This window comes from Artibeus jamaicensis, unplaced genomic scaffold, assembly GCF_021234435.1.
Source record: "Artibeus jamaicensis isolate MK-2021 breed Jamaican fruit bat unplaced genomic scaffold, CSHL_Jam_final contig_867, whole genome shotgun sequence".
In the NCBI taxonomy this organism is placed as follows: Eukaryota; Metazoa; Chordata; class Mammalia; order Chiroptera; family Phyllostomidae; genus Artibeus; species Artibeus jamaicensis.
The window spans coordinates 10,233,378-10,377,556 of NW_026521995.1; the positions used below are offsets into that span (position 1 = coordinate 10,233,378).

At 40.9% G+C, this 144,179-nt stretch overlaps 2 protein-coding genes across 5 annotated transcripts; both read left to right on the forward strand.

The window, feature by feature from the left end:
• The first annotated feature begins 10,108 nt into the window (after positions 1–10,108).
• Positions 10,109–32,539, forward strand: MAP3K8 (mitogen-activated protein kinase kinase kinase 8). 4 transcript variants are annotated; one of them, XM_037165486.2, is made up of 8 exons: positions 10,109–10,191; positions 14,263–14,621; positions 21,275–21,442; positions 23,712–23,973; positions 25,362–25,468; positions 29,429–29,581; positions 30,275–30,521; positions 31,441–32,539. In XM_037165486.2, exons 2-8 carry the CDS (start codon positions 14,286–14,288, stop codon positions 31,569–31,571), a joined length of 1,404 nt encoding a protein of 467 aa, XP_037021381.2. In that variant the 5' UTR covers positions 10,109–10,191; positions 14,263–14,285; the 3' UTR covers positions 31,572–32,539. The 4 variants fall into 4 exon arrangements, with proteins under 4 accessions (XP_037021381.2, XP_037021382.2, XP_037021383.2 ...); XM_037165487.2 differs by lacking the exon at positions 10,109–10,191 and adding an exon at positions 10,493–10,574; XM_037165488.2 differs by lacking the exon at positions 10,109–10,191 and adding an exon at positions 10,681–10,775.
• Positions 32,540–32,652: 113 nt separating this feature from the next.
• On the forward strand, positions 32,653–110,286 carry LOC119063924 (armadillo repeat-containing protein 3-like). Its single transcript, XM_053654719.1, has 20 exons — positions 32,653–32,774; positions 37,231–37,425; positions 40,468–40,516; positions 54,054–54,171; positions 59,451–59,576; positions 66,362–66,430; positions 66,672–66,847; positions 69,539–69,733; positions 72,598–72,778; positions 78,399–78,551; positions 78,652–78,757; positions 88,177–88,426; positions 91,852–91,988; positions 92,833–93,001; positions 95,140–95,237; positions 95,923–96,024; positions 96,412–96,516; positions 102,672–102,872; positions 104,718–104,880; positions 110,080–110,286. The coding sequence occupies exons 1-20, from the start codon at positions 32,653–32,655 to the stop codon at positions 110,284–110,286; spliced, it is 2,922 nt and encodes a 973-aa protein (XP_053510694.1).
• Positions 110,287–144,179: the final 33,893 nt, after the last annotated feature.

Genomic DNA, 144,179 nt, shown 5'->3' on the forward strand with positions numbered 1-144,179 from the left:
TTAAGGAGAAAAACCACAGTGATACAGCTTCGACCTGCTGAACTGGTTACCCAAGTTTCTGGATGCACAGACTAAGGGTTTCTGTAACTAACTAGAGCCCTAGTCAGTTGAAAGAAAAACCCAGCCTCCACCAAGACCTGTTCCAGTTCCCATGCACTGAAAGACATTGCACTTTATCACTCTTTATATGCTATTTGTTTCTACAAAGTTTCACTTAATATTTTCTTCATTTAAACATTGGAATAAAAACCATCTTTACAAAGCAATCTGGTTTTATAAACACACTAATGTCCAGAGAGATCGAGTGGGTTTTCCAAAGCACACAGCTAGTAAAAGGTGAAAAACTAAAAAAGAAAGAAAGATACGAAGAACGAAAAGAAAAATGCATGTGGATGTTATGTAACACCAAATGCCATGTTCTTTTTCATTCCAGACTTTGCATCAGGAAAAAAGTTACAGTGTAGTTGTATCTAGGTAACTGATTACCATATTTTGCCTTGTATAATGCGCACTTTTTTGCCCAAATTTTTGAGGGAGAGATAAGAATGCACATTACACATGGATAGTGCTAATTCCATATCTATATAAATGTTTTTAATTATTTTATTTATGCTTGTTCATTAAAAAGTGTAACTCTAGAAAGCAATAATGATATCTGTATGTTCAAAAATAAATGCTAAAAACCCTTTATAATTCCAAAACCAAATATCTACATATAAACAATTAATTAATTAATTAAATTAAAAAATTAAGAGTTTTTTTTCCTGAAAGTTTTGGCCAAAAACATGGGTGCACATAATACATGGTCAAATGCGGTATATTTGCTTACAGTGGGCACTACACAGAGCAACATTTCTTTATTCTACTTTTCTCTAAAAGGAGCTGCATGTTACAGGAATGATAGGTTAGATTTGTGGGTCAAAAAGCTAGCCCCTGGACATGGGTGTGTTATTTGCTAGTGACTCTGGCTAAGTCACCCCTTGACCATTTTCATCACTTACAAAGTGAAGGCGTTGGATTAAATCACTTCTAAGATCTTTGCTTACTTTGAGAATCTACCCACATCAACTAATAACAAAACTGCAGCCTGGAGTCCAATGACAGCTACTCCTACACAGCGACCTTTGACCTACACCAGGTTGCTACAATCCACAGCATTGTCTTTCTGTGAGAGGCACATTCACAGGAAGACCCTCTCTCACATAAGGAAGGTCCACTCCACAGCTTCTCTCGCACCTCTTTGCTTTCTCCACCTTGTGCATTTACTTCAGGGGAGGAAGTTGTCACAAGTGTAGTCTCACCTGTGTTTAGTTGTCCAGTATCTCTCTCTGTCCCCAAGTTATAAGTCCCCTGAAGGTCATGACCTTGTCCCCTGCTGTTTCCCAGCATCTGAAATTATGACTGGCACATAATAAAACACTCAAATATGTATTGAACGGATGAGTGAGCAAAATGCCTTTAAAATGATGTGGTGGTTATTCTTTGCCTTTCACTTGTAAAGCTGACTTTAGAAGCAGTCACCAGAGGTAAAGATCACAAAATCTGAATTTCCGTGCATTACAGAGAAAATCAAAATGCTGTCCACTAAAAGGTAAACAGTATGTTATCTCTGATCTGAGTGGGGATACATGTTATTGTCTTTATTTTCCAGAATGTTTTTATTGGACATGAATTGTTTTGCAATCAGATTTAAGTTTTTTAAAAGTCGGAACTCTTGGTGTGTTTTTCTGGGGGCAGTTAAAGCTCTAACCTGTGCACTCAAGATGGGGCTTCTGGGACCCTCGAGATGCATCAGGAGCTTGTCCATCTTTGATTAACTAGAGCTAAGAGGATGTGTCTCTTTATGCCCCCTTTGGAGGCCTGTGCCCCAGGCTGCCCTCACGAATCTTGGTTGTCATGAGTGCACTGGGAGAGCTGGGGCCAAATTTTCACTCTGTATTATCTTAGTGTCTAGCACAAGTCACTGATCTCTAAATTTCAGATTCCTCGGTTGTAAAACAAGGTGAATTTCAGGGAATTTCAGCAATTTTCAGGGTCATTGTGTTAGTGATAACACCTAACAAGTAAATGGAAGTATATATATTTTTTAAAGTATTTTAGTACAGTATAAACACGTGTAATAATTGATTTACCTTTTCTCCTAATGTCAAAGCTTATAACAACTTTTGATAGTACAATATAAAAAACCAAAATGAAAATAAAGTAGCTTTAATTTTTTTCCCCTTCTATAAATAAAAAACCCCAAGGCTCTCTGAATTTAAGTGATTGGCCCAAGGTCACATGGACAGAAACTGCCAGAGCAGATGTTTGAATCCAGAAAGTACTCTTAACTGGTCCTGTATTTCCCAGGAACATTCCCCTCGAGCTTTCTGAACTTCAGACCTCAGGGTCCCAAGCCTCCATCTACAGAATGTGACTTCCCCAGGTGATTCCTACGAGGCCAGTGGGAGACCTCGATCCTAAACGCAGCCAGCATCAGCATGGCAGTTTAGATTCTGAGGGACAGTGGTCCATCCCACTGCCTAGCAGCCAGCTCACAGTGCTGCAGCTTGGCTCTGGGGAGGGGGTGGGGGTGCCGAGGAGCTCCTCCCCTTCCCCTGGCTTTGCCCTTCGATTAGAGCTGAAGCTGGAGGGAGGCCTTGACTAACAGAAAGATGGAGGCCCACCATTGCCCTTCCTTGCTGGAGATTCTCCTACCTGGGTAGATATAAGAGAAATATAGATGTATTATTGAATGTTAGAAAAAGTCAAGTGGAGTACAAACACAAAATTGATAACTTAAAATGTATCAAAAGTATCTGAAAATGTAAAATGTACCGCTAGGTCGTGGTGGGCTGATGCACATTTAACAATAGCTGTCTGAAAACTCTGCCCTGGCCTGCAGTTTTCTCAGTGCAGCATTTGCTGACTTGTGTGGCGTAAATACTCCCATGGCCAATGTGAAGTTCAGCGTGAGGCCCCCAGATGCAGAGTTGGAAAGCGATGCTCAGATGCACGTCATGTTACACTATTTCCACCACGCGGCTATACGAGACATGAGTAACCTCAGGAGCCTAGAAAATTATAAGATGTATTATGTAATCAGAAAGTGGGAAGTAATATTTATTGCCTTTATTTTTAATGTATATTTTATTCACCTATAATTTTATATCATTTCACTTTTAATAATGACTGCATTTAAAACCAGCTCTCACAGATCCTGAGAGTTGAACATGGCTCTGTGAGCAGGTAGACATGGGCTACATCCAGCACAGCCTTCTGTCACTTGGTCAGAGGACTCCCAGTGTGGGGAGGGCATTGGCCCATTGGCCTGGATGGAGAGTCTGTGAGGGGTCTGGGTGGGCCAGGGGGTTAGGGGTGGAAGGTGGGAAGCTAACCTGGCACCATTAGCATTCTTAAGAAACTTAGGACCAGGCCTTAAGCCCCAGCAGTGCCCCTACACACCCATCACCCTACCTAGAACCAGGGCGTGAGGAGGCAGGAGATCTCTCCGGGTGTCTGCAGACCCCAAGAGGATTAAAGCTGGTTTACCTAAAGGATAAGTGAAACGAGTGTTCCATTTCTGAGGCTCTCTGGGCCCAGCCCTCCCCAAGGTCTCTATCTCTGGCAGATAGCTGAAATTTCTGCCTCTCCTCTCCCAGTTAGAGATGAAAGTTTAAAAATACAAAGACCAGGTCAAGGTATGTTTGCAATCCACTCACATCTTGAGAAAGGGTGCCAGAGGTTAGAGCCTGAAAAGGAAAAGTCAGTCTCCTCCAAAAGAGAGGCCAGGATGGGAAAATGACCCGAGACATTTCACGAGTGGCCTGTGGTTAGTCCAGCTGTACACGGAGGTGCCTTCTCAGTGGGAGGCGGATACAGGAAGTGGTTAATTCGGGTTTAGGGTCACACGGACGGGAATTAGCATCCAGTTTCTTGGAGCGTCACGGTAGTCCCCTCATCTAAACACTATGTATACTATGGTTTTTTTCCTGTGTATAACATGCCTATGATAAAGTTTAATTTAGAAATTATTCACAGTAAGTGATTAACAATAACATAATAAAACAGAGCACCTATAACAATATTCTATAATAAAAAGTATGTGAATGTGCTCTCTCAAAATATCGCATTGTCCTGTACTCACCCTTCTGTGATGGTGTGAGACGATGCAATGCCTAGTGATGAGATGAGGTGAGTTACAGAGGCGCCGTGAGTTCAGGATGATTTAAACACTGCAATACAGATGCTGAGACAGACCCGATAACAAAGAGGCTACCGAGTGACTATAGGCTAGACGCGCATGCAGCATGGAGATGCTGAACAGAGATGATTCCTGTCCCAGATGGGACAGCGAAGGACAGAAAAAGATTTCTCTTTGTTACTCAGAACTGTGCACAATTTAAGACTTACAAATATTTATTTCTGGAATTTTCCATTTAATATTTTTGGACCACGATTCAGTATAGGTCACAGAAACCTCAGAGAGCAAAACTGTGGATAAGGGGAACTACAGTACTTACCATCTTTGAACTCAGCAAATCCCACATGCAAATGGACAGACTAGAGCTCCCCTCAGGGGTGTTGCTAGATGATCCAATGAAAGGGTTTAGGGATGCAGTCAGTGCTCAAAGTGCAATAGCTATTATTGCTATTTTTAATATGAATGGAGTATATAATGATGCTTCATGATTATGAGATCCATCAAGCAAAGCATCTTCATACTAAGAAAAAAGTTCTGATGAACATGAATCCAGGGCTTTAATAAAGAAAGACATCTCCACATCCACACAAAGAAAGTGAGTCTGCTGTCCGTTGTTTTTAGTTCTGTAACATAACTGCAAGAGCAAAAACAAAATGTGTTCAACCAGCTTGGCTTAAAACAAGTCAAATGCAGATAAGCACACCACACCTTTTTTTTTAGGCTATTGAAAAACATCTGACCAGCTCCCTCACATTTACAAGTGAAGAATACCATTTCAAAGGAGGTTAGGAAATTATTGCTGTTGGAGAGTAGACTATCCTAGTGTTTTCCTCCACCTTTGCATTTACATTTGCAGGTATAGAGTAGGGATCAGACTGAGGTACTTTTTTAAATCGAATCTTCTCCTCACTCAAACAGTATTTTGGTGACAGTTCCCCGTCATCGAGGTAGGGTGCTTTCTGTGCAGCACGTGCAGGCGTTGGGAGGGTGGGACCTGAGGGCCACGGGGAATAGCAGGAGGTGCTCCAGGTTGTACGCAGGCCCCTGGTCCATGCAGGACTGCTTTAAGGACATGCGGCTCCCGGCAGGCGGGGGAGTGTCACTGCTAAACCTTTCTTGCCCTCACACTTTCAAGTGTGAAAAGTGAAAGCTCTTGCACAGGCCTGAGAGCAGAGCCTGTACTGCTTCCGAGCCACGTGGTCACTCTGGAAGCCCAAGGTTAAGAAATGCTGTAGCAGGACTTTCCATTCGGGAGGTGGAAGAGAGAAGCACAGAGCAGTGGTTTCTGTTTCCTAAATGTGGTTCAAGGACCTCAGATTGGAGGAAGCCACAGCACAAAGCAATTAGTAAAAACACATAGCATATAAAATAATGAAACTGAGGCACTTTGAGAGACCTAATTTGTAGCTTTCTGCACAGGAGAACAGAAGGCCTCTGATTGATAGACCGGCCCATTTACAGGCAGAAACAGCCACAACTGAGAATATTTGGGAACTTCCCTTCCCCTCCCTCAGCAACTGGGGTTTTCTCTCCCCTCCCCCACACGAGGACTCCATCTCCTCCGCCCCAGCCCATGTCTCTCCTGCAGTTGTTGTTCTCACTTTGCACGGTGATGGCAAAAGTTGGGGAGTACAGTGCTGTCCTAAAAAGTGAGGAGAAGGCAAAAGGAAGAGGCCAGAGGAAATCGTCCCTTTCATTTCATCTGCACTCCACCCCCGAAGTCCCACGGAGGATGTGGAGGGGAGAGGCCTGCAGCAGCAGAGGGCACGCTGACTGTCACGAATGCGTTATAGATCCTCTTTTACTCCTTAAGTCGGCCAGACGGGGCCAGGCGCTCCAAGGCCTGCTGCCTCTGCAGTCTTATCTGAGACTGCCATAGGGTGCTGCTGGGGGATAGCAGAATCTAAGGATGCACCGTGTGGTCTCCACAGGTCCGAGGAACATCAGCACAGAGATGCTGAATGTGGGAAGCAGGGTCAGCAGCTGCAGGGGGTCTAGGCCCTTCTGGAGGAAGGGCTTTGTGTCTCAGGTACCAGGGGAGCCTGGGCGAAGCCCACTGAACAGCCAGCAGTGGAGGCGGGGCTTGAGATGGGGCTGTTGGTTCTCCAGCTGGGGAAGGCAGCCCTAAATCCCCTCCTCCACTGGGTATTTCACCTTTGGGCTGACTTGCTGTCTTTTTGGTAGTGTGCAAGCTAACCGATGAAAGCAAGTTAAAACTTCGTCATTGTGAAAGATTTAATATGAAAAAGTTCAACTGTAATCAAAATCCACTCACACAAGAAAATTAACATATGTCAGTGAAAGAAAAAGAAGAGCTGCTGGGTTCTTAAAATACACTTCAACAGTTCAAAATTTTAAAAGGTACAATAATAGTTGTCAATGTATTATCTTCTGTCTATACAGTGTCTCACCTGAAGGTTATTATCAGAAGCTGGAAGAGGTCACTATTCAAACATCTTAATTAGTAAATGTGTATAGTTGTTACAAGAAAACCATATATTGGGTTGGCCAAAAAGTTCATTTTGTTTTTTTCCGTAAAATAGAAGACACATTTTTCATTTTCACCAATAACTTTATTGATTTGGATATTGTGAGTATGTCAGCTATCGCCTGTGTGGTATAACATTAATCTCAGTTAATGCCTGGATTGGATGGCTATCAACTTCAACTCATCCACCTAACTGCGGAGCATTGTCCAGAGAGAAATCTCCAGCATGAAACTTCACACACCACTTCTGACACCTTCTGTCAGTCATAGCACCTTCTCCATATACTGTAGAAATCTTTTGTGTGTGTTTCAGTTGTGCCTTTTATTTCTTGAAATAATAAAGCATAATATGCTGAAAAGTTGTGCATTTTCTTCCATCTTCAATATTAAAATGGCTACAAAAGTTCGCCAATTTGCTAAGTTGTTTTTTTTTAATGCACACTGATATGACAGCTGTCGCAATACAATCCAACAAAGTTGTTTCAAATGAAGTTAAAGACAACTAAGTGCTACTAGAGCTGCTGTGCAGAAAAAAAGTGAAACAAACTTTTTTGGCCCTCCCAATAGAAAACAGTTATGCTCATGAAGCCAGGCTCAAGTTCCTCTTTAAAAATATCTTATTTAAAGCTTTATTCAAAATCAGTATTTAATTATCTTCCTTGAAATCTTTGTATTTTATTGTTACAATTTAAGAAAACCAAACACATTTCCCACCAACCCACATGTAGGCATCCCCTAATTTATTCCAATTTGTCCCAGTATTCTCTAAAATATTGTATTTTATAAGTATGCAAAATACTGGCAAGCAATGTCCTGTTATATTTACTAGCATAGAGCCCCACGTGGGGTTCCATAGGCCAATGCAGTGTCGAGTGACCTACCCAGTGTCAATGATTTTGATTCCATGAGTAAGTTCTGATTTCCAAACTACAGATTACAGACCCACTGCTGCCCCCACCTGCAACTGGAGAGAAAGACTCTTCAAGCTACAAGTTATTTTTAAAGTGCATTTTGTTTCCTGCCAACGGCTTCAAGAGGTCTGGTCGGTAATGTACTGGATAATGGCTTCTTGAGTAACTCCACCACCTGTGTGCACTGGCTCAGGCAGCTTCTCTCTGGCCAGGTTAAACCTCACTTTCCTAGCACTCCTAAAAGCATGGGATCACTTTTGTAAGCCCAGGTTAATGGTCCTGATCAAAGAAGCCCTGGCCATGTAGCTCAGTTGGTTAGAATGTTGTCCAGATACACCAAGGTTGGGGGTTCCACCTCTGGTCAGGGCACACACAAGAAGCAACAAATGAATGCATAAATAACTGGAACAACAAACTGATGTTTCTCTCCCTCCTTTCTTTCTCTAAAGTCAATAGTTAAAAAAGAATAAGAAAGTCTCATCAAGAAAAACACAAGGAGTTTTGCAAACTTTTTCTTTCTTTTTAGTTCTCCTTCAGTCTCTTCTGACTCACCAGATACAATCTCTGACAGAGTTTTAAAACGGTTTTGGGTAACACCTCTTAATTCACTGTTAAGTGAGATCTTCTCTGGGGTAAGCCAGAGAGAACCCTGCAGCACCAACTATTTCTTCAGTCCCTAAAATGCAGCTGTGTTTGGAAGTTAGGCTAATACTTAGTTCCCAGAAGATTAGGTGTGGTTTTAATGATCTCACTCAAGTGGGTGGGGGCAGAATGGTTCCATGTTTCTATTTTTAAAATGCTTATAAAGATCACTCCTTCTCGGTCAAAGACAGCAGATGATGGACAGACTGGCCTCAGGCTACCACTGGAAGTAACAACCTGGCCAACCTGGTTTACAGAAAAAAAAAAAAAAAAAGCATTCGAACTTCATTTTCAGCCAAGACTGGGATAATCTGCTCTTGAGACTTGGCCGTAGTCCACAGAGTTCCAGTCCAGACCAGGGGGGTTCTCCCCAGCTTCCTGGGCATGCAATCCCTGCCCAGTTAGAGCCCCAGGGTTGGTGCAAGTCTCGCATCGCCCCCCCCCCCCCGCTCCAGAATCTGAAAGGCAAGTCCCCAAGAAGGGCTTTTCCACCAGGCGCCTGGGACTCCTCCACTTCCTGAGTTCACGTGGAGATTTTGATGCAGTTTTGAACGAGCTTGGGTTCTCGAAAGGGCGGGGCGTGGCCTCAGAGTGGTGAGGCCTTTGAATCCGAGTGCTGCCAGGTGGATAAGACACAGGGGATGTCTGCCTAGTATCTCTCCTCAGGGCTGTCTTGCCAAATGTCTGGCTCATAGTAAGTGCTTGACATTAAGGCACTGTTGGGGGCTGGGGTGGGGCGTGGGGGAAGCGAAGGGCGGGCTGCAACTCAGTAAGTACTGGGAATGTCCTGCCAAGTGTTTCACGAAAAGAGGAGCTATTTTCCTAGAACTATTGTATTTCGGCTTTATCTGGAGTAAACACTTTCCACTCAATAAGGAAGAACACTATAAACGATCTTTGATCTTCTTTCCAATCAGGATAGAGAATCCCGGACTCACAGCTGGAGTTAGGAGGAAGAGATCAGTTGACACAATTCGTACCGGGGCGGTGACATAAAATAACCAGGTCCAATAAAAAATAAAACCAGGTTTTTCCGGCGGAGTACACCAGCGCCGCTCCAGTTGCTCGTCTTCCAGGTTCTGGCCCAGCCTGCTACAGCCTTAACCAAACCTTTAAGCCCAAGTACGTGGGTCCGGAGCCACCGGCAGTATCCCTGCGCGTTTGATGTTGAACCGGAACCTGGACGAGGCTAAAGGAGGCCAGACGCTACTGAGCCTCCTGCAGCGCAGAGGGGACAACACAGGCACCGTAGTCGCCAAGGGCATGGTGGCCCTGGAAAGGGCCCGGGCGGCTCGCCGCCTGGGGCTGGAACACCAGAATAACACCGAGGGCGCAGGCTCATTAGGGGATACGATCTTCTTCCTGGGATCCGGAACAGGCGTGGAGGCATGCTTTGTAACTCCACCAGGTTTCCCAGCCACCAGGTCCAAGGGAAAACTCAAGGGTGTCCCAGGCGCTCGACTACTGTTCCCGGCCCCTAGATGGCGTGGCGATCCCCGACTCCGGTGTTCAGAGCCAGCTCCTCCCGAAAAGACGCTCGCTCCTCCCTCAGCTCGCCTGCAACTCCGCCCGGGAGCCCCGAGGGCAAACGGGGCGGGGGGGGGCGGGGAGGACGGAATTTCCCTGCGCTGGGGCTTCGGCTTCCCCGCAATTCTTTCTGTTTACGGAGAGAAAGGGGAAATGGAAAAGGCGGGGAGGCGGTGGCTAGCCTGCGCTGCGCCGCCCCTCTGCCGGCTCAGACGCTGTGAGTCAGGGGCAGACGTGGACGCCCGGGGCTCGTTAGTCCGCACCGGTCTGGACCAGGCACCACGCTCTGGGGCCGGTCGCCCTGGCTCCAGCCTCTTCCACCACCGGACCTCGGTGTCCCGGCGCGCCCGGCTCTGGAGGGCCGGCCACCCGCTGCGCGCCAAGCCGTCGGGGGGTGGTCGCTGGAGCGCCCAGGCTGCGGGGGCAAGCGGAGGCAGCAGGTAAGCTAGAATTCGGGGGCGTAGGGGGTTATCTTCTGGTCTCAGCTCTCCCTGATACCCCACCTCTCTTGCTGAGAGGGAGTGTGTTCCCCGTAGGGGGTAGATACCGGGGCTCCTGACGGTGGGGGCGTGCCGGCCTCTCGCTCGGCTGCGCTTCCGTCCTCCCGGCCGGTCGCGGCTGCGGCCACCGCTGCTGGAAAGCACCTTGCGCAAGGGTCTCACGCGCCGCGGACTCGCGACTCCGCCCCCTTCCTCCTCCTTCCCGGATCCCGAGCTTACCGGCAGTGCTCGCCGGACAGTGCGCGGGGAAGCAGGGACCCTGTCCGCCTCGCTTTCCACCGCGAATGCCTCCCGGACGGCTGCATTTTCCGTGCCGATTCCCAGTGAGTGCACCTCAGAGGCTGGGGGCCCTGCTGCCCTCGGCCACAGGACGGGCGCTTTCAAATTGACAAACTCTTAAAAGCTCCCTTAACTTTGAGGAACGGGAGGAGGGGATTGCGCCGGCGGGGCGGGGGGAGTTGGCGGAGCAAAGAGGAGTTTGAAGAGCCGAAACTTAATTTCATGCTTATATCCTCCAGTAAAGGGTGAGTATAGCAGAACACGAATGCTTGGGCTTTGGTCTAAGAATATTACGGGGCGAAAAGTAATTTCGCAGATATTTCCCAGTGGTAATGCGATAGCAGGACTCCGAAATTCTTCTAGTTCTGGGCGCAGAACAGTGCTTAGAAGGCAGCACGAGCTTATCCCAAAAGTAGACAGATAAGGCCACGAGCTGTCTTCAAGTGAAGACATTACAGTGTCTACCTGTTTCACTCTTGGAGAGAGATATTTTGATCCATAATAAAGGTCGTCCTGATAAGAACAGGGAACGAAAGAGTAGTACAGCTGCCTTACGGATCTGCGGCCTAAGTCTCAGGTATTTGCCAAGTAGAATATAATCTGCTTCCAGCAGACGCCCCCAACTGTGACGGATTGGATTTGTGTAAACTCTATACGGAAAATTAGGTGGTTGAGGCATCTAGAGGTTCTGAAGCAGGGTGGCTGTGCTTCTGCGCAGCTAACTGCATCATTCGGGGGCTTTTTGTTAGCAAAAAGATTACTAAGAGATGTGCCCTGAGGGTCAGTGTGCTATTTTGGCTGAAAAATTGCTTAAATGGGAAGTAATTCGGGTATGATCACCCTTTGTTAGGCAGAAGCTGATGCCTGTAACCTTAGCCACTTTTATTCCTATTTGCCAGGAACCCACACTTTTGTTTTCATAGATGCATGGGGCCAAGAGTTTAACCTTAATGTTTAGCAATAGGATTTCCTCTTGGTTTAATGGATGATTTCTGAAGTAATTTGAAGCAAATCATTTTTACTGTATTTACCCATCTCTCCATTTCTAAAAGTGGCACAGTCACCTACTTTATTAAGAAGTAGGCATTTTATGAAGATTTTAAACCATGTGGGGAAGGGTCTTTATCGTTAAAGTCCAATACCTTCACAATCCACACTTTCTACCTGGGTACTGGTCATGCATAACTTGGAAATCTGCAAAATGTCTGCTAAATTTAGGCTTGAAAGTGCTGAAGCTCCTTGCAGGGGTACTTAGTGGGCGGACTGGTCATCAGGGCTGCTCCGGGAGCGCTGGTTTGCGTGAGAGGAGCTTCGTGTTGCTAAGGAATTATGCCTGGCTCTGATGATACACTCAGTCATACACTCCTCCACCTCTCCTGCCCTCCTTCATGGCCTCCCTCCCGCTCCCTTCCCCCTCCTGCCCTGCCCTGCCCCACTGTGAAGTTTAGGGTTGTGTGTATTGAAGCTCTTACTTAGGTTTTACATATAAATACTTGAGCATTTCTGCAGGATTTAAAAATGGTAACCTGCCTTTCCTCTCTGGATCAGCTGACTGACTTGTAAACTGTACGGACTTTTCCTCTTCTTTCTTGAGTCACATTAGTATCAGGAACTTTATTTTCTCTCAAGTCAGCCATTTGATAAGTCAGTCCAGCAACCTTGGAACTTTCCAGTCAGTGGGGTCCTAGATCAGGCTATTTTTGTTTTAACTTCTGTTTTTCAGTAAATTCTACAAGTAGAAACTGCAACTAAATGGCTCAATGAAACCCAAGTCAGTGTTCCTCCCTTAACTGGAGAAATTCTTTTCATAACTCAACAGACTCCAAGAATGTATACGATTTTGAGAGGGAGCTTTCTTTTCTCCCTCGGTGCAACTGTGGTGATGACAGCCATCAAAACATTTTGTAGGGTTTTGCCTTTTTTTTCTTTGTCTTTTGTTTTAGATACAATCTTTAAAACCTTACTGTGAAGAAGCTGGGGACTAGGTAGCCACATCCCATTTGCAGATAAGAAAGGAGGCCTAATGCAATATCTGCAAAGCCAGGTGGCTGACTCAGTCCTTGTGTCTTTTATGCACAGAATAGCACTTACAAATGACACCGCTTCTTTACCAGACACTGCTCCAAGCACATGAGCTCCTTTAACCCTCACAGCCGTCCTGTGAGGTAGGTGTGGTTGTGATTCCATTCAACGAATGGGGGAGTTGAGGTGCACAGCTAAGGTGCTATAGCCCAAGTCATGCAGACATTAAAAGAGGGGCCAAGATTTGATCCCAGGCAGTGTGAGTCTAGATGGAACTTCAGACTGCGGGATGCTACATGGCTTTTCTGAAGCTCAATACATCACATCAGAAAATGAATGTCAAGTAAGTTAATGATGACACAACATTGTATGGTTCTTTTGTTAGTTTTTAAAGTATTTAACTTAAAAAATTGTATTAAGTTTATTGGGGTGGCATTTGTTAAAAAAATTATATAGGTTTCAAGTGCACAATTCTGTAATATATCATCTGTATATTGCGTGGTTATTGTCTGAAAGGAGGTGCACTCAGAGGCCGGTGGCTAGTGGTGCGTTGCCCGTGGGACATTTCCTGGAGCCTCGCACTGCAGCTCCAGGCAGTCCTTTCGGCTCTGAGTATGGGATGTGTTAGGCTTGTGCTCCTGTGCATCTCTGACACCTTCAGAGCGGGGGCTGTGCTTTGGGGGGTACGATGGTTTAAGAAGATATACAGACCTCCAGATTCTTTTAGGTCGCTTACATTTTTTTATCTTTAATTCTTTGGAGTAGAGTTGTTCTAAAATTCTGAGCATCATTTTACCCTTGGCTTACCTTCTTTTTCTCATTTACAAGTCCCCAGATGTAGCACCTGATGGGTCTGTAAGAACAGAAGTACAGTAGTGGCTAATATAGTTGATTGGTCTTAATTTGAGTGTGGCCTATGATAAATTTGGCTTTCTTGGCCTGTTTGTAAGTCCACGACTTCTACAGGGTCATTGATCTATGTGTTAACTTTCTTGGCACCTTGAGGTGTATGCCTTGTAGTAAAAAATTCTGGTCTCAAGGGAGGCCAGCTGACTCACAGGTTAAATGAATCTTCCTTTTTTCATACCCTTCCCCGGCAGAGGTGGATTTGAGGCTTTTCCCATGTCTAACTGAGCTGTTTAAGTCATTTGCATCAGAATTATTCCTGAACGTTGACCTATTATCATCAATTTGCTTAAATTAAAGTCCATTTAACATGCTTCTAGCTCTGGGGCCTGAATTTTATTTGTGAGGTTAGCTCCTGAATGTGGTAAAGTAGTTCTTTTTCCTTTAACACCCAAGGCATAAAAGGCATGAGACCCACCCAGGCAGGGAGGGTTGCCACCTTGGGGGAGCTGCGGGGTTGGAAGCTGTAAAGGACCTGGAGCCTCAGCTCCTGGGATTCCTGAGCTGTTTGTGTTTAGGGAAAGTTTGTTTTCAATGGCTATGGCTGATGCCACCTACTTAGTCAGTAAGGAGTAAGCTGTCTGGATCTCAGGTTTCCCCTCTGCAAAGTGAGTGAGCTGGGCTAAAGGTTATCTAAGGTCCCTTGCTTCCCTGTCAACTTGAACTCACACATCTATAGACACAGAGCCCTCATGTTTTAAATAAAGACATGTAGAAGCCCTATCATTTTATGTCACCTTCCCACAGATTTCAAATGCCGAAACACAAATATAGTGAACATAGTATTTATGTTTTCTTTTGCAGGCTCTCTGGAAAGCACAACAGTGATGGAGTACATGAGCACTGGAAGTGATAATAAAGAAGAGATTGATTTATTAATTAAACACTTGAATGTGTCTGATGTAATAGACATCATGGAAAATCTTTACACAAGTGAAGAGCCAGCGGGTTACGAACCCAGCCTAATGACCGTGTGTCAAGACAGCAATCAGAACGAGGAGCGTTCGGAGTCCCTGCTGCTCAGTGGCCAGGAGGGGCCGTGGCTGTCCTCAGTCAGATACGGAACCGTGGAGGACCTTCTGGCTTTTGCAAACCACATATCCAATACTGCAAAGCGTCTTTATGGACACAGACGACAGGAGTCTGGAATTTTGTTAAATATGGTATGTCTTTTCCCGGTCAGTTGAGTGCTCTGTGTATAGCATAGCTCCTGCAGCTTCATTTAATGCACAGTGGCACTTGAACTTGCTTTACATTGGCTGCCAGGTAGGATTTTTTTTAATGTTATATTTGTAAGAATCATCTTCATGTTAAAGATACAAAAAGAGTCTTCATTAAAAGTTCCATTAAACATTTTTGGTAGTAGTTCTACAAATAGGAGATGAAGTGTATTTTAATTTAACAATTAATTAAAAAGCTGACTCATTAGGAAGAAGAGAAAGACTTAATGAGACTCCTTCATTGGAGGGGGGAATAATGAATATTTCGGAAGGTGGGTTATTTGTTCTTTTTTCCTGGTCACATCTGGAAAAGTCACAGCATCAATACTGACTAAATTCAGTTGTAGAGACGTAGTGGGCAGGCAGTAAATAGCTATCTATAGATTCACTCTCTTTAATTGACACGGTATGGATGACGCATGACATATTTGCTTAGACCCAAGTATGCAAATAATCCAAAATATTATGACAACACTTTGTTGCCACACGGGCAGATCAGGTGATGTGTTTAGGTGTGCCTGGCCTTCTCTCAGCCTCTTAGTGTGTCAGAGGTGATTGTAGGTGTTGGCTAAAGGTGATCTGATTTTTGAAAAAGAACAATTAACAAAGTAGTAGGTGGTAACTTGCAGAGCATGCTTATTGATGAAAGTGACTCCTTTGACTTTGATGCATGTAAACATCAGAGTGGCCAATGTGTGGGGAAGGTCAGTGCTGAGCAGTAAAGAGTCTGGACAAAGAATTTAATTCCTTTGGGTTTTCTGCATACTACATTCATTCAGTTTGTTTAAAAACAACGCAGTAATTTAGGATAGCTGTGTAGTGAATTATTTTATTAGAAGTCAGTAATGTTCATCTGTAGTTCAAGTTGGAGGAAGATTACATTTTACATAGTTGTATGATTTATTTTGGTCTGGTGTACCAAATTGTATTTAATAGTTGACTAAGTACTTTACATTGAGAATATTACTTCAGCTAATCATTAAACTAGAAGCAACACCTGATTTTTGTAGTTAAAATACAGCTGAAGAACTTCAGCTCAATATATATATATATATATATATATATATATATATATGCCTATAGTGACAAACATAATTGGTTATGTATTTATTTTTTTAACATTTACTTGTCAAAATGGACATTTTAAGGGAGAACATGCAGAATAAACAAATTATTCTAGCTTGTAAATCTGTAGAGACTCAGGTGTGTTTCCCCTGGCCCCTCAGACTGGTGAGAGTCGGGACACAGACCTTCACTGGGAATACACAGAAGCAATTCAGGAAACTTATAACCTGAAGGTTTTGGAGCTTAAAGAAAAAAAGCCAATTCAGAAAAGGAGAGAAATGAAGACATTTAAAGAAAGTGGAAATTCTAGATGTGACGGTCAGAGTAGAGTGTCAGTTTCTGTCATCAGGTCTATGCCCTGTCAATGAAGAAATCCGTATTTTGGAGGAAATTTAAGAATAGGACATATATTGGGTTGCCAAAATGTTCATTTAGTTCTTTTCCTCAAACTGAACTTTCATTTTCATCAATAACTCTATTAATTGGATATTTTGAGTGTGTTGCTATCTCCCACTATTGGCTTCTAGTGGGTAGAGGCTGGGGTGCTGCTAAACATCTTCCCACGCATAGGGCAGCCCCACAGCAAAGAGTTTTATGGCCAAATGGCCGCAGAACCAAGAAACTTCGCAAGGCACCATCAGTGTTAAAGTGGATACACAAAAATGCATCAATTTTGCTAAGTTTTTTGGAAATGCATGCTGATATGACAGCTGTCACAATACAATGTAACAAAATTATTCTGAATGAAGTTAAAGACAGCTAAGCACTACTAGATCCATCATACGAAAAAAACTAAACGAACTTTTTGGCAAGCTCAATTATAAGGCAGGGATCTCAAAAACTTAAAAAAGATGTTTTACTTTAAAAATGATCAGGAATGTAAAATATAAAGCAAGCAGACCTAAAAACAAAACAGAATAGCAAGAAAGCCTTAAAATCCACGGGGACGTAGACCGCACCTCACCGGGGAAACCAGCCCAGTGTCCGATGCCTCTGGGACCATGGTTGGCTTTCCTGTCGTTGCCCTTAAGAATCAGATCAGTCCCTGTGGCTGCTGCAGCCTATCACAGCTCTGCGTTTCATGAGTAATGACGTAGGAAACATGCTTTCTATCCCTGATCGTAGCCAGAGACAAGATGGTACAGGACACAGGTTTACTTTAGCTCCTTTTCATCCTCACATCGGGGTTTCCTTGGAACCATCCTGTGGTCAAAAGTTTTCTCTTCCCATGGTCTTCCCCCTACTACCCTCTCAAAATTTTTCTCTCTGGGGCTTCATTTGCTGCTCTGTCTCTCTGCTTTATAAAATGTCATCTAATTATCTACCAAATAGCTTGGTTCCATGACAAAATCTACTGTTAATGTATCTACGCATGGGCCAAATGCTTTCATTCAAGTGTTCACCATTCATTTGGTAGACATAGCTGGAGCAGCCCCAGTGTGTTAGTGCTTTTCCAGATGCTGGAGATACGGTGCTGAACGGTTTGTGCCTTCTGGTAGCTTACTGCAAGGCGATTGCAAGAGGCAAGTAAACAGGCGATTATAATGCAATGTGGTACTTCCCAGAACAACTACGCTATGACTGCTGTGGGGATGGTCAGACAGTACCTCACACAGCCATGGGGTGGGGGGTGGGGCGGCCAGGAGATTGTCGGAGAGGCTTCCAAGGGGAATTGATGCCTAAGTTATTGAGTTAGAGTCAGCCAGATGAAGGGGTGGGGAGCAGAGTATTCCAGCTGAAGAGAAGAGCATGTGCAAAGGCTTGGAGGCGTGGAGACAAGGACTGTTCCAGGCAACCAAGCACCACAGCGCCTGTGGAGGCAATTGGTTAACTAGGGTGGAGGTACCACACCCTAGGAATTACAAAAATATCCTGAAGCACAGCCATGTTAAATGATGGTCCACGTGTGTATGCAGATAGATGTTCTTTTCCTAAAAATTCTTCATAAAGATTCCACCAACTCCCAGCAGAACCAGGGAAGAAACTTTAGGAGATTAACACTGGGGTTGCTCTGTGTAAGAGTGCTTTTCAGGTTAGTGATAGTCTAGACAATTCATAACCTGATCTGGGGTGAATGACCTAAAGTGGGTTCCACATACTTGACTCTGTGATGATATGAGGAGCCCGCAAGGCTCCCTCCCAGACATGGGTGTGAGATGCTGCATGCTGTTCTTCAGAGGCTGGTTTCAGCTTCTTGGGGCTAGAAAAACCTTAAAGATACTGATCAAACCATCTCCTGTCTGATGCTGAAATCACCCCACTTATCATCTCCAATAACTGCTAGAGCTATGTTGAAGAGTTAATCATGTCGTGGGACATTTAATTTCATATTTGGCCAATTCTGATTATAAGACAGTGCTTCCTTCAATAAAACTAAAATCCATCTCTGATTCCTCTTAGTCCTCTTTCTACTCTTTGGCCATCAAATGGTATATGGAATAAGTAGTGGGGAAGACTGTGAATGTGAGTCCATAGATTTAACTGTTTGTGTATGTATCTTAGCTCTGAAATGGATTAGCTGTGTGACTTTGAACTACTTAGCACACCCCTCTGTGCCTCAGTTTACTCATCTAGAAAATGGGTAACATGACAGCACTTACCCCATAGTTGTTGTTAGAAAGAATGATGAAGGCACCTGACCTGTTTACACATAGTGAGTGTTGAAAGAACACGAACCATTGCGGTATTTGTTGTATATAATTGTTGCTCTCCTTCCTCGTGACAGTCCTGGTAATACTTTGAAAATCGCCTGTTCCCCACATTTCCTCTCCTCTTTCACAAGCCCATCTCATTGTGTCTGCTACCCCTCGGGGATTGTAGTGTCAGCTCTCCCCATCATCTGGGCTCCCTCTTAATGCAGGCCTGTGCAGTGCCTGTCCCGAAGCCCAGAACGTGAGTGTGGCAGGCCATTTGTGGTGGGACCAGCAGAGTGAGACAGGGCCGGCTGTGCCTCTGTTCTAGGTCATTGGCTCTTTTCGTGGAGCCTGAGGACTCATTCATTTCATAGCAGCTGCATCACATGGGTCTCTTATGAAGTTTATTTTTACTGAAATACCTAAGGATTTTTCTGGGTATGTCAGTGCCACTCCTGGCCCAGTATTGTTCAGTACCTGTGACAGTGACCTGAATGAAGAAGTCAAAGGTTTATCATATCTGCACTTGCAGTTGAAGAATTGGCAGAAACAAGCAACACAAAGATCCACAAGATTCTTTGGTAGGGCCCCTAGAAAGAAGAAGAAGGGGAAAACAAAAACATCTCAAACCCAAATAGGGGAGGTCCAGGGCAAGGGGACACCCAGGGGCTGTGCAGAGCTGCAAAGCAGCCTGCCACCCTGTACACCAGGGCCTGTCCTCAAAGGTGGCCATGGAGACCTTGTGGGGCATTCGGAGGGGACGCGTGGACTGCGGCAGACTGTGAAATAGGGGTGAAGGCCCTTGTAGGACTTGATCCAAAGAAGAGAAGGCTAAGGTGTGTTCAGTGACATGTAAACATAGGCTTTTAATAACTGGTTTGGGTCGTGGCTTAGCTTTAATTATAGCTTCCTGGGAGATAAAAGGCTCTTATCCAAAGGATAGGAGTGGTGGCATTGGGGTCAGACAGCTCTGAGTTTGAATCCTGACTCTGTCACTGACTCGAGTTACTTAACCTTTGAAGCCAGTTTTCTCATCTTTAGAAAGGAGATAAAAATAGCGCTGTGTAGGACTGTTGTGAGATTTCAATGAGATAATGTGCAAAGTACTGAGTATAGTGCCTGTTCGATAACTGGCACTGGGTATGTGGCTGCTATTATATGCTTCATCCTCTGAGACAGAGTAAGAGGTCACAGGTCAAATTGGATTATAACACAATTTGGTTAAACAAAAGTAAAGCTTTCATGGCAGTGAGTTAAAAACTGAAGTGGACAACCAAGAGTCTCTGGTGAAATTGGATCTGTAAATATGTAATCACAAGAAAGGCAAGTAAGAAACTATTTTATATGTAAATTATGTGTCTCTATCTTTTTTTTAAAAAAGAAAGGTAGTATTCAAGTGCAGTCAAATGTGGTGTGAGCATGGTTCTGCCTGAATGTGGGAGGGGACTAGATTCATCACATTCTTATCTGGAAAAAGAGGCCTCCTGTAACTCGTAACTCGAGGTGACACACTTCTTGAAAGGAGGTCATATTTCAGACGAGTTAAGTCTGTGGTCTGCCCTCAGTCATTTTCCCTCCAAGGCTCTGCGCGGGGTCCCACGGAGGCACTGCTCAGTAAATATTTCATTCTTCACTGAAGCGACTTCACATTTCTGAGTATTCAGGTTACTCTGTTTCATGCCCTAATAGTGAGCATATCTCTTTGCGGAGTGCGCCGCTAAGATTAGGCATTGTGCAGACCGAGCGAATAGCCCTTCCGCCGGCTACTGGAACCGTTTCAGGGGCAGCCGCGCCCCCCGCCCCGCCCCCCCCAGTGTCTGTGGGTGAACCAGGTATCCGTTCCCTCCCATTGTGCCCCGCGGCCGCCTTTCGCTTTATCTGTACTCGTAACGTGATGCTGCTTGGCAGTTCCATGATTCCTGAATTCATCATCTGGTCACACTGAGGAAACACTTGTATTTTTGAGATACTTTATCCCTTGGAAAAACACTTGAAACATTTTTCAGGCCTGTATCCATGTCATATCTCTTACGGACTACCTTAATGATTTGTTTTGATTTTAGTTATTTCTCTGTTTAATATTTCACTCTTTAAAAATTGAGATAGACCTTATATGCAGTAACATACACAGATCTTAAATGTGCAGTTTGACGAGTTTTTACAAATGCAGCTGCTCGTAATCCACACTGCTGTCAGAATACATCCCTTGGTTTTGGAGTGGACTGGTTTTGAAATCTCTTGTTCTGAGTGCTTGCTCATGAACTCTTGGAGGTCAGGGGTCATCTGTCTCTTAGGCCTAGCTGCCTCCCCAGCACCAAACACAGTGCCTGGCACATATTTTGCACTCGATAAATGTTAAGTGAGTAAGTAGATGAGAAATAATTCTGCCCTTACTTTATTCAGGTAGCACTGTCAACTCATAGCTCTGGCATAACACCTTGTTTTTCAGAGTCCTCCGTGATCCTCAGTCTATTTCCACACTCTCTCTGGGTGCATCATGTGTGAGTAATAGCTATGTGGACTAACAGGCTTGCACAGTCTAATTGGAAGCAAGTCACCTTGCAGGCACAGTGTATGTTTATGCAATCTTTATTTTCGGCCTCGTAGTCACGCTCCCTTAGGTAAATAATTTTTACGTTCTACTTGGCAATTAATGGCTCCTGAGTAGGTGGAAATCTGATCAGGTCCGACCAGGGATGGACATGTCTCTGTTACATGCTTTCTCTGCCTTGCCAAAACTAAATATAGTCCCTGCACACTGTTATGATTACACACAGTGACACGAATGTCAGACACTGCACGGAGGAGTGCCATCTAAAGTAACCAGTTTTTAGAGGGCGTGTCTTAGAAAAGGACTTTGCTGGGATTCTCACTCTCCTGCATTTTTATTTGTTGTAGGTAATCACCCCCCAAAATGGACGCTATCAGATAGACTCTGATGTTCTCCTCGTCCCCTGGAAGCTGACTTACAGGAATATTGGCTCCGATTTCATTCCTCGGGGGGCCTTTGGGAAAGTGTACTTAGCACAAGATATAAAGACTAAGAAAAGAATGGCATGTAAACTGGTATGTACTCTGCAACCAGACCACGCACACTGCGTGTTTGGGATTGTGGCATTGCTTTGTTTATTTGCATTACTCAAAACTTGTTAGCTTTCCACTGGATATGGTCCAAGGCTGCCCCATCCAACAGCATCTGTGTTTGATGGGTTTGGTTGCTACCTGGGGCCATTCAGCCCCGAAATCTGCCACAGTGCACGGTTGATTTTAATCTAGTTTGCCACGACGAAAAAAAGAAAGTGTTGGCTAATTTAGCACCAGTTTGGATAACGTCATCTCATGTCACCCCTCTTGGGGGGGGGGTGGAAGAGCAGGTCCGCTTAGGAGCAAAGCCTTGTACTGCTCCTTTAGTCCTACCCCCTGGGGGTGGGGGACTGTCAGGGAAGCAGAAACTAGAAAGGGGTTGAATTTAAAGAGACCAATTATTGAAAAGATACCATCTCTGCTTATTAGTCTGTCATTGTGCACGTGGCCATCAAAAGCTACATACTAGAGTGTCCATGACAGCACTATTTGTAATAGTCCCAAGAAAATAAATGATTTACAATAACAGTAATGTAGATGAATCTCCTATTCATTATATTGAACTAAAACAGCCAGACACAGAATAAAATCTGCAGTACGAGATTCTACTTATAGAAAGGCCAAAAACAGGCTAACGAAATCCGTGCTGTTAGAAGTCAGGTTAGCGGGCTCCCGGGGGGCCCAGAGGGGGGCCCACAGGGGTCTCTGGGTGCGGGTAGAGTTCTGCTTCTTCATCTCGATGATGGTTACATGGGTGTGTTTGGCTGATAATTCATTGAGTTTGATACTTAACCAGTGTTACACTTTTATGTGTGTCTGTTTTTTAAAACATTTTAAGTACAATAAACTCACTTGATTTAACTGAAATAAAATAAAAAATAATTGTTGAATATCATCTCACTCCCTGTTGTTAATTTAAAAGATTGACTATATGTTGGCCTCATTTGTTCCTTCATACAAATTTGGTGGACTCTCTGGAGTTAGAAGAAAAAGAGCAGGCGTCATAATAAGCCACATGAAGCTTGCACTCGGAAGGGACATGTTCAAGTTCTTTTTAAAAAACCTGGTGATGTTTTACAAAGCTCTTAGAACCAAAGCGTCCCATGTTTCACTTTCCTCATAAAAGGCATGGGAAAGTAGCTTGTTTGTTTTCCTTGTCATTCTTATATTTACTTTTTAAGCTACATTTTTTTCTTAAAAAAGAAAAACATGTGATTCCCAACCCCAGACAGATCAAAAGAAAAAAGGCTGAAGAATGAGTTCCCTTTCCTTAAGGGAACTACTGTTAATAGTTTCTTATGTATCCTTCCAAAGTCGCTATGGACATACAGTTTAATTTTTCTTTTCTTTTTTTTTCAAGTGGGAAAATAATATATGTACTTCTTCATCATCTTGCTTTTTTCATCTAGCTCGATATTTTGGAGACATGTCATATCTATTTACACTGAAAAATGTACTTCTTTCTTTATGAATGACTTTTTTTAAATCCTCACCTGAGGACATGCTTATTGATTATAGAGAAAGGAGAAGAGAAGGAGAAAAAGAGAAACATTGATATGAGAGGGGGAAACATCAGTTGGTTACCTCTCATACACCCCCTAACTGGGGACCGAACCTGCAACCTAGATATGTGTCCTGACCGGGAATCAAACTCATGACCCTTCCGTTTATAGGACAATGCTTCAGCCAGCTGAGCCACACCAGTCTGGGCCAAGTGCTTATTTTAAATACATTGTTAGAGCATGAGCTATGGGACCAAAGACATTATTTCATGACAAGAAATACTGAAAAATTGACCTAAAATCTAAAGATTTTAGAAATTACATCTATAATAGATTAAAAAACTACCTCTTTTGATTCAGTCATAAATGATTCTCTGGTTGGATTTCTATACTCTAAATGAAAATAATAATTTATACTCCTTTTGTTTTTTAATCTTCTTATTTTGAATTGTTTATGTAAAGCCAACATAATGTAAAGGCTCATCTCAAGTCAACATTATTTCAGTAAGGCTGTATAATCTTATACAGATCAGGGCACCTGGAGGGCATTTATTTGTCTCCTACTTTGTGGGTTGACCTATATTACAGTCACCTCCTGGTCTCTAAGCCGTAGTGGTTCTAGGAAACCCCAAAGATACAAAAATCTTCAGATGCTTACGTCCCTTTTAGTTGGCCCTCCATGTCTGTGGGTGTGGAACCTGTATTGACCTGGGGTTGCATAGAATCTTACTGGTATTTTTGTATTTTAGATTCCAGTAGATCAATTTAAGCCATCTGATGTGGAAATCCAAGCTTGTTTTCGGCACGAGAACATCGCTGAGTTATATGGTGCCGTCCTGTGGGGTGAAACTGTCCATCTCTTTATGGAAGCAGGCGAGGGCGGATCTGTTCTGGAGAAACTGGAGAGCTGTGGACCAATGAGAGAATTTGAAATTATTTGGGTGACAAAGCATGTTCTCAAGGGACTTGATTTTCTACACTCAAAGAAAGTGATTCACCATGATATTAAACGTGAGTTATCTTTGGATATGTACCTTTCTGACTTAAAGAGACTCATTAGACAGGAGGCAAATGGGTGCTTTCCTTCTTCAATCTAAAGATCCTCAGTGGCAGGGAGCACAGCTTTCTGGGAGCACTTGGTACTTTCCTCCTCTGTGCTTCCAAAACACCTTTTAGAATCAGGAGGAGTCACTGGACTTTCAGCATCATGAGGAACGGTCCCTATCCAGTCGTGGGAAAGATGAGAGCCGCACATCTATTAAGTGCTGCCTCTGCCTTTATGGCTTTTAAAATACAAATTTACTTAAACACACACACACATCTACATCTTTCTGAGAAACAAATAGATTTTAAATTTTGAACATCAATTTGGCAATCATTTATTCAACAAGCCTTCAATGACCGCTTTCTAGGAGTAAGTGATGATGGGGAAATGTGCGAGAGAAACCCACTGTGGACCCTTAAAGATCAATGGGACTAGCAAAACTTTCACTGAGAAAAATGGGTATTTTACTTTTTTTGTTTTAGAAAGTGGCTTGATAATATGCTTATGTCATAGAATTTGAAACTCAAGCTCTTGGTCATTATTGTGTTTTTTTCTAGCTTGAGATGTAATTGACATATTACACTGTATATGTTTAAAGTGTACAGTGTAATGAATTGATATATATATATATATAATAGCAAAACGATTACCACAATTAGGTTAATTAACTAATGATCATCACCTTATGTAGTTACAATTTGTTTTAGGTGGTGAGAACTTTTAAAATCCACTCTTTTAGCAACCTTCTGATGTACCATGTGGCCTTGCTAACTAGTGACAGTGCTGCGTGTGACTCTCCCAGAACTTACTCATGTGTAACTGCAACTTTTCCCCTTTGACCACACTCACCTGTTTTCCCCACCCACTGGCTCTGGCAACCACCGGTCTGTTCTGTTTTTATGAGGCGGGATTTTCTAGATTCCACATAGAAGTGAGATCACACCGTGTTTGCCTTTCTCTGTCTTAGTACAATGCCCTCAGGTTCCATCTAGCTTGTCACAAATGGCAAGATTTCCTCCTTTTTTGTGGCTGGATAGCATTCCGTTACACACACACACAGATCACACCCGTTTTTCCGTCAGTGAACACTCAGGTAGTTTCCATGTCTTAGCTGTTGGATCTAGAATGTCGTTAGGGACTGCAGTCATTTATGTCCACCTCGGCTGAATTCCCGACAGATCTGAAGTGATTCCGCCTACGCTCTTAGCCTCCTTTTTTGACTATCTTACACCCATTTCAGTAGAGAAAGCTTCTCAATCTATTCTGATTTGGGACTTGCTGTTTTAGATAGTGTTTTCATTTTATTTATGTCTATGTAGACAATTTTATACTAAAAATGTTCTTCTCTTTATAGCTAGCAACATTGTTTTCATGTCCACAAAAGCCGTCTTGGTGGATTTTGGCCTCAGTGTTCAGATGACTGAAGATATCTATTTCCCTAAGGACCTCCGCGGAACAGAGGTATAATTATATTCCCACGAGAATGGTCAATATTTTATATAGTAAAAATAAAAAATGTTCTAGCATTACTGCAGAAAGGACAAAGAGGGGGAGAAAAGTCATTGCATTAAATGTTTATTACCGTTGGAACATACCTAATGAGGACTTGCTCTGGGCCATGTGCTCGCTCTGGTGCTGTAAGTGAATGGTTTTTGATCCTCAGCACAACCCTCTCGTTGGTAAATACTGTTATCGTAGGCAAGTACTGTTATGATTCCCGTTTTACAATAAGCAAATGAGATTGAAGAGTTTAAAATAAAGTGCCCATAGCTTCTCAGCTAGTTACAGATCTGGAACCTGAACCCAGTTTTCTTCTGAGTCTAAAGTCTAAGATCTAACCACTGTATACATTTATAATATAGCTAATGTGTGTTTTTACACATTACTGTTTTGGTTCATTTACAGCCACAATTCTCATAGTTGTTAATTGATGACTGACAACATTTTAGGTCTATCTTTAATCCTAGGGATCTTATAATAAACCTCAAGTTTATTATAGCATAAATAAATTCTATGGATGATGTGAACTAGTTATAATACTTCTATTTGGGAAGCAAAATAAAGCAAAACCAAAACAAAACTTTCCTGAATCTAAATGAGGCTCATGGAAATATGTTCCTGGGTTTTCAGAAAAAATTAATTTAACATCCACATTATTAAGCTGATAGTTGATTCACATGTCAAGTGCCTGGTTGAGCCTCTGCTAGCTGGTAGGCTACTGTAGAGGGAACTGTGTTAAATTTACCTGGATCATTAACGGAGCAACAGTTTAGTTCACAGTTGGTTATAACGGCCAATGGGAGATACAATTGGGAAGATACATAGGTGTAGTCGCTGCCTCCCTCGCCCATTCCACTGTAGTGGGTGCTTAACCAGCAGCCTCCCAACCCCATGCCTTTCTCTCTACTGGAAGTGCCCCAGATCATGGAGGGAGGGGACTTTGCCTCAAGATGACCAGGTCAGTCTTAGTGTTCAACCTAGTATCAACCTTTAGTCTAGCTGGTAGATGTGCACTGAATTCAATGGCAATGCAAAAAAAAAAAAAAAAAAACCAAACTTCATTTCAAAACAAGGTTCTGCAAGCCTTTTATTTTTTCTTTTTAAGACTTTGTTTATTTTTAGAGAGAGGGGAAGGGAGGGAGAAAGAGAGGGAGAGATGTGTTGATTGGTTGCATCTCTCATGTTCCCCAACTAGTGACCAGGCACACAACCCAGGCATGCGCCCCAACCAGGAATCAAACCAGCAACGTTTCACTTTGCATGATGATGCCCAACCAACTAAGCCACACCGGTCAGGGCTGTAAGCCTTTTCTTAACTCTTGGAAAGCAAAGACTATCCCGAGCAGCAGAAGAAATCCTTGTTTTTGCTGATATTACTGAAGTTATTCTGGGAAATACTTGAGAGAGGATTCTTGATAGTCATCTTGGAGCAGAATAATATTCACAAGAGAAAACTGTAGACTTTTTTTTTAATGCTTTAGCCCAGGATCTTAAGAATACTTCACCAAAGCACAAAATCTAATAATACTCAATGCCGATGACTTTTTGTGTGGAAAATGTTCAGCATATTTTGGCATTAGTCAGAAGTTCAGATACGTGACACTATCATTTTTTCCTGGAGCCAGCATGAGAAACAAACTACTTATGGTATTAAAAATGGAAAATACCTTTTTCTTCCTGGCATAATGATCAAACTGAACATTTTGCAATGTCTGGAGGAAGACGTGTCCTTTCTGGGATTCTCTGGCACAAAAGGAATGTGTGCTCGAATATGAGTTCATCTTACCACCCTCGCATAATGAATGAATTTGCTCATTTTAACCAAATGTAAATTGCTTCAATTAGCTTTGGTGTTTAGAGTTGATAGTTATAAACTTTCTTCTAAATTAGCCTACGTCTACTATCTGTGTGGTATTTAGGAGCTGATATTTGATCATGAGCAAGGTTGTGAAGTCACCAGTGGACATTTATCAGCGAGTTTGTTTTTCTCAAACTTAAAGACTCATTAAGATATAGTGAGTCAAGGTCAACTGTATGGATTTGCTTTCCATTGGAACTTATTCACTTGATTACTTCATAGCAGTAGATGATTTTTGGTCCCTGCAATATAGCTCATCAGTGCAGACACTAGTCTTCTCTGTGGGCCCTCTGCCTCTCTCTCTCAGCATTTACATTCAGAACATTATACTGTAACCACATAATACGTGGGAGTGGGCAAAGTAGGTTTATAGTTTAGAGCACTTGAAACACAGAGTTTATTCTTGTACTATTTATTATTATATTATTTATTAGTATTACAGCTGTAAACTTACTTTTGTCCACCCCTGTATACAGGGTTAATCTGGTATATATTTAATCTATTGTTTTTAATTATATGGTGCAGAGAAGGAATACATAAGAAATGTAGGTAGCTAATTAGAATCACTGTTATAGTATGGTCCTTTTTAGAAAGTTTGTATATTCTTTTGATTTCAATCCTTGGTCTTTATGTAAGTTCACATGTAATCATCATATGTATGGACACACATACACACACAGTCTCTTTCCCTTTCTGATAAATGTGCTGAGAAGTGAGGGCCTTGACCCCCGACGTGACACCCAGTTCCCCGTGCCAGTGCCCATGCCCAAGGGTGTCTCACTCAGAGCCTCGCGCTGATCCCCGTGTCATGTCAGCCAGCCTGCGGAGTCCACGGGCTCCGTGCCCTGCCACCCTGGCTCTTGCAGAACTTGAGGAAGCGGGGCCTCTGAGCTGCTGGGCCCTGCAGCTCTGGGCAAGCTGCCTGAGGGGCAGCAGCCAGATCACCAGGTGGACAGGGCACCGCTGTCCCCAGATGTTAGTCCCATAGAGCCTGCGGAGGCCCGCTGCACCACTGCTGTGGGTTCCACCAACAGTAAACACTTCGCCTGATCCTTCTGTTGCGGGGTGGGGCATCCCCTAACTGACAGTGAATCCCACTACTGCATTACTCTGTGATGGTGTTGAGTAAGAAGGTCCTTCAGGACCTGTTCCTGCTTCAGGGGAAGTTTGAGAACAAGAAGATTGGTTTGGCCCGTTTGCTAAGAGAGAGTGAGCACCAGAGCCAGCCGAGAAGTGTGTTGTAGGAAGTAGTTGGGCGGGGTTTAGATGGGGAAACCAGGCAATTTCCCCAGTTTCTGTAAGCCGGTTCTTTACTTATTTACTCCGATATGTATTCTGGGAACACTTACTCTTTTTCATTAGTCCCCTAACAGACAATATAGAATTTCTTAAAGTGAAATATTATTCATTAAGATATGTCTGGACCAGCCATAAATACAGGTCATTGGGCACCAGGGTCTGTTCTCCTTTTCTCTTTCTTTTTTAAGTGTAGAAACAAACACTTCGAGAAACTACTTCTAAATCTAGCCCTACTTTCCAAGCAGAGACTCCTGAAACCAAATTGAACTGACACAGTATTAACATGGCCTTGAATGTTTAGTGACTGGGCTGCATGGGAGGTAGAAATAACTAGTTCATAGAAATGACTAATTAGGATCACTTTTACATTTCACTTTTTAAAGTTTTTCTCTTTCAAGTGATCAGTGTTAATACCATGTGGGCTTCTACCACTTTTTATTACTGCAGGTAATTAGAGGTTTGGCCATTTAGTAACAAACAGGAAGTGAAGAATATTTGTGGTGTCCACTTAAACGTGGAAGGAAGTGGTGTTTTAGCAGAAACATTAGACATGCATCAGTGCTTTGCAGAACTCTGATGAGCGGGGATCCCAGGTGGCTGGCTGTTAACCCTGCTCAGCTTACAGGAGCGCAGCAATGGCGCTTCCCTGAAGGGATGAAGGTGCAATAGATATGGTACCAGTGAATGAGCCACCTTCCAGAACTGGACTGAGGAGACCCAGACAATGAGGGCAGTCAAACCGATGTTTCCTGCTGCTTTTTCAGATTTACATGAGCCCCGAAGTGATCCTGTGCAGGGGCCATTCCACCAAGGCAGACATCTACAGCCTGGGGGCCACGCTCATCCACATGCAGACCGGCACCCCACCCTGGGTGAAGCGCTACCCTCGCTCAGCCTACCCTTCCTACCTGTACATTGTAAGTGGGGGTCCCTGGGACTCAAGGGGGTGGGATTCCACCTGCTCAGGAAAGCTGCTCTCCTTCCTGAGTGCGATGGTGGTGAGCTAGTGGCCCACGAGAGGCAGCCGAAAGTTCTTCCCACATGGAGGAAGCCTCATTCTTGCAAAGAAGGCATTGCTAGTTTAGTGGGAACTCACTAAAATGTATGTTGGGCATTAATGATATGCTATTCTGTTAAACATGTAATAATAAAATGCTATTTAGTAGCCTCAGAGTTGCATAAATCTTTGAGCCAAAGCAGTTGTATATGTTCTTTGAACACTTAAAAAAAAGTATTAGGTTATAGATACCCACACCAGGTTGGCCTGTAGTGAAACATGCAACTCCCATTTTATTGTTGGGAGACTTAGGAACAGATACTTCCTCAGGACGGCATGGTGACCCTGGGGCCACTGTTGAGATATAAAGCTGTTGGTGTTTATTCAAACCTAGTATATACCTCTTCACTGCACCAAAAGATGGGTTTAACCTGGTGTTTTAGGAAATTAAAGGGTAGCTTGTGTCAGAGTATGAACTGTATTTGCTGCAGGGCATTAGGTGGGAGATGGCTGAGTTTCCAGTCCCTGTGAATAGAATACTTTTCCTCTGGAGCGGGTGGTTTCAGGTACCGATGCTTATTTACATGTACTGAGAGGGCTGGTTTGTTGATAGATCCACAAACAGGCCCCTCCATTAGAGGATATTGCGGACGACTGCAGCCCCGGCATGAGAGAGCTGATAGAGGCTGCCCTGGAGAGGAACCCCAATCACCGCCCCAGGGCAGCAGACCTACTGAAACATGTGGCCCTGAACCCCCCGAGAGAGGACCAGCCACGCTGTCAGAGTCTGGACTCTGCCCTCTTTGAGCGGAAGAGGCTGCTGAGTAGGAAGGAGTTGGAACTTCCGGAGAACATTGCAGGTATGGACACCCCGCTGTGCGTGCTGCCTGGCGTCCCTTCTCTCTCTGTCACCATCACTCCGCTGATGGAGTGTGAACACACTTGGAAAAAAGAATAAAGCGACTTCTTCACTGCCGTGAGTTCTTTGAGAGATTTCAGCAAGAATGTTAGCGAAAGCGTTTTTAATAAATGATTAATTTACCAGCCAGTTGTAATAGGTTTTAAGTGCAAGTGTAGGCAACAGAGTCATTGAGAATTGCGTCTGACTTGCCTTTATGCAACACAGAGTAGCGTTTGCCTTCAAAAGCCGATCGAGCAGGACAGTTTTGCTGTTGGTAGAGAGTGGGGTTCTGTGAAGTGCAGTTGTGGTAAAAGCCACACCAGTCCTTGCTCGGAAACGTCAAGGCACTGCGCTGCCCAGATGAAGTATTGTTTGAAGTCAAGCTGTGTTTCTGTCTTCCTCTGCTTAAACCGCTATAAGTCTCTCCCATTTAGAGAATTGGCACATATTCCCAGAGCTTTGAGTATGTGTGGGAGGGAGTTCTATTTTTGTTATTAAATCTGTGGCATTCTTAATCCATTTAGGTCCAAACCCAGATGTCAAGCCTGGAATGCTTGTTTGCATTTCTGTGCTTCTTGTCTGACTTCTCCATATTTAAAGAGAACCATCTGGAGCATTGGGAAATATACAAGGATTTCTAACTAATTTCTGGCTGTCATTGACTCTTTTTTGAAGTCTCTTGTGTATGACATGTTACGTGAATTAGTACATGGTGTTCAGTTCTGTAGCTCTTTAGTAAAACCAGGGCTTGAATGCTGTTTCATTAGGCCCAACCTATTATTTTATTGTATTTTATTTTTTTGCAGAAGAAACATGTATTTAGTGTTGAACATGTTTCCTGGTCATTTATCTTATGTTTTCAATGTTTCCCTTTTCAGATTCTTCATGTACAGGAAGCACGGAGGAATCTGAGATGCTAAAGAGACAGCGTTCTCTCTACATTGACCTTGGAGCCCTGGCTGGCTATTTCAACCTTGTCCGGGGTCCACCAACATTAGAATATGGCTGACTGATGACATCGTTTGCTCTAAATTAAGGCTCAGCTTTTATCTCCTGGAAGCTTGTTCTGCTGACTCTACACAGGGGCTCTGTCTAGTGCATTGGAGCATTTACTAGCTGGCACTGCGGGCTCCCGTGACTCATGAATGTGACTCCATGTGGCTCCTGTGTGTTTGATTTGTGGAGCGGCCCAGGTACCCGCCAGGGCGGAAGGTTCTCATTTCTCAGGTGGTGTGAGTGAAGGGGAGGAAGTTAAGCATGCATAGAAGGATCATTTCTGGTGACTGATGTCATTCACTGTGCACTTTGTTCAAATTTTTAAAAATACCAATTATAAGAGTAATATATTAGCCTCAAATTACTATTCTTGATTCTAACTTAAGTATGGGAAGTTCATTTAATGCAGAATAGTTGTTTTGTATATATCAGTATATAATATATGCTAACTCTCTGAGCCTGTGTCAGTAGATTCTAGTTTAAATTAAAGTTATTGTGTTTTGGGTGAATAGAACAACTTGAATATTGTAGCAATAAGCTGAACTAGTGTCTCGAAAGTGGCTCGCTGGCCAGTGCGGCGCCACCTGGCAGCAGGCCAGTAGTGCCGGGTTCTGTTGTGTTCCTATGGAAACATTTGTACCGTACGTGCCATGCTTAAGACATTTAAAACACGACGTTTTGAATGTGGATAAAACTGTGTAAACCACATAATTTCTGTACATCCCAAAGGATGAGAATGTGACCTTCACGAAAAGCGGAAACTTTTGTCAAATCTTAATGATGCTACTTTTATACCTCCTATGACTATTTTCTTTCAAGCATTTGTATATTAAAATAGCATACTATGTATGTTTTATATCAAATGCCCTCATGACTCTTTCTTATATATATTTAACATTGTAAATAAATATGTGACTATTCCTACTTAAAGTATTTTTTTACATCGTGCAAATGAAACCAACACTTTTATCCAATATGATTGGTCAAGTCAACTGAATAAATTCCGTATTTTGCCTTAATTATTGTGAAAGGTGTGATTCTCACCTGGGACTGGAGGTGTGCTCTAAGGGGTGGGACTCAGGTTAGAGGGGAACATGTGTCACGAGGAGGCAGAGGTACCTGAGAGCTTTGCAGATCGTCCGCGTGCTCCTCTTGTATTGCTGCCGCATCAGGCCGTTGTCGTCTGCGTTGGCTCGCGTCCCTTCCATATACGGAGGTAAAGAACTGTGAGCTGCCGGTTCAGGCTGAGCATGGTTCTACTTTTGATGGTGGTTTTTTTTACATTTGTACTACTTTGGAATATATGTGTATACTTGCATGCTCTGTGCCTCTTAGTGTTTGGCAAGTTAATAACTCACTTGCCTCTGCACAAGGTGCATTTCAGTCATGCACACCAAATTCTCATGGAGACTGTTGAATGGGAGTCGGATACGTTATTCACTGAGTGAACAGCCTTATACTTTCACGTGTGTGGAGTAAAACATGCCAGCTCTGTAGTCTTCACAACACACATGTAAAAGATGTACTGTTACCTCTACTTTTACTCTGAGCGGGGAACAAAGCAAGGAAACAAACAGAGCTGGTCTTTGAACCCAGATCTTTCTGACTTCATCACTCATATTCTTCCTCATGCTATGCTGCTTTTAAACGGTAAGTCGTTTCACTGCAAAGCAAGTACAGTGCCCCCACTGGGAGTCAGGTCTCTAAATAAGGATGAGGTGGATTGGCCACAAAGCTAATGGCACCTCAACCTCGGTTCCTCCTTTGTGTGGGCCCCTCCGAGACCCTGTGCCCACTTTCATACTGTTCCCGATCAGGTGCAACAAAACCTGCCCCTGAGGCCAGGTATGCAACTTCTGATGATGTTCACGGAAATGTAAAGAGTTGATATGAATTGAGTTCTAGTTAACAAATCCTACTTGGGAAAACCCCATTCTTTTTAAATAAATTGGAGCACTCATGGTGGTGAGAATCGGCAATGTTGTTTTTTGAGAGGCAGTCCATGCGTGGTGCTGGGAGCTGAGAACATGGCAGGAGAACTGTGTGGGGACTCTGAGGGCTGGGCCCCCACTGAGTACGTGTAGAGCAACTGACCTTGGAAACCAAGAGTTGCAAACCGAGGTGGGTCACCAACTAGAGACTCAGTTTAAGGGAAGCTACGAGGCCCTGAGTGGGTTCTGAGGAAATTCTTCACTCGCTTCCTGCTAAGAAGATGGGCCGTGAGACTGTCAGTCTTGAGTGTACTTAGCACAGAATAACCTCACGCTGAAACCTGCTGACCTTCCAGTCTTGAAGTTTTCATGTACTCAGGGATGCATTATTGTCCTGGTGTCTCCGTGTAACAATACACACATGGAGTGTCGCCAACCTAAGAAGTTCATTGGAGCTTTGTTATCCAGAGCTTTTGTTGAGGCTTCATTAAGGAGGCATGGTTGACTGAGTCATGGCCCACATGGTTACGTTCAGCCTCTAGCCTTCTCCCGTCCTTGGAGATCAAACTGGTCTGTGGCTCAAAGTTCCAACCCTCTAATTATATGATTAGTTTTTCTGGTGTGGCCAGTCCTCACTTTAAGTCTTTTCATGTAAGTAGGGACCCCACACTGAGCCATCTCTTAGGGTAACCTATCAGGTGTCCATCATGAGTCATTTCATTAACATAAACTATTAGGTGTGGCGTAGGGGTCCACTGTGACTAACAACACATTCCTATTACTTGAGACATTCCAAGGGTATAAAGGTGACTCCCAGGAACAGGGACAAAGGCCAGACCTCTCTTTGAGTAAAGAAAATTTATCACTACATGGCATCTTAGAACTGGCAGGTTGGTGTCCAGGACAGACAGACTGCATCTATTTCCCTAAGTGTATATTTAAGGTCAAAAACCAAGAAAAAATAACTTGGGGCTTAAGGAGGTTTTAGTCTTCAAATGCCATCAATACTTTTTTTTTGTCTTCAGCTACTTGAACTTCATGGTATAGACTGGGAAGATTTACTATTACCAGACACAGAAGTGAGAGATGACACCCCTAAATAATGACCAATGCCGTAGCACTTAGTTAAACCACAGATTACAGCAACTTTCCCTTACCTTATTCTGGTGGTTCATAGTTTAAAGGGCTTCATGTATCTTATCCCTTAGATTGTTAGTCATAATGTAAAAAAGAGTACAAATAGTTTAACAATTGAATGACAACATAGTAAAAAGATTATTCAATTTTTCCATTCAAGAATTAGGTTTTACTAGAATTCATGTTTACAGCACTGCAGAAGCATCATTTACATGACAATTGATATGCTAATTTAGATTCATCTAGGAAATCTGGTATGTGGCAATCCTTTGTTAATATAGTTAAAGGTATTTTGCTCATTTAGAAGTTTGAAAAAAGTTTTAGCAGGATAAAAACAAATGACTATGCCTCCTATATACACAAGGGAGACCCAGGAAAACTGAGTGACTCCTGAAAATTTAAAACTTAATAGACAGTATTTTTTTTCTCTAAAATCAAGCTTAAGTTAGTGTCACATGAAAAAATTAAGGTAAAGCAGATAAATGAACTTTTCTTCTTGGAAGAAGCTATTTGTCATTTAAGCAGAATATTTACCCCCCTGTCCCCTAGGTAGGCAGAAATTTTTTCATGTCTTTTTTTGAGAATGTGTAAAATTTTTTTTTACTTCTACTATTATATCAACCTACCTATCAGGAGTTTTCAGATGCAGAAAGTGATGTCCTCATCATTTCCTCCTTTAAAATTTCTGTATTTATATTTTTTACAAATTCATACTCATCTAACTAAAGAGGTTTAGCTTAATACCACTTGATAAAGAAATCACATTTATATTGGGAAGGTGATAAGTGTAGGCAGGTAATGTTGATATTTGAGGGGACTGTGAACATCCAGGTGGAGGTGTCCAGTAAGGGGATGGATACATAAGCCTAGAGCTCAGTATTGGAGGCTGATTTAGAGCTGAATATATGGCAGTGAAATCACAAGTCTGAAAAAGATCACCCTGGAAAAGCATATAGTATGCAAAGAGAGCCGGGACAGATCCCTGGGAAATATCATTTACGATGGTGTGAAGAAAGACCTTAAATAATAGTCAGGAAGGTTAGGAGGTCGAGAGCAAATAGTACCAAGGAAACCAAGGACGGTGTTTCAAATATGAGGTACCACCCTGAGTGTTATATGCAGCAGTGATGTCAAGGAAGATAAAGACTAAGAAAGAGCCAATGGATTTGGGTAATTTTATTGGTGGGAACAAACTAGATGAGTATAGTTTGAAGAGTGAATGAGAGGTTAAAAATGTGGAAGTATCAAGTGCAGGGCACTTTTTTGGAAAGTCATGGTCAAGAAGAGAAAATGGCTTGATAGGTAGAAGGAGACACAGGACTGAAGGAGGGTTTTTTCTGTTTTTCCAGTTTTTGTTTGTTTGTTTGATTTTGCACGAGGCACAGAAGAGACGTCACATACACTGAAAGGGAAAGTCTCGGAAGAGACAGAGAGGTTGGATCCGGGGGTGCACTATTCAAGGTCCAATCAGGAGACAAGTCGCATGTTATTTGACTGTAGAAAATTTAGTACAAAGAGTTGCAAAATATATAAAAAGCTATTTATCAGGTAATTTAAAAGGTGAGAGGAGACATAAAGGGACGTGAAAGTAGTAGCAGTAAAAATCATCACTCAGGGTTGGAGGACCAACGGAAGCAGGTGGGAGACAGAGCATGTCAGAGGGATTTGGGGGAGGGAGAGATTTTTTTGCAAAAAATCAGTGTTTTATGAAGATATCCCTTAATCTGAGCTTAATTAAGTAGAAAAGAAAGAGTATTCCATGTTACACAGGCATGACCTGCAACTAATAACCTCTTAAATATTCGTTGAATAGATGATGAAGGAACGGAGTGAGCAAACATCGAGAGGACAAACTATGGAAACAATTGGGGGGGCAGTAAGTTTGGGGCCTGTGTCGTGGGAAATAAGCCTCAGGAAAGAATAGGGATGGGCAGGCAGCTTTGAACGCCAGGCTAATGAGTTTAGAGCATATTTTAGGAAGCCAGTGAAATCTGAGGAGGGAAGTGACACAGGACAGGGAAGATTTCTGGACGGTTGATCTGTCAATGGTCTGTAGAAAAAACTGGAAGCAGAGAGAAGTCGTTAGGAGGCCCTGGATTGGGGTGACAGTGAGATCAGAGGGGGCAAAATAGAGGATAAAAACTTTGGCCAATTGACTCAAGCGCTGATTGGAGTTGGTGGAGAAGGAGGAAGGGAAACTGAGGTTCTAGGCATTTGGAAGGAATGGCAGAAAGAGGAAAAGAAACGAGGCAAAAAGAAGTTTTGAAGGGAAGGGATGATTCTGCGGGGAAAGGCTGGATACTGTAGTAACCTGGGCGGGATACTGTAGTATCCAGTAGAAAGGTGGGTACAGCGGGTTTGCAGCTGAGCGAAGTCCGGGCAGCGCGGGGCTGGGAGCGGCCTGCACCGAGACCCCGACTGGGGTCCGCAGTGGGGAGCGCACCGAGCTTCTCGGGGTCTGCAGGTCCGGAGCCAGCCCTCCGCCGGAATCCGAGCCGCACCGCCTCCCGGTTCCCAGTTTTCACCTGGGGTGGACCTCAGTGGCTAGGAAGAGGATTCCAGTGTCTATCCTGCCCCAACTCAAGGGACTCTTTGGAACCGAAGGATAACGCCGGTAGAGACCGCGACCCCCGCGGGCCGGCGAGCGCGCGCTTCCCCGCCCGACGTGCGTCCGCGGCCCGAGTCGCCTAGCAACCCGCGACAACAGCCGGACTGGGACTGCGGTGCAGGCCCCAGCGGTTGCGGCGGTTGCTGTTCCTTAGGTCTGCGGAGGCGCAGCTCCACGGGGTCTCCAGGCAGGTAAAGGCAGGCGGGCGGCTGCCCCGCTGCCCCGCGGGGTGGAGAGGCCCCAGGCAGAGGTCCCAGCTACACTTGGGGGCGGAGGAGGTGCCGCGCACGTGCGGACATCAGGGGCCCCCGGAGGGTCACCTCCATTAGGCTGGAGGAGGGGTGGGTTTCGTAAGCTGCCGGGTGGGCTCCACGTCACGGGCAGCACGACTCAGACCCCAAGAAGGGACATGAGGGGTTCAGATTCCGATACTTGACTCGGGAAGTGGGTCTGCTCTAGCTCTCCTCCTCCCCTGCAAGTCTTCTCAAAATGAATCTCCGCGTTAGCAAGTATTTAAGATCGCCGAGGCTGAAAGTTCACGAAAGAGAAATACGAATAATCAATAAACTCATTGAATCAGTTTGAACCCCATACCCAATGCGATGAGGTTCAAATCTTTTAGTTATTCTGCAGCTCAGGATTTATCCTAAAGAAACAGTTGAGAATGTGGATGATGCCTAAGGATTCACTCATTTATGTCTAACGTTCATTGCTGCCTCGTCCATTATTTCATAACACTGGAAACAAATGCTTAACAATTGGAAACTGCCTGGACACACAATGGATTTTTAAATATCGTTTTAAATGACATGATATGCTGATCCATTGGAGAGGACTGGAGCAATAAATGAGACTGAAATTTAAAATCCTGATCATCAATTTAAGACTTTATTAGGAAAATGGTCCCAGGAAGGGAAGTGGAGAACAGGGAATAGAAATCCAGGGAGGATGGTAAAGTCACTGTAGAAAACTCATGCACAAAAGGAACTATATCAAAATACTGTTTTCTCCCAGAGCTTATTTCTGAGTGATTTTCGTTTTATTCCATGTGATCTTCTCGGCTTTTATAAATTCTCTATAGTGAAGTGTATTACCTGTATAAAGTGATACACTTAAAAATGGGTACAATGGTAAGTTTTATGTATATTTTACTGCAATGATATTAAGACAGGTGGTAAAATAGGGCAAACAGGTGTCGTTTGCTTCAGAAAGTCAAAAAGATTTATCTTCTTAATTCAACATCTCTGTAGCGTTAAAGGAAAATCTTCAAAGAGTAAATTAATATAAGGTAACTTCATTGTCTCATGTTCATTTTAAGTGAAATGGGTGTACATTTTTTTTAAACATTAGGGTCATCTCAAAGGCTCCTTGTCCCTGGCCTGTGCCAGCTGTATACTTCCTCCCCGGTTAACAATCACACCCATACGGTGATTAAGACACGAACTGAACATTTCCTGCTTCACAGCAGAGCCCAGGACCAGCTGCATCACTGTGATCCTGTATGTTTGGACCCTCCAACCTCTGCTCTCTTCAATCTGAAGTTACTCAAAACCACTGTGCTGAAATAGGAAAAACAGTTTCCTCAATAAAAATCAGAGGTCTTGAAGCAACTTGATGCCGGTGTAGTTTAATTGCTCCCCAAATATCCACAAGGAGTTCTTTTGTTAATTCAAGACTGCTGTATTTCAGAATTGGTTATTAAGAGCTATGAAATCTCCTTTTCAAGGGGTTAATCATGGGATAGACTTTCATTTATCCAGAATAGTTTCTGCTTGAGTGAAATATTATGGGTGCAACATCTACAGTCTGTGTGCTTTTTAAAGCACCTATGAAAGATGTGTGAGACTAAAAAAAAGAGTCTAAAATATGAAGATGGGAAAATGAATGTTAAATGTTTTACATTAATATTAAAATATGATTACATTTGAAAATAACTTCCTCATTTTGAAAGAATTTTCAGGTGCACAAACTGATTGCTGAGAGGTTTTAACTGCAATGTTTTAAAACAGTTTATGATGAAAATGATATATAATGGGGGATGTTGGTACATTTTAACTTTTTAATACCTTGGACACAGTGTGAGGTGGTGCATCAGAGTAAGCTTGCCCAGGCCATCAAATACCTCGAAAGTTATGTAACCTGAAGTTAGACACCTGAAGTAGATGTCTTTCGGAAGTCCCTGTGGGTTTCTGTGAACATGTGGCTTTTTAACATGTGTGATAAGTTCTGGTCCGTGTCTCTAATGCCAGGTGCTGCTCTTCACCTTTGACAAATCATCTGAACTGACCCTGGCACTGTAGATTCTCTCCAGGGATTTTCTTTCTCAGGATTTCTCTTGAGACTGGAGTAATTTCCTTGAAACTAGAAAGTAAATCAGAAATTGCCTAATGCCAAACGTAATCTCACACGTTCTCTCCGGAGAAATTTTGAATATTTCTAGTGTTATTCGAACAGTAACCAACATCTTGGAAAGTTTTCTGTGCCCAGGTGGTGTTATTCCTCTGTGCTGTATCAACCATGTCTACTATTTCTTTGAGTTTTTTTCCACACAGGCATGGACACATGAGGGCAGGTAGAAAAGGGTCTTGCAAGGAGTAATTGTGATTTCCCAAGAGTGCATTTCTTTGTACTTTGAACTCTTAATTACTTTTCATTAAGCTATAGATTATATCAGAGAAAACTTTGTTATCTGGGAAGATGACAAAGTGTTCATCTGGGGTTGGTAGAACTTGGGTATAATTCACAAAATCCTGACTCCCAGGAAAAGTGGAGTTAACTATTTTTATGAACGCTGAATGTCTACTAAGCATTCCTCTAGGTACTCAGGATAGCTCAATGCAAGAAAGCAGACAAAAATCCTTCTCTTTGTAGCAAAACATTCGTGCATCTCTCAAAATAACTTGGACTTCATCTCCCAAGCCCTACGTAAGTGAGCAATCAGCACGGTAAATGAAAAGGTCAAAGTCATGTCACTAACATATTCTCTTCCTTTCCAAACTGAACGCCAGGACTAATGGCCAACAATCTTATCAATCAGTTACTTTAAAATTATGGTTTGGATAGGGAGGTAGGTAACATATTTGTACATGTGCAATAATTTCTGCATGCATCACATAGTCTTTAGGGGGTAAAATTTAAAGGAAATAAACCTCATAAAGACATACATAACTGAGAAATTTTTACATATATAATATATAAGTGACACTTTAACCATTTATTGCATCTTTTTCCAGAATGGGTAAAAAGGTAAAGAAGAAAGCAGAACCTCCTCCTAAGGATGTGGTAAGCTTCTGATTTGAATACTAGTAGCACGTTAACAACCAGTTTTAAAAATAAATTGTTCAAACAGTTTGGCAGGTACCAGTGTACACATGAGTACACAGTGGCAGAAGTCCAAAAAAAAACTGGTCAGAGGAGATGAGTCAGAGAAATCTAACGTTATATAAACAAACAAACATTGTCGTTACATAATTAGCACAATTAGAGAATGATTATTAGCTTTTCCAGTATGTGGATGGCATGTTTATAAGCCAAGTTAATAAATAAATAGTGTTGGTTTGTTCTTTTAAATACTTGACATTTGTCAGTCTATCATTAATGTTAATTACCCAAGTGCATTTTCCAAGTTAACTGGAAGTTATGCTGTGGTTGTTAGACATGTACACAAGGTTGTTGGAAGGTAACCCTTTGGACATCAGCTGTGTTCTCCAGTTCTGTGGATAAAGAAGTCTGGGCTCATCATCATTTTCTATTCCAAATGCTGAAGTAATACATTCCTTATAACAAAGCCCTATTGCTTTCTCTTAAAAGCATGTTTTTTTATCTCCTCTCTTTACACTTTTTGAATTACTAGAAGATTGTGTTTAAAATAAAAAAAACTGACCTTGGAGAATTTTCAGTTTAGAAAGTTGTTTTGAAAGACATATGGTGTGATTTTCTTTAAATCAAACATGAATGGAAAAAAGTAAATACCATGTAGTCAACTCACTGGACTTGACAGTTTGAAGGAAACTGAGCTGAGTGTAGGAACCTCCCTCCAGCACTGGGGCGTCATGGTTACGGATTCGAGCCCCGCCTCTCAAAAACTGTGTGTGTGTTTAATGAAGTTGCCGAATTCGGACAAATTATTTCAGTTTTTCTTCATGTCTTCAATGGGAATTGTAATGTCCAACTCATTTTGGTTTTTGTATGAGTTGTTGTAAAATGAAATGAAACACAATAAAGTTCTTGGTGCCTGGCACATAGTTAACACTCAGCAACTAAGATTTAAACCATGGCAATCCTGTAGACTCTGCTACACACACACATCCACATCCACAATGTAACTACTGACATATGACACTTCAATGCAGTTGGAAGCCCCTGTCTGCCCAGGTCTAAGAAAGCTTTGCAGAGAAGGTCATTGTGGTATCCCGACGTATTTTATCAGCCTGGCTGCTTTCCTTCAGATGTATTTTAAAATACTATAAATTCTCTTACTTTTTTAGTGCATTCTAGGTTTGCATTACCTGTCTTTGCTGCAAAAGAGCCTTATTGACATCTTATTACTAGAAAGTGGACTCATGAGCACATACTTGATGACAAACACTTTCTGATTCAAGTTAGAATTAAGAGACTATTAATCAATTGATATATTTGTCTAAGACACCTTTTGTAATTTTATCATGTCTCCCTGCTATTGTCCTCTGTATCCTGATCCTTGGGGAGACACATGGAGACTTGAGAGACCATCCCAGTCCTAGTGTTGACAAAGTCTAGCTCCACCTCCTCAGTTCACAGCAGCCCAAGGCAGCGTAGCAACCACCGATGGCCCTACTACTTTTCCCAAGGGTCTCTCCGCCTTTTTCCTATTCTGACTTTATGCTAAAAAGTAACAGAGTAGTATTAAAATATCTAATCACTTTTATATCTTGTAAATTCTAGTACTTTAAAACAGTATACTACAATTTAAGGTATCTGAAGTTGGAATTTGTTACAAGGTATACATCTTCAAAGTCTAGGCAAGGTTTGATGTAGAGTATAAATGAGAACCAGATTTTAAAAAGAGATACATAACTGCTTGAGAAATAAATTTTTCTATATCAACTAATGGTAGTTTTGTACTTAAGATTTCCTGAAATCAGTACTTCCAAAGATTTTTATCCACCCCCCATTTATAAACTTTTTATAGAAGCATAATACACATACAGAAAAGTGCACAAAAAGATACAGCTCCATTGGTTTTTGTACAATGAACACACCCAGGTAGCCAGTGCCCAGATCAAAAAACAAGACGTGAGCAGTCCCCCAGCAACTCCTCCGGACCCCCAAGGACTCCAATATCATCACGTGGTGGGACCGGTATTGGAACCATGTAAATGGAACCATGAGGAGTTTTCTGTTTTGCCTGACTTCTGTTGAACAGTGCGTTTTTGAGATTTAGCCATACTGTTGTGTATAATTATGACTTTTTATTGCTGTATAACATTTCCTTGTATGAAAATACCTCAATTTTCCTGTCCATTCTAGCACTGACACAGAGTTTGAGTGCATTCCCACTTGGGGAATTATAGATTGTGGAGCCATGAATATTCTACTGAATGTCTAAAATGTTTATTTTCAGTAGTCTTTCATCTGCTGGTTAAAATGGGTAATAATAGGGTCAAAGAAAAGAATGTTCAGTGATATGGTTAAAACAAAAAGCTCTCCTTATTTTTCTTAATATTTTTCTTTTCAAAACACACAATAATACGTGCATATGTAGTTTCCTGATCTCCATTCCTTCTCATAAAAGGGAAAACTAGCTAAGAAGATGGCTATAGGAAGATATGGCTTAAACAACAAATAGAACTATATTTTGCCTGCCCAAATTATTTCCACGTTTGACCGAAAGGCTGTTTGTGCTATTGTAACACAAGGCAAACGTCCTGTGGAGTGACTGCATTAAAAATCACTAGCATAAATGACCTTAGTAGGCAATATTTAGTATAAGGCAAGATATTCAGCAACAAAGGCTCTGGAATTAACTGTCAGAATCTGAATCCTCACTCCATCTATCACCCACCATCTATGATCCAGGGCAATTTTCTTTTCTTTTTTTAAGTATACTTTATTGATTATGCTATTACAGTTGCCCAAATTATTTTCTCCCTTTCATCTGCCTCCTCCCTGTACCCCTCCCCACACTCCAACATTTGCACCCCCCCCTTTGTTCATGTCCATGGTTTGTACATGTAAGTTCTTTGGCTTCTACATCTCCCATACTATTCTTAACTGCACCCACCCCCATCTATTTTGTGCCTACCATTTATGCTTCTTATTCCCTGTACCTTCCCTCCTATTCTCCCCCTCTCCCTCTCCACTGATAACCCTCCATGTGATCTCTATTTCTGTGATTCTATTTCTGTTCCAGTTGTTTTCTTAGTTTTTGTTTTTTTTAGGTTCAGTAGTTGATAGTTGTGAGTTTGTTGTCATTTTACTGTTCATAATTTTTGATATCCTTCTATTTCTTAAGAAGTCCCTTTAACATTTCATATAATAAGGGCTTGGTGATGATGAACTTCTTGAACTTGACCTTATCTGGGAAGCACTTTATCTGCCCTCCCATTCTAAATGAAAGCTTTGCTGGATAGAGCAATCTTGGATGTAGGTCCTTGCCTTTCATGACTTTGAATAGTTCTTTCCAGCCCCTTCTTGCCTGTAAGATTTCTTTGGAGAAATCATCTGGTAGTCTTATGGGGACTCCTTTGTAGGTAATTCTCTCCTTTCCTCTTGCTGCTTTTCAGATTCTCTCTTTATCTTTAATTTTAGGTAACTCAATTATGATGTGCCTTGGTGTGTTCCTCCTTGGGTCTGATTTCTTTGGGACTCTCTGAGCTTCCTGGACTTCCTGGAATTCTATTTGCTTTTCCAGATTGGGGAAGTTTTTCTTCATTATTCGTTCAAATAAGTTTTCCATTTCTTGCTCTTCCTCTTTCTCTTCTTCTGGCACCCCTGTGATTCAGATGTTGGAGTGTTTGAAGTTGTCCTAGAGGTTCCTAAGGCTCTCCTCATTTTTTGAATTCTTGTTTTTTCATTCTGTTCCAGTTGGATGTTTATTTCTTCCTTTTGTTCCAAATTATTGATTTGAGTTCCAGTTTCCTTCCCTTCACTGTTGGTTCCCTGTATATTTTCCTTTATTTCCCTTTATGTAGGCTTCATTTTTTTCTTAATTTTGTGACTGAGCTCAATGAATTCCTTGAGCATCCTGTTTACCAGTTTTTCGAACTCTGCTTCAGATAGGTTGTCTATGTCCTTACCGCTTAGTTCTTTTTCTGGAGTTTTGATCTATTCTTTCATTTGGGATACATTGCTTTGTCTTGGCGCACCTGTTACATTGTAAGGGGTGGAGCCTTAGGTATTCACCAGGGCGGGCAACCCTCTTTGCTGTATTGTGGTGCTGTCTGTGGGGGAGGGGTCAGAGAGGGAACAGTGCTGCTTGCTCTGCTCTCAGCCCACTTTCTGTCACTTCCCTTGCTTCCCGCAAGTGGATTGTACTGATTTACAGGTGAGTGGGTTTATGTGCGTTTTAGGACCCTGTGGGCCTCTCCAATGGATTCTCGTGTGAGGCTGGGAGTTTCCCTTGCCACAGCAACCCCACAGATGATTTTTTTACAGCCAGGGGTTTTTAGTCTTTTTCCCCATGGCCATTGAAACCTTGGGTTTTGTGGTCTGTTTTACTCCCTCATTGTTCCTCCCAGCTTATTTGTGTGAGAATGTGGGATCACCCACAAGGTCTGCAGCCTTGCCTTGCCAGGTATCCTCTCTGCCCCGCCTGCTGGTCTCTGCCTTTCCTACCACCGTGGATGAATGTTTCTTTAACTCCTTGGTTGTTGCACTTCCATGCAAATTATTCTCTGGCAGTTTTGGTTGTTCTTTGTTTTTTAATTCTTCTTTTGGTTGTGTGAGGAAGGGAAGCATTTCTGCCTATACCTCCATCTTGGCCATAACCCCTGAGGCAAAATTCTTAACCTCTGTATACTCCGGTGAGGATGTAAGGCTATGCACTTCACAGGATATCCACTTGATATCTACTCATAGGAGTGAGGGAAGGTTAGATCAGTACAGGAAGCTTAGAACAGTGCCTGACACCAGTTAGGAACTTAGTGCCGTTATCGTTAATGACATAGTTAAGGGCTCTGTCCCTCCTTCTGCAGAACTACAGAAGGAGGCAGGTGATCCACTGAAATTCCTGGAGGCCTAGTGTGTAACCGTCATGGTTCATGGTCACATCTTCAAGTTTATGAGCATGGCAACTTTATTCGTAGTATTTCAGAGGCAATTGAGCATCAGTGGATAAATCACAGTACCTAACCTCACAAGAGACTATGACCTGGCTCTGAAATATCAATGATTAAGTATCAACTGGACATTTATGTTAATGGGTCAGCAACTTCTCTCCCTAGTTAGGTGCTTATGGGGATCTACACCTGGTGAGTATTGAATCAGAGCAACACATAATAGTGTGTTCTCTCACCTGGGCAACCAAACCTAGTTCTTTGGAAGATTGGCATGTCTCCTGGGGTTTGTTTTTCCAGAACCTTCTTCATCAGCCTCACAACTCAACCTTTAACTCTTTGTCAGAGACTGCTGAAACTGCCACAGACTTCTTCTAGAAAGGAAGCATCATAGAGACTTATTTTCTTATATTTCTCCTTCATCACAGATAAACCACCATGAATAAGAAATACAGTACGAATTCATAAATAATGCACATATACAAAAGTGCATAAATATTTATCAGCTTGCTCACCTTGCTCTAAATGTTTGTTACCTTGAATTATGTTGTAAAGCAAACTAGAGGCCAAACTAGCTGTTTTCATTTAACCTTCACACTTCTTAGCATATTTTAACTGCTATTAGTCTCTACTAAAAGTTCTTACTAGAGTGGTACAGTCTACTTCCTTCTGTATCTGTTCCTCTTTTCCTGTGTAATTGGTTCCTCATGGTCTGAGACCAGTGATGTGGTCCATACCTTCCAATAAAAATCAAAAAGCCTTTTACTTGGACTTACCAACACTGTAAAAATCATTTAGCTGTCATGATTTGTCTACTTGTCACTCTGTTTAACTTTGTAACTTTGTGTTCTTTAGACTTGTGCTAATCCACTAACTAGCCACATGTGATTATTTAAATTTGAATCTATAATAATTAAACATATGCTATTAAAACTAACAAAAAATAAAAAGTCAGTTCCTTCGTCATATTGGACTTCAAGTGCTTAAGTGTCACCTGTGGCTGTGACCGCCACTGGAGAATGCAGAATCAGCATTTCCATCACCAGAGTCCTGTCGGACAGCACTGTCCTAGACAGTCTTGTTTTCTTCACAGACATATAAAGTGTCCCTATAAGCCTATGGCCTCTCTAATTGACTGAGCTTGAAATTCACAGCTAAACCAAAATGGTTGCCCTTTCTCTTTTTCTCTTTGTAAATAATTTTGGTTCATCATTTATTTTGCTCAGTGTGAAATTGTAATTTCACAACCAGCTTGTTGGTGACTGATTGTTTCTCACAGGAAAGCAGATGGGATGTGTAATTACGATGCAGTATTATTTATTTAGTTGCGTTAGAGCTATCATTTTATTCTCAGTGCCTTTTTAAATAAAGAATTGCTATAATGCTGTGCGCTCCGCAGGAGGAACAAATGCCATGCCAAGCTTCCCCTCTCTGCCAAACGTCGGTGCTCCTCCTCCGACAGCCCTTCAGTGCAAACACTCACGGTCTCAGTCTGCGCTTCAAGCTCCTCAGACACCAGATCACCTTTTCCTTAATGAGGATGGCAAAATACTGAAGTGTTTTCTAAACCCTTGAAGGATGAAAAGTACATACTGTGGTTGTTGTTTAAGTCTACTTTCATGCACCCTACTGCTTTGAGAATTGTAGTCATTCAGTGGAGATCATGACATATCCATGTTTCAACATAGCATAGTCTTCCCATCCTTATAAAATCAGCTTTAAAAATACTGAAATGTCAGAGGGCTCTGAAGTGAGAGTTCTAAAATGGAAGGGAAATCTGTTGTGAACGGGAGTTGGTGGAGAAGGTAATCTGCCAGATCACTAGGGAAACTATCTTAGCAGTAAAGCTGATCCAAGGCTGTGGTTCTCAGGGGTTCTGCACAGGGGCCAGGGGTCTTATGAGGGTAGGATGGGAACTGTGGACCCTCTCCCCACAATAATGCACACAAAAAGTTTTGCACCCAATTTCAGTGGGAGAATGTATCCCTAGAGCAGCCCACTGATGGTTCCGTGAATCGCTGAGAAACTTCTCTCCTTACACCAACAGACAACACACAGCTAAGGTACTTTAAGCCAGAATCATAAAAAAGAAGTTTCTGGATGTACTTTACAGATGTTTATTGAGTTTCCATTTCACAGATTTAGTCTAGGTAATGGAGATAGAGAAAAACATAGTTCTTTGCCTGAAGAAATCCATTCATTTGTTGGATCAATATTGTTCTACATCCTGGTCATACACATGAGAACAAAACAAAGTTCAGGCCTCAAGGCAGCAGCCATTCTACCTGGGGAAACAATTCATTAACAAATAATGGAATAATTCAGGTAGCGATAAGATCCACACAGAAAAAGCAGGATGCAGGATGGAGAGTAATGGGATCTGCATGACTATCAATAGGATCCACTTCAGGGCAAGCCTTCCTAGGAGGGTCACATTTGAGAAAGCCTTAAACGGAATCCAGGAATCTGCTATGCCAATATCTGGCTGAGAGTATCCCAGCTGATAGCAATAACTAAGGCTCAATTTCATGTGTCTGAGGAATGCCGAGGAGGTTGGCATGCCTGGAGATTAGTAAGCAAGGAGTTAGGAGGTGGGTCACCAACATGGTGGGGTGGTAAGATCATATGGACATTTTAGGCTATGTTTAAAAAGTTGAATTTTCTTTCCCTAATGTGCAAAAAAAGTGTATCCATTGGAAGGTTACAAGTTGAAAAGCAGCAATAACTAAGTTATATTTAAAACAAAAAATAGATTCTACATGAGTCAAATCATATGGTACTTGTTTTTTCTCTGACTGGCTTATTTCACTTAGCATAATGTTCTCAGATCCATCCATGCTGTCTCAAAAGGTCAATTTTTTCTTATTTATTGCTAAGTAGTATTCCATTATGTAAATGTCCCATGGTTGCTTTATGCACTCTTCTACTGATGGACATTTGGGCTACTTCCAAATCTTGGCTACTGCAAATAATGTTGCAATGGACACAGAAGTGCAAATATTCTTTCAAGTTAGTGTTTTGGGTTTATTTGGATAAATTCCAAGAAGTGGAATTGCTAGGACAAAAGGCAGTTCCATTTTTAATTTTTTGAGGTAACTCCATACTGCTTTTCACAGTGATTACACCAATCTACATTCCCACCAATGGTGCATGAGGGTTCCCTTTTCTCCAAATTCTCACCAACACTCGTTGTTTTTTGATTTATTGGTGGCAGCCATTCTGACAGGTGTGAGGTGATATCTCATTGTGGTTTTAATTTGCATTTCTCTAATGATTAGTGACATGAGGATATTTTCATATGTCTATTGGCCATCTTTGTGTCATCTTTGGAAAAGTGTCTGTTGAGGTCCTTTGCCCATTTTTAATTAGATTGGTTTTTTTTTTTAGTGTTGAGTTTTGCGAATTCTGTTTTTTAAATGAACAAAGTAAACTAACAAGCAAAATAGAGACAGACTCATAGATAGAGAGCAGGCTGACAGCTTGGGGAGTGGAGGCTGAGGCAGTGTAGGGGTTGAGGGAAAAAGAAAAACAGAAAGGACTCATGATTATGGACAACAATGCAGTGATTGTGGAGCAGGAGAGGGGAGTGCATGGAGGTGCGAGAAGGTTTGGGGGGGAAATGGTGATGGGCAAAGTAAAATAAAATTACACTTGAGAAACAAAACCAAAAAAATTATTCTAGCTACAATGTGAAAGAAGAGTGAAAACTGGAAGACCAATTGGGAGGCTATTACAGACGGAAAACTGGGATTTGGGGTTACTGTGGAGAAGGTAAGAAGTGACCAGAGTGAGCACACTGGCTGAAGGTAGATTTGACGGAATTTGCTGATGGATTATATGTGAGGTGTGGGAAAGAGAGGAGCTGACATGTTTCAGGGTTCTTGGACTGAACAACTGAGTAAATTATGGTAAAACACACTGAAGTGAACATGTAAGACTAAGAGACAGTGCAGTGTGTTAAGTGCTATTATATACAAATACCGAGGAATGCAGCTGTGGGAAAGAAAAGAAATCTCAGAGACTTTTAATACCTAAACTATCATGAATAAAATGTAGTAGAGAATATATCCAGAAAGATAGAGACCTATTAAATAAGCCATAAACTTCTATAATTTTAAGCATTATTTTATTACTTTAATTTTCTAAAAATAAAACTATCAAGAAGCTCTATGTGGCATAGGTAGGGATCATGGACGATGACTTTAGTGACACCTACTTTGGTGACTCAATGGCAGTGAAAGATAGATGTTCACTGGAAGGTTGGAGTGGGAAAATGAAGAAAAGTAAATAGTTCATAAGATTTTTTACTCTGAAAGGGATGATTGGGTAAAAATGCAAAGAAAGCAAATACTAGTGTTCATTTATGGCTTGGGTTTTGTAAAATAGATTTGATGAAAAGATAGAGGGACAAGGAGAGTTAGGGTTTGGCAGGAGTGTATTAAAATATTAGATAATAGCCCTGGCTGGTGTAGCTCAATGGATTGAGCACCGGCCTGCGGGAATCAAAGGATCGCAGTTCGATTCCCAGTTAGGGCACATGCCTGGGTTGCAGGCCAGGTCCCAGCAGGGGACACAGGAGATACAACCATACATTGATGTTTCTGTCCCTTTCTCCAATAAATAAAATCTTTAAAAGTCTTTTATAAAATAAAATAAAATAGTAGGTGATAAAACCTGAGTAGCATAAGAAGTGAAGAAGTGAGAAAGCTGATGAAGTGAAAGTAGAGGGAGTAAATGGATGGGGATCTCAGTGAAACTGAAGGATAGATGAGGTGGGAGTAGCTGAGTGATGAAGCTTTACCTTTCATCATGTGGTGGTTGGCTACCAAGAAACCCTTAAAGTCTGAACATCGTGTGTGCTAAGAAGGCAGAGTCGGCAAAGAAAAATTGGTGGGATATCAAGCATAGTAGCAGAAGATGAAGGTGAGTGATAGGTGGATGCTATTGATTCAGAATCAAGTAGAAAAGACAGGAGAGAACTTCAAATAGTAACGAGAACCTTTCTGCTTCTGAATAGGATATAACAGAGGTGGGTAGCAGTAGAGCATTTCTCTCACTAAGACAACTATGGGAAGCAGATGGATTTTAAAATATCACAGAAGAGCCATAGAAAGGCAAATTAAAAAGACTTATAGTACCAAGTATTGGTAAGAATGTGGAACTTTTATTCATAGCTGGTGGGAATGTAAATTGTTAAAAACACTTTAGAAAACTGTTCAACTGTAATTGTGAGAGGTAAACATATGTCCACCTTATGACTCATCAATTTTACTCCTGAACATATGCCCAAGAGAAGTGGAGGCATGTATCCACAAAAAGATATGATGTGAATAAGAATATTCAATTTAGCTTTATTCATGATAGCCTCAAACTGCAACGAAAGAAGCCAAACTGGTATATCCATACAGTGGAATACCATATAGCCATAAAAATATGACTTAGTAAAACAATAATGTGAATGAATCTCAAAGACAGTGTGCAGATTTTCAGAAGGCAGATGTGAAAGAATGAATGTTGTGTGATTCCATTTATATGAAGCTCAAGAACAGGAAAAACTAAGTGATGACTCTAAAACTCAGGATCATGGTTATCTTTCTGGGAGGGTTTTGGGGAAGGAGTGTGAGGAGATGTTCAGCAGTGATAGAAATATGTTCTGTATCTTGGCTAGTGGGGTATCGCATTCTGAAAGATCCAGTGGAAGAAATATCAGCCAATGTAAAAAAACAGAGTAGATTTTGCCTTTTAACCCAATCTGACAATCTTACTGAAGTTTATTTACCCTATTGATGTTCAGTTTGATTGCTGATATACTTGATTTTATTCCTATTATTTTACAGTAAGTTTTTGGTTTTTCTTTGCTGTATTTTTATCCTGTATTTTTTTGTTTCTGAGTTGAACAACTTATTTCTTACCCCCTTTTTAAAAATTTGAACTTTTACTACTCATCTACAGCCTTGAAATACACATATCTAAACCTATATTTTTCTATTACTATAAAAACAAGTAATAACCAGGCAATGGTCCTATTCTTTTTGCCAAAAATTACCTTTACCTGAGTTTTGTTGAATAAACCTAGAACTTAGCTTTTTTTCCCCTTAGAATGTGTCATTATTATTTCAGGAAGCTTTCTTAAGAATTACATTATGATTCATAACATTATTATCATTCAGTTTAACTACAATATATATTTTACCACATCAATCTACCCCTATTGTTTTTATAACTTGTATTCCCCAATTCTGGCTAGAGTTTTTGCTAAGTAATTTGAGTACACAGTTGAGATACCTGTTGAGTCTGCAAATGCCTGGACAAGTCTCTTTTAATGTATGAATGGTCACTTAGCCAGGTATAAATCTCTAGCATTTTAATCTTTTTCTCTCTGAGAATGGTTGATTAACCTCATTAGAAAGTTGGGTGAAGGGAGGGTGTAGGTCATTTGTTGAGACCTCATCTTTCTTTATTATTCAATTTTATTTCTGCTTTATAGTGGATATTTTCTATTTAGTCAAGTTCCTATTTTATCATCATAAACACAACATTTATTCCTATTTAAACCTTTCTAGTATTGTTCTCCCTTTTAAATATTCTCCCTCCTTATCTCAACCTACTTCATTTTATTCATTTTTCAAATCCTATCTAAAATTCTACCACCTCCATGGACCTTTCTCCATTTACCCCAATTCATATTAATTACCCTTCCTCATCACAACATTTATTATCTCTGCCATATGTTTTTGTACTTCCTAGAATTCTAGAATTTTATATCTGGAAGAGATCTAAGAAACATAGCCCAACTCTCTAACTTTTCAGATTGAAAAAGAGGTGGTCAGTAAGCCACATTTATAACCCAGACGACCCCAAGTCTTCTGGCATTCTGGGGCTACCCTTTAACACCTAGATAAAATACTTCTCATACCTCAATTCCCAAATTCTTCCAGAAGTTCTCCCTTAAAAGTTCTTGTGTTCTGCTGATCAGTTGCAGACAGCATCCTAGCTATCACTCTGGGCTCTGCTGGAAGCCGTACTTTTCCTCTCTGGGCACGTCACTGGAAACCTGAGTGCCTCCAGCCTGGTGTGTAGGGCAGACTTTGACTGAGGATTTGTCTCTCCAAAAAGAGTCTAAGAGGCTTGAGAATGAACAACACAACTTATGCAATTCCTATTGTTTCCAGTATAAAGTTGGACATACATGAATGACAGCTTCAATTTGGACGTTAGGTAATGCTGCCCTAAAATCCAACAGCTACTTCCCCTCCAGGAGGAATTTTTATCCCAGCCGTGTCCTTTCAGGTCATTGCTTACTGCTGTCTTTTCTGTCCCCTTCACTCTTCCAGCCTCACACAATTACGCTTCCTTCTGCAGAGTGATCTGTCTCTCCATCCTCTACCTATAACCGAGCACCCATTTTTGTTGTATCCCAGAACACAGTAAGCTGCCCAGTGGGAAGGGCCAACACAAAGAACCAGCTAAAGCTTTGAAATACAATTTGTTTCCTTTAACTTAAGCAGAACTTCCTCTTCCACCAGTCTCTGGAAATAGAAGAAAAAATAGTGTAATAATTTACTTTCTCCTCGATAAAGAGAATCCACAGGTGTCATAAGTTTGTTACTATTCATCTCAGATGCATGTCAGTTCTCAAGGTCTCACAGCAGGGTGCAAGTCTTCTTAGAGTCCTTTTTTTTTCTTTTTTAATCTTTACTGATTCTTTAAAAAATCCTCACCCAAGGATATGTTTACTGATTTTACTGGGAGGGGAAAAGGGAGCAAAAGAGAAGCATCAATCAGTTGTCTTCCATACATACCTGAACCGTGGACCAAACATGCAACCTAGATATGTGCCCTGACCGGGGATTGAACCTGCAACATTTTGGTGTATGGCACAATGCTCCAACCAACTAAGCCACCAGGACAGGCCCCTACACTTTCTTTTATACTGTATTACCATTTCATCTGTTCCAGATTTTATCCAATTTTACATTTTTCTATAGCTTTTAAATTGTTTTACATATATAATTACTGCTTTCCCACAAAGAGCGTAGTGGTCAGAAAGAAGAGACTGATTATTGAAATTGTCAGGGCATCCAATATAAACAGGTGCTCAAGGATTCTTGCATATTGATTAAGAATTATAATAACATATGTCCTTCATTCAGTGAGTATCTGCTATGTGCCAGACAATGTCCTCAGCGCTTTACATACATGATCTCTACTTCCCTCCTTAATCCTTTGAGAAAGGCATTATTATACCCATCGCAGAAAAGGAGACAAACTGTGGTGGCTGAAGTAACTTGTCTGATTCCACCTGCTAACTTGAGAGACCAGATTCCAAAACGCTTTGCTCTTTCCACCATATTCCGGGTATTCCAAAGCTGTCGTGTTGACAGCTGTCTCTGTATTAGTAATATTTTCTTCTTTTTAAATAAAAACTTTACAATGCACTTACTGGCCAGTGACCACATTGTTTTGTAAGGTAGTGTTATTTTTTAAGTATTAAGACACCAGTCATTTTTAATGTGCTTTTAAAGCTCAAATGTGAACCTGATACTTTTCTCTCTGCATTTCAGTTTGATCCATTAACAATTGAAAGCAAAAATGTAGCAACTGTGGTGTTAATGCTTAATTCTCCAGAAGAAGAAATTTTGGTCAAAGCGTGTGAAGCCATTTATAAATTTGCTTTAAAAGGTTTGAATTTTTCAGTTTATCTATTTCATTAGTTGCTTCAAATATTTACTACATAGAGAGCACTTCTCTGCCCAGCCTTTTACCCGCTCCCCAGTCCTTAACTTCCTTCCAGTCAGATGAATTCTTTCAGACAACCAGATATTATTTAATGCATTACCTGAAGGTAATGTCTCTCCCTAACTTAATCTAAGGGAGTAATTCTGTCACTGGGTACAAGAGTCATTTAGAAGATTTTGTTGTGGTTTAAAAAACTGTGAATGGTACAGGAGCTGAAAGAACTCCCAGTGGTCAAAGCCAAAATAATTATAACAACAAAATTTAGTAGTATTGGTTTATAACCCAAAGTAGAAAATAAATACCCATGAGTCTATACTACAATAAACAAATGATTAAGTGAGCAATAAATGAATGATGAAATAAATGGGAGAGGAAAGACAGATTTCCCGCGCAGAAGAATTCCCAGTAACTTATGTGGATGCTCTGCCCACCAGAAGGCAGAATAGAACTGTTTCAGGTGTGGGCTGCGCACAATGACTTCTTTCCAAAGAGTACAACATGGAAACAGGGAAAAATGAACAAGTCTGTAGTGGAGAAACCTGACAGAACCACTTCAGCCAGGTGGTCAAAACCAATCAACAGTGCTGAGTCTTGTTGATAATCTTGTAACAAAGTCAAGGCCTTGACACAATATAAGGAAAATGGCACATCTGTGTTATTCCCTCCCCACCAAACTTGCAGCCCCCATCTAATTATGATTTTAAAAAATCAAATTTCCGTTCAGGGACATTTGACAAACACCTAGCCAGTGCCCCTCCACGCCGGCACAGCCACCAAATAAGGCAAGTCTGGGAGACTCCCGCAGCCGAGCGGAGCTGAGGGCACGTGGTGACCAGAAGTCCTGGGCGACCCTGCACTGGGCCCTGGAGCAGGAAGAGAGCATTAGGCTCAAACCAGGGATTTTGGGTGAACCGTTGATTTTAATTAATAGTGACATGTCAACAGTGGCTCATTAACTATCACAAATTACCTACTAGTGTAAAATATCAATAACAGGAAACTTGTGTGATATATGTGGGAACTCCTTATACTATCTTGGTACTAAAAACTGTTGTAAAAAGTAAAGTTTGTTAAAATATGGCAAATGTCACAAATTAGATTCTATTGAGAGATTTATTCATAGAAGATTTACAAACATAAGAGATGGTTATATTTTGGTTTGTTCCAAATGATGATAGATTTGTATTATACTGCATAATATTTTAATTGGGACTATTTGAAGAGTTTAGTGTAACTTGGTATTTTTAACAAGACCTTTTAAACTAAGGAGCAATATGATTTTAAAGAAATAATAACACAAAACTGGTTGGGGACCTGCATGAGAGAAAACAAAATATTTGGTTAGCAAATGGTGAAATACTCTGTGTCACTCTTGTCATCACTGGGAATCTGGACAAAAACTAGAGTGGTTTGGAAGGTATCATTTATGAGCAGATGATGTAGAATTCTGGGTCAATTTCAGGGAGGCATTGGATTATGCATCTGTAGTAGCATAAGTCTCATTCAGGTTTACAGAGTCATCATAAGTCATCTGGCTGTCCTATGTACCTAATTATATATTACCTTTTATATGAAATGTGGCAAATAAATAAGTAGGCATGTATCTTATGTTTAATCAATATAGAAGTTATTATAAGTCAAGTGTTTTATACTAGCAGTATTTTCTGAAATAGTTTTTTAAGAAAAGTGATGGCACTTTGCCTTCTGGCCAAGATGGAATTAGGGGTCAGATTTACCACCACCCCGCCCCAACTGAAACAATCAATAAAATAGACAAAATATATGAAGTAGCAGTTGGCAAAATACTACCAGACAATGAAGGACAGTGACTACTGAGACTCAGGAAATAAAGGAAATAAGCCCTTGACTTATTTCCAAGCTTCTTGATTTCAGAGAGTTCCCAGGCCGCAGCACAAGTGGGGTAGCTTGTGCAGAGCCTGTTGGACTCTGTGAATTGCGAAGGCAGAACTGAGGGTCCAAGGTGACAAAGACCGCAAGAGTTTTCAGGTTAGAGTAACAGAGAGGAAAGTGTTGCACTGAGAGAGAACTTGAGATCTGCAAAGGGTTCCACTCAAGTATTTGCCTGCCTACTGATCAGTGCATACATGTGAGGGAAGCACTTGAAGTCAGACAAAGAACCTGACAGGATGCCTGGCAACAGTGCCTGGGGCTCACACCGGGCTGGAAGTAGGGCTCGTTCTCCAGGCCAAACTGAAAAGCCTCAAGATGCGTGGACCTCTGTGCAGAATACACAGGGGTCTTGCCTTGTAGTTGGAAATAATTAGCCCTAGATTGATCACTGTTCTGAAAGATCTAAAAGGATCAAAAAATTTTCCAAATAACTGTGTCCCAGAACAAACTTCTAGAATACAAAAATATCCATTGTCTAGTTAGGTAAAATACACAATGTTTGGAATCAGTAAAAAATTACTAGGCATCAAAAAGAAGCAGAAAAAAACACATAATGAGGATATAAATCAGTAAACAAATCAAAAGTGATCCAATATATGTGTGACTGGAGTTTCTGAAAAAGACAAAGGACATAAAAAGTATTTAAAAAATAATGGCCAGAAGTACCCCCAATTTGATGAAAACTCCAAGCCCACTGATCTAAGAATCTCATCAAAACCCAGCAAAATGAATATGAAGAAAACGACACCAACTCACATCATAATCAAATTGCTTGAAACCAGTGATAAAGAGAAAATCTTAAAAGCAGCCAGAAAACAGCCCTGGCCAGTGTCGCTCCATTGGCTGGAGCGCTGTCCCGTGAACTGCAGGGTTGCAGGTTTCCATTCTCTGTCAGGCACACGCCTAGGTTGCGGGTTCATCTTACATTGAGGCACATATGGGGGGCAGCTGATCGATGTGTCTTTCCCACGTTGATGTTTCTCTCTCTCTTCCTTCCCCTCACTTCAAATCAATGAGCATGTCCTTGATTGAGGATTAAAAAAAGCCAGAAAACAAATATTATGTTCAGAGGAGCCAGTGTAAGGATGACAACAGATTTGTCACCGCTAATGATACGGTCAAGAAGTCAGTGGAGTGACATCTTTAAAGTACCACAAGAAAAATGAAAACTTTCAACCTAGAAAAATGGAAACTCAACAAAAATATTTTTCAAAAACCGGAAACAAAGTCCTTATGAGACATTTAAAAGCTGAAGCAGTTCGGTGCAGGCAGGGCCCCACTGCAGGTGCTGGTACAGTAGGCAGTTCAGGCAAAAGCCAAATGACGCCGATGAAACTGTGGATCTACACAAAGAATAAGCGAGAGCACTAGAAATAGTGACAAACAGGATATTTTTCTAACTTAAATCACTTACAAAGCAAACTGGCTACTTTAAACAAAAATAATAACCACACATCTGCAGTCTGAAGCTCGTGTGCAAGACCCCTGACAACGGCAGCTCCTGGATGGACGGGGGACGGAGGCGCACTGTCGGAAGGCCCTCACTCAGCCGCTGGGGAGTGCGCCGCCATAGGCCATGTGGACCACAGACCCTAGTACAACCGGGGAAATAACAGAGCAAAGAGTGATATCAAATAAGCCAACAAAGGAAGTGAAATAGAATCGTAAGAAATATGTAGTTTATACAAAGAAGAAGAAAATAAAACAAAGAATAACGGAACACATAAAAACAAATGACAATATGGCAGATTTAAGCCTAATCGTATCGAAAATCAAATTAAATGTAAATGGTGTAAGTACTTTAATTAATAGGGAAAGAGTGTTACACTGGGTAAAGTGCAAGACCAAAGTGCATGCCGTAGCAAGTAATGCACTTAGAATGTGACATAAATTGAAAGTAAGAGGAGGGGAACATATCCTATGATAGCACCAACCAAAAGAAAGATGGAGCAGCTATATTCATATCATAAAAGAGAGAAGAGATAGTAGTAGAGGTAAAGAAGGTCATTTTATGATGATAAAGAGATCAACTAATCAAGGGGCTCTGAAAAATCCCAAATAGTTATACACTTAGTGGCAGATCTTCAAAATACATGAAGCTAGAAGTTCAAGGAGAAGTAGATATCCACAATTATACCAGGGGATTTTGATGCCCCCATGAATAAATGAAAGTACAAGTCAATAGTAAAGCCTTAAGGATCTAAAAAATTGAAACTGCAATATGAATTAATTTAACTTAATTGATGTTTACAGAACACTCCAAAAAGAGCAGAATACTCATTCTTTTCAAGTGAATAGAGAACATTTTTCAAAATAGACCATCTTCTGGGCCATAAAGCAAAGTTTAATTAATTTAGAATAATTCCAATTATAGAAAATATGCCATACCACAATAGAATGAAATTAAAAATCAATAACACAAAGAACTGGAGACCATCATTCAACAGAAAGTAAATAACACGCTTCTATGCGTATTCATTAGTTTTGTAATGAATTATGCAATTATGCAATTAATTATGTCAGCATGTGAGTGGCACTGGCCAGGGCACTGAGGATGAGAGAGGACAGAACAGAAAGCCTGTCCTCCTCGTGGGAAGTTAAGTTACAGTGCAGTAGGCAAACAACGCACGGAGGTCATTATGTGGTATGAAAAAATAAAGTGGGATAGAGAGAGAGAAGGAAGACTTGGATGCGGTAATGACATTAGATGGGTCATTGGAGACCATTAAATGGTCAGAGGAAACCTCTCTGGAGGTGCAGGGTGAGCAGTCATTGTCTTTTAAAATTGAAATAATTTTTTTCTTGAGTTAGTATAATGTAATTTGTCTCCCTGTATTTGAATGACAATGCTAAGTAAAATAAGTCAATCAGAAAAGGCTAAGAACCATATGATTTCACTCAGATGTGGGATATAAAGCAGAAACTCATAGACACAGACAGACAACAGCATGCTGGTTACCAGAAGGAAGGGGCTGGGGGTGGTAAAGGGTAAAGGAAGCCAAACACATGGTGGCAGACTTTGGGTGGCGGGCACACAATGCAATATACAGATCACATATCATATAAATGTACACTTAAAACCTATATTATTCTATTCACCCCAATAACTTTAATTTAAAAAAGAGGAAGCCAGCTTTGTAAATGGGACGGGGTAGGTAGAGCAGCCGATGGCCGGGATGCCTGTGCTCCAAACGTGTGGCCACAGAGGAGTGTGAAAGGCAGATGGCAAATAAGGAACTGGAATCACACAGAGAAGTTTGGGTGAAATGGGTGATATCCATGCATGATTCTGTTTTTACCTATAATGTCAGGTGAGGAAAATAAATCAACCCTCCTTGAACTTGGAGCTGTGGAAACTTTGACTAAACTGCTCACCCATGAAGACAAAATTGTGAGAAGAAATGCTACTATGATCATTGGAATCCTGGTCTCTAATAGTAAGTAGCAACTTTTTAAAATCTCATATAATGCCTTATCTTTCTTTTAAGTTTAATGTTAAGGGATTTATTTTAGTTTTATTAAACACTTTACCCTCACCCCTCTGCAGTCCCTCGAAAAAAGGCAACCATACATTGATGTTTCTCTCCCTCTCTCCTTCCCTTCCCCTCTAAAGATAAATAAATAAAATCTTAAAAAAAAAAAGAAATGTTAAAAAAAAATAAAAATAAACTAGCTTTAGTATCAATCAAAAAGTATAAATAAAAATAAACTAGCTTTAGTATCAATCAAAAAGTAAAGCATAATATAACAAATATATGATCTCACATTTTAAGGAATATTTTAAAAATATAACAATATGTGCAAATACCCTCTAACTTGGTGATGTAGTGTGGTCCAGTCTTACAAGTTAGGAGAGCAGTCATTGTCTTTTAAAATTGAAATAATTTTTTTCTTGAGTTAGTATAATGTAATTTGTCTGCCTATATCTAAATTATACTTCCTATGTATTGAATAGTGAAGGCAGACCAAGGTAAAGAGTTTTGATACATTAATTTTTTGAAGCCACAAACTATATTTTGCCCAAAATAAATTTAGACATTTATTTACTCCTTAAAAACAGGCCTCTTACTTGCTTGAATATTTTCATACGCTTAATAGGGTGGAGTAATAGTATTAGTTAAAATATACTAGTATATCTATTAGAATATCAGTTTTGACCAAAACCATGCAAATAAAGGCAGTCCCTGACTAATGGACTATGCTATATGGTAGGTTTCTGAGTTAGCCAACAAAAGTTTTGCCAACTTATAATAAAAAATTATATTCTTGGTGGAGACTGAATTCTAACATGCAACTCAGGCTGCTGGTAATAAACATGTCTCCACCACAGGCGTCGGCTAAAACCATCGTACCTGCTCCCATAGTTTCCCCCAACATCCTGCCTCCTGTCACCTCACTTTCCCTGGTCCCTTGTGAGGCAGTGGGGTTCCCTTATTCTGTGCTATCCGGCAGGACTATGGCATTAGTGTCTTCAGAGACAGTTAGTAATGAGGCTGGAGAGGGAAGGGGAAGGAGAGCTTTGTCTGGCACCTGTGCCTCGACCACCGGAGCCACAGAGGTAGGGCAACACCTGCACTACCAGGGAAGCCAGCCTCCACTGGGGGCTGCAGTGGAAGGGGCTCTGGCGGCAGCTGCGGGAGCACTCAGTGGCGGCTGTGCTGGGGCTCTGGGTGCGTTTCTGTGGGTAAGAGCAGGATGAGGACAGTCGTGGGGGAGTGGGTGTTCCACCAGCCTGGATTATGATAACATCAGTCAGTACTTACGTAGCACTTATAATGTGCCAGGCATTGTTCTGCGTGCTGTTTATGTGTCGAATCATTTTATAAGGTCGGCTCTATTGTTCCCTTTACATATGAGGCAGCGGAGGCACAGAGAAGTTAAATGAGGTAGTAATCACTTGTATTGCAGGGCCTTCATAAATTTATCTCAGGGGTTGTCTGTATATTAACTCTGCCATGTTGAAGGTACCATACTGAACATATTTATAGACAAAAAAAGGGAAAATTAAAATTTTTCTTATAAAAGAAAAATTTACACCAAAGAATGTGAAAACCAAAAGTACTTTGTAACAGTTCTTGTGAAACTCCTCATTTCAAAAATAGGAAAGCAGTATGGAGTTACCCCAGAAATTAAAAATGGAACTGCCTTGTGACCCAGTGATTCTGTTTCTGGGAATTTAACTGAAGAAACCCAAAACACTAATTCGAAAGAACTAGTGTTCCACCCTATGTTCATTGTAGCATTGTTTACAATAGCCAAGATTTGGAAGCCACCCAAATGTCCATCAGTAGATGAGTGGATAAAACAGCTATGGTACATTTACATGTGGAATACTACTCAGCAATAAAAAAGAGGAAAATTTTACCCTTTGTGACAGTGTGGATGGACCTAGAGAACATTATGCTAAGTGAAATAAGCCAGCCAGAGGAAGACAAATATCATGTGATTTCACTCACATGTGAAATCTAACGAACAAACTGAACTAACAAGCAAAATAGAGACAGACTCATAGAGAACAGGCTCACAACTCTGGTGGGGGAGTGGGTAGGGGATGGAAGGATCAAGCAGAAAAGAAAAAGGACTCATGGGCAGACAACAGTGTGGTGACTGTGGGGGGGGCAGGGGTGGAGGTGGAATAAGGTGTAAGGGAGATAAATGGTAATGGAAAAATACAATATAATAATAATAATAATAATAATAGGAAATATCCCTAAAGGATTAGGTTCCTTGCCCAAAGTCATGCAGGGGGTTATTAGCAGAATTTAGATTAGAGCCAGATTAGAACTGTACTCTCTGACTCATAGTTCACTAAACTTTCTAGTCACCAAGTCTTCCATGATCCTTAACATTAGTGTTCGTTCTAAGCCATGTTCTCCTTCTAAATGATATTGGGGGAGAATGCCTCTCATTTGGAAAGGACAATTATAATTTCCTTTTTATACTTATATTTTCTAATTTAATGTTTAGGTCTCTATGACTCTTTTTCAGCTTACTTTGTTCTTCTATTATTCATTTTATTATTCGTTGTATTCTTATCTTCTAATACGTGAGTTTATAGTCTGTGAAACACGTCAAGTTGGTTGCAAACTTTTCCTGAGCAGATTTATAATAGAGTTTCATAAGTTTTTAAAGGAGGCTGTGGTCCCCAAATATTAAGAATTATTGTTGCATTTGGGTGTTAAATGCGATAACCCTCTGACACCGGCCAAACCTTCCTGCGTGAGCTGCTGGGCTGGCTGCGGCCCGTGCGAGGAGAGCTTCGTGGTGTCTGCTGAGTGCTGGATCTCAGGTACACTGAGTGAACCTCTGAGAGCTTTCTTTCGATCTGTAATTTGGGTGGAAAAAACAAGCAAGTGACTTTTTTGTGTTAACTGAACTGATTTTCTGTCTGAACTATCTGAGGACATGGATAAACACATGGTATCCTCAACTGCTTGTGAAGTTCCTTTTTTGTGAAGAGGGCCAACCCATTAACACTTATTGCTTCACTGTTCACACACGTCCGTGGAAACTTGGAACAAAAATGAGCAATTAGTCACTTGATCTAAATGAAAAGTCATGTTTCCAGAATAATCTGTAAGTAAATGCATCTCTGAAATGACACAGTTAATTTATCATCTTTGGCCATTCTTTTAAAAACTTATTATTATTATTATTATTATCGAAAGGAGAAGGGAAGGAGAAAGAGCGGGAATGAAACATCAATGTGTGAGAGAAACATCAATTGGCTGCCTTTCGTATGTCCCCACCTGAGGACCTGGCCTGCAACCCAGGCATGTGCCCTGACTAGGAATCAAACTGGTGACCTTATGGTTTACAGGCCAGTGGTCAACCTACAGAGACACACCAGCCAGGACATCTTTCGGCATTCTTAAAAAAAATTGCTGCTCCTTCAGAAATTTGTATCTTCATATGGTTTTCACACATTTAATAATATCACTATATTCATTTTTTCTTTTTAAAATGTTGCTTATTGCTCATAATATCACTACACTCATAGTAGATGAACCAACAAAATGTTCCAATGGACTTCCAGGTTCCAGAAGGATTGCTTTGAGAACCATCTTTCCCCTTGGCAGTTGCAAACAAATTCTTTCTTTTTCTTCTCCTTCTCTTCCTCCTCCTCCTTCTTCTTATTGTTCTAGAGTGGTTGAGCTATGTGCCTATGCTAAGCCTGGGTCATTTAAGACAGGCACTTAAATTACTTTGTTAAAAATTTTTATCAAAATAAAGGTGTTGTCTTCTTTTGCCTGCCGGTTGTATTTAGCTTGATAAGGTCATATAACAGAGACTCATTTAATGAAGTCAGTTAAAGAGAGATTTCCTCAGGATCCTTGTGAGAAGTAGCCTTTGAAGCCAAGAGTTCACTTAAGGCAATCTGAAGATCTTGCCATCTTAGGAAAAGTCTGATGTAAAAGACTATGCAAGGTCAAAGATAAATTAGATGGTCAATATTATACAACCCCAAAAAACTGTAAATAAGAATGCAGTTAAAACAGATTGCATGAAGGTGTTATTGGCCAAAATTTTTATTTTGTTTTTTCTATAAGATGGCTCTAGCAGGGCTTAGTTGTCTTTAACTTTATTTGAAATAGTTTTGTTAGACTGTATTAAATACACAGCTGTCATACCAATGTGTATTTAAAAAACATCAAAATTAGTGAATTTTGTGTAGCCAGTCTAATATTGAACATGGAAGAATATATGCAATAACTTCAGGGTATTATGCTTTATTATTTCAAGAAAGATAAAGATGCAACCGAAATGCAAAAAAAGATTTGCTCAGTGTACAGAGAAGGTGCTGTGACTGATCAAATGTGTTAGAAGTGGTTTGCGAAATTTGTTGGTACTATTGACATTTTGGCCAAATAATTCTTTGCTGTGGGGCTGTCTTATGCATTGAAAGATATTTAGCAGCACACCTGGCCTCTACCCACTAGAAGCCTATGATAGTAGGCTATAGCTGACGTACTCAAAATATCCAAATCAATAAAGTTTTTTGTGAAAATGAAAAATGTATCTTTTATTTTATGGAAAAAAACTAAATGGACTTTTTGGCCAACCCATTACTTCAGGAAGTAAGGTGCTGGCAGTTGTGCAACAACCTAAAACTGAAGGTGTCACACTGTTTAGCTAGAACATGTTTCTGTGACCCAGCTACAAGTGGCAGTTTCTACTCAGATGCCCTATCAGAGTGTTCTCTGTGGAGAAAGAAGGGGACAGAGATCAACATTGTGTTTAAAGTGATGGGAGTAGCAGCTTATCCATTATTTTTACTGAATTAACCTCAAGAAAAGAAAGATTTTTTGAATAATCTGATGTCAAAAAGAAGAATAGGAAATTGATCAATGATGCCGTCAATTTACAAATGCTGCCAGGGAATAAGAATCGTCCATTGAGTCATAAGGAAATGGTTTAGTAGATGGATCTACCAGACCTGTTGTTGAACAGATTTGGGCCAAATTCATATCTAGGAAGGATTTTCATGGACGGAGAATCCTCTGATGACAAGTTTCAACTCATTTGAGCAGACCGAGGCACGGCATCACACACAATGCCACAAAGTGGACTCTGCCGGGGCAGCAGATCCTCCCTGCAGAGAAGTGGGAGGAGCAGAGAGGATGTGCACAGAGTGTGAACCTTCTTCACCTCATGGTCAGTGGTGCAGCAGGAACTTTGAAGTACACGGAAGGTTATTTTGTGTGCTAAGTGGAGAATGTACTAGGAGATCTAAAAGCCCAGAGATATTTTTCTTCCAGCATGTAAAAGCAGGAGACTTTGGTGTGGCCTTCACAAAAGTCATTCCAAGCAATACACACTGGACTCATTCTCTTCTCACAAGAGAAGAGAATGCCAACAGATTCTGCCAGAGGGTGCACATCTCTGGAACACTTTACAGTTTACTGGGACACTCGCAAGGATCTGAGTATTGCGAAAGGCTATTATATGTTAACCTGTGGAGGTAATGCACTTATTATAAATGAGTTTCAACTATAAAATAATGTCTTCCACCTTGGGACACACTTCTCAGAAGCTCGATTATTCTTTTGTACTTTAAGCCTATTCACATCCATATGGCTGGCTATAATTTTGCTGGTTCTGGTTTAGCCATTTTGAACAGAAACAGCCTAAGCTGAAGAACAGTCATTCCCTGAATCCCACAGGAAAAGTTGTTTAATAAAAGGCAAGAATATCCAGTAATTAATAAGGAAGAATTCATCCAGCAACCCATCCGCTTCAGCTGCTGCAAAGTGAAATTTTCCAAAATTCTGATAATGCTAATTTGGGCTTACAGACAAAGATAATTGACCAAGAAGAAAAACTGTAAAACTAAAGTAGCAGCTGTGCTTTATTTCTCCGAAAGGGGGTTAAAGATGGCAAAAAGCAAGCAGGGGCATACCTGTCTAGCCTTAATTATGCTCATATAAAGAATATAAAAGTGAACTTAAAAAATCAATATATTTATCTTCAAGTATTTTGGCATATTTGATAATAAAATAAAATGTAAACAAGATGTATTGCCTTGACTGGTGTGGCTCAGTTGGTTGGGCGTTGTCCCACAGAGAGACAGGCCATTGGTTTGATTCCCAGTCAGGGCACAAACCTGGGTTGCAGGTTTTGGGTCCTTGGTAGGGGGTGTACAAGAGGCAACTGGTCTATGTTTCCCTCTTACATCGATGTTTCTCTCCCTCTCTTTCTCCTACCCTTCACCTCTCTAAAAAAATAAATACATAAAATCTTTTTTAAAATAAAAAACAAGATGCATCAATCCAAAGAAAGCTAAAGGTCATTTTTATGTGTATTCTGTAAGTTTTCTTGAAATCAAGATTTTAAAACACCATCCCAACAAAACAAAAAAGAATTACTATTATATAATAAACAAATAAACAAGTTTATTGTATAATAAACAAGTATAGGGCACAATAACTCAAATTTTTGATGTGTTTTAGGCACATTTTGTGGTTTTACGCTTATTTTTTCTAGTGGTTTGGAAGGCAGTGTGATAGTTCAGTGATCACGGAGCAGGCACTGGAGTCTGCCTGGTGTCGGGCCTGGGTGTGGCACCTGGCCCACTGTCTGCTCGCAGCGGGAGTTTGAGCCTCAATTTCCTTATCTGCAAAATTAAATAATAATGGGACATATCTCACATGGGACTAGTCAATAGACATGGCCATTAGTATTATTAATGATAAACATCAATATTTTGTTTCTTCTGTTGTAGATGATGTTAAAAAATTGTTAAGAGAATTAGATGTCATGAATTCTGTTATTGCTCAGCTTGCTCCAGAAGGTAAATTGGCATCCTGTATGTATTTTTAAAAATAGGACTGGTGTATTTTTCACATTTGATTGCACTACTTATTAAAAATAGTTAATGGAATACCAATTGTGAATTGTCATTAAAATCTCTCAAACCAAGGTGGGCTCCACCCAAGGTAAGATTTGTGTAAAGCTTTGGCTTATAAAACATGCTTCAAAGTAATGGTTGAATACGCATTTAGCATAGCTGTGTTATTTTTTTTGATATGCAGAAGAAGTAGTTATCCATGAGTTTGCTAGTCTTTGCCTAGCGAACATGTCTGCAGAGTCCACCAGCAAAGTGCAAATACTTGAACACGGGGGATTAAAGCCTCTCATCAGACTGCTGAGCAGCCCAGACCCTGATGTGAAGAAGAATTCTATTGAGTGTGTTTATAACTTGGTCCAGGTAAGATTAATTCCTAAAAATGTGTTCTGACCAAAGCTGATTATAGAATTTGCTTTCCCATATACACCTAAAACAAAAGCAAACTCAGAGGACAGCTAGATCAGGAGCAGAACCATAGAAATGGAGATCACATGGAGGGTTAGCAACAGGGGAGTGGGAGAAGGAGAAGGGGGGAGAAGGTACAGAAAATAAGTAGCATAGATGGTAGGTAGGAAATAGATAGGGTGAGGGCAAGAATAGTATGGGAAATATAGAATCTAAAGAACTTGAGACACGTGGTCATAAACTAAAGGGGGGATGGTGGGGGAGGGGGTGTGCAGGGTGGAGGGGAATGAAGGGGGGAAATAGAACAACTGTAATGGCATAATTAATAAAATATATATTTTTAAAAAGCTTAAAATGCACCACTTTTGATTAATCAGTTCTTTTTGGTACTGTTTAGTAGTGATCTTTCAGAGATAAAATAAAGAAAGTTTAGCGTAAGTTCTTTTCAGTTTTCACACTTTATAAGTATTTGTATCCCATGAAAGGACATTTTGGAAATGTATTTAAATTTTAAAAGAATATAATGGTTTACAAATTAAGATGGAATTATTCTAGATAAAATGTATTCCTTCTGAAACAGGAAATCTAATATTCACATTGAACTAGGGCTAACCTGGGCAATTACCTACTGATCTAACCTTGTGATCTAAGCACATTGGATATAATATATGCCCTGGTCTGTGTACCAAGTTTTTGGAACAGGCTTATGTATTGGGGAAAGCCTAGTGAGCTGAGTACCCTGAACAGAACTCCTTGTTCACAGTTGCAAGACGTGGCCTCACTGTGCTGCTTTCTTTTTTAATGGAAACTGAACACCTTCTCCTCTCCAACCTGTGATGTCTTTCCTGGTCCCCCACCACTGCCCCACCTCCCAACCCAGCATTCGTACCCTCACAGCCACAGCAGGTCAGCTCCCTGACACAAGGAACAGGAGTCTCTGCCTCTTTTTCTACTCAGGTTCCTGAACAATTTCCATGCACACTTGATCAACTTTAGGTAATTTGAAAATACAAAAACACTGCTGTAAGTAGCCAGCAGTAGAGTGTGAAAGTAAGAGATGGCAAAGTAAAGGTGGGAGAGGGGACATTGAGAGGCAAACTGTCCAGACAAACAATAGAGAGAAGGGCCCAACAGGCTCATGCCAAAGGCAGCAAAAGCTTACATTCCTGGCCTTAGCAGTCCTTGCCACTTGGCTGGACACCGACTGGTTTTACCTTTACTCCTCCCACAAAAGGCATCCCCAAGAAGCAGCTCAGCTTCCTTTCTCTTCTCTGGGTACTTAAGTCTTACCCTCATCCAATAGGCCAAAATAATCCTCCAAGCACGTTTGTGTTTTACATCTCAAAACTCTTTACAGCTCTATTTCCCTATTTTTTATCAAACAGAAATGAAAAGACTTTACCCCCACTATTCTCCACAACAGAAGTACTAGTTGATAACAGCACATTAATTTCCTAGGACAACCAAGTGGGTGGCTTCAAACACAGGAAATTATTCTCTAACATCTGTGGAGGCTGGAAGTCCGACATCAGGGCGTCAGCAGGGCCATGCTCCCCAAGGGACTCTGAGTAGAACGTTCCTTGCCTCTTCTCAGCCCCTGAAGGTGGCCGTCACTCCTTGGGATCCCTTGGTTTGCAGCTGCAGCACAGCAATCTCTCCCTCTGCCATTTGTCTCTCTTTATGGAGACACCAATTTTATAAGGACACCATTGAGTCCCCACCCTACTCCCCTATGACCTTGCTTACATTTGCAATGACCCTGCTTCCAAATAAGGTCACATTCTGAGACACTGCAGGTTCGGACTTCAACCTACATTTTTGGAAGATGTGATTCAACCCAAAACAAACAGAAACCTTAAATTTTTATGTCTGAAGGAAGCTGAATACTAGCAGTTGGAAGATGGATAAAGGAAAGTGAAGATGGAAGTGGGACCTTTCCCACCTTTAATAATATTTTACATTTACCATGTTTTCATTTAAAATGTCAGGTATGGGGAGATTTCCGTGGCATTTTGTCTCGTTTTCTCCATTGCTCAGTCCAACCAACCTCCCTGCCCCACAACTCACACACATAAAATTGCAGACACACACTGCAGAGCAATTTGTCTAGACTCTAATGACCTCTTGATGTTGTAAATGTCTTAAATAAAGGTCATGTGTCTGAACTGAGCCTGATGTGCATTTCCATGCACAGGGCCTGCTAATAGCACCATGTGCATAGAAGCATTTCCTAAACAGTCCATCTGAATGAAGATAATAAGGAACCCATGCCATCAACTCATTTTATCAAATACTATTTGAAATAGGACAGAGAGTGTGAAAAGAATTTCATTATGCATAGCTTTTGTTATAACAGCATTTATAGTAATAAGAATCTGCTGTATAATAAAGAAACAGATACTGAAAAAGTCATAGGTCATGTTTATTTCCTGTTATTGACAATGTCTGCATAGTTAAAATGAATATTTTGGTGTTGTCAACTGACTGTTTATCTTTATTTGTGAGTTATTTCGGAAGGGACTCTGGAATAAAAGATGTGAAAATTATAACTTGGAACATTCTTTGTTAAAAAATAGAAGTTCTCCATTCTTGAGGCTATATTTTGCTTTAAAAATTGCTTATTTGATCATTTGTATTTCATGGCAGGATTTTCAGTGTCGAGCTATGCTTCAAGAACTGAATGCAATCCCTTCTATATTAGAGCTCTTGAAGTCAGAATATCCAGTGATTCAGTTGTTGGCTCTCAAAACCTTAGATGTTATTACAAATGACAAGGGTTCACGAGCAATGCTAAGAGACAGTCAAGGAATGGACCACCTTATTAAGATCCTGGAAACTAAGGTATTTATAGCATTTATTCAACTCTGTATGGGAAAATGTATCTCTCTTAAACATTGTTATAAAATGTGAATGGTAGAATATTTTTAAATGAAATTTTATTATGTTTAAGCATAGTACTAAGTATAGAGAACTAATTTGCTTGACACTACATAGTTTATCGGCATGATTAAATCAGACTAATGATAAAGGCTATTGTAAAATAATTTCCTAAATCTTCTGGAAGGTTTCTCAAAAAATTAAAAATAGAGCTACCATGTGACTCAGCAGTTCCACTTCTGGGTATTTCTCTAAAGAAAATGTAAACACTAACTCAAAAAGATATATGCACACCTATGTGTGTGTGTATATATAAATATTCCATAGCATAGAACACAATTTTAATATTATTATTCCATGCCATGGAATATTATTCAGCCATGAAGTAAGAATGAAATCTTGCCACTTGCAACAAGGTGGTGTGACCTGGAGGGTATTATGCTGTGTGAAATAAGTGAGACAGTTAAAAACAAAAACATATGATCTTACTTATATAAGGACTCTGTAAAAAACAAAACAAGAAAACCAAGCTCGTACAGAAAACAGAATGGAAGTTGGCCATTCTGTTGGGCAAAATAAGTGAAGGGGTTCAAAAGATACAAATTTCCAGTTATAAAATAAGTAAGTCATAGGAATGTAATGTATAGCATGGTGACTATAGTTAATAAAACTGTATTGCATATTTGAAAGTGGCTAAGAGAGTAGATCTTAAAAGTTATCATCACAAGAAAAAAAATTTGTAACTGTGTAAGGTGACAAATGTTGAATAGACTTACTGTGGAGATATTTGTAATATATACAAATATTGTATACCTGAAACTAATATAATGTTGATATATCAATTATATCTCAATTAAAATTTTGTGGTTTAGAAGATTTAAAGTTTTTAAATTATTCTTTATGATCTTCATGTATTCCTGAAATGAGTAGAATTAGTCTTTTAGCCTGGGTCTGCCGTAGTTTTCTCTAGGGTAAAGCAACAAGAATAATTTATCCCACATGATGGAGGGTAATCTTGCTTTACTCAGTCTACTGATTTAAATATTAATTTCATCTAAATAATTAATTTTTTAGATCTAGCATAATGTTTGGTCAAACATCTGTATAATGTGGCCTCGCCAAGTTAAGACACAAATTAACCCTCACAGGTGTGCTCCTGCCGATTTGGCAGCAACACACATCTTCTTAAATCGTACTTCACCTCCAAACAGACAACAGCAGGGTTCTCCCGCTGCCTGAAATGATGTGAACATCCTGTGTACAGCTGAAAATCTTCTGACACTTTGCTCAGTATAGGATGCAAAGTCCTTGGATGATGTTTACTTTTCTTGATATCCCATAACTTAAATACTATGATTTAAAATGAACAATACTTAAATACTAGTTCATAAAGTCATACCTCTTATGTCATGTAAGAGAATAAGAGAGGGGAGAAATTAAAGATGTTGCATGTACACACATATACATAACAAAATAAGGAAGAAATATTCATGACAACTACAGCCTCTTTTCTACAACTGGTCATGTGGTCATAGTTGGTATTGAGAACCACCTTCTTCCAATACTCCTTCCATCTTCCCTTTGCCCTCAGCAAGTACCTTGGCTCATCTCAGTTCTTTGCCTGGTGGAGTGACAACCCACATGTCATTCCTGAAGGGTCTGGCTATTAGTGGTCTGCCTGGGTTGGGTTACTGAACTTCCCATCTACTTTTATCACAAGGCATGATAATACTAGGAGACAACCTAAGGGATCTCCTGCTCTCTAGATAAACTCTTTCTCACCTCTGCTGTGGAGCAGCAGTCCCATTCCCCTCGGTGGTATGAATCAATCACCCAGCCAGCACAGAAATTCCATTTGCCTGTTGATTTAGAGGCATAAGGAGCCCAAAGCAGCCAGGTGGCAATCTTTTCTTTCTGCATCTCCTGGTGGATACACTTCTCTCTTTAGAACTAAGACCTCTAGATCACCAGAGCATAAGGTCGCTGAGACAGGAAGCAAAATTTTTGTTAGTGTGTCACTAGAGGTAATAGTAAGTGTCACTCCCATTTCCACCCCTTGATTCCTGGGCCTGTCCATGAACCTTGGCTATGGGAGAAGCAGCATCATATATTAGATGATGATTCTGAACCAATTAGCCTCCTGGGGAACCTAGCCCTGGACCTGTAAGGTATTGCTACCTAACCAGCCCTGTAACTGAATCGTAAAAAGGCCATTCTATCAAGCCAGCTGCTTTAGGATGTTGGGGGTCAAGGTAAGGCCAGTGAACCCCATGAGTAGGGGCCCACTGCCACACTTCTTTTGCTGTGAAGGGCACTTGACCAGAAGCAATGCCGTGTGGAATACCATGATGGTAGCATAGCCTTCCTGTGTTTCTCTCACTTTGAGGATCCCCACCTTAAATTTCAAGGCTGCAGTTTTCCACTGCTATGGGGTTTGGGAGATTCTGCAGGCAAGAAAGCCACACACTCACAATACTTCTCTCTACCAACTCCAGATTTTAAGGAAAATATACTTTCTTCTGTCTGCTTTTTCAAAATTGTTGTCAGGGGGAGGTTATATAAGCACCTTCACTTGGATACCATTGCTGGAAGTTTTCAGTCAGTGTTTTTATCTATAAAGCACTTTGGACAAGGGGAAATGAGAAAAGATGGGGCAAATGGTTAGGGAGAGTGACGTTATGTTAATAAACAGAACTGTTTCCTGGGGCCTCTGTCCCAACGAAGTGGATTACATTATCTACTGAATGACCTTAGTCCGTGCGTAGAGTTGGAACGCATAAATTTCTTTTAGTACAACTTTCTAAAGCTGTGTTTCCTTATATTATTAGGAATTTAATGACCTTCATATAGAAGCGCTTTCAGTGCTTGGCAATTGCCTTGAAGATATGGATACCACGATGATTCAACAGACAGGGGTTCTTAAGAAGCTCTTAGCATTCGCAGAAAGCTCCACAGTTCCTGACATTCAGAAGAATGCAGCGAAAGCAATTACCAGAGCAGCTTATGATCGTATGTCTCCATTTATATAGACTAAGCATATAAATTCCCTCTGTATTCTGGATTTTGATTGGTTCTAGTGAACACCTGAATATTTGTCTGTTTTTAAATGACCGTTTGAGAATAGTGCTCTACTTACTATTTAAGGCCACAATTCACGTCAATGTCAGTGAGTTAAAGTAGAGATTGCTTTGCCAAGGGTATAATAAACTGAATACAATTTAATTATAACCCTATCTTTTTAAAATGATTCAGTCCTAAATTAAGTTTTAAGACTTTATTTCTCTCAATTTTTGGAATTATGCAGAACAAGCACATTGCTTATGATCCTGAAAATTCTGTTTCCATAAACCCACATCTAAATAATATCTATATAGTAATTTCAAATTTCAGCTGGATCAGTGCCATGCTATAAAGCTGTGAAAAATAATATGCTCCCACCATATATGCATTACAATTTCATTTCAGTGGCAAGCTAGGTTGACATAAATCTGTAAAATATTATTCCCCCTGGCTGGTGTGGCTCAGCGGATTGAGTGCCAGCCTGCAAACCAAAGAGTCACTGGTTCAATTCCCAGTCAGGGCACATGCCTGGGTTGTGGGCCAGGTACCCAGTAGGGGCATTTGAGAGGCAACCACACATTGATATTTCTCTCCCTCTCACCCTCCCTTTCACTCTCTCTAAAAATAAATATAATCAGAGACATTGAAATAAAGAACAAACTGACAGTAGCCAAAGGGGAGGGGGAAGGGGGTAACAGGAAGAAAAGGGGAAGGACCACCAAGGAATATGTATAAAGAACCATGGACAAAGCCAAAGGGGGGTAAGCCTGAGGGTGAAAGGTGGGGGTGGGTGGGGTGGGGGGAATGGAGGGAGGAAAATGGAGACAACTGTACTTGAACAATAATAAAAATGCCACTAAAAATAAAAATAATAAAAATAAAAGTAAAATCTTTTAAAAATCTGTAAAATATGAGAGATTAATTATATCACAAGCAGTGAAGATAAAATTACAGTTTTATGTATATTTGGAGTACATGATTTAGTAAAAGATGTGATTTTATTTTCCCCCTTCTGCATCACTCATATAAATGATAGCAACTTTGACTAGTTGAAGGGATTTATATTCTAAACATGTATACACATATCTGTATACATGTCTGTGTGTATATTATGGGAAACATTTAATTTTCAACCCATACTAGATCTCTCCAAGACAAAGTTTTAATACTATAAGCCAAACTTCACTGTCCAGTACATAGCTGGTATAGAGTGGATTTTTGAGTTACATTATATGTGCCATATCTAAAAATAGGCTATACAATTAAGGTTTCTAATATTGGCAAAAGCTGGCTGATTCAGTATTCTGTCCAGTGGAGCTGGACCTTATTATATTTGGTCAGTTCTGTGTTCTATCTGTCACAGACTGCAACTATTTGAGACCCTAAGACAGTGGGAAGACAGGGACAATGTCACTCCTAAAGTTTTCACGTATCTCAACTTCTCTTTGGATTGGTGTGGCTGGGCCATTCAAAGATTGTTTCAGCCTCTCTTGGGGTGGTGAGTTTCATGAGTCTGTCACCCATCCTGGTATTTTAGTTCTACTACTAATTCCGCTGCTGGCACTGCACTAACCTCAGTGCATCGCTGTGAGTGAACTACAGCCTCTCTGGACCTATTTATTGACTTATTTATTAGTGATTATTGAGCCACCCCTTGGTGTCCATGAAGCGGGAACAGGCAAGCAAACAGGCAATCGCAATGCAATGTTAAATGTGATGCTGGAAGAACAAGGGTGCTCAGGAGGGTCACCTGATGCAGACTTGGATCACATAAGCCTTCCTGAAGTAGGAGGGACCTGTCCAGGCTAGAACCTAGAGTAGGTAGGAGACAGTGGCTGGGCAAAGGAGCTCCTGGTGGAACGGGGGAGGATCAGCAGTGCTCTAAGGTGCAGGAACGGTGTGTGTAGAGGCCAGAGAGGGGCAGAGCAGGGTAAGTTGCAGAACTGAACCTTTTCAGAATGGTTAGTGAGTAGAATGCAGCAGAAAACTGAGACTTAAGGTTGTACGAGTAATGAAAAGTCAAATGAGCGTTGTAAACCAAGTTGAAGACTTTGAACTTTATATTGATAGCAACAAAGAGCCTTGAGCTGACTTGGAGAGAGGAGAAGTCATTATAAATTTTCACTTTAAAAAAAGATTTTATTTATTTATCTTCAGAGGGAAAGGGAAGAAGAGAAGAAGAGAAACATCAATGTAGGGTTGCCTCTTGTGGGTCCCCCATTGGGAACTGGCCTGCAGCCCAGGCATGTGCCCCAACTGGGAATCGAACCACAATCCTTTGGTTCTCAGGCCCACCTCAATCCATTGAGCTACACCAGCCAGAGCAGATTTTCACTTTTTAAAGGAAGAGCACTTTTCTTTCAAAGTGGAGAAGAGATTGGAACTGTGCAGGGCCAGCCAAAAAACCAGGAAGGGGATTGCTGGGGTGACCTAGGTGAGCAGTGAGGGTGTCCTGGAGTAAAGATATGGTGCTGGGGATGGACTCAGAGCAAGGAGAATCACCAGCACAGGGCCTGGCACACTGGGAGGTCAGTAATTGTTTGTTGAGTGACTACATGCTTTGGGGGAGGGAGTGGGTGATGTCCAGGACAAAGCCAGGTTTCTGGCCTGGAAAGCAAGAAGTAGAATGGTGCCACTCACAGAAATAGGGACTTTAAGAAGAGAAGCAGGTTTTGATGGGAGGAAAGGAAATGAGGTCATTCTTTTATTTTTTAATATTTATTTTTATTTTTCAGAGAGAGGGGAAGGGAGAGAGAAGGAGAGAGGGAGAAATGTTGATATTCTAGAGAAACATCAATCAGCTGCCTACTGCATGCCCCCAACTGGGGACCTGGCCTGCAACCCAGGCATGTGCCTCAACTGGGAATAAAACTGGCAACCTTTGGGTTCACAGGCCAGTACGCAACCCACTAAGCCACACCAGCCAGGGTTTATTATTATTTTTAATTGTGGTAAAATACATATAATACGAAATTTATCATCTTATTCATTTAAATAACCAATAAGGAAACTCACTTAATCACTTAGTAAATTCCACTTATAGGTGAAATTATATGGTATTTGTCTTTTACTACCTGGCTTATTTCACTTAGCATAATACTCTGCAGTTCATCCATGCTATCTAGAAGGATAAGAATTCTTTCTTCTTTCTGCTGCGTAGTATTCCACTGTATAAATATACCAAGGTTTTTTGATCTACTCATTTACTGATGGGCACTTAGACTGTTTGCAGCACTTGACTATTATAAATTGTGCTGCTATGAACATTGGAGTACATAAGTTCTTTTGAATTGGGATTTCAAGATTCTTAGGGTATAATCCCAGCAGTGGAAATGCTGGATCAAAAAGCAGTTCCATTTTGACTTTTTTGAGGAAATTCCCTACTGTTTTCCACAGTGGCTGCACCAGTTTGCATTCCCACTAACAGTGCACTAGGGTTCCCTTTTATCCACAACCTCACCAGCACTTGTTGTTTGTTGATTTGTTATGATGGCCACTCTGACAGGTGTGAAATGGCATCTCATTGTGGTTTTAATTTGCATCTCTCTGATGGCTAGTGATGCTGAGCATCCTTTCATATGTCTCTGGGCCCTCTGAATGTCCTCCTCGGAGAAGTGTCTGTTCAGGTCCTTTGCCCATTTTTTAATGGATTGTTTGTCTTCCTGGTGTTGAGTCATATAAGTCCTTTATATATTTTGGAGATCAATTCCTTGCCCAAAGTATCATTGGCAAAATCTTTTATTAAATTTTAAGTTTGTTTTTAATAAGTGAAAATGTACACAAAAACATGTGAGCAGGGTTGGGAACCTAATTGTTCACGGTGTTTAAATTATTTAAAAATTTTTCTCAATAATTGTATATGTATTTTTAATGCAATAATTACATAGTCCAAACTTAGTCTTTTCAAAGTAATTCTTTTTGCTGATTTTCCCAATAGAACCCGCACTCAGGGTGCTCTGTTTAGTGTGGTTGACTTAGAGCCACCAGGAAAGTCTTCATTACAAGTCTAAGCAATTTAGTTCAGAGGCTCTGGGAAAATTTCAGACCTTGTGCATTCGGAAAAACTAACAAAGACTGCATATATCTTAAAACATTTTAGAAGCCATGTAGTTGAGATTTAAGTATATTAATTGCAGTTTTTTAATGAAACTGTTATGGACTGCCCAAATTCTAATTTCAATTTTTTAAATTTTATTTTATTAATTATTTTTTAGAGAGGGGGAAGAAAGACAGAGATAGACACATCACGTGACAGACAGCAACATTGATCGGTTGCCTCTTGTACATATCCCGACCAGACAGAACCCGCAACCCAGGCATCTTCCCTGACGGGAATTGAACCAGTGACCTTTTGCTTTTTGGGACAATACTCAAGCAACTGAGCCACATTGGTCAGGGCCTGAATTCTAATTTTAAATAAAAGGACTAAGGGATTAAAATGATAGGATTATAGGACATAGTCCTGATTGTTTTAAGACAAAACAATGAACAGAAGCATTAGTCATTTAGTTCGTGCCAGTTCTGGACAGATTGCTCAGCAGACACCCACGTATCAGGTGAGCCAAGCCCAAAAGCATCTGCTAATATGGTGGCATCTAAATGCGATACTATGACTGTGAAAGGGGCAACACAAAAGTTATTGTTGAAAAAAGACAAATAATATATTAATTTTAAAATGCAAATCTACTTGCAGTCATTTCTAAAAGTATTTCTGAAAAACACAATTAATCAAAATGTGTATAACTAATATAACTCCTGGTCAGAGAGAGAGGCAATGGATAGATGTCTCTCTCCCTTGCTTTCTCCCTCTCTTCCCCTGTCTCCAAAAATAAAAATAAATAAAATCCTTGGAATCAAGAGAAAAACATTAGGGAATAAAAAGAACATTAAAATACTTTGGTTTTTAATTTAGTTAAATTTTAATATAATTCATTTTATAATGAGGTGTGAATTATTATGGTATGTTCTTAAAGTCATAAATTTACTTGTTTGAAAATACAAAACTATGCTAATATATGTTAAGATTATGTTTATGATTATTTGGTAATTAAATAATTTTTGATATGTCACATCTATTGTACCTTAAGATAAAAGATGATTATGATTTTTATATAAACTCATAAACTATGGAATCATAGCTTGTTACTCATTTTTACTTTCTCCAGCTCACAGTTGATAGATCTCAGTCGCTCTTCAAGTACTGGGTTTGTGTTTAAAGTAAACGTCAAAGGAACAGGTGCTTGTCCGTCTGTAGGAGAAGAGGGCACGTGTGCACACAGCACCAGGCCGGCCCCCGGCTGTTGTTAAATAAGTTCTTGCTAAACCTGTAACTCTGCTCTTTCTTGTTATAGAATTTTCTTTGCCATAGTATTGATATCATATAGGGGAACAGAAAGAAGAGCAATATCCCCTATCCACTTTGCATAACTACTATGAACTAACAGTTAAATAGGTATTTTTTGTGTAGTTTAGACTCTGTGACTAAAGCCAGCAAATAGTTTGAATTCCTGTCATACTTTGGACAGTGTTTGCAGCAAAATTCTAACTTTTTTCTTTTGGCTTGTGAAAGCTCAAAACAGAAAACTTTTTCATGAACAAGAGGTTGAAAAATGCCTTGTAGCCCTTTTAGGCTCTGAAAGTGATGGGACTAAGATTGCTGCTTCCCAAGCTGTCTCAGCAATGTGTGAGAATTCAGGCAGCAAAGACTTTTTCAACTACCAGGGTAAGCAAACCAGAAAAACCTTTTTGTACATTTTTAGGTCACCATATTCTAGTGATGCGGATGTTGGTAAAGTTACATTTTACCTTTCTTATTTCTGTAGGGATTCCACAGTTGGTTCAGTTGCTAAAAAGTGACAATGAAGAGGTTAAGGAAGCCGCGGCCCTGGCCCTGGCTAATCTGACCACTTGCAATCCCATTAATGCAAAGTAAGTACAGAAACGCTCACTCAACATTGTGTTGTATGGGAGACCCAACAGTGCAAGATGTGTGCACTTTAATATTTTGGCTTTCAAGAAAGTTTGCATTTTTTTAGATGGTCTCTTTTGGATAGAACCCTCATGAAACGTCAGAAATTCTTATGAAAACAAGTCATCAGATAGGCCTGTTTTCCAAAGATATAGCCATGCCACCAGCCACATTGCTGATCTTCAGAGGAAGGGATCAGTTTGCCTTTCTTTATATTTTGTGAATTTTCTCTCACTCTCTCAGTTTGAAGCAGTACTTCAGAAACCCACCTAATTCCATTTTTGCTCACCCTTGGCCTTTTAAATCAGCCTTTTCCCTAGATGTGTCTTCCCTATGGAAATGGCCTTTGTTGCTCAGTGATTACACCTGAATGCAAACGCTTGGGTGGGATTCCTGACGAAATCGTCTCCGCTCTAGCCCTGCAGATGTTGGGGATTTGGCTGTCTAGCTGAGAAGTTGTATGAAAATGAAAATTTACACACACATGTGAATTTGGAAATATGATCATATTTTCCCATGATCCAAGAAATTGTCACAGGATATAGGAAAATCTATGCCCTGTGGCTCACAGAGGATAAGCAGATGATGATGATGATGACGACGGCTGACATGTGTGAGCCAGGCATTGAGCTAAGTTCTCAAAATGGAATATATCATTAAATCCTAAAAACAGTCCTGTGCTGTGGGGCATGTTGCTGTCATGTCCATTTTACAGACAAAGAAACAGAGGCGCAGCCATGGGATTGGCCCTTCATACTGAGGTCGTCTGTCCTGTGCATCTACCAGGAACTTGCAGAAGTTGAAGCTCTTAATTTCTGCCCTTGCAACTTTTATCTCTGTCTTCTGCTCACTGTCTTCTTGACTCTGAACTTCTCCCAATCTTTCCCACCAAAATGTTTCCCTTTGGCTTCCTGATCTCTTCGAATTCCTCTAGACTGGAAGGACCAGGGTCTTGAGCTCCAATAAGCACCTTTGGAGGAATGAGTTTTCTTCCCCTCCCTTCCTTCCTTCCCTCATTCCACTCTTTGCTTGTGGTCCTCTTCTCAGTATCCCTCCTCTCTTCCTCTTCTTCCTCTTTCCTCTCTTATAAAGAGTAAGGAAAGGCAAAATATATCCAATGGCTAGTAAAAATTTCCCATTATGCTATAAATCAAGTGGTCTGCCTCATTTCTCATTCCTTGAGGAATGATGAAGCAAACTAAGTAAGTTCTGGCCTTTTTTCCCTAGAAAATACTCTATTTTTTAAAGCTTAAGAAATGGGTAATTGTAAAAAAGGTAATGCACTAGTAGTTAGAACACCATGTCTTTGATCCTGTGTCTGTTGATTGAATTGCCCCATAAACAAGTTTGTAGTCTCTCTAAATTTTACCTTTCTTAACTATACAACAAACAATAAAAAGTGAATCTTGAGTATCTATTATATTTTGTGCCTCTGAGTGGTCACCCTCTACCCAGTGTCACAGAGTCCAGGACACAACTTCTACCAGGAACTAGACGGGATCACACTTTACCACTGTTATTCACCAATGCTTGCCGCTCTTTATGCGCTAGTCCCCATTCTAGGCGGTGGGGGCGTATTAGGGAACACAACAAAGGTTCTATGCAACTGCTTTCGGGAAACTTACATTTCAGTCAGGGGACAAACAACACTTGAGACATTTTTCAAAGGTAATTTCAGAAGGGATAACAGTGCAGATTAAATCCTGCAGCAGAGTCATAGAGAGGGCAGGCAGGACACCGGGGCTGCGCAGGGAGTCCTGGGACGGCACAGAGCACATCCAGGAAGGCCTCTCTGAAGAAGTGACGTTGGAGCTGGTGAGAATAACCCAGTCCTGGCAAGTGCCGGGGGTTCTCATTTGCTGTCGCACTAGAGCATTCAGTGTCCTAATTACTTAGGAAGAAAATCGACAATATGGTTGTGTCTGTCCCTTGTCATCTGCAGATAGGTGAATAGACTGATTTTCAGGCTAAACAGAAACATTTGGTAACTGCAAAAGCCATTTTTTCCCTGATGGCAGCTGATTAGTTATTGGTGGGCATTCCAGCCTTGGAAGCAGAAGGTGGCGTGTATAGCAGTGAAGTATTGCGATTGAACAAATAGGTCAATAAGGATTCCATGTCACCTGTAAGAAAATTACACTCGATTTCCCCAGACAAAAACCTGCGTGCTGTTTGTGGAGGTCAGCAGGTACTTGTCTTTTTGCAACTAGCATTTCTCTCTTGAGAAACCACGATGTCACAGTGACTGTAGCAGAAAAGCACATTGTGAACGTCTCAAAACCACGCCTACCAAAGCAAATAGTAGAGAAACAGTTTAGCTTCACATATTTAAAAATATTTTTTGCATCTTTAATTTTCTATAGGGTGGAAAGCTTTGTGCATTTGTTTCTGTGGCTGGGTTTTACTTTAATAATTATGTTACTTAAAAAAACCCTTCATTTCAAGCACTTGTGTGCAACTAATTGTGATTCTCTCCCTTATTATTGATAAGCTTCTTTATTATTTTTTAAAGATTTCATTTACTTATTTTTAGAGACAGGAGAAGGGAGAAAGAAAAAGGGGGAAAGAAACATCAATGTAAGAGAGAAACATTGATTATCAATCAGTTGCCTCTCGTACACACCTCAACCAGGAATGGAACCCACAATGCAGGCCTGTGCCCTGACCAGGAATGAGAATAGAACTGGTGACCTTCACTTTGCAGGACAATGCCCAGACCACTGAGCCACACTGGTCAGGGCCTGATAAGCTTCTTTAAATACTATTTCTTAAAAAGGAGAAAAATCCTCCTGGCTGCTTTCATCAGTCCTGGAGTTCAGCCAGAGTTCGGGGGTGCAGACCCCTGAAGTCTCCTGCCGCAGTGAGGCTGTGTTGGGGTCACAGTGGTTTTGGACTCTGGAATCGATCAACCTAAGGAGCACACTAGACATCTTAGATCATTACCTTTGTTGAAAACTGCCTGGAGCAAGAGTCAGGAACCCTGTTGACAGCATTCCGAATCTGGCTGTGATGACCAGGAAACCTGTTTCTCACAATGGCCGGTGTCCCACCCCCACACCTGTACAGACGCACTGGGAGCCCGCAAGGCCCAAACGCGCCAACCCCGAGGGGCTGCTGCACACGTACCTCTCCGACCACCTGCAGCGAGTCTGCTGACACAGAAGTCACACTGGGGGGATGGTTGCAATCACTGTTAACAAACAAGGTTCTGATTGCCAATATTACCATCTGTTCCATCAGGTCCCACACATTACCGTGTATGTGGGTCTGTTAAACAGATTTCTGTGCTGCCCAAGGTCGCCCTTGATTCACGGAACCAGTCTTTGCAGAGGCGTTAAACGGGAACCTCAGAACTGCAGCAAGGATCAGATTCTGAGAGGTGCCCAGTGGTGTCATCTGATGACACAACCAAAATAAACAGAGTCATCAATGTCTGCAAAGACAAGGTACCCTTGATATATAAAATAGAAGGATCCCTCAAAAGTTGTCTAAAGTGCAAGATTTCATTTACAAAACTGCATTTAAAAGTTACTTCATGGTATAACTGCAGAAATATCAGGGCATGGAGGTAATACTCCGATTTCAACAGCAGCTGTGAAGGATACAAGTGGGGATCCCAATTTTGTTGGGTCCCCTTCCTTCTTGCAAACTCCAAGTTGAGCTGAGGACTGTTCCCTCACCCCTTCTCAACACTTACAGAGGTTTTCTTCATCACTCCCATTGAGGTGATCCAAGTCAAGTACAACATATGACCTGTCAGCACTGGGGATATAAATAAGGCTCAAACACTGCCTCTGAGAAGTAGGTGCCAGGTGCAGACAGAGCACAGAGGAGGGAGTGACGGTCACAGATGGCTTTGCAGAGGAAAGGGTGGTTGAGCAGGATGTGAAGGGCAGACTTGAGTTCCTCAGGCAGAGGTGCAGGAGGTGTAGGGATGGTGTTTTGGACAAAGGGAACATGAATGCAAAGGCGCACAGCAGACATGAGATCTCAGTTTTCAGTGAGCCATAAATAGACACTAAATTAAAAAGATTACTTTAGCTGTAAGATGGAGAAAAGATTGGAGAGGGAGAAGAGAGACCTGTCAGGACAGTATTTATATTAATTCACAAGAGAATATGGTGGATTGGATTCCGTGGGAGAGATGGAGATGGAGAAAAGAGAGAGAGTTGGGACATATGGAGGTGGAAACTAGTCAGGACTTGGTGGTAGATTGGAGAGACATGACATGTCAAACTTGACTTTTTTCACATATATGAGTATAAACATGCTTTTGTACATTCCCCTTTTTTTATTTTAGCTTGACTCTTTTTTCATTTTACATATAAAAATCTTATTTGATTGAACTCCAGCTGGATGGAGACTAATGGTGGTAAGTATCAGGAAATATTTTCAGATTAATCCTGGACATTCTAACCGAGCAGTGTGACTTCTGCCCCACTCACTCGGATAGCATGGCACCGTCTAGGAGACTGAAGTGTGCTCTAAAGCATTGCAGGCTTCCGCTTGTGTGTGTAAGACAGGGAGAAATAGAATAGAATGTCTTGGGTTTGAGAGACACTAAATTAATGCAATTCTTTGTTTTTTAAGTACAAATTCTGCACTCTTATAACTGAACCTAGTTTTCAGGTAAGAATAGTAGCTCGTTTTGTTTACCATAATAATTTAATCACAGCGATGCTTTTCCCACATGAACAGAGGGGCACATGGTCATGGGCAGACATGTCCACACCATGCACATGGCTCTCCCAGCTGTGCGTGTGTGGCCTGTCTTCCTGTGCTGGCAGTTGTGTTCAGTTTAGTGAAAGCCATATTCCACTGTGTGCTAGAGTCTCTGGTGTTTTAAGCAACCACATTTTTATGTACTTCCCTTTCCTGTCTCCATAAAGAGCAAAGAAAAGAGCAGAAGGTGGATTATAAATGAACCAAAGCCAAATATAAGTTTGCAAAGGAGAAAGGCAGAGACAAAACCCAAGCAGAAATGCTGTGAGCAGAGGTACACCTGATTTATAAACAAGGGAAATTAACCATCATGACCCCATTTATTTATAAACAAGAGAGATTAAAATGATGCAACATGACCCCATATACTCATTTAAATTTTCCAAAAGCTCCCTGATACACAGAAGACAAAGCCTTTGAGAATTTATTGGTATGGATTTACCTGATACACTTTGGCTTCTGCCATGAATGCCACTGATTTACCTCCACTGTGTGCTCATTCTTTACTCTCCAAGATGTTTTAAACAGTGAATGTTATCAAATGAAAAACCATTAAGTAACAAAGGACTGGTGCGTTTTAACTAAAGTATGTTTATAATGATTAAAAACTAAAAAGTATTTGGTTTAAGAAACTGATTGCATTAAGTGCCTAAAAAATAAGTCAAAAGAATAAAATGATTTTTGGAAATATTTAAGTATATATTAATTAATTAGAATATATTCATCATTTAGATTCAGGACTTCTGGCAAAGATGAAGGCATAGATAGATAAACTTTGCCTCCTCACACAACCAAAAGAAGAATAACAGCAAATTTAAAAACAAAAAATAACCAGAACTGCCAGAAAATCAAACCATATGGAAGTCCAATAACCAAGGAGTTAAAGAAAAACATTCATCCAGACTGGTAGGAGGGGTGGTGGAGATGGGGACCCAGGTTGGAGAGGACTTGTGGTAAGGCAGCAGATAGCAAAGTGGGAAGTCCCACATTTGTGTGCAGAGAAACTGGGAGGAACAACTGGGGAGTGAGACAGACCACAGAACCCAGGGTTCCAGCAGAAGAAATAAAGTCTCAAAACCTCTGACTGAAATAAACCTGTGGGGGTTCAGGCAGCAGGAGAAATTCCCAGTCTCACAGGAGAGTTCATTGGAGAGACCAATAGGGTCCTAGAATGTGCACAAACTCACCCACCTGGGAAGCAGCACGAGAAGGACCCATCTTGTAGGTGGCAGAAGAAGTGACTGAAAGCTGGCTGAGAGCTGAGCAGGCGGCATTGCTCCCTCTTGAACCCCTGCCCTACATACAGCATCACCACGCCGTGACATAGGTTGTCTTGCCCTGGCAAATACCTAAGGCTCTGCCCCTTACTGCACAACAGGTGTGCCAAGACAAAAAAATAGAGAAATGCAAGTAAATGGTAAAGAGCTAGCCAACCTATTAAATTCAGAGTTCAAAAACACTGGTAATCAGAATGCTCACAGAAATGATTGAGTATGGTTGCAAAATACAGGAAAAAGTGAAGGCTATGAAAAGTAAAATAAGGGAAAATGTATAGGAAATCAACAATAAAGGGAAGGAAACTGGGACTCAAATCAATGGTTTGGAAAAGAAGGAAGAAATAAACATTCAACCAGAACAGAATGAAGAAACAAGAATTCAAAAAATGAAGAAAGACTTAGGAACCTCTGGGACAACTTTAAATATTCCAACATCCAGATCATAGGGGTGCCAGAAGGAGAAGAGGAAGAGTAAGAAATGGGAAACTTATTTGAAAACATAATGAAGGAGAACTTCCCTAATCTGGCAAAGAAAATAGACTTCCAGGAAGTCCAGGAAGCTCAGAGAGTCTCAAACAAGTTTGACTCTAGGAAGCACACACCCAGGCACATCATTATTACATTACCCAAGATTGAAGATAAGGGGAGAATTTCAAAACAGCAAGAGAAAAGGAGACAGTTACCTACAAAGGAGTTCCCATCAGACTGTCAGCCGATTTCTCAAAAGAGACATTACAGGCAAGAAGGGGATGGAAATAAGTATTCCAAGTCATGAAAGGCAAGGACCTACACCCAAGATTACTCTATCCAGCAAAGCTATCATTTAGAATGGAAGGGCAGATGAAGTGCTTCTCAGATAAGGTCAAGTTAAAGGAGTTCATCAACACCAAGCCCTTATTATGAGAAATGTTAAAGGCACTTGTCTAAGAAAGAGAAGATAAAAACTATGAACTGTAAAATGACAACAAACTCACAACTATCAACAACTGAACCTAAAACAAACAAAAGCAAAAACAAACTAAGTGAACAAGTATTATAGGAACAGATTCACAGAAATAGAGATCATGTGGAGGGTTATCAGCGGGAAGGTGGGAGGGAAAGAATGGGGGAAAAGGTACAGGGAATAAGAAACATAAATGGTAGGTACCAAACAGACATAGGAAGGTTAAGAATAGTATGGGACATGAGGAAGCCGAAGAATTTATATGTCTGACCCATGGACATGAACTAAGATTGAGGAATGCTGGTGGGATGGGGGTACAGGCTGGAGGGGAATAAAGGGGAGAATAAAATGAGACAACTGTAATAGCATAATCAATAAAATATATTAAAATTTAGAAAAAATATATTCATCATTTAAAATTCTTGCTGTAAGTTTTTTAAATTCAGTGTATCAACTGTAAGTTGAAGATAAGTTTCTGATAAATGAATAAATTAGAAGCCTCAAATTCTCCCATGTTCATAAAATCAAAAGACCACCATGTCAATTAATAATAGAAGAGATAATTAAATGTGACATTATCTTAAAAGTGTTTATTTTTTCCCTAAAAAAGGAAATTAACTTCCTCCCAATATTCTTATTTATTCTTATAAATTTGGGTTAAATGACATCTAACCAAATTTCAGTTTCAAGGGATGCCTGTCCAGAGATACCCCAGAAGGGATAAACATGTAGCAAATAAGGGAGAAATGGAATCGGGTGTTGACTTTGCCTTGGTATTAGCATGGTGTGCTTTCTGGGTGGATTTGTGTATAAACCAGGGGTGGAAAGTACCTTTGAGGTTAACACCAACCCAGCCCTTATTCTTCAGAGCTGCTACCTCTTGTCACTTCTGTCCCCAGTCTCTGCTGTTCAGGATCCTTCCGAGCTGGTTTGCATCACTATGGTAGCTTCCTTTCACCTACAGCTACTGGTCTCCTTATCGAGGATTTATTTTCTGGACAATTGTGATAACTTCTGTCCTTAAGTTTGTCAATTCTCCTTTACAATCAGGAAATGCAAGTGACAGTGCCAACTAAGTTCAGTGCGTCAGAGTACAGGGTGATGGGCTGCATCACACAGCCTCGCTTATTCTGGGGCTATTAAAATAGCTGTAAGTTTTGAAAAATGTGCCAAATATAAACTTAAAATAGATGTGAATATTATTGGAGTCTCAAATATGCTTATACTGTCTTCATTACCTTTATTTCCATGATGATTTAAATGGATTTTAACACAATTTTGGTCTTTCTTTAAAACCAGACGCTTTATACATCTTATTGCTTGGAACATCTCTTATTGGAAGCCATCCTGAACATTATAGCACATTATTAATTGTCTGCCACTCATTAAAGTGGTCCCTTTCTTATTTTTACTATTTTATGAGTTCTTAAAGTATTTACAAAGCAAGGTCTATAGAAAGTATGGTGTTCTTAAAAGGAGATTTTATTTAATTGTGAGAAAATGTGAATATATTAATGCATAATTGTAATCTTTTTATATGAGAAACCAGAAATTTAACAACTGAATATGCCTACATTACTGAAATTACCTACTTATGTCGATGTCTTGACTTTGATTTTTAATGTTTAATTTATGAAAGCAATTAACATGCAAAAAGGTTTGCTGTCTCCAAATGTGCTAACCTCTGCCAATAATTAGCAAACTAATTTGAAAAGGGAAAGATGGGCTCAAGAATTTGAACTTAAGTGTTCTCATGCTCACTTATTCCTTCTATTTAAAGCTTTGTTTTCCTGTTGGTTAGGAATATTTTAATAGACTTTCTTTGAATAGAATTGCCTGTTCTTATAAGTATCACTGATTTTAAAAATGAGACATCTGTATCCCTGATTGGGATGGCTCAGTTGGTCAAGTGTCATCCTGCAAAGTAGAGGGTCACCGATCCGATTCCAGTCAGGGCACAGGCCTGGGTCGGTCCCTGGTCCGGGCTTGTACGAGAAGCAACCAAGTGATGTTTCTCTATAACATTGATGTTTCTCTCCCTCTCTTTCACTTTTCCTTTTGCTCTCTCTAAAAATAAGTAAATACACCCTTTAAAAAAAAATAAAATAAAATAAAATAAAATAAAATAAAATAAAATAAAATAAAATAAAATAAAATAAAATGAAATAAAAATGAACATCTGCGGAAGGGTTTCTAAGTAATCACATGTTTTTCTATAACCAAAACTATAGATGTAGGAAAATGATCATTTAAATTCATTCACACCTGACATATCCCCAGACTTCATTTAAATCATTAAAGCCTCAATCCTGGGCTCATCACATTTAGTTCTAGAATCGTATTTATGTACTTATTTATTTTATAGCTCAGTTGTACACTCCAAAGATAATTTCTTGGACTTAAATGAATGGCACTCATTTTGCCTTCATTCACCCAGTGCTGCTGCCGAAGCTGATGGTATCGGTCCACTCATAAACCTCCTGTCCAGTAAACGAGATGGAGCCATCGCCAATGCTGCCACTGTGTTGACGAACATGGCAACGCAGGTGGCCCTGCGGGAGATCATTCAGAGCCATGATGTCACGCATGCGCTCATCGGCCCGCTGAGGTCTGCGAACATGGTAGTGCAGAGCAAAGCTGCTCTCGCCGTCGCCGCGACTGCCTGTGATGTTGAGGCCCGGACAGAGGTGAGAGTTTGAAAAAACATTTGCTCTCTTTTTTCTGGTTCATACTTCTGGGTGGATTAATTTGAAACATTTTCAAGTGTTTGAACAGATTTATTATTTAAGTCTTTCCAAACTGATGTAATGTTTTGGAAAACAAAAGGGCATTATCTAACTAAGAAGGTGAGCATGACTTGTAAATCGTCAATTCTGTTTCAATCATCAAGTATATATTCCTGGAATAATCTCTTGCCTCTATGCTCTAGGAAGCATTGTTTATAATGTCTAAAGAACTGGAAACAAACCAATTGTCCAACTCTTGATAGAGTGGATAAATAAATTATGGTTTATTCATAAAATGGGATCTTACATCAGTGAAAATGAATGAACCATTGCTACAGACATCAGCAGAGATGAATCTCAACAAACTTAATGCTCAGCAGAAGCCAGTTTCGAAGAATGTATCTAATGATTCCACATGCATATACCATTCAGAAATACGCAAAGCTAAGAAATATGTTGTTTAGGCATATATATATATATAAATTAGAACTATAAAAAAAGCAAGAGAATGATGAACCCCAAGTTCAAGAAATTGGTTTCCTCTTGGGGGATTAAGGGTGTAGATGTATTCAGAGGAGCACTTGGAGTTCAAGGTTATTGAAATGTGCCATTTCTTGAGCTGCTGGTAAGAAACAGATGTGCCTTTTACTGTGACTCTGGAAATTGTGCGCACAGGTTACACAAATTCTTTTGTTTCTCGTGTTGCAAAATTTTAGAAGATAGAATTGTCTTCTTTACAAGTCCATCACATAAAAGTGTGTTTGCTACTTGTGGTTGGTTCTGTTAAATCTTTAGAAAGATTTAATATAATCCTAGAAACCTCCCTTTATGTCTTGCTTTTCTTATATTCTTTTGTCACCATGGCACTCACTCAAACAGCCTAGCACTTTGTCCCTCTCTCCTCAATGTAAATGACAATAGCTAGCATTTATTGGGTACTTACTTGGTGCCAAGCAGTGTATTAAGCTCTTGACATTCATTTGAACCCCACTTGAAACAGGTATGTTTGTAATTCCCATTTGACATATGAGGGCGGTGAGGCTGAATGAAATGCTGGGCTCTAAGCCAAGGTGGTAAGTGTTAGGTCAAGTCCAGAGTCCACCCTCTCAGCTCCCAGGTCTTTCCTCTTCTGTCTCTTAGATTTCTACTCTATCCCCCTTCTTTGTGCCCTTTAACTCAGTTCATTTGTATTCTTCCATTAAAGTAGTAAGTGAGCCACCAAATATTTCTTTACCAACTACTATGTGCCAGACACTGTGCTAAGGATGGGGAACACAGTGGTAGACAAAAGTGTCTTGGCTACACCTCTGTGCAACTTGCAGACTAGTCCATCTATTTCCTGGAGCATTGCAGCTGTCTCTTCAATGATCTCTCTACCCCTGTCACCTCCTTCTCCCCACACTGCCTCCAGACTGATCTCTCCAATGTGTGACCCTCATCACATTATTGCAAGTCCCCGGAGGTGTGCCATTGCCCCATGGTTAAAGGTGAGCTGCTTAGAGTGCTGTGCAAGGGCCCTCAGTGAACTGTACCTGCCTGCCTGAGCCTGAAGCCTCTTCCAAGTGGAGTTCTGTACCTCAGAATACTGTGCTGTTTGTGATTCTGCCAGTATGCCCTGTTCTCTTATTTATAGTTCCTTGTTTTCTCTGCTTGGGGAGCTAGTTTCACTTTTGTCATCCCGATAAACTCCTGTTTTCTCCTTCAAAACCCAGCTCAGTCATCTCTTTTATGAGACCTTTCTCCAGTCCTGAAACTCGGGTGCATCCTCCACCGTGCTCCCATTCATTACACCCTGTGCAGGCGTCCCTGGGCCTTGTGTTACATTATATGGTTCCTGTGTGAAAGATTCTAATAAGCTCCTTTAGGGAAGGGAACTGAGTGTTTTCTTTCTTGTGTTCACATGATTAATACACACCTGGCCCACAGTGCATGCTGAGTAAACATTTGTTAAATAAATGAGTAAAAGGAATGAATGAATGAATGGAGGAATGAAGGAATTAGTAGAGGGATTAATAAATAATTACATCTTTGCCAAAAGAACACATGGAACAGGGTTACTATTTATCTTATGTTCACCAGAAATAAAGATGTTCAGAAATTTGGCCTGTTAAGCATAAGATGCTTCAGGAAATTTTTCTAAGCTGCCCAATCACCTGTGCTGATGTGCAGTCTCTGCCAGGGTCCCTTTGTTTGAGAAGAAACAAGATCAAAACTGGATCATATTCCACCAGGACTCGTGTCTTCAGGATGCTGCACACAGAGACTGGCAGAACATTCTTTATGTCCTCCAGGCTCAGATAATAAGGAACTGCATTTCAGACAGTGAAACAATAGCTGGGTCAAATCTTTTTTTTTCTGGTTATAATAATTTTATGCATAAGTAATTTCTTTTAATAATGTAATGAATGTAATTCTGTCCAGTTCTTTTATTATTTTTCTTCTCTTTTTTACTTTTTGGAGAAACGAAGAAAAGGCACTGTGCAAGGATAACAGAAACGGGTCTCTGTGTAGGTTATGGCCTCAGCATTGCTGGGGCCACACTGCGGACCTGGCGGCCATGTCCGAGGCCCTGCCCTGCCTGCAGCGGCGCCCCCTGCCCAGCCATGGGGGCTGCGTTAGTTTCCTGTTGCTGCCATAACAAAACACCACAGCTTCGTGCTTTAAAGCAATACAAACCCACTATCTCACAGTTCGAGAGGTCGGAAATCTGAAAATGGGCTAAAATCAAGGTGTCGGCAGAGTGGTATCCTTTCTGGAGGCTTTAGGGGAAATCTCATTTCTCGGCCATTTTTAGCATTTACCAGCACCTGCGTTCCTCAGCTGTGCCCCCTTCCTCCATCACTCCAACATCTGCTTCTATGCACCTCTTTTCTCTGGTCCTGGCACTCTTGTCTCCCTTATGATTCCACTGGACTCACCCCATAATCGAGGGCAATCTTCCCATTTCAACTCCTTAACTTAATTACATTTGCAAAATCTCTTCCAGGAATGAGGGCGTCTTTGGGGAACCATTCTTCTGTCTACCTCAGGGCCAAATGGGCATTCAGTGTTGAGGAGCTGAGTGAATAAATACAGGGCATCATCCCGCTGGTGGACAGTGAGGGGACAGCTTTTCCCCAGTCTCTGCCCTGTGCAATATCACCGTGACATCCCTCAGTTACTTTACTGTGGCCTCTTCTTGACTTTGAGCAGAAAATTGGAATTCTGTCTGTAAGGGTTTGTGATTGGTCTTTTCCCCTTGAATTTAATAAATCTATATATGGACACGTCCTAAAATGTTTTTACATAGTTACAACCTTTAAAACAATCAAATAATGAGACTTTTTGAAAGGCATAATGCTTATATGCAGGACTTCTAATGTGTAAAATGTTGGTTCTACTTTCAGTTAAGAAATTCGGGTGCTTTGGAGCCGCTGGTAGAGCTCCTGCGCTCCAAGAAGGAGGAGGTCAGGAGGCACGCCAGCTGGGCTGCCATGGTCTGCGCCAGCGACGAGCCCACGGCCGCGGAACTGTGCAGGTTCGGGTGAGTGGAGCTGTCTCAAGTTCCTGGCTCAGATGAAGAGCGGAAGATGAAGAAGTACACTTTTAAGGCCCAAGCAAGGTCAAGCAGAGTCCCCCCTCCCTGTCCCAGGTCTGCGGAGTGCTCAGGGGCATTACAGGTCACAGCAGGAGCCTTACCTCCAAAGGGACTGCCTCCTGGAAGCTGGGCCCTTCCTTCATCTTCCCCATTTCAGGATCTCCCTCACCACCTTTACAAAATCATCCTCAACATTTCCTTTTCCACCTTTTCATCTTGAGAAATGCTTCTCTTTCATTTTTCTTAACTGTTGTCACACAATCCTATTTATCCTATTTGTCTCTCAACTGTCAAGGCTAGGATACAGTGGATGAGCCCTGAGGACCATCTCCATTTTCCTTTTTCCCGGCCCAGATCTCTTCATCAGAATTCCTCACCCAGCTAGCCTCACCAAATCAGCTCCCCTCACTGATGGCAGATGACTTCATTGCCTTTACTTCATCAGTGTAGGCAGTTTCAGATAGGTTGACCCTGTTTCTAAACATTTTTATTCTTTGTATTTATTGCCTGCTTAGCTATAAAAATTGGAGTTCAGCACTACTTTTGCTTTACACGAAGAACCTTTTTTCTGAAACTGCCCTTTTTAACTCTTTGAGTATGAGTTACTACAAGGAATATGTGTTCTCAGAAAGGAGTGATTTGTCTTCATGACTCTGTCAGTATTATTCTACCAAGGGCAGATAACTTTAACTTTTCCATCTCGTTAAGGATCTTCGGTAGGTAGATGGATGAGAACTTAATGCTGGATTGTTTATATGAGACAAATAATACCTTTTGCTTTTATCAACAGGGCTTTAGATATCCTTGAAGAAATTAATCTTTCAGTAAGCCGAAAAAATAAATTCAGTGAGGTAGCTTATAACAAATTGCTGAACTATCACCTGCCTCTGAAATATAGCCGGACTGGCTACTTGTCATCAGGTGACATAATTACTGATGGATTCTATGATTATGGCCGGGTAAGTGGGAGCACCAATTAATATTTCAGCATGTATGATAATAATTTCTTCTTTAATCGTGATGCCATTACATTGCAACTTTATAACTACCTAACGTAATTTACATTTTTATAGACATAAACTTGGGAATCAGAACTTCATCCTTAACTTTGACTGGGTATAAGGTTTTGCATTGGTGTACACTTTTAACTAGAATCTGAGTAGTTTTACTGAAATCAGCTTGCTGAGCTAGTTCAAGTTTCAGAGAAGGTATGAAAAAAACAGCATTTTCAGTTTGGAGTTTTGTTATTTTCAAGGTTCTATGTAGGTGATACGGACAGAAGTATAGGTTTTTAATTTTATTAATTATAATCTAATTGAAATTTATCAAATTTTAATACTGGATTTAAAAATGTAATGTAGAAGAATATTGTTTGACTTAACTGCATTTCTGACTGTGATTTTTAAAACAATATAGAGTGCAATTCAGTGTTAATGCTGAGAGAAATGGGAAGCTAAGAATTAGGATCTTGAGGCCTTTTTGATATTGCTGCTTAAGCCAGCGTTTTCTACCTCATCTGGAAACTAAAAGCAATAAGAATGGGGAAAATTAAAAACCCACAAATACCATTTTAGGCAAAACAAGGAAACAAATATGATCCACAGACTTCAAAAAAATTTAAGAGTTACTACAAGTTGCTGAGATCAGGCAGACGCTGTTGAAAAAGAAGAATAGAAAGGGAAAAAAAGAAGCACAAGAGAGCTAGTAGTGGCAGATCTCAGAAAACACCATACAAATAATATATATACTTCCTGAGGTGATTGATAGGGGAACTCAGAAGCCCAAAAGGGAAACTGTTCCAGGCGGGTGCAGGACCTCAAGAGCTGGGGTGAGCAAGGTGGCAGGGGAAGCCCTTGAGCCAACTTGGTTCAAAGAAGCAGAGGAGACAGGGCTATGAGAAGAGTCCCATGGCTAAGCCATATTTGCAGGAAACACTCTGTCATGACAACAGAACTAGAGATATACTTGGAATAAGGAAAAACAGCTAGGCTAACACTTTAGTCTTGCCTCCTGCTTCCCCCGGCCGCCATCACCATCATAGTGCAGGCGCAGACCTCATAATGTGCGTAGGAGCCCCTGAGATGAGAAATCGCAGCTCCTAGAAAGCCCATCTTGCTGATGAATCATTTTAAAGACCTGACACGACATTAGTACAAAAATGCTTTAAGAGAAATGAAAGGAAAGAACAGAGAAACCAACAATGAATATATCATAAATATGTTGCTGTGGATCAGAAAATGGGGACAAGATTCATTTGTACATCAATTTTTTTTAAAAGTTGAGGAGACCGTATACTTCATAAAGGAGAATGCATATACTTTATAATGCATTTGTTCAGAAAATATTAAGTTTCTAATATCATATTTCTGATATTTTTATCCTCACCAGAGAATATGCTTATTGATTTTTTAGAGAGAGGTGGAGGGAGGGAGAGAGAGTGGGAGAGAAGCAGCGATGCACCCCAACTGGAGACCAAACCCTCAACCCAGGCATGTGTCCTGACCAGAATCGAGCCCATGACTTTTTGGTTTATGGGACAATTCCCAACCAACTGAGCCATACCAGCCAGGGGATCCATTTTATTTTAAAAGGATCATGACAAGTATCTTGGATGAGAGGAATCTAACTGTAACATGGTTGGAAAAAGACCTCAGAAGGTGATGTAGTCAAACCTTCTTCACCAGGCTAATGAAATTGCTAGAGCAGAGCTTTGTCTAGCCTATTTTCAGATAGCCTTACTCCATTTTTTGTAATCTGTTTAGTAATTAGTTACTCTTAAAGACAATAAGTTCTCCCTAATGTATATAGATCTGTAACTCAAATACTTTCAGGAGCCAAACTGATAATTACAGTGTGAAACAGCTGAGGATAAAGCAGTAGAGACTGTGGGGAACTAGAAAGATGTGCCCTGCCCTAAGTCACGATGTCCACAAGCTCCAGGGTCCTATTTCTAATTGTGTGTGTGTGTGTGTGTGTGTGTGTGTGTGTGTGTGTGAAATTACACACCTCCAACAGTTGAGAACATATTCTATCAGCACTCATATTAAAACATATAACCTGTGCTGACATTACTTTTCAATCTGTAAATTATTTACAGATAAATCCAGGCACCAAACTTCCACCTTTGAAGGACCTCTGCCTAGAAGAAGCAAATGATCTACGTACTGTACTCTTAATCAACAGTAAATCTGATGTGTGAGTCTTTGTGGGAAGCAGGGATGCGGGAAGCACACATTTTTTTGTTTACCCATCATCATGTGAACATGTGAAGATTCCCAGGATGGATCTTTCCTTTCCCCTGTGTATCAAGCACTGCCGTGGAAATAAACACCGATCCATGAACTCACAGCCTGACATAGTAAAGTCCATGGAAGAATCACCACCATGGTTTTTCCTTTGACTCCATGTTACCAGTCCACCCCAGATGTATTTCAGCAGCCACAGCTTCTTAGTTTCCTGGTAACATGAAGTCATTGAAGAAAGTATTAGCGGATGGGAGCAAACGAGGGCAAATTATGTTTACAACTCTCTGGAGCCATGTGCAGGCATCCAGGCATTACACAATGATTTTTATACACATAATACAAGGTAAATAGCAGAGCTAACAAGCATTCTTTAAATGGTCACATAGATTAATATATCTATATAGTACATTTTATGTGACACATTTTATAAAAGTATTTGCTATTCTAGCTCATGGAAACCTTTATAATATTTCTTGTCTGATTATAACCTCTCCTTTATGCTTCTAAATTAATATGTCACTTAAAATCAAGCCCTAAATATGGTTTTCAGAAAAAGAACTTTTTGTAGGACAAAGCCAATGTTGATAAGTTAATTATTTTAATTTGTTCATACTTTCATATATATAAAATTATAGTTCTCCACCTGCATCTATGGAAGATAAATCCTCAGACGTTGCTTATGGGCAAACTGTTTCTTCTACATCTTCCTTAAGAAAAACAAGTGAAGAAAAGACCAGGTAATAAATGATCTTTCATCCATGCTCAAATAGTTCTCCTCTCAATTTGGGAGTAAAAGAAATGCTTCTTAGAGTAATCTATAACCCCATAATTGGCTTTTAAAATTGCTGTGGAAAAGATCTCTGGAAAAGCTGCCAGGGCACCTGGGTCGGCACGGTGTCCGCTGTGAGCCCACAGGGAGGTCTGGAGCCCGTGACTCGGAGTCTGTGAGCTAGGGTCCTTTCCTGACCTGCAGATGGAACACTGCGTGGTGGCCTGCTTTGTAATGGCGAAGGGAATCGAGGCATGTAAAAAAGTGAAAATAGAGTGCTAAATGCCTTGTAGATGTAATGGATTGTTATTTCCCATACAATTCAAATTTGTTGTGGTTCTTTTCAAATGACAAGAAAAAATAGTGCTCGGTTTGGATCTCCCACAGAAGAGAAATCAGAACCTACCTCTGGACGAACCACTGCACTTAGCAAAAGCGCCACTAAAGAAAAAGGATCAAGGTAAGAAATGTGGCATTGATTCTTCTCGTGATGGTAATCATGACAAGTTTTAATTACCCACCAAATTTGGTGAAAGGGTGGGGTGCCTTTTAAATAGGAATATTTTCTTATGCAATCAGTATATTGAACTACGCCGGACTCATGAAATGTAATTAAATTAACTTTATTTTTGTTTCTTGCTGTCATTAAAACTTACCCAGACGGACTTTTCCCCCTGCCTCTGGGTGAGAACTCAGGTCACTCTGATCATTATAAAGTCCAACAGTGACTTGAATTCAAAAATGATTACGGAAACAGTGTCTAGGACTGAAAGTCCAACCCTGTGTGGCCACCAACTTAAGCTGCACTCTCTGTGCCCCCGCAGCGGCTGCCCGTCGTCTCTCTCCCTGCTCTCTGCATCCACACCCCCTCCCATCTTGCTCACCGACACCTCTGCTCCTTTCGGTAGCCGCAAGAGGAAGACAAGTGAAACAGGACCGACTGATTATTTGGTAGAAAGATTTATAATATGGTTTTGTGCTCTTTAGGCCTGGCAAATTTAAAACATACTTTCTACTTGTCTATCTTATTTTTAAATATATTATTTCTCCTGTGAACTCTCTCAGACTCTTCAAAAAACCACTGGACCTTCTGCCACACTCTATGACCCTGTAATTACTGTTGACGTAAGCCCCTCAGCACCACTGTGGTGTGTTGGACTGTCTTTGGCGCTGATAAGGAGCATAGCCTGTCTAAACTGAGACTGTCCCCAAGGGCCCTTAAGGGTGTGAGCAGTGGTTCATTTTCTATTTCTGGCTTTATTCGTACTGTCAGTCTCTGTTGCTCGTTGTACTGCTCCCTGCTCCTAATCTGCTATTGGTCCAGCCCTGTTTGCCCTCCCTCTCCCTTGCCCTCCTCATGCAGCCTCTCTGCTTCTCCCCTGCTGGACCGAGGACTCCTTGAGGACAAGAACATGTTCTGAGTCACATCATTTCTCTTTTCATTGCCAGTATTTAGCACAGTGCTTATGTAGGCACTTATATTTGTTCCGGATAGATATCTGAACTTTGGCAAGAAATAGTTATTTTTGATAAGGCTTATAAATTATGTGTCTTGAGCAAATAGGTTATCTTTTCCTTGTACTGGGTTCTTTCATCAGTACAGTGAAAAGAGTAAAAACTGAGCATCTACTAGGTTCCAGGAATTGTTCTAGTGTGGGAAATATGGCAGTGAACAAAAACTTCCACACTCATAGAACTTACATCCCAGTGGAGAGCCAGGCAACAAACAAAATAAACCACACGCCACACATGTATACACATAATATATATCCTCCTAAGCCCAGAATAAATCATATCTTCATTTGATACAATACTTCCTTCTTATCCTGTTGGAACAGATGAAGTGGAAATAAGACTCTCAATGGAATAGGTTTCATTTTGACGTCAAATTCCTTGAATTCCTTATTTTTTATCACTGAAGTGGAATTCTTTGAAGCTAGTAGGTATTGTGATTATTTTTCACACACCAACATTTTTCTACCTAAATTAAAATTACAGTGAGTTGGATTCAGTATTTATATTTCTCCCTCCAGCCTTGTGCTATAGTTTATCTATTCAACTCAATGATATTAAAAAGGAGCAAGTGATTAAACATTGGAAATAGCACTCCACCATTTGGGGCCAGACAAACCTCTCTCTCTACTTACCTACCTACCTACTCATTCCCTGTGAAGATGGAAAATATTCTTGTTTTGGATCCACACAGTAAATCTGCTTCTGAAACAGTTTTGCTAAAGTCTCAGCAAGAAAGGTAGAAGTTCTGCTCTCTTTAATCATGAATCAGTGTTCTTTCTGGGGGTTAATTTTATAATTTCTGAGCATTTATTTACATTTTTATTTAGAAGTGAAATTCATGTAGGCATCGAAGCCCTTATTAACACAACTTGGCAGCCTTCATGGAAAAGAAGTCCAATTGAAGTACTTCTGCTTATACCAGCAGGACAGTACCATTTAGGTGTTCTGTTAAATTATCTATTTTTAATAAATATTTTTCTTTTTTCTTTATTTTTTTCTGTATTATTTTTAGAGAGGGGGAAGAGAGGGAGAAAGAGAAGGAGAGAAATATCAATGTGTGGTTGCCTCTTACCTAGCCCGCACGGGGATCTGGCCTGTAACTCAGGCATGTGTCCTGATTGGGGATTCAATTGGTGACCCTTTGGTTTGCAGCTCATGCTCAATCCACTGAGCTACACCTGCCAGGGCAAATGATCTATTTTTAATTATTATTTTTAAGAGTTCATTTTTATTGTATTTTTCTCATTACCATTTATCCCACCCACCCATACTCTCTTCTACCTCCACCCACACTCCTCCCCCACCTGGCACTCACCACGCAGTTGTGCGTGTCCATGAGATCTCTTTCTTTTTTGTTCCATCCCTCCAGCACCACCCCCAGTCTCCCCACCCCAAGCTGTCAGCCTGCTCTCTATGAGTCTGTCTCTATTTTGCTTGTTATTTTTCATCACTCAGTAAGATAACACTCCTCAATGAGCTTTGCTGGTGTATTAGATGGCATCTTCTACAGGCCAAATGATTTTTCTTACTTCAGGCAACATACTCAGTGGGAAATATACCTCTTTGTTCTACAGGTGGCTCTGTGTAATCATGGGGATGAGCTTTCCAACCTCATAAACTCATCCAGTAGTTTCATTTTATTTATTTATTTTTACTTTATTTTTTATTGTAGTTCAATTGCAGTTGTCCCCTTTTCCTCCATTACTGTAATTTAAGAAAGCAGGTAAACTTAACTCTGCTTTCTACCATTCTAATTGACCCCTTAGTACTGTTAGCTCCTAAGTTACAAATCTTACTATGTATGTGAATATGCTCAGTTTATCTATTTGTGGAAAAGGAAAAGGTTAAGATGAAACAACTGGGAAATATTAATTTTTGCTTAGAGACTTTTTATTACATTGTAACTTAGATTCATACAATCCAATGATTTATTCAGGCTTCCCCAGTTTTACTTCTCACATGTGTGTGTATTTAGTTCTGTACAATTTTATCACATTTGTAAGTTCAGGTGTCTATGACTACAACTGAGATAATGAACAGTTCTATCACCACAAGAATCTTTCTTGTCTAATTGCTTCAGCGCCATTATTGAAAAAGCTGTATTTCTGCTCTGGCTGGTGTAGCTCAGTGGATTGAACACGGGCCTATGAAGCAGAGGGTTGCTGGTTCAATTCCCAGTCAGGGCGCATGCCTGGGTTGCAGGCTGGGTCCCCAGTGAGGGGCAACCACACATTGATGTTTCTCTCCCTCTCTTTCTCCCTCATTTCCCTTCTCTCTAAAAATAAATAAATAAAATATTTTAATTTTAAAAAAGCTATATTTCTTCCATTGAATTGCTTTAGTACCTCTGTCAAAAATCAGTTGAGCATACTAGCGGGTCTCATTCTGGATCCTCTGTTTTGTTGCATTAATCTGTTCCCATCTCTCCACTGGTATCTCTCGGTCTGGATGTCAAGTAGGGAGATTCTTCCCATTTTATTCTTCTTTGCTAAGATTGATTGAGCTATTCTAGGGCCTGTGCCTTCCCATATAAATTGTAGTGTAAGATTTTTTTTATGTCTACAAAAAAACCTGCTTGAATTTTGGTGGGAGTTACATGAAACCTACAGATCATTTTGGGGAGGAAGCGCATCTTTAAATCTATGAACATGGTATATATTATCACTTATTTCAGTCTCCTCTTATTGCTTTCAACAGGATTTTTAATACTTAATACATGGATTCTTTACATATTTTGTGAAGTTTATACCTAAGTATTTAACTTTCTTACACCAGTTGTAAGTACTTCCAAACTTTTTTCGTTTTCACTTTTGTCATTACTATGTAGAAACACAATTGATTTTAGTATATGGATCTTATGTCTTAAAACATTGAAAAACTCACATGTTAGTTCTAGGAGGTTCCTTCTTTCTTTTCCTTTTTTTGGTAAATTCTTTGAGATTTTCTACATAAACAGTTGTGTCATATGCTTTGCTTTTAGGTTGTTGTTGTTGTTTTTTAATCCTCATCTGAGGGTATACGCATTGATTCCAGTGGGAGAGCCAGGAGAATCAAGAGGGAGAAACATTGATGCAAGAGAAACATCCATTAGCTGTGTCCCACACGAGCCACAGCTGGGACTGAACCCGCAACCCAGGAGGATACTCCAACCTGCTGAGCCACACCAGCCAGGGCTGCCTTTAGATTTTGATAGTTTATTTTTGATGTGTCTGGGAGTGAAATTCTTTGGATTTATTTCATTGACATTTACTAAAATTTTTGATTATGTACATTTATGTCTTTGACCAAATTGATGAAGCCGTCTCACTCATAATGATTCATTTTTTTCCATACTTCAGTCTGGATGCGAATGTTTCTTCTTTAACTCCTTGGGTGTTGGACTGTTGCACAGCTTGATTTTCTGGCAGTTCTGGTTATTTTTGTTTTTAAAATGTTGTTTTCCTTCTTTTGGTTGTGTGAGGAGGCAACGTGTATCTACTTCTGCCTCCATCTTTGCCAGAAATCCATAAACAAATTATTATGGTTGCTTTCCCGAGATCCTTCCTCTCCATGATCTTCTCTGTCTTTTCTGGTTCGTCGGGGCTTCCCCTGACACACCTTGCCATGACTGCATCCATATCCATGGCCAAGAGCAGGAGGACTGATTGAGTGTAAGGCAGTTTCAGGCTCTTAGGGACCCTGGTGCCACCACTGCAGCTACTGTCACAGGATTCCTTAGGGGCTGGAGCACAAGAGAATGGAGAAAAGAGAAAACAACCAGGGCTTTTCTCCCCTTTCTCTCCTGTTTTTCCAACAGACTTCTCCTTGAGCTTCAACTGTCTGTGCTGATGCCCATTTCAGATTTGGGGCTATGTTTAGTTCAGCTTGTAGAATAATGGATGAAAATAAACAAGTCAAACTCACCAAGAGTTCAGTAATAATTCAATGTCTTCTCTGGTCTCTCTGCTATTGATTACTTTTCAGAGTTTTCAAATAGTTATTGTATATATTCTGCCCAGGTTTTATGACTGTATTGAGTGGGAGAGACAGGGTAAAGTATGAGTATTCCATGTTACGTGGCAAAAGAGCCCACACCACTGTTTTTGTTCAACTCACTAATTAGAGACAGTCAGTAAGATGTCAATAATGGTTCAAAGAACATTAGAGAAGCTAGGTATTTAATTAAATGTTAGGAAAGGATTCCCACATAAAAAACCATCCTGTTGGATATTAACCATCCTCTAGAACAATAAGCTGTAACCTTTGGAAGTATCTTTTCCACTGACAGGAATTTGCATCTTAACTAAACAAAATTCTACACGATAACTAAGTTGCTTAGAGTAATTTGTTTAAATAAGGAACTTTTAATTAATAGTATCTTTTAATTAAACAGTATCTTTACTATTTATTAAGCACATTCCATTTTTTCCAAGTGGGGAACTAAGGACATCTTAAGGGAGTGTGGGGCGGTGAAAGTGGGCAAAGGAGGAATAAATGGGGACCCAATGAGAGAGACTTTGGGTGATGGGCACACAGTGCAGTGTGCGGGTGATGTTTTGTTGAGTAGTACACTTGAAACCTGTATGATTTTATTAACCAATGTCACCCCAACAAATTTAGTAATAAAAAATAACTAAGTACATTTGCCCAGATAAACTTTTGGTGAGTCTTTGCCCCTGCATGACATGAATTCCATGCCATCCTTATTTTTTTTTGCCTTTTCCTATATTTTGGATAATTTTTCTTAAAAACTGTGATAGAAATTTTTCCTTCAGAAGGTGTCAGCTGAAACAAGAGATGATATGAAACCAGCATAGACTTCCTGAGAAGGCCACCTATTTTTCCCAATTCGATGTATATTTATTGCATACTTATGATGGGCCAGCCAGCTTGGTATGCAATTGTACAGAAGAGCAATAAAATCCTATACTGTTCTCTTGAAAATTAATTTCTACTGCAAAACATAGGAACTCTAAAACTGTATCATTGTCATTGAAAATTTGACAACTATGTGGTGTGGTCATTGAGGGTATAAACACTGATTTTCTGGGGTATTCTTCAGATGAACTCAGAGCACAGTGAGTGCTTATTCATTTTGATTGCTGTTGTTTACTCTTAAAGGAAAGGCAGAGGAAAGAAAGAGGAGGAAAAGCTGGAGGAGGAGGAAGAGGTTACAGCAACACAAAAATGGGCTGGAGAAGGAGGCCCCTGTAAAGAGTGGTACCCTCCCTCTGATCCCGACTTCTGTGCTTATGTGTATGAAGTGACCAAATCAATACTTCCCATAACAAACACAAAGGAACAGGTTGAAGCTCTTGCAAAGTAAGTTGTCTATATACACATATACGTTTTCAATTTCTGAAAAATATTTTTTATTTTACTGCTTTGCATTCTTAGCCAATTTTCAGACAACTACACCATAATAAAGTTGAACTTTATTGTGCCCTACCTCTGACTCTGAAGCAGAAACACAATGAACTAAAAAAACAGCTTCTCAGTTTCTATTCTATATCAGATTTCTGCCAAGAATCAGAACTAGGAGTTAGGAATTGCTTAAAGAAAAATGCCTGTGCACATGCCAACTATGCTTTACAATCAATCAATCAATAAATAAATAAATACAGGCCAAAATGTCCATCATTTTCTCCTGCTAAACCTTGAAAAACATCTTTCAGTGTGATCCTGAAGAACTTATGAATGAGTCAAAAGTTTGAAAATTAAATCATTCCTTCATTGTGGGTATATAGGGTGCTCACAATTTAAAGTAATTCTGTGAATTATTTGTAAACTCACAAGCTGTTTGCTAATACAAACAACCGTCTCCCATCTTTATACTTTTCACATTGCTCTAAAGTGGGAGAGTGAGTATACCGAAATGTTTGGGCAGGCTCAGTGTCTAATCTGATTCCACTAAGAGAAGCTGAGAACTTAACTTGGTAGCTGTAAGGGAACAGGAATCACTGGAAACGGAGGATGCCCTCTTGATTGACACCAGCCAGCAGGTGAGCTACTGGATTGTGCAACAGCTGCGGTCTCCATGGGAACATCTACCCCAAACAGAAATGAGCTGCAGTCATCAAACCCCAATGTGACAACTATAAGAAGCCCAGCCACCAGATATCTAATTTCTTATCAGACAAAACTGGACTAAACCATTTTTTGGGTACCAAAGATTTCCTCATACCCTTGAGAAGCGATGGCTTAGGCAGAACTCTGGTTTAGCTCATTTCAACGTTTGTCAAATTCCCTCATGCTTTGTTCCTATCAGAAATACTTTCTCATCATTCCCAAATAATTGTTTTTTAACCTGAGCCTACATCAGGATGGAGACAGAGACTCGTCCTCATGCTTTTGGCTGCTGGCCTTCATTACAGGGCACCTGGGCAGTGAGACTGTGCCCTGTAATGCTTTCTCCTCAGCTCTTTCTCTTGCTTTTCACCATTGTTTTTTGCTCCCTTCCACATGCGACAAGGAGAAATTCTTTCTTTAAAATATGCAATTTTGACTTTAAGATGCAGTAGCCTTAGTCTACAGAAGATTTTTGCAGGTGAGTTTCCTGATTTCTTCAGGGAGAACCTACATTAAGAGAAACCCACAGGCAAAGTGTACCATGGCCATCCTGCCCCCTCACCTGTTTCTTGTTTGTCCATTTTGCTTCTTCCTCTCTCCTCTAACTTCACTGTTCTGTAAATGTCATGTCTTTCACTGAATTTGAAACATAATGAAATTTAAAAGAAAAACATTATAAAACTTAAAAATATTTGGAAGTCTAATGGGAAAATTTCTATGTGTTTGTCTTGTCTCTGAGTTTAAATTTCTTGAAAGAAGGACCATGTGTTAGTACAATACCTTGGATTTCAGACAGACATTTACAAATACTTTTCAAGAATAGGATAAAATTCTAAATCCTCATTGATACAAATTTAGTGGTATTGATTTGTATCTTATTGGGAAAATTAGCATGCATGTCTATTTCAGTTTCTATATGATATTTTGAATTCGGTAAGCCTAATGTTAACCTAGTTATAATATGTGCATTTTTAAAAGTAAAGCAAACAATAAAGTCAGAGGGATTATAGTTTTTATAGTTACACATATACTTACACTCAAAGTGTCCAAATTGAGATATTAAACTTGAGTGATTTGATCTCATTGTAATTGACACAGGTATGTGGCAGAAAAAATGGGTGGTAAAATTCCAAAAGAGAAACTACAGAATTTCAGCTGGCAACTTCATATAAGTGAAATAAAATTTCAACTTAAATCCAATGTTGTGCCAATTGGACAAATCAAAGAAGGAATCTTCTACCATCGAGCTTTGCTTTTCAAGGTAGTTAAGATGTTTTGCCTCATTTGCCATTAAGTAAAAATGTTTTCTCTTTATCATAATAGAGTGAGCCAGCTGCCAACTGGGTAATATTAATTCTATCACTTAGATTTGAGATGTATTTGTGTGTGCATACACATACACAGAAGTAGATATATATTCACAGACTGTTAAAGGTATATGCATTTAATATTTATCATACACCAACCAGAAGCCACAGCCTCTTCTGGGGTCTGGGAATATAAAGACACTAAAGTGACTGTTCCTGTATACAAGGCATACCTAAGCCAGACTTCTGGGTTCTGAGGTGATGTCAGGGAAAGTCTCAGGAGAGAAAATGATATATTAGAGGTGACATGGGATTTCAACAGATAAGAAAGGAGGCAAGAATATTCTAAACAAAGTAAACCTTTTATACAAGATTACAGGTATGAGTCAATGGGCCATTTGGGAAATGTAGAATAGTTTGTCTGGATGGAGAAAGAAGGGTTGGATAAGTCTAAAGGACCAAATCATAAAGCACCATGTGAGTAGCCAAAAGTTATTGAGGGGAAATGAATGGGCAACACTATTTTCACAGACCATTCAGGCAACAGAATGTGGAATGGACTAGAGCAGGGGCAAGACTGGAGACAGGAAGACCAGTTGGAAGGTTACTGGAGCAAGAGGTATGGATGGCCTTTACCGAAGGCAGTGTTGAGGATGTGAGAGAGGGGGTGAATTTAGGGGGAGATTCAAGAGATAAAGCTGAAAGGAGTTGCTGATTGCGTAGGTGTGGCGTGAGAGAAAACGGGAAGGACAGAACGGTTTCTAAGTTCTAGGAGGGGCAGCTGGTAACAGTGGCGCCATTCACTGAGGTGCGGTACACTGGAGAAGGATCGGGTTTAAGAGATCTCTGTTTTTTTCCATTGTGTCCAGTTTCCCTAATATAACAGGAGCTAAGGAAATGGTTTCTAAACTATGGACTGAGTGTATAAAATTCGTATCCTCTCCCAAGTACCTATAAACCTCATTACGTCCACGTGTACGTTGCCTCCAGTCCCTAATTCTGTTTATAACTCCTTGGATTTCTTGCTCTTTCGATTCTCCTCTCCCGTCTTTAATCTCTTTCTCTCTCTTAGCTGTTTCTCCTTTAAAATCTAAAATTAAATCTACATACTTAAAGAGTAAGTCTATTTTCTCTTCTCATGATATCCACAGCCACTACTACAGCTCCTATAATCACCACCACCACCCCTTTTACCTGTGTGCCAGGCGTTTGATAAATATAATAGTGAAGAGTCTCAAAAACGCCAATGGTGAAATAACTCCTTGTTTTAGAGATAAGAAAACTGATACTTAGAGAAGAAATTTACCTAAGGTCAACCAGAGGTCCAACTGGAATGTGAACCCATTCTTATCTGAATGAAAACCTACAATAATGCTTCCACCCGTAGACAGTCCTCATTCCTGGTAAAAACCAAGTCATCCTGACTCTGTCCCTCCTTGGCGCACCTCTCATTTTTCTTCCCAACTCACTGCAGTATGGCCTTTGCTCCCCCTCAAGAAGAACGAGAGGGATCTGTTGTCTGTCTTACTTGATAGACAATAGAATTTATCCTTGATCATTCTCTTTCTTTGACACTGCTCTCTTTAGTAACTTGTCCTCTCTTACTACTTCATCTTGTCTCCTTTGGAGACCTCTTTTCCTCTACCCCTCTCTCAAATGTTGGGGTCCTGCGAGGCTCTGATACAGGCTCTTCTCTCTTTTTCCTCTATGTACTTCACAGGGTGAGGCCATTCTTCCCTGTGGCCTTAAATACCGCCTACCTTCCAGATGCTTTCCTCTGTCCCACAAATGTCTCCTGACCCCACATTTGTGTATCTCCTCCCCCTCTAGCCAGATACATGTGAGTGTCTCATAGACACCATATTAGTTGGCTTGGGCTTCTATAACAAAATGCCATAGGCAGGGTGCCTTAAACAATAACCTTCATTGCTCATAGTTCCATAGGCTGAGAAATCTAATATCAAGATGCCAGAAGATTCAACATCAGATGAGGGCTCATTTCTTGATTTGCATCTGCCATTTTCTTAGTGTAAAATCACCTGGCACAGAGAGAGAGAAAGAGAGAGCTCTGGTCTCTCCCTCCTCTTATAAGGGCACTGATGCCACCATGGAAGCTCCACCCTCACATCCAAATACCCTCACATTGAGGGGAAGGGCTTCAGTGTGTGAATCTGGGGGTGAACAAATATTCAGTCTATAACATGTAAAACTGAATTCTTTTTTAATGTGTAATTGTCATTAAAGTTTATTTAATAATCAGTATTATGCCCATTTCTGTTAAGAAAAGAATATTTTACATTGACTATTCTTGTAAATGGAGTCATCAGTGTCATTCAATCCACTTGGAAGCCTGAACATCAGTCCCAGTAAGCTGATGGGTTTACTACTGACAGGTAAAAGGAACACAGCAAACTGAATTCTTTACCCCCACATTTCAACTGAGTCATGCAATTAATTACCCAGGCCTTGCCTACCCACCAGTGAAATACTCACTGTTAATTTAACTCATTGATAAAGTCTCTTATCTTTTCACCCCTCCTAAATCTTTAATTTCTCTGACATATATTAACTTTGTCTTTCCCATTTTCTTCCATATTTTGGCACCTTTTTGGCTTTACTTTTTGCTTGTTGGCAGCCTAGGTGAATTATCCACAGACCTTATAATTTGCTCACTAATTTCCCTCACTTTTTTGCCCCCAATCCTTTTACTCCTCTGCCTGGCCAGCCCACCAGTCTGATTGCCTGTCCTTTCCACTGATGCCACTCCAGCTGCAGAACATGACAGTGAGGATTGTCACAGCGGATTCAGGGTGCCCATCGTGGGTGGACTAGCAGGCAGCCCGGCCACCTTTTTCCAGCTCGTAGTCACAGGCGTCTCCCGTTTTCCTCAGCAGCCATGCCCCACATCAGCCCTTCTTTCTAAGCTTTTCCGTTTTCACCTCTTCTCTAAGCCAATAATGGGATTTCTCATTTCACCAAAAACCCCCAGGGACTTCAGATTCATCTCAGCTGCAGGTAGTGTCATTCTGAGGTTAAGAACTCAGCCTCCTGAGACCGAGTCCCTGGCTCTCACATCGGGTCACCACCTACTATGACCTTGGAAAATTACCTGACCTCAGCTTTACTCTCTATAAAACAGGAAATACAATAGTATCTCTGTCACAGGGTTGTTTATGATTATTTAATGTGTCTTGACATGGAGTAAGAGATCAGTTATTTTGGAAAAGATCATTATACAGGGGTGAGCAAAAGTAGGTTTATAGTTGTGTCTGCCAAATGCAGAGTTTCTCCATATATTATTATTTATTAATTGTTGTATTATTTTCCATGTGAGCAACTGTAAACATACTTTTGCAAACCTCTGTATGTTTATTTTTTCTCTCTACACCAATAGACTATGAGTGTTAAATGATTCTAGTACTAACTCCAACATAGGAGGGAAGGTGTTCCACACATCAAAGCAATTTTCCAACAACAGTTGGGTTTCTGCAATTCAACTCAATTCTGACACTGCCTATGCAGAGATTGCATTAGATTCCACAGAATAAGGGCTCGGTCTTACAAGATGGCTCCCTACTCCACTTCAAATGGTAGTCACAGGCCTAGGTTATTATCACCTGTGCTTCTGAGTGACCAGCTACAGGTTGGAGGTTCCAACAGCCCCATCCTTGGGTTTGATTAGTTTTCAAGAGCTGCTCAGAGAACTCAGGGAAACATCGTACCTCTTAGATTACCATTTTATTATAAAAGAATGTAACTTTGTAACAGCCAGGTAGAGAGATGAACACAGGTGAAGGTGTGGGGAAAGGGTGTGGAGCATCCATGACCTCAGGAGGGCCACTACCCCAAAGCTCTACCTGTTCACCAACCCAGAAGCTCTGGAACCCTGTCCTTTGGGGTTTCTGTGGAGGCGTCATTACATAGGCATTGGCCATTGACTGATTCAACTTCCAGCCCCTCCTCTCTCTGCAGAGGTAGTTGGGGGTGTAGGACTGAAAGTTCCAAACCTCTAATCAAGTGGTTGATTCTCTGGGCAACCAGCTTCATCCTCAGGTGAGGTCCAACAGTCATCTCATTAGCATAACCAAAGACACCTTTATGGCTCTCATCTAGGAAATTCTAAGGATTTTAGGAGTTCTGTGCCAGAAACCCTGAAGACCAAAATACATTTCTAAGTAGAAATCACAATATTACAGAGTGCTATACATTAGATAAATTACCTTAATACATGAATATAGAGATTATTGAAACAACACAATTCTTGCCTTCTAGTACCAGGCACGTTTATTGAGTACTCAGTCTGTGCCAGCATTCATGCTGTAAGTGCTCGACACGTATTAATTCCCTTCATCTTTATAAACCCCCCATGTGGAGGGTGGTTAGACTGCTGTTTTCTTCATTTCACAGATGAGGAAATAGAAGCACACAGAGGCCGAGTCATTTGCATAAGGCGACAACAAGTAGTAAGTGGCTGAGCTGAAATTCAGACCCAGGCAGTGTGATCCAGCTCTCTTATCCACTGTAATGTGGCTAAGAAGTTTCCAGATTATTTTAAGGCTACTTTTTAAAAAATACTATCAAGATTAAGACGAACTGAAGAGACAATTTCTTAAAAACATAAGCCACCCCTGAGAAGGTGGCAGCAGGTGGCCCAGGAAGGACCAACCACTCACAATTTCTCTCCTGCTATATAGCATCTGTCTGTGTACATCACCCAAATAAATTGGCTAGAAATAGGTCCCCACCCATTTGGTCTCTCCATTCAATCTCACTGTGCATCACAGCCAGAGAGCAGCCTAGGCACATGGAAAGATTGATAGATGTACCAGTGCTGAAAGTCTGTGGAATCGCTTTTCTCCAAAGACATTATCAATCTTGTGCTGATACAATGCAGTGGAACCGCCTGAAAAATGTCACTTCCCAGCAGGACCTACACAGAGGTTTTAGATCTACAGGATGTTGAGGAACAAGAATACCCACCACATTTTGTTGGCTCCTATCACAATATTCCACATTGTTTCAGCCTCCTGTCTAAGCCCTTCTTTGCAAGAGTTGTATATTTCACCTTCAACCGAGGTGGGTCTTACAACTAAGGATTTTCCCCCACCCCTCTCCCTCTTCACTCTTGGTTGATCTTGTGTTTTCACCCACAGGCTCTGGCTGATAAAATTGGCATCGGCTGCTCTTTGGTTCGAGGGGATTATGGAAGAGCGTGGAACGAAGTTAGGCTGGTGAATGAATCTCAGAAGGGAGTGACTGGGGGTTACCGTCCTGAAGTACACATTGTTGACCTCATGTTCCATCCAGGTGGACTAATGAAGCTAAAAAGTAAAGAAGCAGATCTTTACAGATTTCTCTAAAACCATCAAACAAACACAAAAAGGCTCAAAGAACAAGCAATTTATTCTGTACACTTTTTATGAAGTTCACCAATTAGTTTTATTTCTTTAAATAAAAGTATTAGAAAGCTTTTCCTTGTGTAGAAATGAGGAAACTTGGATAGATATGGTTGCGCTTCGGAATCCAGGCTTTGGCAAACGCTTCATCTGATTAGATCGTCATATGCTTCCTGTCCCTCATGAAAAGCTTATTATTGTCAAAATTAATCCACTGTGGTGTTTCCAAAGGACCGTCTCTGCCCGTTGGGACTCCTGCCATAAAAACACTCAGCTGCTGATCCCAGACAATTCTGTGGCCTCATCACTGTCAGTCTTCACGCCCGGAACACTTCAGGAACACGTGGTTAAATAAACTCAGTGCTGTTCAGTGTCTTCAGTCACCTTTCTCACTTTCATAGTATTACAATTATTTATAGCTGGAATATTTATAGAGCTATTCTAGTATTACAAATTCTAAAAATTTTTGTTCATGTTTTAAAAATGTATTTAGAACAATGTTGAAGATACTCCACTAAGCTATAAATGTTTCTAAAAACTATTTCCATAAATTGTATTTGTCCTATCTATGTTGACTTGGAAATATACCTCTAGTTGAAAGCAATTCTGTGTGGCTTTTACACATTTAATGCTGGGTGACAAAAACATTATTTTAAATTTAAACAACTTAAACATTCTTCTTTTCTGGGAAACTTCGAAATATAGGAATGGAATAAATCTTTGCTTAGGAGTTGTGCACAAAACAGAGCAAATATGCATTTCAAATAGTAAGAGAGATAAAAATAAGTAATATGATGAATTCCATCAAGTATTTCTTTCCTGGTCAGACTTTAAAGGTTACCTGTTTAATGTTTAAAAGTTTACCATTTTACTAGATTTTTAAAAGTGAGTTCAATTTTAGAAATTAAGGCCAAGATTTTTCTGTATGAACCAACTTCATGCAGAAAAATTTCAAAAACTCTATAATTCATTTCAAAATAAAGTTATGTATATCAAATAGTCCGATGAGCATATTTATCACACAATTTCATGAACTAGCACATAGATTAGAGGTTACAAAATCTTGTAAGCATTTTCAAGTCTGTTTTGATCCAGGGAGCATTTAGATTTCAAAGATATAAAAGATGTAACAAAATAAAAACAAGTTAATATTGTATAATTTCACTTATATGTGGAAACTAATGAACAAAATAAGCAAAGTGGAGACAGACTCTGTTCTCTAACAGACTGATGGCTGTCAGAGGGGAGGGGGTTAGGGGCTGGGTGAGAAGGGATTAAGCAAAGAAAAAAGAGAAAGATTCATGAACTATAAATATTTCTAAAAACACCATAGACAACAGTATGGCAGTTACCAGAGAAGGGTGGTGGATAAGGGGAGATAGAAGGTAAAGGCTGGTAAATTGTGATGGAATGAGATGTGACTTGGGGTGGCGCATATACCATACAATATACAGATGATATATTATGGAATTGTATACTTTTATTGACTGTTACCCCAATAAACTAAATTAAAATCAAATCAAATCAAACAAATAAGTGAAAAACAGGCCTGAGTACAGGAAAGAAAGTTTAACGTGGCCAGGAATAAGCTTAGAATTCAAATGCGTCCCTGAAAATCTTACGCACGTGTTAGAGGTGAGTGAAATGTGGAGACTGTGCTCTCTCTCCAGCAGCCCGTGCGGGAGGAAATGCTCCTTCACAGGTGCACAGTCGCGGCCACGAGGTGCAAGCACAGATCAGTTTCTTGGGAGGAGCTAAGACTGGGGAATTCCTCTATGGGAGCTTCATACGGATCACAATTATAACACGGAGAGTAACCTTTCTGAAAAACAGCCTCCTGGTACGAAAGAGTCTTCGTAGGACCCAATATGGAAATGGAATGAGAAAGAGGCTCTGCGCAGAGCCGTGGTGATACGGTCCAGGTAGACAGACGCCACGTTTTCTCATCTGGGGTTGCCAAAGAAGTTTGTTCACCTTTGAGACTCTATGTACGCCACCTATCTTAACTAGAGTCTGGGTAATTATTAACAGGAATGAGTTTAAATTACATTCCCAGGTCTTTGAAGTTTATCTATTCTGTATTACCAGTTAAATACAGAGCCATAAAATTTAATAGTAATCCAACCTAGTATAACAGGAAAAGATATTCACAACAGCAACAAAAATTATAAAATATGTAAGAGTAGATTTAACAAAATATACATTTAAAAACAAAATTTTAATGAAATCTGAATAAATGAAGACAGCATTTTCTTGACCAAAATATACATTTAGTATAGTTTCACATAAAATCTCAACACATTTTTTTTCTGGAACTTGACAAGTTGTAAAATTCTTTTGGAAGAATGAATGCATATGATTGCCAATAATATTTTGAAATAGAAAAATAAGGAGGAATTGCCTCCATCATATGTAAGAATATGTATTAAACAGCAATAACAAATAAATTAGTATGAAATAGGCATAGACATAGACAAATATGAAGTCCAGACATAGCTTCTTCTACCTTATGGGGAAGTGATAGCCTGATCAGTGAATGACAATTGGAAAATTATGATCTCAGCAAGTGGAGTACCTTTCTATTTGTGATTAAAAAAAAAAACTAGAAGCCATAGAACATAGTTGACAATTTTGGCTACATAAAACTTTTAAATTCCTGTTCAAAAATATAGGATAAGCAAAATTATGTCTGCTCAGCAAAATAAAATATGAACAAAATGATAGGCAGGGAAAAAATTGGCAGCATATGTAAGAAAAATGTTCATATCCTTAATAAAGAAAGAGTTTCTACAAATCAATGAGATGACCCAAGTGATTCATCTTCTCCAAGATGGATCAGGATGGAGAAGATGATTCACTCAGAGAAAAGGCAAAGACAGTTGTATTTGAATAAAACATCTATACAGTGGTAATAACCCTTGAACTTCAGTTGCTTAACACAGAAGCCTTTTATCCCATTTCATGTCAAACACAGGCCTGTGGAGAGGGTTCTGCCTTACACAGCCACTCAGGGACCCAGGCTGACAGCAGCCCCTCGATTTGTGCTGCCCTGTCTGAAACACATGACCTTCATCACTGTAATGGGAGGAGAAAATGCTAAGGATCTCCTTTCAGAATAGCATGTTACTCAGTAAGAACTAGATCCAGGAAATGTGGGGCAGTGTATAGAGCTATGGAGAGCTGAGTTAGAATCCTGTCACTTAAGAACTGCGAAAACTCTGAAAGTGTTCTGATTGTGAGATTTCAAAAACAATTTATACAAAAGCTACTTGTTAGTTTGTCAGCATCAAAAGCCACAGTATCTCTTCTGGAGATAAAAAATATTTAATTAAAATTAATATTTAAGTTTCAAAAATAGCTATTAATTAAATGGAGAAATAAACAGAATTCTTTTGAAAGCCTCCAGCCTTTGAGCAGGTATTATGAGTGAGAATTCCAGTTTTCACTGTGCTTTTAGTGAGTACATATCAGATTTCTGAAGTATTATTTCCTTGTCAAAGAAAGAGTGTTGTCATCCATGAAAAATACTTTTCTAGAAGCTCAAAACCATATGCTAAATCAAATGGATACTGCCTGTTCTTTTTATTGACATAGAATTCTTTAAATGGTAACTTTTTCTTCAGCAGATATCACTAGAGGCTTCCTCTGCCAAGGGGAGAGGAGCACTATGGTACCACTGCAGTGATGGGGGAGGGGTCAGATGCGGGTGCCTCAGGGGATGGTGCCTTTTCCCTGAGAGCCATTCACAAGAAGGCTGTGATCCACACACTGACGGGACTTCCTTGTTTTAACTCGCTGAATACCAAGGGTAGGATAAACTGACTCCAGGAAAACTGAAAGGAAAACTTCACTTTGCTAAATTTTAGAGGAATACAATAGTATCAAATCATTTACCTGGAGCTCAGTTTTAAAAGTACCATTCTTTATTTAAACTTACCTTAATATTATATAGATTACTAACAAAATCTTTGCTTTTAAAGGTATGATTTTAATTATTTTAATCATAAAAGTGGTTGTGACTTCAAAGAACAGCCATCAAAGTGTTAGGTGTGAATGTATTAACATAGTGAAATCAATTAAGGTCCTTGCAAAACTCAGTCAGTACAGAGACTTGTAGGATCTGCCAATAAAAACCACAAATCATAATTTAAAATATAAAAAAAGAATTTTAAAACAAGTAAAGAAACTTTACTGTGGTGATTTTACTTATAAATCCAATAAGCCTTTATTCTTGAGAAGCAATATCATAACAGTGGTGAAAAGCCCAGGTGTGGAGTCAGAGCTGAGATTAAGTTCTACATCTACCTTTTTCTACTGTGTGACCTTGACAAAATTACTACACCTCTCTGTTCTGCAATCTGCTCTTCTGGAAAGAAGTGGGGGTAAAGAGTAACAACTATTTACATATTGCTTATTGTGTGTCAGAGGCTAGTCTATGCCTTCATTTAATCCTTCCAGGACCCTATGAGTATAAGGTAGCATTACTCATGTTTAGCAAGTGAGGCACAGAGAAGTAATAATTTACTGCAAATCCCTCAGCTAGTAAGTGACAACAGTTTAACTTTGAACCAGTCTATATGCCTCATAAAACTGCTGTGAGGATGAAATAAGACCATGCGTGTAAATGACCAATGTGTGTGTGCAAGGGGGTGGGAAAGGTACCTGTGTATGTTAGTGTGTGCATGTGTGTGTGTTTATAGCTTTCTGTTTGATTCTCACATAATGTTCTGTTCATACCACTGCCTCTAGTATGGTTTGGGGTAATATTTTATTCTTCATGTATCTGTCTTTTCTTTTAGATCTAAAGTCAGTAACTGTTTTCCTTAAAGGGCCAGACAGTCAATATTTTAGGCTTTGCTGGTCGTACAGTCTCTATTGCATCCACTCAACTCTGCTATTGTAGCACAAAAGTAGCCATAGATCCCGAACTTTGTTTAGTAAAACAGAGATGAACCAGACTTGGTCCATGGACCACCTTGTCAACCCTTGCTTTGGATGTTGAGCACTTTGAAAGTATGGACATGGAAAGGGCTGCCCTTGACTTAACCTGGTCCCTGGACACCCTGTCTGAGCCCTCAGGGGAGACTCTCACACAGGCATTTCATCTTCCTTGGTTACTCCCAGCTCTAAGGCGGATCTACTTGATGTCCATTCAATGGATGGGAAAGCAAATGCCTTATTTTTCAATAAGGATGAGGGCAGAATTGACCTATCTAAAAAAATTAATAAATTTTCCTATCTTCTAAAGTGTGAAGACACTGAGGTTTTACCCTACTCATAACTAACTGCCACAGTTTCATGGCTGCTGCCAGAGACATGCGATTCCTGGGTCAGAGACAAGGGACTTTATCAGTCAGGGCACAGCAAGTAGCATGTGACTGCTTATTGTGTCAGTTCTTCTTGCCCCCAAGTCCCATGGGGCAATGTGGACAGGCCCAGATAGATGCCTACAAGTGCAGTGGGTTGTGATACAGAAGAGGGACCCTGAGTTTGGAGAACCAGTCTTTTGTGATAGAGGGTAAGCATGTCTGCCCTTTTCACCAGAGGGGAGACATTATATCCTCTGAGGCTGTTTGCTAACAAACTTGAAGACAGTCCAGGACAAGGAGCCATTAGGAAGCCTGTGTTTGTAAGACATGCAGAAACAAGTAGACCCATGGAGAATTCTCTCCCAGTAACTCCATCAATTCTTACAGTAGTCAAGACTTTATGAAGTTTCTCGTTTATAATGGAGATGATTGACACATGGTTATGTGAACTTGCCTTAACCAGTACTCCTATAAATGTACATACATATATATACTTTAAGATATATATATTTATAGAAATTTTAATAAAAATTATATACAATTATATAAGATAGGTCACAGCAAATCAGCTTAATGATTCATGAGGCCAATTTTCTTTCTCTGATGGCACCAGGGCAGTATTTGCGAGACAATATGGCAGTTATCCTCAATATCGTCCTACTAATCTTTTGTCTACAAGTTCAAATCTGAATTTAAATCAAGCATCATCTCTCTAAGCTTCTCCAGGTGCCTTTTGCTCTTTTGATGACCTTCTGTAACAGCATTTTGTCACTCATTTTGGCATTTCCCCCTAAGCTTACTGCCTGGCTTTGCCATGTTCCTAATGCACACATAGGGCATAGCATGTAGTGGTTAAGAGCATGTGTGGTCTTCTGAGTCAGAAACACTTGGGTTTCAGTTCTGCTTCTGCCATTCTTAACTGTGGGATGTCGAAAAAATGTCTTTGTTTCCTTGTCCCTAAAATGGGGTTATAATAATAGTAGCCACCTCGTAAAGTTGCTCTGAGGAATAAAAAAGATCGTGCATATAACGTGCTTGGTACAGTGCAAAACACAGTAAGTAGTTGACAATCGTTCGCTTATTCTGTCTTGATCTTCTCCAATGAGACAGAAAGCTATTGCAGGTCTGGTACAGGGTGACTTGAGCAGCATTTGCAGACTGTCTTTATGCCTTAAATTACTGACAACAATGCCTTAAAGACAACGATGAGTTTTTTTTTAGTTTTCATTTGTATTTGGATACTTTTGAAAGTAGTTTTGTGGTAAAAAAAAAATCACTTTCATCCATTGCACAGCTATGTGCAATGTTTTGAACTTGTATAACAGGAAGTGAAAAATGCAGAAATGTGCACTATCTTTGGAGCTTCTGTATGAAATGATCCCCCATAGGCATGTGTTCATTTCCCCATTACCAACACCTTGTCTACCCGCAGGGTGTAACCTGTGGTAGCTGCTTCATTATGAAAGGACATATCGTTACTCCCATCGTTTGATGATTTTGTATTGCTGCTTGGCCCAACTTGTCTGTGATCTAAATGACTCATCTTGCATTTTTATCTTATAAACTACTATTAGTGTGTGTAGTTAAGAGTGCTTAGGTTTTTGTTAATTTGCTAACAATGTATCAGGCTCCATGTTGGCTAAGATCTCTCCATCAACCAAAACCTACAAAGGAGCAGGCTCTTGTTTTCACAAGTCCCAGTAATCAGCATCTACTTTAGATATATGAGATCTGTCCAGAAACATCCAGCCATTATTAATATAATGAGAATGGTTTGTGCAGCATCAGTGTAACCTGGCAACCAAGGAGAGTGGACTGGAATGAGCATGTGTGAACAATGACCACTTCGCTGTAGTAGTCAGTGGGGACCACTGATGCCATTGAATGAGCGGGTGTACTGTGTGGTTGTCACATTCAAAATGACTGAGCTAGTAGAGCAATGAATCTGCATCAAATTTTGCATTAAGCTTACACATTCTTTTGCAGAAACTATTTGGATGATTAAGAAGGCTGCAGCTAAGAGCTGCAGCTTTTAGTGATTGGCAGCTTCATCACAGCAATGTACCTGCTCATGCGTCACGTCTCATGCAGTTTTTTTTTTTTTTTTGCAAAACATCAAATCACTCAGGTAACTCACTCCTCCTACAGCCAAGATTTGATGCCCTGCAACATGTGGCATTTCCCAAAACTAAAATCACCTTTGAAAGGGAAGAGATTTCAGACCATTGATGAGATTCAGGTGAAATATGAGGGTGCAGCTTCTGGCAATTAGAAAAACTGTGTGAGGTCCCAAAGTGCCTACTTTGAAGGGGACTGAGGCATCACTGTCCTGTGTACAATGTTTCTTGTATCTTAATCTTCTTCAATAAATTTATCTAATTTTCTTATTACATGGCTGGATACCTTCTGAACAGACTTCAGTATGGTTGACCCTTGAACAATGCAGTGGTGAGGGGCACTGACCTCACGTGCAGTTGAGAAACCTCATACAACTTTCGACTCCCTAAAAACTTAATGCTAATAGCCTACTGTTGACTAGGAGCTCTACTCGTAGTGAAATAACAAGTATCAGATTCACTCTCCCAACATAAAAATGACACGACTGGGCAGATACATGAAGCACTGTTTTCAGGCAGTAGACAGCAGCCAGTACAGGGCTGTGATCTTGGGGGAAAAGGACACAGCACATTCACTGTAGAATCTTCCTGGGGGCACTTTCCAAACTGTGGCATAGGAAAGTGGAGCCCAGACAGACAGCAGTGGTCTCACTGGGCTGAGGAAACGGAGAATGGGCTCAGGGTTGTTAAAGTGCACTAACAACCTAGAATTGGGGGAGAGAACACCGACAGAGGAGGAGCTGCAGAAACCTTGCATTCCCAGACGGTCCTCTGGAGTCTTTGCTGAAGACTAAGCTGTGTAGGTGCAAGATAAGACCCTGGTGGGCAGAGGACAGCCACTGGGGGCTCTAAGCTGGACAGAACCTCCAGAAGCCATGCAGAGCTGGACAACGTTGGAGTTCCAACTAGCCAGAGTGGAGAGAGCTTGCTGAAGACCTCAGGGTCTAGAAAGGCCACATCTAAAGCAAGGCCCTCCCAACACCCGCCGTAACAAAGCCTAGAGCAAGTCTCGGCGGGTTCAAACTGATCCATCGGTAAATCAATGGAATGCCGAAAGTAAACTCAACATCCTTTAAAGATAAACATCAAAAGTCAGCACTAAGTAACATTTCAAAGTATATATATATATATATATATTTTTTTTTTTTTTTTAAATTACTATATATGATACAAAGCAGGAAAAAGTGAGCCATAACCAGGAGGAGAAATGTTAATAGGAACTAACATGTATTGGAATTATTATACAGGACTTTAAGACATATTATAAATTTGTTCAAGGATTTAATGAAGAAATGTACTTAAAGAGTTAACAGATACAGAATTTTAGCCTAGAAAGAAAAACTGTAAAAAAGGAACCAACTGGAAGCTATAGATCTGAAAAATAAAATGTAAATTACGCTGTATTGGTTTAACATTGGATTGCACACGGCCCAAGAACCTGAAGACAAAGTAACAGAAACTTCAGAACAGACTCACAGAGAGGGAAAAAGGAAAGGACTTCGTAAGTTAACATCAACAGAGCCTCAGTGCCCTGTGGGACCACCTCCCGTAATCTACACACACGTAGTGAGTCACAGAGGAGGAGGAAAGTCACAAAGGGAAAGAATGAGGTAGCCTGGGTACCAAATGTTGGGTACCACTGAGACATAAGTATTGTTACTCCAGCTTTTTTTTCCTTTCCATTTGCATGAAATATCTTTTTTTAATCCCTTTACTTTCAGTTTGTGTATATCTTTTGTTCTGAGGTGGATCCCTTGCAGAAAGCATATACATGGGTCATATTTTTTTTAATCCATTCAGCTTAACTATGTCTTTTGATTGGAGCACTTAAGCCATTTATATTTAAAGTGATTTTTGCTAGGTATGTATTTATTTCCATTTTATTCTTTTAACTATGTTCCTCTGTTTCTTTCTCTCCTCCTCTTCCTCCTCCTCCTCCTTCAGGAATGGCCTTGCTTGGTTTGGATCCATAAAGGGAAAGAGGGAGAGGGACAGAGAGGATTCTGAGGATGTCAGGAGGTGGTGACGGCGGCAGTGTTTGTATGAGTGGGTAGTGGTATGTGGGTCGAAGGGCGCATGGGCAACAGGGTCCTCAGAAAAGACCTCAAGAGAAATTTAAAGAAGGGTATGAGCAGCTTGACAAAAGGGAGCATCAGATGTTGTCTGAAAAAGAAGTTCAAGGTGCTAGAGAGAAATGTGTCAAAGGTAAGGGAAAATTTGGGAGTTACTAAGACAGACAAATCAGCCTACATGGTGAAACTCCACTGAAAGTCGACACGCATATGACTAACCCAGCGAGCCAGGGACACAGCTTGGCAGAGGGACAAACTAGAGAAACAAGCCAGGGGGCGGAAATGAGAAGTTGTTTGTTGTGCTAGAAACTGGGTGGAGTTGTTAGGGATGATTTCTGGCTTGTGTGGTTGTAGGCTGGGGCAATTATATAATGACAGCCTTTGAGGACCTTCCCAAAGTAACAACTTCACCAGAAGCTGATAATAACAAATAAAATAAAGCAACAACAAATAAAGAAGCTAGAGTAAGTTGTGCTGATAGAGTCTTGCATGGTCAGCAGGAGACATTGAGTACATCCCCCAGGGGTCAGGAGGATGAAAGGTGGATGCTGCTGGATAGGCCTCCCTAACTTAGGTGGGCAGTTCCAGGAATCCTGGAGGTCAGTGTCAAAGAAACTCTGGAGCCCTCAGCCCAGAAAATCCATTCTGTGGAAAAATACCCTGCCCTTCTTGCTCCGGCTCTGGCTGTTTCACTTAGATATTGAGACTCAGATCCAAGCTGGGTTCTGGATTTTGGACTGGAGATCCAATGCCATGAAGTTACTTTTCTCTGTGTTAAAAGCAGTAAGGTGTGCCTGACGTTTGTCAAGCACAACAGTTAAACAAAACAAGTTCTGCCTTACCCAGTCATCAACAAAAACTGGCAGAAGAGTCTCGGCTGAGATGCAATAGAAGCAACCAGTGTACACAGACCACCAAGATCTGTTTCCCATAATCGCCAAGCGTTAAAGAGATCTCTGCCCCGCATTCAACAACTGCAGGGAGAGAATAATGTGCCTAGGCCTCCTGTGCCCTCCCAGTGCAGTGTGACTCAGGGCCTCCTGGTTGTCAGGCCCCAAGTTCATACATAGGAATTAATGGAAATGTACCTGTGGCTGCAGGTGCTTGTGTGCACCCATACACCACTAACGAGGAAAACTTGGGAGCTCAGAGACCACATTCTCTGGCACATGCTGATGGTAATGCTAGTCATCTAGGAGAGAGATGCAAACTGATGACCAAAAAGGATCCAGCTGCAGAGAAATGGAGCACAAATCTCACAGCAGAAGCAGGCTAGCAAAATTCTGGGCATTGACAACCCAGAAGTTTTGCCCTTGACTTTGGGAAAGTCCTGGCTAATGTTGTAGTGGGTGCCAGTAGACCCACTAAAAGACAGACAATCAGATTAAGCTGGAAAGTTGGGGCAAAGTGGATAAGGAAGGTAAGAAAGCAAGCTGCACAGAGGAGGGAGAAGAGGCAAGGAGGCAGCTGCTGCTGTGATCTGAACTGCAACTTCAGTGACCAAGACCTTGAACATGGCAGGGTGATTTAGGGGACAGTCAGAAACATGAAATATATGTGACTCAAGAAACTAAGCAGCCAGGAGCAGTGCTTCAGATCTGCAGAACTGGGGCATAAACACATCTCCTAAAAGAAAATCACATGAATTTTGGTGCTATAATATGTCGTATGTCTGTATACAATGGGGTGACCATAAAACCTGTTTGGGACAGTCCTGGCTTACTCCTATTGCTGTGGCATAATTGCTGTGTCATGTTTATTGTTGTTAGCACAGTATGTTTGCCATGTTGTTTGGCACCCCCTTTCACACACAAAAATACCCCAGTTTCAGCATGGTGGCCCTAATGAACAACTAACCCGCTATTGTGTCTCCTTTGAAGGAAAGGTTGGTTTTCAAGGCACCAACGTGGAAGAGGAGTGGTAACTTGTGCTCAAAGTAATACAGGGAAAGCCACAGGAAGCAGAGGGAGGAAGGGAAGGGGCAGCTTTGGAAAGAGAGAGAGAAGATGAAACTACTGTCCAGTGTTGGTAGGAAATATGTGCCAGATACAGAAAGAAACAGAATGGTATGAAATCAGCAGCCGGAAGAAAACTGCTGAGGACAGAATGGGTGGAGTTGCTGGTAAGGTCCTTGAGCTCAGAATCACAGGACATGTGATCCTGGGCACAGCAGGATGACCTTGGAGAATACTGAAGTGTCACAGATAGAGATGACTGAGTCATGGAGGCAGAACCAGACTGGGCAGAAACCAGGGCTGAGTAATTCCCTGCAGGCAGTTGGGTCAGTGTGTGTCACTGCCAGAGGCCCGAGCTGTGCAGAGCTGATGACAAGGTCAGAACTAAGGTCTAGGTCAAGAGGGGAACATGACACCATTGAACACTCCAAAGATGCTGTCACTCCGAGGTTCTCTACTGAGTCAGGCTTTTTGCCCTGAGAAATTCAAATGTACTAGTCAACTCTGACTCTGGAATAGAGATTAAATCCTAAAAATAGGAATGTCTAAGATCAACTCCCTATCTCGGGCAGAGGAGGAAAATGAGACCCAAGGGAGTCAAATCACTTGCAGTGTCCACACAACCAGGCCGTGACAGAGTCGAACTCTGGGGCTAGAAGCACAGTCACCTGACGGTCAGGGCCGCACTCAGGTCGATGCTGAAGAGCACGCCAAGAGGCCACCAAGAAGCTTTTTCCTGTGGGAATAAACCACGAACACTGGAACAATAAAGGGCTTGAGAAACCTTGAAGTAAAAAATCACTTTAATCCAGGATTTTCTCAATTTAGTTGGCTCCGCTACCCATTTTTTCATGTAACACATCTTTTTGAGAGAAGCATCTAAGAAGATACTTTGGAGATGCATCCCATATGGTCCTTGGCTGCTTAGATCAGACCTGATTTTTTGGGTTGAGGGTGCTTTCTTGTCTACCAGGAACCTTTGCAATGTGGTCTGAACATATAGTCATGCCCTTTTGGTTGATGAGAGTCTCAATTTAAAAAGTCTATGGTTTTTTGTGTGTGGAGGGGGTTTTATTGAGTCCTGTGATCCATGTGATATGTATGAGGTCTGTCTGGAAAGAGTCCAGCATGTTAATAAAATGAGAACTGTTTTCATGAGTCTCATGTAACCTGGCAGCCAAGGAGAGTAGACTGGAATGTGCATGCATGAACAATGATGATTTCACTGTACTAGTCAGTGGGGGCAGTGGACAACCATTGAGTGAGCATGTGTACTGTGTAGCCATCGCATTCAAAATGACTGAGCAAGTAGAACAACAAATCTGCATAATATTTTGCGTTAAGCTTACACATTCCTCTACAGAAACTATTTGAATGATTCAGAAGGCCACAGTTGTGGTGATTGACAGCTTCATCATGATAGTGTGCCTACTCGTGCATCATGTCTTGTGCAGAGTTTTTTTGTGAAACATCAAATCACCCAGGTGACTCAGCCCCCCTACAGCCCATGTTTGGCAGCCTGTGACATCTGGCTTTTCCCAAAACTAAAATCACCCTTGAAAGGGAAGAGATTTCAGACCATTGATGAGATTTAGGAAAATATGATGGGGCAGCTGATGGCAGTTGGGAGAATTGTGTGAAATCCCAAGGTGCCTACTTTGAAGGGGACTAAGGTATCATTGTCCTATGTACAATGTTTCTTGTATCTTCTTTAATAAATGTCCCTATTTTTCATAGTACAATGCTAGGCAGCTTCTGGATAGGTCTCGTATTCTCCATTTGCCATTCTGCCTGCCATTGACCAAGAGGGCTGGCCTATGTGGACCACATTAACAGGCTCTCTTATCTCTATCCTCTCTGGCTTCTAGTTGTATTTGGGCAAAGGGGACCAGTAGGAGATGAGGGAGAATCATGAAGTCAGGCACTTGATTTCTCAGTTGCCTCCTTTAAGCCAAGATCCTAGGTGCTGCCACCTGGCCCTTCTCTCCTGCTTGCTCTCTCCCCAGGCTCTGGCAACCACTCCCTCGAGGTCCCTTGGTCCTTGGAGTGGTAATGGGGCACCCACTGTCCCCAGCCTGAGATTCTACACTGTATCTCTGGTTTCTCCACACTCTTCTATTGCTTGATAAGCCACCCCTTTATTAAACTCTCCTCAATTGAAGTTTGCCATGGTTTCTTGCTGGGGCCTTGCTGATACAGTCCTCTTTCGTGGAGAAGGGTTGGGTGCATCATTCATTTACATATTCGGCAAGTGCTGACTGAGGGCCTGCTGTGTGTCTGGCATTGTTCCAGGCTCAGAATACAGTGGTAAACAGGACAGGCCAGATCCCTGCCACCGTGAAGCTTGGTAAGGGAGCCTGAAAATGAAGAACCGAGTAAGTGACTAAACCACAGATTGCCCTAGGTATCAGGAAGAAAAAGTACAGTGCCATTACGGAGAATAAGAGATATCTACCTTCCTAGGCAGGGGGCTCAGGGAAGACCTCCCTGAGGAGACTTCGTGGGTGAGGAGATAGAAGACCAAGGAGAATTTTCAGGCAGAGGAAATACGCAGCCCCAGGTCCTCAGGTGAGGTAGAGCTTGGCGTGCTGTTTTAGTTTTGGTTGCCAGAGAACAGGCTGGGAGTGAAGAGGGAGCCCACGTGCAGCCATTCTTTACAGGGACGGCTCTAGGCCACAAGCTCCTCTTCTGCCTCCTGCTCAAACTCACCTCCTCCTCGGCTGTGGCACCCCGGCAGTGCTGGTTTTCAGACACCAGCTTGTTCGTGTTGCTCTCCTCCACGCCCGTGCCTGAGCACCAGTTCAGGAACGCCTCCAGGTGCACTGGAACAGCTCCTGGGTACCTGTGGTGTTGCTGATAAAGGGGTGAGCAATTTTACCTCCTGGGGCAGGATGTCGCAGACAGCAGCAAAATAGCAGCTATTCTTATTGTGGATGTTAAGCATCTGCACATCCACCTCCTACATGGACACATAGGCCCTGGACATGGAGGCCATGGGCGGGGGATGGCCATAGTGGCAGTTACAGGTGGCCATCTGCTCTTGTCATGGAATACATGCAAGGTGAGCTTGGGCACCATCAGTCCTGCTGGTTGCCCTAGCTGGTGAGGATGTCAGCAGCTAATATGGTGGTGGTGTTGGGAGCAGTTAGGAGTGGTAAGGGCATGTCAGACAAAGTGGCTAGCTCCAGGGAGAATAGCCCTTGGCTCACCTCGTCTGCACCCATCTGCCACCATTCATCCTGGAGACCCCTAAATTGGTCCTTCCTGAGTTCTATTCACCTCTACCTGGATGCACGGAGTGTGAGTTGTGGGTGGGCCAAAGGAAACTCAGGTTTTCTCCCAAACCTGCTGTTCCTCCTACATCTTAGGGAACCTCATTACTGTGTACTTTGAGGCTGATATTCTGAGAGCCATATTCAACTCTCTCCTTCCACATTTCCCCTCGCTCACCAAAGCCACTCCCATGTTGCCGCCTTTGTAACCTGCATCACTGTCCTCCTGCTCTTCTGCCCCCGGACCCCACCTGGGGATTCCTGGCACGCCTTGTAAGCATGGTCTTCTTCAGCATGTCACTCGTCTACTTACACATGATGGCCCTTCGTCCTTTTCAACATGAAATTGCAATTCCCTACCCCTGCACTCAGGGCACAGAGACCTCGGTAAGGCCCTTCTCTAGGCCCATTTCCTAACACTCTCCCGTCGTGGTTCATTCATTCTAGTACTGAGGTCACCCAGCCTAGTGCAGCCTTTCTCTTGCTTCCCACCTTGACAAAGGCTATTCTCTCAGCCTGGAATGTTCTCCCCAGCTTCCCCTTTTCTTTCTGCTTAACCACCATGAATTCTGGTGTCTTAGGAATCAGCTCAAGAGTCAGCTTTTCTAGGAAGCGTCCCCGCCACCTCAGTATTTCCTCTGTGGCTTGTATTTTCCTGCTGTGTGACAAAGATTGGTTTACTCATTTGTCACTCTCAACTATGAGTTCCTTAAGGAAAGGCTGCGTATTTCTTTTCTGGCTCCCCTGCACTTATTAATGTGGCAAGTACACAATGTGTGTTCAGTGAATTGATAAAGAAATGAATATCTCGTTAAAGATGAGATCATATGGTATTTCACCACCTGGCTTGTTTCGCATAATGCTTTCCAGTTCCATCCATGCTGTTGCAAAGGGTAGGAGCTCCTTCTTTCTCTCTGCTGCATAGAATTCCATTGTGTGAATGTACTAGTGTTTTGATTCATTCATTTACTGATGGGCACCTAGGTTGCAGCAACATATAACCAAAGACACTGAAATAGAGAACAAGCTGACAGTGTCCAGAGGGGAGAAACAAGGGTATTTCAGGGGAAAAGGGGAAGGGTTTATAGGAACAAGTATAAAAGACACATGGACAAAAACTGGGGGGGGGATGGAAATGGGAGGGAGGGAGAGGAATGGGGGGGTGCGCTGGGATGGGAGTAAAAGACAGAAAACTGTACTTGAACAACAGTTAAAAATAAATTTTAAAAAACTGTAAAAAAAGAGAGATGGATATCTCAAAATTAAGGAAGAAAAGCAGCAGTAAGAAGTAGAAATACGGGGAGTAGCACTGAAGCATAAACCTAAAAATGAAAGAAAGGAAAAGCAGAATAGACACCCCAAAGAAGTGGTGAAAGAAGGGAAAGGAAACTGAAACCAGGACAATGAAGGCCAGAGGCCCAGGCTGCACGGTGGGGAACCAGAGAGACGGAGTGCAGAGAGAGCGCCGAGGTTGTAGTTTATTGAGTGGTGAGGACTAAAATGAGTAAATTGGTGAGGACTTATTTTGTTTGGTGAGATTATGGAAGATAATATCTTCACTCCACAGATCTAAAAAGGAAACAGGAAAAGCCTATTTCCTTAAAAAGTACAAACTGACATGTAAAATCAAGGAGCTATTATATTATCATCGTGTATGATGTAACAGCCTTGTGAGCTTAGAACACTTATAAATGGAATGACCCAGAGATATGTACAATGGCAAATAATATTTGGGGAAGGATGCTCTATTCTAGTGTGTTCTTTATAATGCAAGTATAGTTGACCCTTGAACAACGTGGGTTTGAACTGCCTGTGCTCACTTACATGTCAATGTTTTTCAATGCCTGTACTGTTTTCCACTCATGGTTGAGGGTCTGCAGATTCAGAGGGCCAGTCTATGCACTGATTTATCTTTTCTTTTAGATAGAGGACTCGAGCATTCAAGAATTTTGGCCTGGGGTGTGGGTTCCTGGCACCAATTGAGGGGCAACTGGTATTAAGTGTTTGGGGAATCAAAAGCTCTACATGGATTTTTTACCGTGCAGGGAGTCAGTGTTCCCCTCACCCCTGCTGTGTTGTTCAATGATTAACAGTATTTTAAATATTTCTTTAACTCCCACCTCTAATTAAACTATCAGCTAGACCCAACCAAAGCTGTGGAACAGGTAGGGGATCCAGCTAATATCCATGGCAACATTTCCTTCCAAAAGATCAATTTCTTATAAGAACTTTGTTTTGAAGTTCCAGTCGACTATTTTAGACATGAAACCTACACTTCCAGGGCATGTAGCTTTGTGTGGGAGAATGACTTCGGCAGAGACTTTGCAGCATTAGGAAAGGAAATGTTTGTGCATCGAACACCTATGCAGTTGTTCTTATTCAGTGTCTTTCCTTTGCCATAGTGTTTTCAAACCCAGGCCATCTTGGGAAGATGCTGTAATGCTTCAAGAAAACACAGCGTGATCTCAAGTTTCCCCTTGCCATGGGAGTGAAGTGCCTGTCAGAGGCATGGGGCCTGTCCCAGGCAAATCTGTGATGTAGGAGGAGGTTTTTCCCTGAGGCCACACACCCCCTCCCATCACTGTCCTCCTTCCTCACTTGCTGGTCTACTTAACTAGACTTATTTTTAGTAAAGTACCTGTGAGTGAGTGTGATATAGTTCCCAGGAGTATTTGTAATTTGAATGAAAACTAGAGAGAGGGCAATGCTTGACTATTTAGTCCAATTGATGATGAAATCTCAGGCATGGCGGGAAAGTTGTTCTGTAGGAAGAATGGAGGTTATCCTTCCCAAGCCCCTCAAAGCACACTGTGTAGGCACAGGCTGTCCCCCATCTATAAGGCTAGAGAGTGAAGGAGGTGTTGCTGTGGTCTTTGTGCATCTGAGGACTTTGCCAGCCCTAATACGCATCAGTTAAAAGCAGTTTCCAGGTGCCTAGAAGACATTTGGGCACAGACAGGCTCCCATTAGCCGCTTGCACTTGACTGGCTAGGTGCCACTGTGCTAAGTTCCACAGACTTCTAATTTTTTCATCTCCCTCACTGGTCTATGTCCTCAAATTTCCCCAATGCATAAAATGTTGAATCAGGTGTACCTTGGGGGTAGCTGTGCTTGATTAGCCAAAGTGCATGAAAGACGACTCTGAGAGGTTTGGTCTCAGAGTGTCTTGCTGTGCCAAGAAATGCAAGCACACTGATGTTTTGTTGCTCTGGGAGTCTGATTTGTTTGCATTTTTAAAAATATTGAAAGTTTATACATAGGCGAGCTTCAGGATTTCTACTGAATTTTGTTCAAAGTTTTACTGCTTGAAAAGTTGAAATTCCATTTTAAAAGGAGAGAGGATGTAAAAGCGTAAAAGCAGTCCCTGGCTACATGCTTGCAAACCAGTTGGTCATTCAGGGTCCACACCTGAGTCCAGAGGAGGACACCTCAGGGTACTTTCAGAGGGGGTGTCCGGGGAATCCCTTGCAGTCAGTCCTGTTTACAGGGCCTGGTGGAGAAATTTCCCCGGACACGGACAGACCACTGTTTCTTCTCTGAGGGGGCTCCAGGGGCCTTGCCCTCACCGCATCCTTTTCACACCTCCCCATGCTTTCCCTGCCAATTTAGAAACATTATAATATTAACACCCAAGTTTTGGAGAAACAACTTATTCTAATCTAAAAAAAAATGTTAATTCTAAAAAGCTGCATTTAGATCTAGATATTTAGAAGTGATAGAACTAAATAGAACAGTTTAGCAACATTTCTTTTTTAGTCTCACAGCTAAACAAAGCCTGGACAATGATATACTGAGAATATATTATAAGGTGAAAAGATTATTTGAACTTCAAAACAAAAACAGACCTTACAGAAGATTTAGTAGAATTTTGTTAATTCAGGGCCATAAAGATGATCTTCTAAGAAAGTAAGCTGATGTTCTCAAAGACACAGAGCTGCCAGGAGTCACAACCAGAACTAGAGCCTAGGTTTCTTTGACTGCTGGCTTGTCCTGTTTTTACAAATACATGATTTCTTAGATACTGAACAAAAACCTATTATCATAGGTTAGAATGGGAGGATACCCCTCCCGGATGAATACCTAAGGCTCCACCCCTCACTACATGACAGGTGGGTCAAGACCAAAAAAAAAAGGCCCAAATGAAAGAACAGATCAAAGCTCCAGAAAAAATATAACTAAGCAATGAAGAGAGAGCTATCATATCAGATGCATAGTTGAAAACATTGGTTCCAACTTCTTTGGTATTCTCTGAGCTTCCTGGATTTCCTGGAAGTCTATTTCCTTTGCCAGATTGGGGAAATTCTCCTTTATTATTTGTTCAAATAAGTTTTCCACTGGTGGCTGTTCCTTTCACCCTTCTGGTACCCCTATAATTCGGATGTTGGAGCATTTAAAGATGTCCTGGAGGTTCCTAAGACTCTCCTCATTTCTTTGAATTCTTGCTTCTTGACTCTTTTCTGTTTGGCCATTATTTGCTTTCTTCTGGTCCACTCCATTGATTTGAGTCCCAGTTTCCTTTTCATTGCTATTGGTTTCCTGTGCAATTCCATTCATTTCAATTAGTTTCGCCTTCATATATTTGTCTAATTTGTGGCTCAGTAGATAGAAAATAGATGGGGGGCAAGAATAGCATGGGAAATATAGAATCTAAAGAACTTGAGACACATGGACATAAACTAAAGGGGGGTAATGGTGGGGACGGGGGCGTAGGGTAGAGGGGAATGAAAGGGGGGAATAGAACAACTGTAACAGCATAATCAATAAAAAAAGAAAACATTGGTAATCAGGACGCTCACAGAATTTGTTGAATTTGGTCACAAATTAGATGAAAAAATGAAGGCTATGCTAAGTGAAATAAAGGAAAATGTACAGGGAACCAATAGTGATGAGGAAACTGGGACTCAAATCAACAGTTTGGACCAGAAGGAAGAAATAAGCAAACAACCAGAACAGAATGAAGAAACAAGAATTCAAAAAAATGAGGAGAGGCTTAGGAACCTCCAGGACATCTTTAAACATTCCATCATCCAAATTATAGGGGTACCAGAAGGGGAAAAGGAAGAGCAACAAATGGAAAGGTCATTTGAACAAATAATAAAGGAGAACTTCCCCAGTCTGGCAAAGAAAATAGACTTCTGGAAAGTTCAGGAAGCTCAGAGAGTCCCAAAGAATTTGGACCCAAGGAGAAACACACTAAGGCACATCATAATTACATTACCCAAGATTAAAGATAAGGAGAGAATCTTAGAAGTAGCAAGAGAAAAGAAGACATTTACCTACAAAGGAATTCCCATAAGACTGGCAGCCGATTTTTCAAAAGAGACATTACAGGCAAGAAGGGGATGGAAATAAGTATTCCAAGTCATGAAAGGCAAGGACCTACATTCAAGATTGCATTATCCAGCAAAGCTTTCATTTAGAATGGAAGGGCAGATAAAGTGCTTCTCAGATAAGGTCAAGTTAAAGTAGTTCATCATCACCAAGCCCTTATTATATGAAATGTTAAAGGGGCTTACCTAAGAAAAAAAAGATAAAAATATGAACAGTAAGATGACAGCAAACTCACAATTATTAACAATCACACCTAAAACAAAAACAAAAGCAAACAACTAGAACAGGAACAGAGGCACAGCAATGGAGATCACATGGAGGGGTATCAACAGGGGAGTGGGAGGGGAAGTGGGGGGAAAAGGTACAGAGAATAAGTAGCATAGATGGTAGGTAGAAAATAGACAGGGAGAGGGTAAGAATAGTATAGGAAATGTAGAAACCAAAAAACTTATATGTATAACCCATGGACATGAACTAAAGTGGGGGAATGTGGGTGGGAGGGGATGTGCAGAGTATAAAGGAGTGAAAGGAGGAAAATGAGACAACTGTAATAACATAATCAATAAAATATAAAAAAGAATGGGAGGATGAGGATAGATTCAAGTTACAGATATTGAGAGCAAGATATAAGACGTTTAATACAGTGAGTAACAGGGAAACTATGAAGCTTTCAACTTGGTGGATTTTTCTTCAAAATATGGCAGAATGTTTCAGTGGAAGCCCATTGGGGCAGAGGATATAAATTCTTATGGGACAGACATTGTTATCCAGGGGACTTGTGCACAGTGCCCACCACTGGAACTTGGAGTTGCGAGTGCTTAAACAACAGTAGGTCATGGTGCATCCTTGTCTAGGACATGTGACGTCCAAATATAGAATTTTTGAAAGAGTGTACCCTGGTTGGATTTGAGTAAAATGATGCAATTGAAAGGCAATTTTGTAGAAAACAAAGAGTCACGAACTTTGGAAATGGACAAAACTTAACTGCAGTGCTAACTTAAACTATCTGAACCTCCAAGTCCTCACCTTTAAAGTGGAGTTAAGAGGATTTACATCAGGGGTATGGAGATAAGATGGGATGATTCATACAAAGTAATCAAATGTAGTAAAAATTAACATATAATAATTTGTGACCCTTTTAACATTTTAAAGTATAAAAGCAGGAAAAGGAGAGATTGAGAAAAAGAAGCAAATAAAACACGTTCTTATCTGGAGTGCAAGCCAATGCTAAATACTAAGAGGAGATAAAACAAGACAAGCAGGGCCCTGGCTGGTGTGGCTCAGTTGATTGAGAGCCACACTGTGAAGCAAAGGGTTATTGGTTTGATTCCCAGTCAGGGCACATGCTTGGGTTGCAGGCCTAGTCCCTAGTAAGGGGTGCATGACAGGCAAGGCAACCACATGTTGATGTTTCTCTCCCTCTCTCTCTAAAAATAAATAAGTAAAATCTTAAAAAGCACAAGGCAAGCAGAAACAAGGTACAGGGGAGATGACACCATTTTTAAAGGAATTTTTAAAAATGTTATTCCCTTTGATAGAGCTCTTTCTTGGCTATATCCTAATCCAGACCACATTAGATTAAATTTTATATAATGGGTAAAGCTAGACTTGTTTTCAAAATAAAAAAAGACAGCCTTTTAATTTTTTTATTTGTGAAACCTATAATTTTGCTCATTATAAGTTTTCAAAGCCAAATATCCAATGTTGATCCTTATGCACTTAAAATCCATTTTGAGTTCATGAAAATGCTGTCAACGGATGTTGTAGCTTAAGGAAGTGTTGAAACCTGAAATGATTTGCTTATTAAAAGAAGTAAGGAAGGAAGAGGGAGTAGGGAGTAAAGGCAAAAAGGAAGGAAAGAAAAAACGAAGAAGGGAGGAAGGAAGGAAAGAAGGGGGAGGGAAAGAAGGAGGGAGAAAGAGAGGAAGGAAGAAAGGCAGGTGACCTGCTTAATGACCTACGCAGAATTAAGGAAGTGGTTCAATGGGAAATAAAGAAGGATCAAAGGTCCAGGGAGAGAAAATGGGAGGTGGAAGTTCTGAATAGTAGGCTTTCCTCTGGAATAGCTGCAGCCTGGAACCATCAGGGAACATCTAAAGCTAGAAATGCCCTTCTAAAGGGATTGATATATCTCTATGTAGTGTTTCTCAGACCATGAAGTTGAGACCAATTGATGGGTTGTCCTAGTCTTCCAGGGCAGTCATAACAAAATATCATAGACTGGGTGGCTTAAACAGCAGGAATTTATCTTCTCACAGTTCAAGAGGCTGGAAGTCTGGAAGCAGGACCAACATGGTTTGGTTCTGGTGAGCGCTTTCTTCCTGGCTTGCAGATGGCTGCCTTCTCACCTTCCAGCTGTGTGGTGATATGACTTTTCTTAAGTGTGTGTGCACAGGGTGAGCAGGATAGAGTAGGGGGAAGAGATCTCTCCCTATTGGATTAGAGATCCACCATTATGACCTCATTTAATCTTAACTCCTAAACATCATATGTCTGAAAACAGTCAAACTGAAGGTTAGGGCTTCAACATCTGAATTTTGGTTGGAAGGTGAGAGGCAAAATTCAGTCCATAGCATGAATCATGAAGTCAATATAGTGGTTTGCAATGAACATTTACGAAAATTAAATGGAAGAAAATAGAACAAAGTGCACTGCAAACAAGGCTGCTAAGTGTGTGCAAGTTGGTTGTGCAGTGCACACTCTAGAAATGTCACTTGCATGGTCGTCTGTGTGGATGGCACCCCTAGTGTTCATGCAGCAGTCAAGGACAGCAGGTGGTGGGTCTGATTAGTAATAGTAAGTAGTATTATCACGACAAACTTGCGTTTATGTGCACATGCATCGGTGCATCTGCATGCTGCTGAACGTTGTAAAATGTATTTCTTGTTAGGAGTAACCATTGAAAAGTTTGCAACTTGTTATGATAGTCATATGTTATTTCTTGTTGTCCAACATTGGAATTCCATTTCTGATGTTGGGGAACACTCAAATGTGTGAATCTTGATGGGGGTCTTCCTTTACAGAACCCAAAGCAGGAAAGGGATTCTGTCTCTCCTCTCCCTGGGGTTGAGTCTGAGCTCACTAGCAAGGCTGGGACAATTGGATGTTCTCACCTGAAACTTTGAATCTTAAGGGAGTGAAGCAGACACTCAAGGCAGTGAGAGGTTGGACATGGTGGCAGGTCTGGGACAAGTGGCAGAAGGTTGATCAAAAGTAGAAAGTGACTGGTATTTGGTAGTGATCACCCTGTGATGTGCTCTGCTGCCTGACATCTTTGTCTGCAACCTGATTTCTGATGCTGTGAGCCCTTCAGTTATTTTTCCCACAGAGTGTTTGTGTGCATAAATTTGCTGGAGTCCATTTGTATTGTTTTCACTGAAAACTCTGAAATAAAAATGCACATATTTTCCTACAGAGCTAAACTTCAATATAATTCACGCATTCCTTCAGCCTAAATTTTCAAACAACCAAAAAATACATGCATGTGAATAAAGAAGTAGAGATGAAAAAAATCTATATTCCTTTATATTATTTTATTATAAAGCACTGCTTCACAAACTTTGTTTGGAGACAGGAAAGATAGAAGAAGGAAGAGTTTTCTTTTATTGCAGCAGGTGACCAGGCAAACCTGGTCTATGTAGTTGAAACCACTGTTCTGTGATTTTTCTGATGCCCTATTTTGAGTTAGCATTCATTAGTATTAAATACTCTTTTCTTAAGGTATTTACTATTTATTTGGTATCCACATCAATCAAGACCATATGCAGAATATATGCAGATACCCCTATGACCCTTTCAAAGACCAGAAACTTTTGCACACTAACTGTCACTGATTATTTTTTTTGCTAAAGAAAAAATTATAATGCCTTCCAATTCGGTTTCTTTGATGTTGCTTTAGTAAGACAGTATGTAGAGAAAAACAACAGTTGATTAGACCACTTATTTTCTTAACGGGGTGATTATTTTCAGATTTTTGAGGTGTGCATTTCAGTTTGGCATAATTTTATTTAGTCTTTTAAGAGGGCTTGTGTTTATATCTGGCCTTTTACTTGAGTAGAAAAACAACTCATTTCTCATACTTAGGAAGTGGTTTCAACAGTTGGAAAGAGCTCAGTCACCGAGTGTGATAAGCAGGCATGGTAGAACCCGAGGTTCTGACAATACATGCCCCAGACCACCAACTGATGAGAGGAACCATTCAGAAATGACACATGCCAGTGGCTTAGGTTAAGTCGTAGGAGAATTACACTGATTTTTCTAAGTGAATGACGAAAAGCCAAAGAAATCACCCAATCTAATCTTCACACATCAAAGAGTTTCCTATAAACCTGCTGGTTACAACAGTTTTTCATTTATGAAGGCAGGCCTCAAAACTCTCGGAAATTTAGCTAATTTGTTTGTCACAATGGCCTTTTTAAAAGTGTATTTTATTGATTGTGCTGTTACAGTTGTCCCAGTTTCTTTTTCTTTGGCCCCCTCTGCCTGGTACCCCCTTCCCTCTAGCAACAGCCCCCCACCCCTTAGTTCATGTACATGGGTCATACACGCAAGTTCTTTGGCTTCTCCTTTTTCTGTACTATTGCTAACTTCCCCCTGTCTATTTTGTTCCTACCAATTATGCTTTTTGATCCCTGTATCATTCCCTCCTTTATCCCCCTTCTCCCTCCCAGCTGATAACCCTCCAAATGATTCCAATACCTATGATTCTGTTCCTGTTCTGGTTGTTTGCTTAGTTTGTTATTGTTTTCATTTTTATTTTTTTGATTCATTTGTTGATAGTTGTGAGTTTGCTGTCATTTTAATGTTCATAATTTTGATATTTTTCTTTTTCTTAAAAAGTCCCTTTAACATTTCATGTAGTAATGGCTTGGTGATGATGAACTCCTTAGCTTTTTCTTGCCTGGAAGCCCTTTATCTGTCCTTCCATTCTAAATGATAGCCTTGCTGGTTGGAATAATCTAGGTTTAGGTCCTTGCTTTTCATTGTTTTGAATACTTCTTGCCTGCAAAGTTTCTTTTGAAAAATCAGCTAATAGTCTTATGGGAACTCCTTTGTAGGTAACTCTCTGCTTTTCTTTTGCTGCTTTTAAGACTCTTTATTTTTAACATTTGGCAATGTAATTATGATGTGTCCTGGTGTGGTCTTCTTTGGGTCCAACTTGTGTGGGACTCTTTGTGCTTCCTAAATTTGTATGTCTATTTCTTTCACTAAATTAGGAAAGTTTTCATTATTTTTTTAAATAAGTTTTCTATTTCTTGCTGTTATTCTTTTCCTTCTGGCACCCCTATGATTTGGATATTGGTACACTTAAAGTTGTCCCAGAGGTTTCCAAATCTCTCCCCATTTTCTTGAATTCTTGTTTCTTTTTTCTGTTTCAGGTGGATGTTTATTCCTTCCTTTTGTTCCAAATAGTTGATTTGAATACTGGCTTCCTTCCCTTCATTGTTGGTTCTCTGTATATTTTCCTTTATTTCACTTTGTATAACTTTCACTTCTTTCTTTATTTCATGGCCATACTCAATCATTTTTCTGATCATCCATTACTAGTGTTTTGAACTCTGCATCTGATAGGTTGACTATCTCTATTTTTCTTGAGTTCTTTTTCTGGAGTTTTGTTCTGTTCTTTCATTTGGACCATATTTCTGTGTCTCCTCAATTTGGCAGCCTCCTTGTATTTGTTTCTATGTATTAGTTAGAGCTGCTTTGTCTTGGTAGTAAGGCCTAATGTAGTAGCTGTCCTGTAGGGTCCAGTGGTACAGCCTCCTCTACCACCCAACCTGGGTACTTGGAATGTAACCTTCATGTGGGCTGAGGACACTCTCCTCTTATAATTGAGGCTTGGTTGCTGTTGGCAGATCAGTGGGAGGTATTTACCCAGGTCAGTTAGCTGCAAGGATTGGCTGTAACTAGTGACCACCAACCTCCATCCTCTGTGGAGCATCAGCTGTGCAGGAGCAGGGCAGTGGTGCTCTGATGTGGTCTGCAGCTGTCCACTGGGTGCACTGGCTCTGGGGGTTCCCAGGTGGAGGTCAGGGTCAGCTGCCATCTGTGTTTTACCCAGTGCTACTCTACCTGGGTTATAAAGCAATCTGAGATGGCCGCTACTTGGACTGGGATTGGAGATTCCCTGGTGAAGCCAAGCTGTGAATCTAGGTTGGCTGCTTCTAGTGCTAGGCCTCGGGCTCATTGAAGCCAGCTGTTGCTTGTTTGAAAGGATTTAGAAAGTTATGAAGCATAAGCAAAGACCAGACATTCATATGGAAAAGCAGGTTGGGTTGGCCTGAAAGTTGGGTGGGCCAGAGTCTCTGTGGATCTACAAGGTAGATTAAACAATATTACCCAGGTTGAAGGAGTCTCAGGTATGGCACCCACTTGCCAGCTCTGTCTTGATTAATGTGTTTTTTTAAATTTTGTATTTGTCAGACTTTCATTCAACCCGATTTCTGATTGCTCTGAGTGATGGTTGTTCTATATTTTAGTTGTGATTTTGATGTGGTTGTGCAAGGAGGTGAGCCATGTCTACTTATGATGCTGCCATCTTGACCAGCTCTCTCCCATGACTCTTTGTTCATCACAATGGTTCTTTCTTGACTTTTCCCAGTACTGGTTTGCTGTCCAACTTTCTTAATTCTGCTAATTCAATTACCATATGTCTCTCTGCTTTCCAATCTCCTTCCCACTTTATCAGAATATTTATGGTTTATGGTTTATGCCTTTATAAATTCTTTGCTGTCATGTCAGTGGTGCTTCAGGACTGTGGAGGCTGAAACACATGCTCAGCACACCATGTTTATTTTACTGGAAGCCAGCTGTAATGTGCTCTTGTAACCCAATGAGTTTCTCCTTTGTAATAATAACATAACTCTATAATATCTCTGGAATCCAAAAGAAATCTTTATACATTCAAGTTATTTGATATGTGTGTAGGTTTTATTTTCTATCAATTTCATTTCATAATAGTAAAAGAGGCATTTGGTATCAAGTTGAAGAGCACTGAGCTCTAGGATGTAAAATATGCTGCATTTAGTTTCTATGCTCTGCCACTTACTGGTTACTCCTTATGCTAAGCTTGGCTGAACATGGATGATTCAACACATCATTATTCATAACAATGTAATCTTCAGCCTGGCATCCTTCTTAATGGTTCTGAAAAAGTAACAGTACTATATTCCTATGTATCCCACTACACCATCTGTTCTAATTTTTGTTTTCAAGCATAGACCAGATGATGCCACTATAACAATCCATGTGCATGATGCTAGCTTACCTGACTGCATGAAGTACACAAAACCCAAGAACCAGTGATGCACACTGCGGGTAAGAGCAGGTTTTATAACAGGATACATGTGGCTTCAAAAGTGAGCTTAGCTCTCTAAGTTAATCATAATCATCAGAATCTCACATGTAAAATGGGGTTAATGATGGAGCTAATTTGTAGGGCCACTGAGATCATGCAAGTCAAGAGCTCAGCATGGTGCCCGCATGGGGAGAGCACTGGATAACGCTAGCCGTCGTAAAAGAGCAGTTAACATCAACTCTGGGATGGGCAGCCTGGGTTTGAATCCTGGCAGCGCCACTCCTGGCACTGGGATGTGGGCAGTTATTTAACCTCTTTATGCACTGGTTTCCTCACATACTGCTGCCTCGAAGAGTTGTGAGGGTTACGTGAGGGTATGCACATAGTGCTCATATGTCGGGAATATGACCTTTCTCACTCAAAGTTAGCTATCCATTTTGGAGAGGGTGTACCTTTATCAGATTACTCATTCATTTCCTTGTTTAGAATTCAAGAACTTGTGGTTGGACAATTTATTCTTGGTTCCTTTGGAGTAGAGATACATCTGGTATATATATTTGTTTAGTCATTAAAGCTCTGCTCTTCAAAACAAACAACATCTAAATTGTTATTTAAGGAGGTATTTTAAAAATAAATTTGTGGTCAGCATCATCTAAACATCAGGATAGGATCTAATGCTTATTGGCTCTTCGTGTATCTACCAGATAAGTGGTCCCTGGCTGGTCCACGGCTCAGGAGAACCAGAGCACAGCAGTGAACAAGTGTTTGCTAAGCTCAGGTGAGACAAAATGCCTGTGAGATCCTTTGGAACAGCACTGCAGCTGAATTTAGGCTGTTAGATTTTTGAGGATGAAGGGAATAAGGCTGGGATGGCCTTAACATTCCATTTTAAGGAAACCAGCAGGAAATGACCCTCCTAAGGACTGGAAGCAAAGATCAATAATGCAAAAAGCTCATGCCACCAATAAACAAAGTTCATTATGGTTTGTAGACTTTCCCACTCTGCCTTCCTGCTTTGCCCACCTCCCCCGACCTGGCCCCTGGCCTCCAGTCTCTTTTTGAGCCACTGCAGTGGACGATTCATATTTTAACTTACACCCTTCACAGAGGAGAAACCATGGCTCACTGAAATTGGTAATTTTACTATAGCTTACAAATGTCTCTGAATAAGCGGATTTTTCTAGCTTATAGCCAGGGGAAAAAACTAAGTCAAAATTTAAAATATAATTAAAAAATCACAACTTGGCAAAGGTACTCAGAAAGCCGACAATATTTAGCTCTTATTTTAAAAAGTGACCATGACTTTTTAAAGGACTTTTTGGGAATGAATCTACAATATAAAAAACCATTCACTAGAACATACTAAAACCTAAATTCCCTTAAAATGTGCTTGCAATAGATGCCTGTTTAGAAATATATTTCAAGTACCTTATGCAAAAGTAATTCAAGGAAGCTCGTCTTGATTAGTCTAAGTAAATATTTTTTCCTTTGAGTACACTGAAAAAAACAATAGATGCATTGTTTTTCAGAAATCTTCATTCTTTCACACACAGAAAGCAGGCTTTATTAAAAGGCAGCAGACATCTTGGTTTCGAGGCCTCAGACTGCATGAAGAGGGCAGGCAGTTCCTGGCCTCCTCTTGTGTTCTCTGCACAAGCAGGATCGTGGACAAGACTCAGGATGATACAGTCGGTGGATGTTTTCCCTGAAACTACGGGAAATGTCATTTCAGTGCCAGTATTTTTTTCTGGGCCTCTTGAGATTCTTTTATCACTTACATTTTTTTCTTCTCACTGAAGGCGGCTCCTCAGATGAACTTTCTCTCCACAGCTTTGTGTCCTGTCTAACATCCAAACAAATGACTTCCTTTCGGGCGATGGGCTGGGCCGCACTGGCCACTTGGGGTGGGTAAGGCTAAGCTGCAGACAAGCGGTTTTATAGTAATTTAGAATGTCCTGTAGGTGCTCTCGTGTTCCCTAGTCTAGAGCCCATTTCATTCCCTCAGACTTACATTGATTCTCACAGCCCGAACTGCTGTGACAGCCACCCACAAGGTGAGCCCTTTGGATTCCCACAAGTAACTCAGGAGTTCATAGTATATTTACTCTTGTTCAGGAGAAACTGCTGGCTGTTTGTTTGTGGAGAGGGAGGCACATCACTTACACTTGGGCGATGGTTTTGACTTTCCCAGGTGCTTTTGCTGATAACAGCACGTAGCCTACAGAGGAAGCAGAGTTGTTCTTGAAATCGGCGCATGAGACCCCTTACCAGAGAATGTCTCAGGGATTGTGTTGGCTGTTCAGAACTTTAGTTTATTCTTTTTGAAATTATGCTCACTGATAACTTTTAGAGGGTAATCAATATGGAACCCTATTTATGAATAAGAGGTTATTCTCAATATACCAGATGCTTACAGAAAATATTGGTTGAGCCTATTAAGCAAACTAGCCGTTACCTTCCACGTTTGGCATTTCTCACTAGAGAGTCACTTGCTATGTGACAGGGCTCCACATTTAAACAGTTTGTCTCTGGCTTGAGTTAGACCTCCTGGGTTTACACCCGCTCTGTCACCTACTCCCCTTGCGACCAAGGACGAATTGCCCTCTGTAAAAGGGGGGTGGGAACAGGTGGGTTATTCATGTTGGCAGATTAGCTTGGCTATAGCTTATTTAACTCATGAAACACAAGTTCGATACCCCCAGTAAATTTACTGATAAAATACTGTACGATATGTGGGATTTACTGAAATAACCCAGGGGATGGGGTGGGGGGAGGAAGTAGAGGGTGGAGTGGAAACACGATTGTCCATGAATTCTTAATTGCTGAGGCTGAGTGATCACTGCATAGCAGTTCATTCTTTATTCTTTCTGTAAAAATTTGTAACCTCCCGTAATAAAAATTTAAAACTAACAAAAAAAGATTTCTTCAAAGGAATTCAGGGTGTAACAATTTGGAAATGAACTTCTGAAATCCCAGTGGGTGTGTTGGTGCCTTTTTGTTTGCTTGTTTTTAACTTTTTTAAACAAAGGAAAAAGCCCCTCTTGGACTCTAGAGAGGTGGGGGAAGTGACCAGCATGAAGATTCTCAGGAGGAGCTGTCCTTTGACTCATGCCACCGCCCCTGCCACAGGGAACTTTTCTCTGGTGGACAGGGTATGCCCTGTTTCATGTGGCCAGTGGTGACTCATACCAAATCAGAGTTTCACATCTAACCTTTATGAGCACTAGTTATCAAAGTCAGAACTCTCAGGCCTGATTGAAATGAGGAGAGGCCATTTAAATCCCCCTTTTTAAAGGTCAAAACTTTCCTCCAGAAAAGATTCTTCTCCATCTGGGAAGCTCTCCGTGATGTCACCTTAGATATGAACTTAAAAATGGACATTTGCTGAAAGTACACGCAGCTCTTTGTGACATTCATTTTAGAGATGAAATCAGCCTAGACCATGAATGGGCTTGTTTACTCAGGGTGAAGAAGAGCCAGATGAGCAGGAGTACACTGTAACCCTGATTATTCACACTGGATGACCATTGACCAGCTGTCTCGTGATGCCTCGGACTTCATAGGAACCTAGAAGGGGACAAAGACTGTGGTCCTTGCTGATGGCCCACTGATTAGACACAAGCTGGTCAGATCTCTCTCACAGAGGCTAAAAGCCATTCAGAAATCTTCCTTGTTCCGTGTGCTAGGCAGCCACTGCCTATTGATGGCAAGGGAGATGACATCTACTTATCTATCCCTGACTCATTGTTTCTCTTTCTTTTAATGTGAAGAAACTGAGGCTCAGGAAGGTCAGACAACTTGCCTCAAGTCATACAAGGCATGGCTAGATTGGTGTGAGGCCACCTTCTCTCTGAGCAAAATGTGTGCTACGTAGAAATTAAAGATAAAAATCAAGCCAAAGATAAAAATCAAGCCATTGACAGAAAAGTGTCCTGAGACCGAGAGCTAACATTTGCCCACATTTTTCATGCCTTGAGCTTGCTCTGTAGCAGCCATGGCATCTCCACTTTACACAGGAGAGTGAGGTGCAGTCCAAGGTCATGGAGGTGGGGAATGGTGAGGCTGCATTTTGGGCTGCCTTCTCTATGCTCAGAAGCTGTTCTTTCTGTCTTACTGGAGACCCTGAGTAGACCCTGGACATAGAAGCTGTTCTAAGGAGGTGGGGATGGTAGAAAGACCTAAGAAATGCAATCAATCTTGCACCATCTTTCTTATTTTTCTGACATTCTCTTTGCACCTTCTGCTAATCTGCTGTCACCCTGGATGGTAACTTCTTCACCTTTATCAAATCTACTTAAGACTCACTGTCAAATGTCACTGACCTTCCTCAATCTTCTTAGTTATAATTATTTTTTCCTTGAAACAATTTTCTTATACATTTTGTACAAGAGTTTGTTTTTATATGTCTGACTTCCCTCACTAGAAAGTGAGAAGTTTGAGGCAAAGAATTGCCTAATAAGTTTTTTTATATAAAAATTATGAACTATTAGATGTGTAGAAAAGAATCAAACATACATGTTGTTAATGAGATCTATATTGCTAAACATGCTGTGTTCTCTTCTCTGATCCTGGGTCTTTCCCTCCACCCAGAGCTAACTGCAGTCCTGAATTCTATAGTAATTATTTCTTTGCATTCTCTCTAGTTTTTTACCATACTTATATGACTCACTAAGCATTATTTCTTTTGCTTGATTTTGAAATTTATTTAAAAAATGTCATACTGTATATGTTTTTAAGTAACTTGCTTTTACATTTTTGAGGATTTATTCATAGAGATATATGTAGCTTTGGTTCACTCATTCCCATTATTGGCCTGGTAATACATAGTATTCCATTATATTTTTAAAAGACCATGATTTATTTACACACTCTCCCACCAAGGAACAATCTGGCCTTGTCCTTTTCTAAACAATGCTGCTGTAAACAGTGTCTTCATGTCTCCTGGTGCACATGTGCAAGAGGGTCTCTGGTCTCTAATGGTGAATGTATGCAAAGTTAGACATCTTTCTATGCGTAGTTTAGACATCTTTCCCACTTTAAGGTCATGAGAGTGTTCTTTAAATGCTTATTGTTTTGCCTCTGATGTTTAGGTTTATAATCTACCTGTAACTGATTTTGTGTATGGTATAATGTAGGAATCCATTGCCTCCATTTTTTCCCATAATGCATAACAACCTGCCCCTTTTAATGAATAATCATCACTTCTCCATTCATTAGCAGTGTCACTGCCGATGGAAGGTGTAGTACTGCTAGTCCATGGCATGCGGTATCAGCATAATTGTAAAGATTTCTACCTGTGTTACACTAGTTGGAGTGTAGGTGGAAATAGATGCGTGGCTTACACAGTATCTCATAGGTTTGAATGTGTATCTCACGAATCAAAGAACTGTGGAACTGGGGAACTTGGATGGATGCTTTGAAGGAAGAAAATGTTAGGCTCAGGGCTGTCAGTCATGAATTGAAAGCAAACTTTAGAAGCCAGAGGGTTTCCTTGGCAGCAGTAGAGAAATTCTAATTGCTCCTAATGTTAGAGGACAGACCAAGCTGATGTCTGGGCTCAAGGACTGATTGGTTAGAGTAGCAGAACTTTTCAAAAGGTTGAATTCTCAGCCCTAGAAAGTCTCTCTTGCTAAAATCAGGGCACTGGTAGAGAAGCAGTGAAACCTTGAAGCTTGGGCTAGAGCTATTTGGGTATTTGTATTTATAACCCATAAATATTCAAATCCCCCTAGGCTTTCTGTACTCAGTAAGTGGCCCATTTCCCTTCATAGAGGAAAGCATCCCCTTCCCTCCTGAGGACTGTGTAGAGCCTTAAATGAGGCCAACACTGTTCTGGATAACGTTGTCCTGCCCTTCCCACCCCTGCAGACCAGCAGACTCATCCCTAGGTTAAGTATTGGCCTTGCCTGACTGGGAGAGTGCTGTACAGGCTGGGGGAGGAGAAGGGCAGATGTAAACACAGCTACAGGCCTTGGCTACTAAGTACTGCTGGGAATAGGAAACCTGTTTCATGAGTGGACCTTGAGGGCATAGGATTGATGCCAGATTCTCAGTGAATCTGAATAAGGGAGTGTTTGGCAATATGGAGAAACTCTCCTGTTATATAAGAGTGAACACCCTGGCAAGGGCTCAGGGAGTGAGGACTGGGCTGGATGACTCTACACAGAAGTGATGTGCCATGCTAACTGAAGGAGAGGTGCTGACTGCCATGGCAGACTGCAGGGGTAGGGGCCAGGGGCTTAGAGTGGTGGGCCTGCTGCAGTGGGTTGGCTATATAAGAACAAGAAACCACCAGCTCACATTGTTCCTTGGGAGGCCCTGGAGGAGCCCCTGTTTTCTACAATAACAAGGAATATGCTGGTTAGGGGAGCACCAACATTGCTGAAAAGCATATTAAAGGTTGTATTTTGTAGGCTGAGGTTGATGGAAGGAGTTATTATTCCAGAATTGGTATCCATAGTACCCAAGGTGGTGTCAGGTACAGCATTTAACCCTCAGAAGCCA

What these genes read in the sequence shown, in the direction of transcription:
- MAP3K8 (XM_037165485.2), top strand. An exon ending in CTGGAATTTTGTTAAATATG is followed by an intron (nt 14,622 to 21,274) that starts GTATGTCTTTTC and finishes TATTTGTTGTAG; the next exon opens with GTAATCACCCCCCAAAATGG. An exon ending in GATTCACCATGATATTAAAC is followed by an intron (nt 23,974 to 25,361) that starts GTGAGTTATCTT and finishes TTCTCTTTATAG; the next exon opens with CTAGCAACATTGTTTTCATG.
- LOC119063924 (XM_053654719.1), top strand. Translation starts at nt 32,653, where the DNA reads ATGTGTCACGAGGAGGCAGAGGTACCTGAGAGCTTTGCAGATCGTCCG. An exon ending in TTATAAATTTGCTTTAAAAG is followed by an intron (nt 54,172 to 59,450) that starts GTTTGAATTTTT and finishes CTATAATGTCAG; the next exon opens with GTGAGGAAAATAAATCAACC. An exon ending in TACCAGAGCAGCTTATGATC is followed by an intron (nt 72,779 to 78,398) that starts GTATGTCTCCAT and finishes GGCTTGTGAAAG; the next exon opens with CTCAAAACAGAAAACTTTTT.